Source organism: Symphodus melops (genome assembly GCF_947650265.1).
Source record: "Symphodus melops genome assembly, chromosome: 12".
Lineage (NCBI taxonomy): Eukaryota > Metazoa > Chordata > Actinopteri > Labriformes > Labridae > Symphodus > Symphodus melops.
In genome coordinates, this window is record NC_136702.1 from 5,375,107 (window position 1) to 5,511,305 (window position 136,199).

Here is a 136,199-nt window from a genome sequence, read left to right on the forward strand (position 1 = left end):
AGATTCTCTGGAGAGAGAAAGGGGGGAAGCGCTCGGCTCCATTTCCGCCAAAGAAGCGCCGAGTTAAAAGGTGGACCCTGTACAAATGAAACTCAATTTCACGCCACATTATCCCTCCCTGTTCTCTTTCCTGGCTTTCATTTTCATTAAGACCAGAGACAATCATAAATTAATAATTACTGCCGAATGTCTAAGCGCAGGCCGCAGTCCAGGCCCTCCCCTCGCCTCTGTGCTCTTCCATGTTCACGCTTGCAAAATGTTAATTTAGGTAATGTGGCCTGGCCCTTGTCAGATAAAACTGTTTTGTAGTTTCGCTAATACATAATGGTCTATCTGATTAGGTGACATTAGTCCTATCTTTCAGACGATCAGCCTGCACCTTCCTAATGTCTCTCTGCAGACTGAGGGCACCGCTGAGACACGCAATATCACTGCCTCTGCTAAATGGCCTTGGCCTGGACGTGATGACGAGCTAGGAATTAGCTCAGTCGGGGTTAACAGCGCGGCTGACTTTATCCCGGAGTATAAACACAATTTCTCCTGTCTCTGGTGAAAACTTTTTTGATCATGAAATGAAGTAGAATCTGTCAGGAGTGTCGTGAAAAGCCGGCCAAGCAAAAACAAAACAACAAGAAATTGTGCAACACGATGTTTAACAAAGCAACACATAAAGGCAAGATGATGTGGAATAATCCCGTCTGGATGATGTCTTCATGAGCACCTCTCCATGTCTAGCTGAGGGAGCACAGCACACACAGCTCTCGTGGCTTTGAAAAATGCAATCAGCATATTTCTCCACACTACAGTGAAGTGAAATGTAACAACACAGCTATAATGCACATTTGGTATTTAAAGTCTCCGTGCCTCATGGTCATATTTGTACTGAATTGAATTTATTACAAAATGTGCAGTGATATGAAACATGTAGCTGCAGGGCCTCTTCCTCTCACATGCCAGTGCAGGGGGGGGAAAAAAAGGCATCAGATGGAGAAATAAACAGAATATCTGAGGAATAGCTGCACGTCTCATGAGCTCATTGGAGGCTCGCCCGAGTGAATGTTTGAAATGCACGGAGACAGAAAAGAGACGTTTGAGTCATTAAAGGGATAAAGTGGACCTGATGTCAGAGTTACTTTCACTGCACATTAAGTTTAAGTTTGAAGAGCTGAACTCCACGAGCAGCATGGCTGCATGATGTATCGCCCGTTGTGTGTCATATTGTTCTTTCAAGGTTGATTGAAACTTTAACCTCATTTTTAATAAAAAAAAAAAGAAGAAGAAGAAAAACTAGAGGAAGGCTTGAAATATTTTCAGGCCTTGAATTTTTACAATGCAGCATTGAATTATGCAGCAATCAGTCAATTATTCATCCGGGCGGCTGTGTTACGGCCACGCTTTAAAAAGCATGCAGAATGGGAATGGGCCGAGCTTGCTGTGTCAACACATTTCACTCAGAATTGCTTACTGGATAGATTTGTCTCTCAATGTCGATTTCATTTCTTTCTTTAATGCCTTTTAAGAGCTGTACCTGTTACAGTTGCTCTCCAATGATGCGTGCGGATAACTAAAACAAATAACGTCACTCTGGATCAGTCAGAAGGCATTATCCTTCCAATCAAACACGGAGAAAACACGTATGACGGGCCGTCAAATATGACACTTTTACAAAACAGACTCATTTCCTAGCCACCCCCCTCAGAGCTCAAGTGTTACATGAAGTGTTTGATATCTTGACGCATGACGCCGCAGCACGTATCACTGGTTAAAGGAGCACTGTTGATTTTACAGCCATATATTTTGAATTAGCGTCACACACTTGAAAGTACGCGTAAAATAATTTATTTACAGTAAGCTTGATCACACCCTCAATTACAGTTTATCTAGGATTAGCCTACGCGTTAAAACACACACACAGACAGACACACACACAGATGCAAGTTAAAGGGGAAAAAAAACACTCAATTAAGAAGCATAGATTACATTTCTTATCATTTCTTTATTAACGTTTAGTCTTCTTAAATCTCTACAAAGAGAGGAACAACATGTTCATATTGTTCCCGTCTGCAGGCTATTTAAAGTTTATTTTTTTAGAAAAAGGAAGGAGAGTGAGAGTGTCTGAAAACATGAGTCAGGGTTACTAATAGAGATGTGAGGAAAATATATATACAGGGAAGTATATTGTGATATTTTACGTGGCAATATATTGTCTCCATGCTTTTATAAATTGTAATTGCTGATGAGGTTCATTTTGAATGAGTTGCATTGTTTCAAGTTGACTGCAGTGGTCCAGTCGTACATGTTTGTGTTGAGTAAAGTTTGATCCGACTGAAATGCTAAAAGTTCAGATTGTGAGTCCATGCAGCCTTTCCCATGATCGCAATAATATCGCATCATAACATCTTGATAATATCGTACGGTTGGGCGTCTGGTGATTCCCACCCCTACTTATATCAAGTGCTTCACAAAACTGAAAAGTGAAATGAGCGTTTGTGTGACTTTTACCTCAAAGCATGTGATAAAAGAGCAACAAGAAACACGTTGAAAAACCTCAGGAAACAAAGTCTTATCATCAACATGTTAACTTTATTTGAATTTGAAGTACAATGAAGAGATGATTTGAGAAGCTATATAAGTTATCAGTGACAACAGACCTAGACACTCCATTGAGAACAAAAAGAACAAACACATTGTGAACATGGGACACCCCTCCTCTTCCTCCTCTTCTACCTCCTCTCCTGATTGTAACACATAAGGGCTAAACTGTTTCGCAGTTAAAGGACTGACATCAGCTTATGTCTAGAGAATATACACAGGTGTTTCAGCACCGAAAAAGGGGAAAGGGAAAGTAACAGAAAGATCATAACTTAGTATGAGTTTTTTTTTCTTCTTCTTCTTCTTCTTCTCGTCAGGATATCATGAAACACTTGAAGAAAAACAGGATAAAAAGGCTGTGTAGGTTCAACAGGGATTAAATGGCATTCAGTTTCCAAAAAAGTTGTTTCATCATGACTGATTGTTTCTCAAGCTGACACGTGATCATGATACGTCTTGTTTTTTTTGTCTTCTTCTTCTTAAAAAAGCATTGAGAGGTGCTGATTTTTGAGTGTGTGTGTGTGTGTGTGTCATGACAAAAAATGTACAGTAAAATCCAAGAAATATTACCTCTGTTACAAAGATTACAGTACTATTGACAGCAAAAGTCTTCATTTTGAAAGTGAAATGTTTGATAGTTATGTTTTCAAAATCATCCGGGCTTAAGTGAGTCAACCCTAGTATTTGTTCAGCACAATATAGGATTTATTAAATATCATAATTCCAGGACAAACATTTACATGCCTGCATGCTTTCTCACCAAAAAAAAACTGGCAGCTATAGGAAAGAATGATGGCTCAGAAATAGAACAAAACGGTAAGGTTTATATAAATGGTGGTATTGTTTGCCTAAGAGCTCTACTGCATACACAATACCTCTTAACGTTATATACACATTCCTCATCGATCCACTCGGGCTCGACGGAGAGGGAGTTTCTCCTTTCATTATCATCAGATCTCATATATATACACAAATGGTAAAAAGGAAACTTGATTGTATTGTCATCTAATTTAGAAAACATGAAAATCAAACATCAGTCTCCTCTTTTCGAAGATCACACGGATCGATTCTCTCTTCTTTTTTTTTTTTAATCTGTCATTTTTTTTTTTTTCATTTTTTTTTTTTTAGCTCCTCAAAATTCAATTTGAAATACAAAACAAAACTTCAGTCGAATTTCGTTTTGGAAGCTTTTCTCGCTGGCTGAGATACAGTATAAAAAATCTTCAGTGCTGTGAAATTTATGACCAACGGTGTACCACGGGTACATTTTTGACTGTGCTCAATATGTTTCTCCTTCACGTTGGGACACCCCACTACGGCGAAAAAACCTGCTTCATCAAACTATTTAGAGCTGTGTGAGAGAGAGAGAGAGAGAGAGAGAGAGAGAAAAAAAAAACAACAACTTCTTATTTTACATTCAGACACCTCCTCCAGCAATTTGGGGTGAACACAGCATTTCCATTGAACTCCTACAAGCAGCTTCTCCTCTTACAAAAACCAGCCTGGATGAGCTTCACTGGAGAATCTTCATGGGATATTTTTTTCTTCTTCCTCTTCTTCTTCTTTTCTTTTTTTTTCCGAAATATGTATTTCCTCCAGCTCCTCGCGGCCTTATCAGTACATCACTGTGGTTTTCAGGAACAGTCTTCCATCTGCAACGGAGGACACACAGGAGCCCAGAATTAGCCAACAGCTAACATCCTGCTGACGCAAATGCACTATTCAGGATGTGATTGTTGATGAAACGCTAACTTCTAAAGTGTTGCCCTGTGGTGGTTCCATTCGAGCTGTGTTGCTACAGATTCAGAAACCGATTGGAGGGTGAGATTAAATTAGCAGCCGTGGTGAATAGGATTAAATTTCACATACACTATTACATTTTTTTTATTTATTTTTTTCAATCCATGCACGTAATCATTTATTGGAGCTTCTTTTTGGAGTCAGAAAGAAAAACGACCACGTTTATTGAACCGTTACATTTCAGGTCACAAACAGAGGATTAGTCAGGACATACAAGTATAATGACACTGTTGCATGCATATTTTATTAGCAGTGAAGCACACCCTGTAAACGCAGCTATGATAACCACTCTGCGGGCATCAGAACCTCTTCTCCCCATGTGTTTAAGACATCTCCGCTGATCCGCTTGTGTGCACATAATACTGCACTCGTGAAGTGAAGCGCTCTCTAAGTGACATCTCCTGCATGGAAATAGTGTTTATTGAAATCGGCAGACTTTCCTCTGCTCCGTTATCTCCAGACACCTCCAACCTAACGAGCTTTGTCCATTTCCAGCAGAAACAAACACTCCTGTCTGAGTGTTCGCCTGAGCGAGCAGCGCCGCTCCGACGCTGAGCTGGTAAAAGCATCTGTTAGGCACAGCTCAGGAGCGTGTTTGACGTTTATTACCTTCACTATCCGTCCGCCGGAGAATGCTACAGTAATGCCTTTAAGAAACGCACTTCTCTATGACAGAGCGCTTCAATTATTCAATGTTCGAAGAGGAAAAGCGCGCACAGACGTTCAGCAGGGCAAGTTGTCGGACATGACACAAGCCGAGCAGGACATCAGAGACCACGCTTGACTTCTGCTGTGCAGAGAGACGGAGGAAACACCTAGTTACAGCCTGACAGCGGATCTGATCCTGCTGGGAAGCACATTTCACGAGTTGTTGCTGTGATGGAAAATAATCATAATGTGTTCTTTTAACGCTGAGCTTCAAATCTCTGCTCTTTATTTTATCAATATTTTATCAATTGTTGGCCCTTTTTAGCCTGTGTTTTATGCGTTGTGATGAAGATTGGAGACAACAAAGGCTTGCCGTGTGTGTGTCTGTGTGTGTGTGTGTGTGTGTGTGTGTGTGTGTGTGTACAGTACGTGTATGTAAGGGATGGGGGGGGGGTGTGTATACAAACACACAGGCTAATTACCCAGCACTGCCGTAGGTCTCAAAGGCATTGCACTCTGGCTGCCTCTGTTCAAGCAACAACCACCGAGTTCTGTGTAAAAGTCATTACAGCATGAACGCAGTGCAACGAAGAAACAAAGCAAAGGGAGGGAGCGTGTGTGTGTGTGTGTTTGGGGGGGGGGCGGGGGGGGGCTGAGCGTGAGGGCCGCGGTACAGGGCTTGATAGAGGAGCAGCTGAAACCTCCCACGTGTCTTCCTGTCTCAGTAAAGGAAAGGAGGAGGATCGGCTGGTTTGACGTGCGATGACGTTGAAGAGGAGGAGTGTCGATGAATCCCCTCGTCCTTTGTGATCATTTCAATTTAAACCCACTGATTCAATTTTGGGTGCAAATGTTGAAACATCTGCTGGAACGTAGGCAACCCGGAGAACGGCGACGTGTCGACGCGTTGTTTTATGAAAGAGCGGCTCATTAAAACATGTTCAAACTTTGGTATTTTTATATTCAAATCAAGATGAAAAGTTCATTAAAGAGAATAAATATTTCATTAGATGCTAAATAAAACAAAGGGAATTTTTGGCTTCTCTCAGCATAAAATTCCTTTGAAAGATTAATTAATACATGTAAATTATGCAAATTATGCCCATGCAAATATTTTATGAAGACAATTAAGGGATCCATTAATTACAGTCTTTTTTGCTTCAGTGACATTCATTCATTTAATTTTAATTTCACTTTAACTGTTTTGATGTTTAATCTTGCAACAAAGAACTTTATCTCTGCGCACAGGGTCGTGTAAACTTGCCGAACACATCGAGAGGGAAGCGGCGGGGAACCGGAGAAGATACCGGGGGAAGATTTTTTTTTTTTTGCATGTGCACCGTTGCCAGGCAGTAAACTGGCGAGGTACAGTCCCAGTAGCTTTTTCGGTTGCCTGTGAAAAGAGCCGCGCTCCCTCTTGGACCCGATTCAAAACACTGTAAAAGCAATTAATAAACACAGACTGTGTTAATATCGCAGAATTAGAGAAGTGTGACAAAAGACAAATAGAAATAATTAGTTCTCTAAAATTATGCCCTCATTATCCCCCCCCCCTCTCCTCACTCTTTCTCTCTCTCTCTTCATTCCCTGAGTTTGGAGTTGAGAACGTACCCACACATTTCTCTCGGCTTTCATGCGAGTGATAGGCTTGTTTTCTCTCTCTCTCTCTCTCTCTCTCTTCTGCTTGTGTAATTTATCAACATCATTTTTTGCCATTTGAGGTTAATTATACAGCGAGGCTTGCCGAGTCGAGCAGAGGAGACATGGGTGGCAGACAAATGCTCCTCTAATTGAACAGAAAGACAAAATGCAGCCTGTTATTCGCTTTTCCTCCTTCACTCTGCTCTCCAAGGCGACGTTCAGAGTGAGAGCGAGAGATCGGCTGCATCAAACTGTTACCGACAAAAAAAAAAAAAAAAGGGGAAAAAAAAAAAATCTGTTCGATTTACCCTCGACTGAACATTTAAGCAGGACAATGGTTGGAAGAAGTGTAAAGCTCTAACACATTTAATTTGATACAATTACACTACAAAAGAGCCAGCTCTCCATGTGAGAGTAAAGTGGCTAAATATACTAATTTGGTATGAAATAGAGGGCTATAATTAAACTTATCTTTGCCTTTAAATGATGACATATGGATTTCTTTTTTTGGGACATCAAACTGCTTCAGATCCCTGCAGTGACTGAATGACATTTAATTAAGGAGGAGTCATCATTTCTCTTAGTACCATTTTGTCCTTTCTTTCTTTCTTTCTTTCTTTTTTTAAATGCCCTTCCACAAAAATATCAGTTCAAGTAGACTAATCCAACATTAAAGAGTTAAAGAGGCACAACTTCTTCTCAAAGAGGAACATTTCCTCACTTTTCACAGCAGATTACACGGAGCGGTGTTTCCCGCGGATAAATTGGGACCTCTCCCTGCTGATAAGGGGGCGGCTTGTGAGCAGACGCAGCTGAGGCGCATTAAAAAAGGAAGACGTTTCGAGTAATAATGAGGATATTCAACCTCTGCAAGGTGTCTCGGATCTGGGTAAACACAGATAGCAGACAAGTCTACAGAGGTTATCGCGAGTGCGTCCTTCCCCAAACACGTTCTGCACCCCCTAGGCTAACAAACAAACAAACCATTAAAAATGTACAAGGCTTATTCATAAAATGGATTGATTTGCCCCGTTTATTGCTATCAAAGGGGGGATTCCACTGCTTTTGGTGGTTTTATGACTCATTAATGCTTCCTGAGCTGTAAACAAACCACCTCTTTGATTTCCTGTTTCTTTTTTTTTTAATCTACTAAAATCTGTCTCGACAAAAAGCCGTGTTTCCCGGATGCATCACAGCCACTAAAAGTCTACTCAAAGAACAATATTATTTCTACAGAAAACCAATGATCTTGACCCGGTGCTGTGGCCCAGATGGTGAGCTGTGTGCCTGAACAGCAGGCAGAGGAACACTAATGTTCATAAAGTGAAGCAGTGTGGATGTGTGTGTGTGTGTGTGTGTGTGTGTGTGTGTAAGGGAGAGCAAAAGAGGAAGCAAAAGAGGAGGAGGAGGAGGTGGGTGGAGGAGAGAGAGAGAGAAAGAGAGAGAGAGAGAGAGCCAGAAAAAGAGAGAGAGATTTATTGTCTCATCTGAGCCCCTGTACCTTGTATTGTCCTTTCAGCATCTGTTCTTCCACTGCTGCGGTCACTCTCCATCTCAGGGGTCAGAGAGTCTGCGAGAGAAGAGAGGGATCACCACCGTTAAACATCCCTGACATCCACCTATCACAACGCCACCTTCACAGCATCGCTCATTCAAAACAAGAGGCCGAGCCTTCCAGCTGTATCTCCACACCGCGCCGCGCCGAGAGCGTGCATTTGACAGGTGAAGAGATAGTTGGTGACTTTCTCCACGCCAAGACATAAAGATACTTAAATCCTGGATTACACTTCAACATTAATAACACTCATTCACACTTCCATGGTTAGAGAGGAAATTGTCCATCGTTGAATTTTCTAGCTGATCTCATTCATGTTCTCATGATGACAGATTTGTCACCTTTCATATGATTCCAGTACAAATCACACACTATAAATACCGGTTTTATTGCCATGGCGACAACAATAAGTCCTTGGCAACTAAAATGAATTCATTTCTTGTTTTTTTCAAATCGCAAAAATCAATGTGGATCAATAAAGGATTATTGTATCGAAATGTAATCCGAGCGCTTTGGGATAAAAATTAGACTTTTTTGAAACCTTCTGTACTTTTCTATCAACAGAACGAACCGAGGTCATGTCCTTTAAGACATCTGGAATGGAAAAGTATCAAACACTGTGACCTCGCCCCCCCCCCCCCCCCGACATCGACTGACCCTGTGGTGTAAAGTGGCGCTGCTGGACCTCGTCATCAAACCCATCATGAAACCATCTTTGTGAACGCACGCTCCATTCCACACAGAAGAGGTCTTCATAACTCACTGACATATTCAAATGTTCGGACACACCAGGCTCGTAATGACTCTGTCAGTAAATCAGATTTTATGAGCTCGTCGTGTTTTGTATGCAGACACAGAACTTACACTCTGCAAAGCAGCTACCGTTACAACTCCTGTCTAATAAAAGTAAGGCGCAAAAGCTGCGTTTAACTTTAGAGCCTTTCAAATATGGAGTGGCTTTGTAAAATCTCTTTAAAAAGGTGCTTTGCATGATTTCACACTGAATACACATCTGCACCTATTTTCGATCAGTTCTTCTGTTTTTTTTTTTTTAATCAAAGCTCAAACTCATATATAATTCGGACTTCTTTAATGTGAAGAATCGACGCTCTTCTCTGGAACTTTTCCGGCTGTTGTAAGATTAAACGTGGCACGTGAGGGTCTGCAGTAAGCATCCCTTAATATTATCACACTACATTAACAAACGTAATGTGATTAGATGATGATTTGGATGTGAAGAAAATGAAAGAGTTGCAGCTCTTAGTGCACAGGCTGCAAAACGACATGATTTTTTATGCAATTTAAAGAAACATGAAACAAGTTCCCTTCAGATGACGAACCGTTGAAGCATTCGGAGTTCACCGCCATCTTTATTGTAAGGCTCCTAATATGGTAATCAGGTCAAATGTCTATTTTTTAACGCGAAATCACAGCACTTTACTCAGGTGCCTTTTATCCCCTGAAGAGTGACATGTGAACATTTTGGATTGGGCCATTTTGATTCTGCACCTCTTTTGTTTCATACGCTGCAGCTGCCTGACGTGTGTGTGACAGTGCTGGAAGTGAAAGGTGAAATAAAAGCGTCTCACGGTGAAGTGTCTGACCGTTGAGGGAACGCATGCTGTCAGAAGGCGAGGGCTGCTTCAGGGTCTGCTCCACCTGCTCTCTCCTCTTGGATTCGTACTCCAGAGCTTCTTGGAGTTTCCTCTTGGCCTTCTTCTCCTTCTTCAGACGCTTCTGAACGATTGCTGAGACGGAGGGGGGAGAAGAGAAGAGCACAGCGGAACCAAAATGAGCTATGGGGTTTAAATTAGCCGTGCCTTATTTCAGACTGAAATCAGATGATTGCAACGACTGCGTTCCAGCAGGACGAGATAATAACCTAATTTTTTAAAAGCTATAATAGAAAAAGGAAAATCAATTAAACCTAAATATTTCATGTTATGTGAAGATCTTCCTTAATAAAAGAAAATACTGAGGACGTCTTAGCAAACTGCTAGAGGGAATGAAAGCAAATTGAAACATTTATTGGGTTATTTTTCATGGATTTCTCTCATTAAACATAAACGACACTGTTAGCATATGAAGCTAATGCATTTAACATGAGGCTCAGAGTGAGTTTGCCTAAGTTAATGCGTATCACCAATTATGTTAACCGACTAAGAGCAGATAAAACAGCGCTAAGCAGATCATTGTCTGTGCAGCGAGGGAAACACGCCCGCTGATGTCAGAGTTTCAATCGGAAACATTAAACATACATGCAGAATTGTGTACGCACACTCAGGAGTGATTACGTCGACATGAGCACGGGCCTGTTAAGTCACAACGGCTGTGAGAGTACACACGTTCACGCATGCACACACACACACACACACACACTGACAGGGAGGATTCAGCGGCAGGTAGAGTGGTCAGGAGAATACCTCTGTTCTTCTGCTCCATGGCGAGCTGTTTCTCCAGAGTCTCCCTCAGCTCCCTCTCTCTGAACAGCTCCATCTTCAGCTCCGTCTTCTCCAGCTGCACCTGCTTCTCCTGAGCCCGCGCGTTGTCAATCGCCACTTTAAGCAGGCCCTGTATAACACACACACACACACATACACTGGTGAATATATATATACAGGGGAAATAAGGGAGCTAGCTGGCAGATGTGAAGGAGAGAGTGATGTAGGTTATTTAAGAGCTCCACCATGAAGTGACAGCAAAGCAAACCACACTCAAAGTGTGTCACAGGCAGCAGTTCTTCGAGCTGCCCACTGTAGTGAAGCGGAACAGAGGGGCTAAAAGCTGACTGCTGCTACATGACTCGGTTGAGGTGAGTTAGCACATTTAGTGCTGCTCCTCTCTGTTTAGATGTCAGTCTCTTTCAGCTGCTGCTCAGGGTTTGTAAGATCTAAAAACACAAACATGGATGCACACTAGGTTTTGTTATGATCATATTTCAATCATGAATAATGACAGCTAATGGGAGAAGACTTGATTTACTGACCCCCTTTGGTCAAAGCTGTGAACTACAAGTGTAGATAGACCTGTCACACCTGACACTTATCTGACTCTGTGAAGGGAATCGTTTGAACTGAAAACAAACTTTAACCATAAATCAACCAAAACTGAACCGTTTTCAGGTCATTTTATGTCTCCGGTTTATTTGACAGGGACACATTTCCAAAGTAGCCTACTGCACATAGCTAATGCTAATTTCCAATGCCTGTCCCTGAAAGGGCCTTCAAATTATCATGCAACATTAACAACAACGGCAGATTGCTAACAGAAAGTTTAATGCTAGCCAGTCATTCATTCAGTCAGTCAGTCAGTCAGTCAGTCAGTCAGTCAGCTAGCTAACTGTTTTGCAACCAGTAGGCTAAAGTGTTTATTCTTTTTAATCACATTTCAATTGGTGTTCTTGGCAGAAAGTTTTGAGGAAACAGCTGTACCATTTATCTATCAAAATAAAAGTTCAAATGGATCCATCTCTTGGTCTATTGATTCAAATGGTAGATTTGTTGGTGTTTACTCTGATTTGAAACTAAGCAAGGCTGAACGAATCAGCCACAGTTGGCCAAGAAATTCTTTTTTGTTTCTCTGCAGTTTTCGATCGTTTACTTATTGGGAGACCTGCTCGTCATGTAGAGTGTCATAATACAACTTTTGTTGTGGCTTTGAAATCAAACCAATTTAACTGACGCATTGTTTTTTTTTAAAGCTTCAGTCGGCTACTTGAAACATTGGCATCAAAAAGGTATCCAAGCATTGAAACATTGGATAGCATCGTAGATATTGTCTGACTCTATACTATTAGTCTTTTTAGCATATTTTAAAGATCCTGCAGCCCAACTGAAATGAGAAGCATGAATGACAAGTTGCTCATCATGTATCAATTACATTAGAGCCGAATATAAATATAAATATACTCCTGACACCCTGGAATTGAAATATCCTGCGTTTAAGCCGTACAGTACCGCAGCCTTTTTCATCACAATTATTCCCCATCCCCATGCAATTATACCAAATGCACTGGGCTATATCTTACTAATTGTTGATTCTTCTGACCCCAATTTATTCTTAGTTGCTTTATCTTAATTTTCTGCTTGGTTTCATTTTGTTGATTTGTATATAAATATTCAAGGCGAAGATCATTATCAAAGATGACTTAGTGGAGTGTTGGGAGAGTGCGACGGCTTTACTTGTGGCTTTCTAATTACCGCGTGGAGCCAAAGGAGACGCAGGACTCTGACGCCATCGGTACAAGTGCAATGAGAAGGGCAGCGGCATGCACACATCATTACACTCAGACAGAAGGCACATACATTCATCTTTGTGACGGAGGCCGTTTGAGATGAAGTCTAAATGGCACTCTGAGTAGATGGGTACTGTTAAGGTATGCAGATTTACAAATGACTGTATCTGTAATCTTTCCAAAGGTCTAATGTCCTTGTTAAGTACAGTGGAAGGACGAGGTGGATTGTGTGCACTGTTAGGACTAAAACGAGCTTTTATAAAGAGGGTAAAAACTTTTAAAAGACATCATTAAGCAAGGAAAGTCTTTATTTGTCTTTTCTGTTCAGGGGATCAACATGTGGAATGCTTTTACCTGCAGAGCTCAAACTGGATCCAGACTGGGGTCATCTCAAAACTCAAACTGAAACACTGACTCAAACTGACTCAGTCTTGTAGTCATGTACGATCGCACCAACCTCGACATGCTTTCTTCATTTACTGCCTTCACTGGTTAAAACGGCTCCAAACAGAACGTGCTCAAATTCAAGAGGCAGCTTAAAGAGACACTGCGGCGGACTCTGTGAGCTGCGACATGATTGGTCCCTTGCTTCGTGACGAACCCTGAATGATCTCACTGGTTCCTGAATCACACTGACATTAATAACTTTGTGAGAAGTCAAAGGCCTATAACACTTCAGTGCAGAGAAACCTTACCAGACAAACCACACAAGGATAAAGAAGAAGCTCCTTCCAGTGATTGCATCATTTATTTCACTCTGTTAGTGGCCGTACCTGTATGTTGGTGAGCAGAGTCTCTATTGATGACAGGCCGTCTGGGAAGAGGAATGGTGAGGGGAAGCCAGGCGGGAGAGCCTGTCCGGCCAATGACAACCTCTCGTAGCTGTCTCTTGCTGTTGGGGTGCACATCGAGTTGTCCTCTGCAAAGACAAAGATGAACAAAGATAATGGATTGATCCCATGAAGAGTGCCGTTTGTTAAACTAGTTGAGTGGTGGGTCATTTTTATTAGATTTGGGCCATTTTGACACAAGCTGATCCTGAATAGAAAAGTTAGAATGACTTCAGCGGCCACTCCTAACTCTCCCTTCCTGTTAAATGTACAGTGGACAGTCTGATCCCTTCGAGACTCCTTTCCGTTGCTTCTTCCCAAGGCCTGACTGTGGGGTTACACGAAAATAACCACGACATAAATCCAGCTCCCATCGTTTAAAAGATGTCATGTGGATTCCCCCCCAAAAAAAATCAGAAGCAGGCCCGCAGTTTGACCCCGAGAGGATCGGGCTTCCATTGTGTACGCACGCACGGGCGCCTGTCAAACCGAAGATGACATCATCCTCCATTCATCAGCGACGGAGGGGTAGGGCCCTGCCATCTGCTGTCCAGCCTCTCCGCCGGGCCTCAGAGGAGGCGAGAGGAGCAGAAGAGGGAGGGAGAGAAAGCAGGAGGCAGAGAGGCAGACACAGATACAGCCTGGTCAAACTAAAACAGTATGTCTCACTCTGCTGTTTGTTGCCCCATCAGATCTGACACATGTTTTTGTCCAGCACGTTTTCATCAAGCCAGCCACACAAGCAAGGCAGTTTATTAAAAAAAAAAGGAAAAAAAAAAAGGCCTCCACAGGAATTCTGCCCCATCAGCTGTTAAATCGTTAATTCAATGAAAATAAAGTTTTATTTGTAATGTGGAACCCCGGCTGTGTCGAGCACAGCACCTCTCTGCTCTCATCCACTATTCATATCTGTTTATGTGGCAGGCTGAATCTTGTACAAACAGCGAGTGGAGCTGAACAGCCCTTCCTCTCTCCCTCCCATCAATATTCACCGACGCCAGCCAAGTGCTGGGAACAGCTGGTCTTACATTAATTAGTTTAAAGTATTTATTTCACCCATCCTCAGAGCAGATTGAGCAAAAACATTGGAGATTATTTCAAGCATCTGCAAATGCCCTGGAAACATCTCTGCGCCAAAAGTCGAGTGCGAGGATTCACAGTTTAGGTTTGTAATTTGGAGCTTCTTTTTTTTTTTTCCAGAGAGGGGGAAGATGGTGAAATATGCACCGCTGGTCCGTGGAGAGAGTAAACAACCTTTCTCCCTTTTCAGACGGAGTTCACTCCTGTTGATTAATTAGAATGGATGGTTGCCTAATGGATTAAAATTTGTTTATAATTTGACTTCATAAAAATAATGAATTGCCTTCTTTTAAGAAGCCACTCCTGTGGTAATTTGTTTTTGTTCCGGGCAGTGGTGTCTGCGTTTTGAGGTGGGCGTCTGGGTGGAGATGTAAAATGCACTCCTCTTACACAGTGGCACGACATGAAAGTCCCATTTTATCTCAATAAAGTAACTAATCAAAGATCAAAAGCGTTAGAGTTGGCGCGGGCTCAGGTTGATATAGATGTATTACATGCGTTATATGCTTGCATCACCCACCTCCAATAAAATCACCATAACAACTAGAGACGTTAGTAGACCTCGGGGAAAGGTCTGCTGTTGTAGCTTTGTAATTGATTTGTACTGTAGGCACTTTGTCCCTTATTTAGTGTTGGCATTAATCATAAATCATTGCTTTAACAAACTCAGGCTTCCCACTCAGCAGGCCTCCCCTCCAACACAATGTTGGATCACACGGAATATTTGATGGCTTTGTTGCAGGGGAAACAACCTGTCATGCTCTGGGAAAAGCAAACAGCGTGTTTTGTTCGACAGACTCCAACTACCGTACAGCAACCCCCTGTCAGATAACATTTCCACCAGGAGCTGTGCATAAGAACCGGCATTTAAAAAGAGAGGAATTGAGGCTAATCTAATCAATATAATCAAAAGAGGCTTAATGAAACTCAAATGTAAATTCCAGCGGAACATGATCTCGATCTGTGGTTTCTGTGCTCCCTCCCTCTCTCTCTCTCTCCTTTTTTTTTTTTTTTTTTTTTCCTGGCGGAAAACGCTGGCATGTGTTTGCATGTTTATTTCTCACCATCGCTCCAGAATCATTGACTTCAACTTAATTACAGCGACAGGCGTTGGAGTGATGGGGGCCGGTGGAATGGAGTGCTCTGTTTCCAGGTGATATTTCTCCACTAGCGAGGCTGCCAGCAGCAGCTGTGACAGCCTCTTGTGCTTACCGTACGCTAAAGGTACAGTTAGGGCCCCCGCCCCCCCCACCCTCCAAACCCCCCCCCCCCCCCCCCGACTATGAAATACTGTGTGGAAAAACACTCGCGGGTCACCCCTGTCACAAATAACATTTCATGCACAACTGTTTCGCCGGATAATAGGAGCCACAAATAAAAATGGGACGCTGTAAATACAATGCATTCTGAATGAAATGCCATAATTTAAAACAACCCCCCCCCCCCCCCTTCCGACCCCCCCTCCATCCTCCTCCTCCACCCTGCTCTCAATAGCTGCAGAGGGAGTCCTTGACAGTGTGCTAGCAATGATGAATCACCTATCCAGTTAATTTTCTCACTCCTCATGTGTTGTGCTGCTAAAACAGGGACCCAGGAATTGACTTGACAAACTATGAATGTAAAAAATATCACTCGGAGGGATCTGGGCTTATCTCCAATTTACATGTTATTAGATTTGTGTTGCGAGCGGCACTTGGACCTAGCAAAGCACAGGCAACAAAAAAAAAAAAAAAAAGATGGGGCACATGATAACCAGAGATAAAACATGTCTAAAACCCACTTGAAAGCCCTTTGAAATATTTGATGGAAAGTCGCGGGGATGTGGAGAGAAGCTGGAGAGCAAACTGGCCTGATTTAAAAAGTGACAGACACACATTGCAATCTGCGGTAAATCTAGAAGAAACCTTGGGAAATTTAGCTGCAATCTCTGGATAAATAGCTGTAATTGACCTTGGGAGTTGAAAATGTGCCATATGTTTCTGCTTCCTGTGTTTGAAACTGAGTCCCTCAGGACATTTCAGCTGAGTCCTCACACGAAGGCTGCTTGAGCGGCTGGAGAGGAAGATGCAGAAAGAAACACATAAAAGAGAGAGAGAGAGAGAGAGAGAGAGAGTGAGAAAGAAAGAGGAGGAGAAGAATGCCAGGAATGAGAGATAGATGGTTGAAGACAGAAGATGGATGGATGGATAGATAGGTGAAGCTGAGTCTGAGGAAGAGGAGGCTGGAATAGAATGTGCAGAGAATGAAAGAGTGACAGAGAGGAAGAGAGATAGCAGAAAGAAAGAGGGGGGGGGGGTGAGAGAGAGGGAGAGCAGAGGTACATTTGGCCAACCAGTCAGTGTGATATATTGACAGGTGAAGCCTTTGTCCTTGCAAACCTGTGTTCCTCCCAGCAGGAGAACTGAATGCTAAACCCGGAGGTTGTCAGCACAGCCAAACACAAAGCAAGGAACTGCTTTTCACTGCACAATTACGTTTGATTTGACCTGCCAGGGCTGTGCAGAAAGCAGCCTCCTTCAAATAGAGTAGTTATGACCTCTCGGACAGCCATTAGCAGCTAGCACAGCATTATTCCACCTGCACTTAAAGCGCTGGATTTGGAAAAATCTTGTCAAGGGAAATATCTGTCTTCTGGTACACAGGCCGTGGTGCAGAGCTGGGCAAAAAAAAAAAAAGTAGCAGCATGCAATTTGAGCACTTTAAAAAAACATGAGCTTATCTTGCAAATGATGTCTGCACTCTGGAGGGTCTTTCAGGCAAAAATAAATTCAGCTTTATCTGTAAGATAGTTTCAAACATGCACTTCAGGGTGTCACAGGCAGATTTTTTTTTTTTTCTGCAGGAGTATTTTGATGTCTCCAGTTTTCTGCACGTTTGTGAAATACGGTTTTCAAGTGTTTGCAGATGACATCTGGACAGGAAAAATGTTTGTGATTGTACATGATCCAACTCCTGGAGGCTTTGATTGACTTTGCAGGCAGGCACACTTTAAAAAGCCTCCCGAGGGCTGGCTTGAAATAGTACAAATGCATTAAGGATTGCAAAGTTGAGGGTCTCATTAAGCATCCACCACATCCGAGTCATGCTCATATCTGTTTGGCAAACAGAGTCAATAAAAATCTGCTTCTTTCGCTGTTTTGAACAGAAGTTGCAATCGTCCATGCGGGCGGCCCTGCTGGGAGCGGGCGACCTGGGTTTGAATCCGACCTGTGGCTTCTTTCTCACATGTCGCCCCCCCCCCCACTCTCTCTCTCTCCTGATTTCAGACTCTATTCACTGTCCAGTCTCTCTGATAAAAGCACCAACACACCCAATTCAACCAAACCTCAGGGACGTTTTAAGAAGCTTGAAAAAAAATGTTCTGAATTTGAATTTAAAATGACACCTCCTTACACCTTTAACTGTAAATGTTACTATTAGTCAGGACCGAAAGGAGAAGGCGTTTATGGCTTTTGCGTGTCCAGTGGGGCGGTGTTAAAGTCACGTAACCTTGCAGGAAAAACTGAGCGACTGCGTCTGACGATCAAAGACTTGAAAAACAGCTTTCTCTGACACGTGTTGAGCACATGCCTGTGTAAGGTAGAGGTAAAAAAGAGAGACAAAAGAAGATGCACATTGATGTATGCAAAAAAAAAAAAAAAAAACAACCCTCAGACAGGAACACACTCATTACACAAACACACTGCACACACACTAATGTGCCCTCATCACATTTAAGCTAATTTCCTTTTCATCACGGAGAGAGGAAAATGAGTGTTTGCCCCATCCCTGCTGGGGGACAAAGTCAAGAGCCCCGGTCGGTTTGGGCTAGATTAACAGGTAACATTTGGCTCCCACTCTCTTATCACAGCATGAAAATCAAACCGCGTGTTTTCCTCTATCGCTCTCTCCTTCTCCCCTCCCTAATGTTCCCTTCACTTAGAGATGAAATCGCTTGCTGCACAAACCCATTTGCAGAGAGGAGAGAAGGTGAGCAGGATAATCAGGCTGGCCACTGGTCCGTGTTTCCTAAATGCTCTCCAAAACATTACTGTGCAGAGGCATAAAATTAGCGGCGGGACCTTAAAATGTTGACATTTAGCATGACTTTTTGGAGAGTGACACCCTCATATTTTCTTGTAGGATATCATTAAATTTCAACTGCCCTATGGCTGTGCCTTTCCATTAATAACCAATTCAGTGTGTCACTTCTCCCTCTCTGTGCCTGCCTCTCTCGCCACCTTTTTAAAGTAATGAGTCCATTGCTTTGCCTTAATAAATTGAATCGTATTCTCAAGGCCGTATGAAGATAGAGCCACAGATGGACAGGCTGCATGGAGGAAATAACCATAAATCCTTTACTGTCAGAGAGGCGGCGTGAGGTGACAAAAGGAGACAATCGCGATGCTCAATTGGGATCACAGAGAGATTACAAAAAGACACGGTGAAAGGTTGACTCTCTCTGTTAAATCTGGCTCTTCCTGACATGCATAAACGAGTATTTTAGAGCTCTCAGCGCGGAGCAAAACAAATACAGATGATTAAAACAAAGAATTTAATCTACTGACAAGTCGTAGATTATACTCTGCCGTGTACATAATGTATGGCACATCTACAACTGAGAGAATTACAACTACACATTGGGCTTTCGCGGCATAGATAACAGTGCTAGGGCGACAACAATTCACATTGATTTCATCATTTGTTTAACTGTTAGCTGGAGAGAGAGAAAAAAAAATGAGAAAGAGAGAGAGAGAGGGAGGTGAAGAGAAATGGAAACAGAGAGAAAGAGAGCAAGAGGCAGGGGAACAGAATCTGTGTTGACTTCCATTCAGGAGGAAGATATCTTGTCTTTTTATGCAGCCCATGTCATATTTATTGCATAAAGGTCAGAGTGTTCATTTGTTCAAAGTCAGCGTTTTCCCTCTCTCCTCTCCTCCATGTAATAAATGCAGGGGCTATGTCATTATCGGACCTCTGAGGATTACAGGCTTGGCTGACTGTGATGACTGCATAAAAGCATACAGGACTTTTGTTTCTGCCAGCGCACACCTTCAAATGAGCTCTTAAAGGGAAACAGTAGTGGAGACAAAATGGCATTTTGTAGAGAGGCCACCGCCGTTCGAACGGCGGAGACGCGAGCGGGGGCGAAGTGAGTAAAAAAGGTGGGAGATTTTCACTGCCGAGTCTATGGCATTAAACAAGGCTCAAGTTGGAGGGGCAGAAAATAAACTTGTGACTCAGAAGAGAAAATTACAGCCGGGAAGACTTGAATAGATTTCTGTAATTCCCCTATCGACTAAGAGCCCAAACTGTCGGGGAGACAATATTAGAGGAAGGACATTATAGTGAGGCACTTTGAAGGTGTTTAGATTGTCTTTGCATATTGACCTACGTTGACCGGGTGCATTTATTGACAGAAGAATCCCAGAGATTAAATTGGCCTAAACTATTGATCGGGTATTTTGCCTGAATCATTCCCATTTCAGAGGGGGATCATTGGTACTGTATACCCCACTAATCTCTCTGACCCACTAATCATCAAGCCATTTATTTCTCCCTCTTTGTTTAGTCCTCCTTTGTTTGGCATTTATTAATTCATTAGAGCAACTTCTCATGCAGCTTAACTTAGACAGTGACTGGGGAGTCCTGTTTCCACCCGATAGCAATGTGCATTCCAGTAAAATATGCCACCGGAATATGCACCCAACATCACAATACACATGCCAATTACATATTGATAATTAAGCATTCAAACAAACAAACAGAGAGGAAATCCCCCGTAATCACCAGCTTTTAATGGAACAAGTATTAGCTTGGTGTGGCTGGCCAGATAGCCTGCTGCTTGATCAGAGCTGTGCTGGGTTTGGGAGGGGGGAAAGAAAAAGGGGGGGTGGGGTGTGGGGGGGGGTTAGTAGACACATTGGTGTCATTGCCTGGCATTGGAATCCTACAGGGAGAGGCGGTGCTGTTCTGTTGCTGCCGAACGAGTGTCGACGCTGCCTGGCACTAATCCAGACTGGATATACTGAGCTGCTTTTAAACGAAGATGAAAGAACAAAAGAGGCAACGGGAAATGTAAACTTTAAAAGGCCAGGCTTAGGAGCACTCGCTCTGCTGTAGGAGCTCGACAAACGGATGCAAATCCATTAGCAGTCCTGGTTTCACAGTTCTAAAAAAAAAAAACAAAAAAAAAAAACTTAAGGGGTTTTAATAGGAGCAACGTGTTAAACGCGCGGAAATCTGTTTTGATAACATTATTCATAACACTGGCTTTGTGCTGAGCGAATTAATAACACTTCATTTACAGACGGAATAAAGCTGGCATGGTATTTCCAGTTAAAGAGATTAATTTTTAAACACCTAATTGACAGGCTGGGGTTAGGCAGGATAAGCAACAGACTATAAGGCTGCAGCTGCAAAGTCAAGGTGACTGGAATAGTCAGAGAAAGGCTTTCAAATCGCAGAATAGAGCGGAGCGAGAGAGAGAGAGAGACAGAGAGAGAGAGAGGAAGTGAAGAGAATTAGTCCTCAAGCACTTTTCCCTCCGCCCCCTATTCTTCCTCTCTTTATTAGGAATGATTTACTTTCCCAGTGAAAGGATATAAAAGCTCAAGTATAGCGGCGTAATTATCGCAGAGTGAAAATTTAAAGGTTTGACTCACAATGTCCTCAAGTCAGTGAGCAGACTGCCAGACGATAGGAGTGACTGTGTTCAACACTCTGCATGCAATCGGTGGTGTTTTATGGGCTTTGCCAAGGCAGAGCACACAAACAGCACTCGGCTCTGCAAGTCTGTAAACATGATGGACTGTGGCAAACTACTAGGCCTGGTGTTTACCTTGGCAGAGTCTGGCCCTGGCATGTAGGCTGCATCACTTAATTACTGTTTACATGTAAATATTAAAATATACAAATGGCCCTGCAGAATGTCTCGGAAAAAAAAAAAAAAAGTACAGAAATACATACTCAGGGTCAACCTTATCTGTCCGCAACAGTTGCCGCGCCAAAGAATTGTTTTGAATCGCAAATTTCCCGCATTGTACATAATCTTCATAATTGTTTAATGCTGTTGTCCAAGGGCATTCGGGTAAATGTGTTCCCACAATCTGCATAATAGCAGATGCTCAGATATGTTAAACACACCTTGTGTTCTCAGAGAGGGGAAGGGGTGGGGAAAAAAGAAAAGAAAAGAAAAGAAGGTTATTGTTCAAAAACAGTTTTATCAGGATGAAGACTGTGATCATTACTGTCTCCAGTCAAGACTGATAGATGATTGCTTTGATTACAGACCTGCTTTCTTGACAGTACACAGCAGCAGATAGTGTGAGAGCACCGGTGCCTACTGTGCATCTCTGGTATGGCTGAGTAAAGCACTTGTTCATTTGCAGTGAAGGGTAACATGAAACAGGCCTCAGCCTTCTGATGGACAGGGAGATTTCACCTTCGCCAGTGAATGATAATGCATTATTAAATTTGCCTCTCTGCTCACTAGATACACTTAGCTGACCACAGCATATTTATCTCCCCATCCGAGGCTCACGTCTTGGCAGGAGAAAGCATTCTGTCACTTTTGAGGCATTTCAAAGATTAAAAAGAACCTCTCTCTTTTCAACGTCCCTAAAAGCATCCCCCCTTTTCAGTGAAATGTGATTAGCAGGAGATGGTGTCACGCAATGGAACATTCATGAGGGGGAGAACAAATATCCAAATGAACTCCCGTGTCCTCGAGGAATAGCCCCCTCTCTGCACCATCAGCAATCTCTCTCACGCCGGCTGGGGGGAAATTTGATTGATCCTCTATTGAATTATTTTTTTGCACTCTTTCATTTCAACAGGACGCACTGACAAGTTGTTTGATCATAAAGCATTATTGTCTGCCAAGTCACATTTCAGGGTTGTGATGGCTAATGATCTTGCCTCCTGACTTAGGGAAAGTCAGGTAGTCAGCATGTGTTTGAAGCTCGCAACGCCAAGGACATCGGGAGGACTGAAACAAAACACTATGCATTAAAGTCAGGAAGATGAAGAGAAGGAGCTTACACCGAGCATATCCAACTTTTAATGATACTGTACGGAGATACCATCAATGTCAGTGAAATATTTACGCCGCAAAAAGAGCATGAAACTGAGGCGGAAACTTTACGCCCTGATCCAAAGTCCCTCGACTTCCTTTTTATCATTGCAAATGGTTATGCAAAGAAGGCAGAGAACAAAGACTACAAAGGCTGGAAATCACTTTTTTTGTCTTTTTCATCTTTTTTTTTTTTTTTTCAAACTCTCTACATGAGCCCATCAGTGTCCACAGGTCCTTGCCCAAAGCAGCTGTATGTAATAGAGTGTGACACGGGTACCACTTCATCATTCAGACAGTAAACTGGGGCTGCAGATAGTGCAGCCTAAAGCAAATCAGCTGGACATGTCGAGAAAGGCATCCTCATGAAGGAAAGGCGTGGCGATTACAGTTGTTCAATATCAATGCTGCTATCACTGTTGACCTACAATGATAAAAGCGGGTGCATTCTCCACGATGAATGCAAGTCAGCGCACTAAAAACTTAGCAGCACACCAAAATAATGTATCTATCATCATCTTTCTTACACAGTAGAAGTCACAACTTTTGGTGTCAAAAAAATTCTGGTGCTCAGAATGGGCCAATAGTTCTTTAATGTTGTTCCAATGGCAGTATGAGTACGGTGAAGGCTTCATATGTGGCCTAAAATGTGATGTGAGGTCACACGATTGTGTGACAATAATAAAACAACCTAAGTATGGATCTTGGAGAGAGACTGTGTTAGTCAAAGTTAGCAAAGCATCAGCAATCAGTGTACTTCCCCTCATTATGTTGGTATTGGAAGAATACTTGGTATCAGCAGATATAAGTAGAAAGCTACAACTTCTTTTTGAAACAAGATCTGAATCTTGTTTTTATGTTGTCTTTCTCAAATATACCCCTTCAATGAATGTTTGATCTCTGTATTTAAAGCTCCTGCGTTGTGCGCCCCCTTTAGAGAAGGCTGCACCTCTTATCTCTTAGCTAACCTCATCTCATACCTACTGCTGTTTTTTTTTTTAAACAGCAAACCGTATCTTTGAGATGTAAAATAAAAAAAAATTCATCTGCAGCAATCTCTACTGTAACTGGCGTCTTTTGACACCTACCCGGAGGCAGCCTTTACGAGCATTCAAAGTTATATAGAAACAGTTACACTTGTCACTGACAGTACGATTTTGTTGACTACAGGAAGCCATATAGATGCATAAGTATAAATTTCATTCTGTTTCATAACCAGCTAAAAACTCCTTAGAGGAGCTTTAACCTAAGGACTGACTGGTTTACAAAAGAAGGTTTCAATCGGACCTTTCTCAGTCAAGAAACAGCATGTGGTTTGATGGTGATAATTCTTAAATATTCACAATGCCGTTTGTGCACCAGACTACATTATTTACATTGTAGGCTGTTTCACCGAGTTTTCAAGTGATTGGCCTCAAATCATTAAAGGGATTTACATGTCCAGGTCTAAGAACTGGGATCAGTGGGAGTGGCCATTGTGGTGGTCAGCAAAGGAGTTATGAAAGGATCCTCCTCTTGGTGACTTTATTATACCACAGGCATCCATTTGTGCATCTACTGTTGTGTCAACAAGGATATGCAATGTTTACCAGGGAAGTGCCAGTATCATATTACCAGTGAATCCAACACTTTTAAAATATGATTTACAGAATCACTTTACATGCTGCGTCTCAGCTCTGTGTTAGATGTGGCGTCTTTAACCGAAGAGGGTGGGCTGAAGAAAAGTGGAGAAATGTGTTGTTGGAAAAACGCTTACAGAGAACTCCTATAACTTGCATGTGCATACATATGGCTTGAGTTTCAAACACCTTTTTCCCCGAGGAAATAAAACGATGTCAATTGTTTGATGTCCAAAGTGAGTTTACAGCCAAAGGCTTCCGTACCTTTCAAACTTCCCCTTGTTTGTCAGCTACCTGCTGTTTCACGAGACAGAGGCTTGTCGGAAGCTTTCGCCACAGACTTTCTGTTTGAAGCAATTCAATTAGTCTCATGTGAGATAGCACTTTGCTTTCTACTAGCCCCTTTTTTTCCTCACACAACATCTAATCTCCCACTTTTTTTTTTTTTTCCTTCTTCTTCTTGTCAAAATTTGGACAAAAAATAATCAAGTTCAAACAACAGCACAGAGAGGAAAAAATAAAAAAACCTAGTTACCATCTGGTTACTGTGCACTTGGTGACACAACTTCGGAAACAGGCTTTTTTAGACGACAACAAACAGCCTTTGTCCTTCATCAGCAGAGATGACATGAAAAAGATGAGACGTGTTCATAGGAGATGAGTGATGTGACATTATAGTGGCTGTCTCTGAGGTGTCTGGTCTATTTAAATAGCATCCCTAAGAGCCGGGGCAGCGCATCCTTCCTCTGTGCCCGCTGAGCTCTCTTCTAAGAGTGCATTGCAAGAGATTAATTTAATGCTCTGCCAGGATCATAAAGATCAAACAAGTGGAGAGATATCATTAAACCATTGGAATGTTATCTCATTTATCTAAACAAACTGATGCGATGAACAAGCCTAATTAAAAAGCTCACCATAAACAAAGCTTCGGATGGAGAGGCCTCTCCCCCCTTTAACAATGGAACACATTTATTTTATTAATCTAATGCATCATGTATCATATCATTACAGTTCAATATATCTATCATTAATTTTATTCCCTTCACTTAAAGCTTTTATTGGAATTACTTTGGTTATTAGTTGGTTCTAATGTATTGGTTACCTCTGAATCTGGCTGCTACAATCTCTCTTATCTTGCTGCATAAACCTGTGCATGTTATTCAAATTGCCTCATTTATTATGATAGCTTCCTCATGTAAATTGTGCTGACTGCTCGCCCTTGCACAGTCCTCATTAGACTAATGAAAACCTTCAAACGAAAAAACTAAACAACCTGCCAAATAAAGGTCTGGGGTTATTATGAAAATTACAACTGTGGGAGCCGAGAGAAGCTCTCTTCATTAATTCATGCTCAGCAAATTGGTAACTAATTTAGTTGCACTCCTCTGCATTAATGGGTTATTTTATAAAAATGTTTTTCCGTAGCCCGAGACCTCTGGTGCACACGCTGGAGAGCTCAGAATCCTAATCAAGTCCAGTGACATATTAGGAATTGACAATCTCAAAAAGATAATAGAGCGTGTTTGTGGGGAGATGCGCGTGGGTCAACTAGCCTGGATTGGTGTGGATTGCTCGGCCATTTGCTTTCTCCTGTAATATAGCAAAGAAATTACAGTCCATTTGTGTTGATGATGTGTGTGTGGAGGAGGCACTTCAGCTGAAAAAGTTAGCGATCTGCTACTGAGGAAACATGCAGTTGGTTGAGTGTGGGAATACGTACATAAATCTTTTTTTCAGCATTTGTGCTTCTGCCTGATTCTCTTTTTATCACACACACACACACACACACACACACACACACACACAGGCAGACAGTTAGTCAGTTTGTGACCCATAAATTCTGCTCATGATCCCGCTAATTATTACTATTCACATGCTTCACACCCTGTGAGTGAAGGTCTAACACTGATCTTCACGTCAGCCGAGCCAACAGGGAGCATACAGCCCAATGATTTCCACAGTGGTTTTAATATCATTATCAGCCTCACCCCATCCTGTCTCACCCAGAACAGCACAGCACAGCGCACCCCTGCTCCACACACAAAACCAACAGAGAATACTAAAATCTATTATTTGCTTCATTTTGTATTTAATCCGACATGCTTAGTTGATTTCTATCTTTTTTTTCTCTCTCTCTCCGTCTCGCTCTCTTTTTTTTTTTTTTTACCATCACAGCAGGATTTTAATGAAATAAAGTCAGCAATTAATAACACAAACATTTACTCTGGACAAAGTGACTGAGGGTCAACATTCTGCGCGTGCTTCTCTCTCTATGTTCACAGTTAAACGCAATCTCAAGTCTAAAGCTCGATGTGCAAAGAGCTCAACATTTCTCGAGCTGCGTCTGGCAGACGTGTTCTTTGTTGTGTTTACATAAAGTATTTTAATGCAAGAACTATATAGAATGTCAACAACAACAACAACAAAAGTACTGTTTGATTAAAGACAAAAATAAAAAAATAAATCCTAAGCCAGAAGACAATTGTTTAGTAGTTTGACAAATTCAACTCTGCGGCTTTAATCATTTTATATTTCTGTGTAAAAATATGTGTATATCCAGTTGGCATTGAAAAAAAGGCTACTTTCTATTTATAAAGGACAGCGAGGAAAAAGCTCAATCTTTTCATGTTCTAATATCTATTAGCCATATTTAATGTTTTGTTGAAATCCCTTTAGAGAATTCAGATGAGTTCATGAACCTTTTTTTACTTTTCAAATGATCTCTTTTCTGTCGTTTCTGTGAACAGGAGATCTGGACCAGTCCACACCTGCTCAGTGTGCCGCTCCTACACAGCAGAGAGCACCAGCTCACTGTAATGTGACCTTTAAGCAATCATTGGATGAATGTACATCAGAGCCTTTGAAGAAATGAAGCTATTCAAAAGTTGGAAGGATGAATTATGACTTCAATACAAGAGAAATGAAGATGTCTATTGAAATACCCGTGAAAACATATTTCAACTGGTATTAGAAACGCGGAAGGATTTGAAAGGAGTCTTCAAACAGTGAAAGAAATGTTAAGTGTTTCTTTGGATGCGTGGAGGCATGCTGAATATTTTCAGCGAGATTTACAGTTTCTACGTGTTGGTTTTCTTCTCTGATCAAAATGACCAAAATACGTCTCCAGTTGTTCAAAATAATGTATAATTCGGTTGTTACTCTGAATTTAGCCGCAGTAACTCTTTCTGTAGGGACTTGTGCTTGAAACCAGAGGGTTGCTGGTTCAAGTCCCAGTGCGGACTATAATATGGAAGAATGGTCTGGTAGCTGGAGAGGTGGCAGGGCACTTCCCGAGTACTGTCAAGGTGCCATTTAGCAAGGCACCCGACCTCGAACTGTTCTGGCACGCTCCCTGAGTAGCAGTTAGCTGCAGCCCCACTCTGACATCTCTCCATCAGAGCATGGCCACAGTTTTGATGCACATTTTTTCTACGCTTCTATTTTTTATCTATTTTAATTTTCGCACTGTGTGATTTTCTTCTGCTATTCTGCTGCGAGATGAACACAGGATTATCTTATCTTATCTTACAGTGCACGTGTGTGATTCACACACTCTCAATAACAGAGTGTATTAATAAAGTATGTACAATTAAAAAATGAATATCTGTGATTTACCTGCATTAGGATGGATGAACAGAAATTCTAACTTTGAGTGCTGTGACACAGAAACAATACATTTGTTTTTTAAGGCAGGCAGCATGTGTATCTTATAAACTATACAATTTAAACTTGTACATCTGGAAGAAAGACTATGTAGTTGCCCAAACCTCCGAATCCCTCATACGCTGCTTTAAGATAACAGAAGGATTCTGTGATTTGAAAGTGCTTTGTGTTTGGGATCTGTCGAGTGTTTGGTCTCTGTTAAAGGTAGAGTGAGGCATTAAGCATCCCCTCTCTTGGTCTGTCATGTTGTACTTGTGTAATTGTGTGCTTTTTTTGTTGGGTGGTAACTGGCATGAATACACGATATGGTGAGGATTTCAGTTTGTGATGTTGAGCTCGAGGAAAGTGGGCTTCCAGTTGATTCGGCTGGTAAGGCCTATTCAAACTACTGAAACATTGAAACCTGCCTCACCTTTGTCAGTATGCATCCTCTTTACTTCGTGGCTCATGTCGTGGGCCAGGTCTCCCTCTTTAGGCCCAGGTGGGATGTTGGGGGACAGGCCTAGCAGGGCGTGGTTCATAGACATGCCATTGTGGTGTGTGGCTAAAGAGAGGATGAAAAAAAAGAAAAGAAAACAGGAGTAACATTAGGAAAATTATTTAAGATTCATTCCTGGAGTTTTTTTTTTTTTTTTTTTAAATCACACATAACAACAACAGTCTCGACAGTACACTAAAGTTTGTTTCTTCACCATTTCTGTGTGTTGTGAGCTTATAAGGAGACGTACGTATCCTGTCTGAGGAGCTTTCTGTGTGGGCCGGGGAGCTGGACACACTGCTGCTGCGGTGGGACGATGGGTGACTGCCCGGCCTCCTGTGGTCTTCTAAGGAAGGTGCAGGGGAGGGACTGTCCTGCACACGTTCCTGCAACCCCAACAGCAACAGAGACACACGCACAAAATAAATCTCCAGTGCAGGAAGAAAGATTACGCCGCGGGAAGCTGTGTTCCACGATTCAAGACATTCAGATTCAAAATTCACCTTTATAACAGAAGTGACCATTCTGGAGGGCAGACTCTGGCCCTGTGCTGCGGCGGCCATGTTTGCGATGGTGCTGAGGTGGTTCATCTGGCTCATCGCCATGGTGACAGAGGCAGGGGGCAGGCTGACTGGGATCAGGGGGTGTGGCATCATCATGAAGGGGAGTTCCAGGCCTGAGACACATGAAGAGGTCGTTGGTTACTCAACGATGCGTGTTATGAGTAAGATATTCACAGGGGAAACTTCTGGAAGCTCTGGCTGAAAAACCTCAAAACCTGCTGCAGTTAAAATTCAGCAATCAGCAATTCCCACCACTGAGATCCCCTTTAAAATCTGCGTCCAATAACACTAAAGCTTTACACTGCCGTCCATTAGGAAGAAAATGGAATAATTTGAATTAATCGCTTCTCGGGTATCTTTCCATGTTAACATAATACGCATAAATGTTTTACAGCATACGTTAATAATAGATACTACTGCAATAATAATAAAGAAAACGGGCATGATAACTATATACACAGTCATTCAAAGACCAAAGTTTACACAGCTATAAAGATGCATCAATTATTCTGTGATGAATAAAAAGGGCACATTATGGAAATTGTCTCAATATTTACATATAAAAAGTATCTCTGTAAAAACAATCTCAAAAGCCATTACCCAAATGACTAGTTAAATGTGCTAATGACAAACAAGTACCATCAGACCACAGTATGGCAATGACTTTAGGGCTAATTATAGCAGCCTATACGATGGAGCAGAGAGAGAGAGAGAGAGAGAGAGAGAGAGAAGAAGAAGAAGAAGAAGTGAGCGAGCCAAAGAAGAGAGAAGTCACTTTCAGCTCGCACAATAATGGAATTTCCATTTCTTTTCTCTTTCATGTGCACACAAATTATTCCATTACAACATCAGAGATATCTTACAAATGTCGTAAATTATTCAATTGCTGTCTAGCAATGGACGGCTAATTGGTAAAATTGAACCATTAGTAGTCTGAATATGTAAAGAATGTCTGATAAAGATACCATAGAGGCTTTACGGTGATTCAAACTGTGGCCCTGTACTGTGCTTCAGAGTGGCTTAATGAAAACAAGCCAACTTTCAAAGGACATGAGCACAGACAGAAGGTCAAAGCTAGGTGTCTGTAACTCCCCCCCTCTCCTCCCAACCACGGCCCCCCCTCCCTCTCCTCCCTAGCCCCCTCTCCTCCGCGGGGACTTTGAACTGGCAGGATCAAAAGTGACTGGGAACAGTTTGGTCTCATTCCTCCAACACTCAGATGCTTTTTCTTCAAAATGCTTGAAAGAAAACCTCATAGACACTATTGGATCTGATTGAGTCTCTCTGTTGATTTTTCACTCCTTTTTTTTTTTTTGTTCTCTCTTTTTCTTGGCAGCCCGGTTCAAGGTAAAAAAAAAAAAAAAAAAAGAAGCTGCGTGAAAGAAAGAGGGAGAAAAAAGATACCGCACTACAGAAAGCTGATCCACAAAACAACTCCACTCTTCTTTTCCTGACAAAACATCAGTAGCCAAAGGGCAAGGAGATCTGCATGGCGAAGCCTCTAAAGAGAAGGACACTGGTTGAAAATGAAAGGACATGAGAAGTACTCTCTCTCTGTCATTCCTCTCCCTCTAAAAAGAAGCATTGATTTCCATAAGAAAGATGGCATGCAGTTTCTCAGTGGCGAGTATTCCCAAACAATATAAAGCAGGGGAGATTAAAGAAAGGCGGAAGCCAAGCAGCACCTTGTATCAGCACCTCTGCTGTAGCTCAGACTGAATCAATTACCACTCAGCAGGCTAAGCTCAATTAAAAAACACCACAGAGGGCCTGATTGTCGGGGTACTTACTGTAGGACAACGTGAAGAGGTTTAGGCTACCTATCTGCCTTTCAAGGCCACTCAAGGGCCAGGGTGAAGAGACTTCTTCTGCCTTTAAGGTGGAGATATTACACCCATTCAATCACACACAACAGCACACATAAAGACACATGTTTGGTCCAAGTCAATAAACTGGAGGATCAGTGAGAAAAAAGCACCCATCTCTTTTTCTTGTATCTTGTACTTGATGTTTTTTGGTACTTCCATGATGCATCTCTACCTGACAGACAGCGCCGTGGGGAAACACTGGCCCTCTGTTCACAGTAAGGGGTATTAGTCTCGCTTTCAGCGCCTGTCCAGCCTCTTTCATGTCACTCCATCCAAAAGCAGTGTTTCCCCAATAAAGGCCCATTCAGACCCCTGTAGGGGAATGTGCCACCAACCAACGAGGGCCCACCAAATCCTTTTATTTGTCGAAGAAAGGAGCCAGGTGAGGAGGATATTGGTTTAGTCAAGGAATCTGGATTTTTTTTTTGCCAAAGAGTTAAGTGTTTTTATTCATGTGTAATTTCTTCTCCTTTGCCAGATTTGCTTCTGATAAATAAAGAATCACAAGCAGGAGTAGCTAACGGTCTGAAAAGATGTTCAACTTGAAAAGGGCCAAACAACACAAAGCAAGTGTATTTGTAGAGCGCCATTTATACACAGAGCACTCAAGGTGCTTTACACATTTTACAAACAGAAAAAAAAAATACATTAACTAAAATACTAAGCAATAAAAGACATTCAAATCCATGGGCTCTATCGTCCTTGAAGCTGTGGCCCCGGTTCACATCCAGCCTGTGGTTCCTCTCCTGCATTTCCAACTCTATTCAAACACACTGCATGCACGACAACCATTCATTTGACCAACCTTTAAACTGTTGATTTCAAACAAACCCCTGATTAAGCCCAAGTCTGCTCCTGATTGCTTTCTAACTCTCAAAATTAGAAATGCACTTTGAAGACTCATCAGTTGCTCCTATTTGTTTGTGAAGGGTCTCCAACCCCGTTGATTATTTCTGACCTACCTCTTATTCTTCCTTAAACTCATTACACGTTTGTGTATCGTTGCATTCACTCAATTCTTAAACTTTAACCAACTTCAGTTTGTTGAATGGAAACAATGCCCCCCCGCTTGGGTCGACGTCTCCTTCCAAGGTCTTCTTTGTTTTAGTGGAGCCTTTGTAAGTCAACTCGTCTGTGATAATAACTAACAAACAGGAATTTTTATTTTGTTCTCTTCAGTAAACAACAGAACCAGCGCACGTTAGTCAGACTCATTAATCAACTGGATATTGTGTGGCTGTTCCAGCAGGCAAAGCGTTAGAAACGTATTTGTCAGTTTGTGTTTATCTCCAATACAGAAGTTCAGACCTGATGAGAGGTGAATTCCCACAAGCCCCCCCCCCCCCCCCCAATCTCTCCTGAAGGGCATAAACAATGCATTTGGAGTAATTTACCTGAAGTAAGCCTGAGGGACCGGCAAAGGTGAACTCCTATTTACCGTCATTAAAACTACAAATCACTTAATACCTATATAAACAGCTCAGCTATTATGTCGTGCAGTGCTTGGGAGTTCACACATGGATAAGCAGAGATCTGAATCGCTGAGGATGAATTGAGCGAATTAAAACAGCCCTCGGTAACAACATGATTAAAAAGCTGTTACATCAGAATCAAAAGCGCGCGGCTGACGATAGGTCGGATACTTAAAAGAATCACGCCGACAAAAAAAAAAAAAAAAAGATGGAATGTTTTAAAATGATTAAAAAGAGAGCAGTAATTTATTTTGATGACAGAAATGATAACCTGCAGTGATTTGCGCAGCAGTTAATCTTCATCTTAACACGACTTCAGCCTTTACTGGACGTTTAACCCAACAGAGGAACATAAGAATAAAGGAGCTAAGCTTTTGTCATTGAGAATGGTATCGAGGTAGCCGCCTGTGCTTTACCCTTAACTCTGTTGTGGACAGATTTCCCCTGACAAAAATTAAACTAGCTCCTACTTGGCACTTTATTATCTCTTCAACTGAATGATTTATTGTTTGTGGAGAAAAAGAACCAAAGAGAGGGGGAAGATTACATTTCTAGCCAAAGCTCAGGCCTGATCTCGTTTTTTACTCCCTCTGTCCAGGAAAAAAGCTCCCGACAAACAATAATGTCAGCTGTAATTGATCGGAGGTCGCCGGCTGGGCCTGCAGTAAAAGCGCACTATTTAAGCGACAATCGGCCCCGCGCTCTTCAGACGCTGGCTAATGAAGCTGTCTGTCTGGGCTATTTACCTTCTCTTAAATGGAAGGGGAGAGATGTACTGTAAGAGACAGGGCTGGAGAGGATCTGCCTCTCGCTCCCGTGAAATAGGACCTGCACATGCCTCAGGAATGTATAATTGGTTGGCGCAGCCAAAGCTGGGGATCCGGTGCTAATTAAATGACTTGTTTAAAGCCTATCTGTCTTTGTTTGGGAGGCTCTGGGCTTCAGAACAATGCATTGTAAATGCTGTTGTCAAACAAACATTCCTGGTTATCCTTTGATTTGAATTGAACAAGACAAAGGGCTGATTTGCTCGGGCGCTAAGCCTTTAGTTTTCATGGTGTTGAGATATTTTTTCCCCTCGTCTGATCTGTCAAACTGAACAGGACCATTCCAGTCAGGCAGCTAAATGAACTGACTTCCTTGCACAATGCCCATGCAGCCCGCCGACGCAAAAAAACAATCTCAGTTTTCCTCCTAATTGCGCTTGTAAAATGCCCCCATGTCGTGTATGTATTTCTCCAACAAAGGTGAGGCGGCGGTGCGCACACATGGAGGGTCTTTGTTGTGGTCGTATCAAGGATTTGCACACCGGTCCCAAAAGGAAATGAATGGCTCATGACAAAGTGTCTGTCATGCAGCGAGACATTTAGAGGTCTCTCCATAGCGCTAATCAGCTATTCATCTTTACTACAACTCTTAATCTCCACCAGAATCCGAGATGGAAGAGAGCCCTATAGCCATTAGATCAAACATAAGACACAGCCTCCATAAATATACTGCCTGGCATCTCGGTGCCACTTTACAAAAAACACAAGCACATGCTAACATATGCACTAAAACACAACTGCTCCTGCTTACACACACACACACACGCAAACAAGACAAAACAGACACACACACAGATGGCAGGTTCAGTCAAGGCTGGTGAGTCCTGTTTCTCATTAAAATGGGGGGAGAGAGGAAGGTATTGAGCTTTGATGTAGCCACCCACAGCCCCTCAGTGTCATTGAATGAAACTTTGAAGCCTTTTGTGTTTACGCAGTTAATGTTGATAATAAAGCAAACATCTTGCCTTTGTTAAATACCTGCTGTACACTCATGTATAAGCACATAAACACACACACACACACAAGGAAAAGGACACATAAAACGGTCCTGGTAACGAGGAGACGTAAACATGAAAACATACACACTCATACAAAGATGCAGTATATGGATAACTGTGTATGAGTAATAACACACATGGAGCCTATGAGACAAAAAAAACAAAAAAAACAACACATGCAAACAATATCTGTAACATTCCAAGAGCTCTGATGATTGGACCCATTTCAAGGTAACAAAAAAAATCAACAAACAAAATATGTTGAGCATGCGGGGATAAAAAGACTCAGGTTGGCAAAGATTTCCAGCCAAGATGCCCAATTTCACTTAATCTAAGTGAAGGCATGATAACAAAACATTTCTGATTTGATGAGGTAACATAATTGCTTTCCTACCCAAACCACTGGAGTGTAACATGTGGTAGAAATTATCAAGGCAGACAGACAGAGGTGTCTGTCCTCTAAGTGAATGAAAATCTAAAGCAGGCAACTTTTTTTTTTTTTTTTTTATAGGATAATTTAAATCCCCAGCTCTAATGGTACACATTCCTTCTGAAAATTGAAAGATCAATCATCTCCGTGGCAGATCTGTTGTTAAAAAAAAAAAAAAAAAAAAAAAAAAAAGTTCTAGCTATCTTTGAGGAGAAAAATGCTAAACACGTTTCCTCGCCGCGGCCCCACCCTCGCTCGCCCCTCTTTTAGCTGTCTATTTGTCTCTTTGCTGAAAATGTTAACGAACAGGGCAATAATCAAGCCATATGCTTGCATGTGGCAAATCTCATTACAGTAAATGACCTTTAGCAACCAATGCCAACATCCTTGTGCTCGATAACGCAGAGTGTGTGGAGAAGAGGGAGACAATAGTGGCTTTAGTTAACACAATCATGCATGTGGGCTGGGTGTGGGGGGGGGTTGCCGGGACAGCCAGGGCCTTCAGGATGCATTAGCAAAAACGGTTTTTCTGCTCCTCTAATTTGGGTCGGAACCAGGCTCACTTTACATTTGTCACACATCACTCCTGATAAATACTCAACATCAGACGCGAGGGCCCCAACATCTGATCGCTGACAACGAGCCGTGGCAAGGGAAAGTGCTGCGAGCACAAGAGGAGAGCAGAAGGAGAGGAGAGATATTACCAGCAGCTGTTACTACTGCGGGTGCAATATATTCAAGCCCAATCAATAAAGCTCGTACAGACAGTGACACCCAAGCAGACAGAGGAATCATTTTCATCTGATACTTAGCAAAGGCTCCCCTTTTAAAAAGATTGCTTTCAGTCAATGACAACCAGTTGTCATTTGACTAAGGCTCCTGAAATGAAATATATTGACGAGCGTTATCAATCACGGCCCACTCTGCCGTCATATCACTTTGGTGGAACAGGGGGAGTGGAGGGGGATCAGTTTGCATGTGGTCATCAGATCATCTGTTTTAATTACAAAATTAGCATCACTACCTCCTGGGCGCTCACTTCCTCCATTACAATCACCTCTTGAGGGAAAATCAGTAATGCAGTGTAGAGTTTACAGCTTTGCTAATGAGTTCAAGGTGAACTGACTGTAATGTGTGAATTTTACACCAGTGCAGTTCAAAAAAAGAAATCTCATTACTTGGGCTGAATAACATCGAAAAGCACAGATAAATTACCAATATTCTTTTACTCATTCATTCAAAACTTTGTTTCAGCCTGAACTAATTCGGTTTTGTCTATTAGCAAAGATACTTCATACAGAAGAATTCACATAGAAATGGCAAAAAAGGACAAATATGCATATTGAGTTGAAATGGATCAAGATAATTACATCAACTGTCCACAAGAAATTAGATGATTTTTAAAATGTGTGGTAAGGCAGTTTTACTGTTTTATGCTACAAAACTGAAGTTTGAAATTCTAAACTTGGGATAAATCTGCAGAACTTGAAGCTTGAGTTATTCCAATATGAATACCAGTTTTGATATTGAATGAAATTGGCAGCTTTGCATGTGGATGCAATGATCCAACACAAATGTGGCGCTAGCAGACGGTATAGTTTTAGTTCAAGCTAGCAGAATGTTATCAATCTTTGATGTTCCAACAATATTACAATGCCATTATATTATTTTCGATCGACTAGCACTGCACAGTATGAGAGGGGCACTTATTAAGGATGTGAGCGACTAGCAGATTAAATGATTACACATCGTTACCCTTGCGAGGCGGCATCGGAATGACTGCTCGGTTAAACAGATGATTAATATTTGTATGTGTTGGCCCTCAATGCCAGTCAAGTGTTGCGCTGAAACATTAATACAGCCACCTGCCACTTGCTGGGGTTGTAGCCACAGACCGGCTGTAGTCCCGGAAAACGGGCCTTCTCTCCTCTCTCTTCTGTCCCGAGGTAAACACGCATAGGGAACGGATAGCATCTCATAGGAGCAGCGCGGTAAGCCAGTATGCAGATCTAGAAAATGGAGATAAAGTTGTTTGAAGCTGTGTCAGGTTCAAATGGCATAAAGACTGTAGAACAATGCATGACCACATTTAGCACAGGCATTTGGATGTTGACCTGCAAGGAGGACCGACGGCTGGTGGTGGTAGCACTGCTAACGTTAGCCACACCTGGCAAACTGGTTTGACATTGCTTACCTACCTGATACAGTGTAAATAAAATGTATTCAATTCTGACAGTTTTCCAAGTTTCTTCTTACCTCTAGACTCTTACTTACTCTGAATTTAAATTAGAAAATGTAAATTATTTTAATCAATATATACAATACCCACCGAAACTCAAGACTCATTTGAGTATATCAGATACATGTGAACATCCTCAACAACAGCCGGTTTTCTACAGTCCTGTTATCTAATCCAGAAGTCCAAGAAGAGATTATGTATGACTTTTATAAAAAACATTTGTTATTATGCCTCTCTACCAGAATCCATCAGGTTAATTCAGTACTTTGTTGGAATGGGGTTTATTTTTAGGGATTCTAAACTCAATTTATCAAAAGGCACCTGCTTGTGTTTGTTCCCACTGTGAAGGACATGCTAAGATTGTGAAATTCCTTAACATTGTTTGAACTCGCTTGCTCTCTCCTTTCTTTCTTTTTTTTTTCATCTCAGTCCCAGAGGAGAGGCAGTGCGATGGTGAAGATGTCTGGGCTCAGCATGGTTGATAGCTCTATTTGGGATGAGGGTTCCCATATCATAATTGAGAAGAAACACCTTTCTCTTTCAGGCGACCGGTGGAGTGATTTCGTGAAAGAGAACCAACGATTTTCTATCTCTGATTCTCTCGCTGATTGCGGCGTGATAGTGGCGCGTTTTTCCTTACAGCCTAATCACGGAAAACGAGATTGTCATTTTGTTGTCATCACTGTTATTGTGTTGCAGTGGTATAACTGCTCCGCGCTAATGTTCCCTCTTGGAAATAATCACAGCAAAATGAGAGCACATGATGTTCAGGCTCTGTTGCTGCACCGTCTTAAGACGTCCCATGTATGTGAACGCTGCTCCACATTCTATGCAATTACACCACGCGCATATTTTGCATTACTCCAACCTGCGAAAGCTCATCATCACTGAAAGGTTGAATGTCATTTATTACACGTATCACATTTACACCAAGTGACATTGTCTTTTCAAATTGTGTTGATCTCTTCACTTTCAAAGGTCAGCCCCTTCCCTGGCTAAATTCAACCTGACAGAGAATAGTGAGGAGGGGACAGCCCAACGCATGCATCACCCTCGCATCAAAGCACTCCAAATTAATCCATCCAATTAATGAAGAATGAGGCCTAATGTTGATGAGGGATGACAACTCGACTGGTCAGTTGTTTTTTTATAGCTCTGCTCGCGCTATTGTGAACTAACCGCAAGAGACAGTCAAACAAATATTTCCATGACGCAAGATTTGTCTGGCGTGCCGTCTCTCTCCTTGTGTCAGTTCCTCCTCTTTAGCGCCGCTGCCACTCAAAAGATGATAGAACTTGATATGGATCATTACGGAAATAATGTTTAATCAATTCCCCACTGTTATTGTAATCTATTTCTGCAGTTGTCTGCATTTGTGTATTTTGTAGCTTCATCTGTGTTGCCACACAATTTACAAATCATGCATATTCAAGTCTCGACGCCGATGCTTAACAGGCGATGCAAGCGGAATGAGAACGAGGACATTAGACTTCATTAAAAAGAGAAATGATTATCAGGTTTATCTTTTGAAATGTCTATTAAAATGTGTGTGTCGTTCTTCGCTTATCTGTCACCTGGCTCCCATGAGCCCTGCAGACTAATAGAGAGATGGTGAGGGCCAAAGCCCAAGAGAGAGACAGGGACCCATCAAGCTCTTTACTCAGGCTGGAAGGCTGTCTGTCTGCTCTGCCGCTCTCTGTCTATCTGTGAGTCTCACTCTGTTACTCCACATACGTCCAGCTTAACTTTGTAAAGCCCTTTAATCAGAATAGAGAAAAACAACACCAACTGCATTGCGTTGCATACATCAGACATGACAATAATGCGTAGCAGCAAAAGAGGTGTTCCGATATGTTCGCGAAATGAATTCCATTCAGCCTATGGCTACAATCTAGTCTCTCTCAAGAGCTCCGGCTGACAAAGGCTCCCACAAGAGAGCCAGCGAGGAAGATGGATGAAGTTGCCCCTAGACACTCATATCAGGTCAGTGTGTGCTTTATCCCCTAATGGTTAAGGTTAGGATTGAGTAGGGGGTGATACTAGATCTGAGCCTGAGGGCCGTTGTTCCGTCTACAGGAGCAGGAAGTAGCCACCATCCTCCATCGTGGCCCACATTTAGCTTTTCACTGGGCCACCAGCGCTAGTTTTCAGTTAGCAGGTTGGAGCGCGCAGCTAGCTGGTTGGATGTGTCCTTCCACCCAGAGAGCTTTATTATTAGAAAGGACATAAACAGACTAATTAAATCGCAGCAGTGGAGCTGGGCTGACAGCTGGCGCAGAGAGTGTGACCAAACAGATCCCTATCAAAGTGCAGGAGCAGGAGTCTGTGAATGTGTGCTGCTTCTGTGTGCACGACCGTCTGCGTCTGCCGACACGCATGCCACTGTGTCCTGCGACCATACATACGTGCGTGTCTGTTAATCTCACCCATTTTAGACTTGTGTTTATTCTATAATTGATGACTATCAATTTTCCACTCTAATTTCATTCACACACTGTCATCTTAATGTCTTATTTATCGGTGCAGCGCAGAGCACGTTGACTCGCTGATATGATCCAAAATGGTACAAATGCTATCCAGCAGAGCAGTAAACACTCCAGTAATTAGTGCATGGTCTCCAGGCTGACTCCACTCAGCTCTGCAGCATGGCCAAGCACAGACCCCATATCGAGAGGAGCCTAGTTATGCATTGATCTCGGAAAATTAAGGCTAACTGCCCCAGATTGCAGCGTCTTGATGTACCTTCTGGATGAGCAATGTTCTATACTTGTATTGTTTGTCGAGTAAACAGGATGATTTGGACTCGCTGTGCTTTAAAATGAATACATCTTGAATAATTAATGAAGGCCCCCCCCCCCCTCCTTAAAGCGTTATCTGTGCGACCGCAAACGTAAAACCACTGATGATGAGAAAATATGGTTTTAACAAGTCAATAATGGTGAGTGCAACAAGAACGGCCTAATCAATGAGGCTGCAACGTTTGCAAACAAGGACTTGAATTATAACGCCAATAATTGATCCCTTCCATTTTTTCACCCCTCCTCCGTGTGATGTCATTGTTTATCGATTGCTTCCTGCCCGTGAGAAATGATGGGAAGTTTTAGAGTTTGTTTTTTTCTATGACTTTTGCTCCCCATCCCCTCGTCTCCCCCCTCCACCTTTCCCTCCTTGGCAAGCCCCCCCCCCCCCCTCCCTCCCCTTCTCCATTTGAAATTTGCAAGCTGTAGCACCAGCTTAACCAAAAAGGATTAAGTCCCATACCCAACTGAGAACACAGATAATGCTCAGTAATTGGTAAAAAATGAAGATGAATGGGACAGCTAGATAAGGACCAATTAGCTGCTGGGAGTGTACAGCTGTGGTCTCCTCACAGAGCGCTCTCAGGGGCCAAGGCCCCCTCTTTCTGCTCTCACACGAGCATGCACACACGCGCACACACACACACGCGCTAACACACACACACAAGCATGCAAACATACAAGCAGGAGGGTGGGGCTTGCAGAAATTAGCCTGATGACCCTGGGAAGAGAGAATGATGCTTCCTCATCATCTCACCCAGAACCTTTTTTCTCTCTCAACTCTCCGTCAGGCAGCACTCCAGGTACCTGTCACCATCCGCCCAGCCTCCGCCTAGCATGTGGCTTCGTCTCTGCTCCCTGTTGGGCACAAGCAGTCTGGACCAAAGCCACAGATGTGAGACAAAGGGCTTTCAGGGTTTGGAAGCAGTGCTTCCAAATGTAACTGCTTATACAGCTTAGTGCTGGTTCTTCAGATTTAGGATCGCACCACAACATATAGGACAATATCTGACACTGAGCAACGACTGTTGTGTCTTTTCTCCTCTAAGAGCGGCGCCTTGTTTGGTCGGCATGTCGTGGCATCATCTGGCTGATGACAGTGGAATTCCCATATCTAATTACAAACAGGATTTCAGCTCCATTAGATTTGTGTGGTGACGAGTCAGATGAGTGGCAGGGCAGCACCCAGTGGCCAAAGAGAGACGGAGGGGTGAAAGACAAGGAAGTAAGTGAGACAGTTAGAAGAAGAAAAAAAAAAAAAGAGTGAAAGCTTTGTAATCAATTTTCTTCAAGTCTAAAAAAAAAATACTTGATTTTTCTACCGTGGCTGAAAAAAAAAAAGAAAAAAAAAAGGCAATTCCTTCTTTTGAAATTGGCAGGTGTTTGTTAGCGGGCAGCTGACAATATTTTCTCTCCCAGTAATGAAGGTTGCGGCTGGGGTCAATGCACTGGGAGGGAACGGCGGGCTGTTTATCCCCCTCAAGGCCCAGCGCCACACGTGTTTTGCTTGGTCTGTGATCTGTAATTGTGGCATTTCCTGAGAGGCGCAGGAACAATCCACATTGTGCTTTGAGAGGGCTCCCTCGGACCGACTGAAGACTGTGAGCCAAAGACAGACCCAACTCTTATTCTCTGTCCCCTTTTTCAATGTTTATCCGTCTCTCATTCGCTCCTCAAAAACACATATCTGTTTCTTCTCTCGCTCAGGATGTTTGGATATTTTGGAGAGTCGAACCAGCTGTTTTTTTCCCCCCCTTTTAATTAATAACATTGATGCAAACAGGAAGGTCTAATTGCAATGAATATTTAATGAGAGGGAGAAATATTAGCCTGTTCAATTTACATCAACACAAAGACAGCGACGGGCAATCCAACTCTACAAACAGAACAGAGTGTCCTTCACTGGCTGCCTCCTCTGTGCTCTGCTTTAAGCGCTCCACAAAGATCTGCTTCACACAAACACTGAGATGAGGCACCTGTATGTTAGCCCCGAGGAGGATTTGTTTCAATGGCCTTATGTAGTAGCTCCTTCTCATTAAATGGATCTATCCCCTTAGTGGTATTATCACAGGCTGGCTCATTATCATATCAATTCCTATCACGGTTTGGCAACATAATTCATGTAAGCAAACACTTCCATTTGTTGAGTCTTAGTTAAAGCTGGAAGATTATAAATCTTTGAGTCCATTTCCTCTGAGCAGCTGTGGTCTGAGTGTCTCAAAAAAACAGCATGAAGTCATTCCCTGTGAACAAGTCCAGTCCGAACAAAGCTACGGCCAAATACAGTTCCCCCTTCTGCCCACTCAATGCTAAATCAGTCAAGTGATTTGTAAGTTTGGATTGCTATTGAGAGCTGGACATATTAGGCATTCACAGTCCAAAATAGTTTGTGGAAACTGAGCCAGAGCGAGACCCTTTTGGAATGTTAAACAATTCACGCTTCCTTGTAAGTCGCTTCATGTTTTTTTATGTGAAATTACAAAATGCTTTTATTAAAAATAAACATGTGAGTGGAAGCCTGGGGCTGGATGAATAAGAGAGCGGGGCTGTTAGCGGTGTTTCATGTGGCCCCGCTGCGCCGAGCAGGCCATATTTCTCGCGCGTATTATCAGGATGACTCCTGCTGGCCACCCTGTCACAGGAGAGTGCTTGATATAAACAAGAGATTGCTGCGACACCCGGTAATCAATATGAGGATGGTTTCAGTACCAAACATCATTTGTCTCTGCGACCATTTCTTTGACCAAACGAAGCATTAATTCAAATCATAAATCTGAGCTGATTTAAATCCGAGGAGAGTGAGGGAGAGAGAGAGGCCCCTGTCTGACTGCCTGCCCCTAATGATTTATTTTCTACATTTCTGCGAGCGAGAGATTTGTCCATACTCACTGACAGGTCACCTTCAAACGCCAGTGGCAGACTGTTCATCACCATTGTTGGGTCCAGCCAGGATGGCAAAGTTCAGGCTGTGTATGTTTGGAGAACTACAACAAAAGACTCTTTATCCCAGCATGCCTTGCAGGTACTCCCAGAATGCTTTGCCACACCTAACACAGAGGTGTGAAGTCTGGGAAGTATAAAGCCGGCCATGTCTCATTGTTCTGCCTCTTTCAAACGTTGTCTGCCGACGTCCGAGGATACCCAACTCTGTTCCTGTTTCAACACGCTGCCCTTTGTTTAAAGGTTTGGGCGTGCAGCTAATCCAAAGGCCTTGAAGCACACCGACGTCCGAAATTCCGAGCTTAGATCCTCCACTTGAACGCATCTCAGAAGAAGAGCGTTTTATTTTCTCCCGTATTAAAACGGTATTGAGAGAGACTGTAAGGATTACGTCTCGTTCCGTCCTTTAAAGAAAGGACACCCACGGAGATCACCTCGCTCGACGGAGGACACGACGGCCCTGCTCACCCTCTGGGACGCGCCGCCATCACCAAACAACTGCAGAAAGGCTGCTCCAGGACCTCTTTTCTTCTCATCAACCGTGGACAAAGCGGTTCCAAGTGAGGCTTAGCTAGGTCTGGGCAGTTAGATATAGAGAGTGTGTTTAATAACTGAGTTATTATTGTGAAACGGTGATAATATTTGCTTGGTGTTTGACCACTGTGTCTTAGATTTTACCAGAGTAAAATCTCCTTTGTTCTCTTTGTTTGACCACTGTGTCTTAGATTTTACCAGAGTAAAATCTCTTTTGTTCTCTTTGTTTGACCACTGTGTCTTAGATTTTACCAGAGTAAAATCTCTTTTGTTCTCCTTATTTGTGCCGCTGTGTCCCGTGTGTTTATCTGTGAACTCCCGCGTCATAACCGAGTAATAGACTCACTATCAGAAAGACTAGTGTGAACGCCGTCTGATACAAACCCGGCCGCTGGTTTCTGTTAGCGAAGTAAGCTATGCTCTGAGTTGTGGTGAGCTCCAGTCCGAGATTGAGCTGTTGAGGTGCGTTGTTTTCTCTCGCTCTCTCGCCTTTACACACACCTTTCGGTAGACGCACACACATAGAGACCTGTGGCTTTCCAGACGCTGCAGAAACGTAGATCACGTTCTGTGTCCGCCATCACGTGACCACGTGTGGTCGCTACCATTTCGTCTGTCTCTGTCTGTCTGTCCCCCCCCCTTTTCTCTCTCTCTCTCTCACACACACACACACACACACACACACATGTGCCACGCTTGTTTGTTTTGTTTGTTACTTGTAGTTTGGCTTATGATGGTTGTTTGTTTGATTGAGTTTCATTGATTAACTTGATGTTGCTTTGTTAAATAAATTCTATTATATTTTACAAAGTCGTTGTTTGTGATCACTGTGAATTTGCTTTGTGACTTAGGCTGGGTGAAAGGGCTTTGTGTTCGGATTTCACACCTTCAATTAAATACAGATTATTAATTATTAATGATATTGGTATTTAATTAAATAATTTGAGACTGATATTGGTAATATTTTGGTTGTTCCCTGTTTACAGGGTGGTGCCCCGAGGTTTATTAAACGCAGTTTAATAACAATTATTGATTTAGATTAATAATTAAATAAACTTAATTATTAATTTATTTTGACAATCAAATTTTACTTCATAAAACCCAACATAGCAGTTGGTCAGGTATTCGCTCCTGAAAATTCCCAACATAATGGTGCCCCGTGTGAGGGCCTTAATAAACCAGCTTTGTTACATTGTTTGTTCACAGTGATCCAAACTTTTTAATCCTGAAGTGATTCTTCTAAGGAAATTCTCTTTTCTTTGGGAGATTACTTTTTGTTGTTTTTAAAGCAAAGCAAACATCAAGTTGTGTGTTAGTTGTGCTGCTGCGTGTTGATGAGTGAGTAGTTTAATAATTTTTGTGTGCTTATTGTTGTTGGAGACAACAAGTTAGCCATTTGCTCAGTCAGGAGTGTAACTTTAAAATTGTTACAGAGCCAGCTGCCTGAGAGGTGTGTCTTCCCCCAATCCTCAAAAGGACTTGAGGTGTGAATGTTCGCACCTAGCTGCCAGGACAGACTGCACTGATCCGGTTTAGAACCGTAGGTCAGAATTGCCTCCTGCTGACTTTTTATCTTGCAGCTTCACAAACAGTAATCCACTAAGGTATTCTGTTTTACCACATCAACATTAACATCAACATGGGTACCAAAACTTCTTGTGAGCCAGGAGCTAAGACTCCTTTTGGATCAGACCACCACACATCACCAAAAGAAACTGTTGCTGGTCTGACGCAGCTCTCCTTAGAGGGGATTGCCAACCTGATCAGCTATTTCATTAGCATTTGTAAGGACACCTTGAGAAAGGTAGGTGACCAGGCCAACCCCCGAGCCAAGATCACCCCCAACAAAGACAGAATGTCTGCGAAAGACATTCAGCAGTCAGGGACCAAGGCCCCCTGTGGATCACACAATCCACCCCCTCAGGTTGGAGTTGCAGGTTTAAACCACGTCCCTTTAAAGGTCAACAGTCTGAACTCCTCCACCCTCAGCACAGGCGAAGATAAATTAAATGAGTCGGTTGAGTATATGACTCATCGAACAGGGAAACCACAGTACACATCTTCAAATGTTCGCGGCCAACTTCTCCTCCCTTTTCAGCGCAAATCATATTTGCAGCAAAAGAGACACCAGGCACAGCTCGCCCAGGTGCAAGAAGATAACCAGATCCTAAAGGACGGCTTCAAAAGGATGCAGGACCGACTTAAGACCTTGCAAGTCGAATGCAAGGCCCTGCAGGAGGAGAATAAAATACTGCAAGAAAGCTGCAGGTTAGCCAGACGAATGAAAGAAAGTGTCATGGTACCCGGAATTCAGGAGGAGCAGGTACGCACCGCAGCCCCCACGCCAGCTGAGGAAGCCCTACACAAGGGATGGGATACTGAACCAGATCCCTGGAGGAAGGAGACAGACATGGTGGACGACCAGAGGACTTATGAGTCTTCAGACGACTCGGGCAACTCCCACCAGGCTGTAACTCATGGTCTATGGACCAGACAGAGTGTCAGTGCTTCAATGGAGACACTCCAGCCAGAGGTCCAATCCCTGCAGGAAGAGAACAAATCTCTTCGTCAGCACCTACGAACTGCCAAGCAGAAGGTGTTAGACGCCTTTGAATTAATTAAGGGAGCACAGGTAAGCATAGAGCAAGCCACGTCGTCAGGATATGACTCTGATCGTGCACCAAGCCCCTTAGAAGATCAAACGCCCCTGCTGAAAAAGCTCAGTAGAAAACCGAGCAGCCAGGATAGTCTAATGACTGAACAAAGTCTTGTTCCCCCTGTTAATCCTGAACAGAAAGACTTTGACTGTAGAGCCCCTCCCTTTGAGAAAACGCTCCGGTACACTGACAGTTGTCACACTTTTTCACACCTTGACAGGTTTGAATCACCCCATGGGAAGGGGGGTGACTTCTCAGCCCCCACAGGCAGAGAGTACATCAGGCCCTCTGCTGCCACCTGCAGGTTCCCACCACAGGATACACAGCTGGGCAGTTATGGCACGTCTGATGACTCGGATGGCTCCTATGGGAAGGGGGGTGACTTCTCAGCCCCCACAGGCAGAGAGTACATCAGGCCCTCTGCTGCCACCTGCAGGTTCCCACCACAGGATACACAGCTGGGCAGTTATGGCACGTCGGATGGCTCCTATGGAAAGGGGGGTGACTTCTCAGCCCCCACAGGCAGAGAGTACATCAGGCCCTCTGCTGCCACCTGCAGGTTCCCACCACAGGATACACAGCTGGGCAGTTATGGCACGTCGGATGGCTCCTATGGAAAGGGGGGTGACTTCTCAGCCCCCACAGGCAGAGAGTACATCAGGCCCTCTGCTGCCACCTGCAGGTTCCCACCACAGGATACACAGCTGAGCAGTTATGACACGTCTGATGACTCGGATGGCTCCTATTCACCCAGATATCCAATAATGCGCACAAAGCTCATTGATTCTCTGGTGGATGATGCGACCCGCTTTGATCCAGATAATACAGACTTTAAAATAGTCGATTATCTTAGAGAGATCAACCTGCTCCTCAGTGAAATCCCTGATTCATCCACCTGTGAAAAACTCAGGCTGATCTGGAAGACAACTTCCAGCAGTGTTCATGACTTCATCAGTACCCTCCGGCCCAGGATTAGAGAAAAGTACTCTGCACTCTGCAATGTTTTGTGCGAGGAATACTCCACCTTCGTTTACCCTGCAGAGAAACTTGTTGGTGCTTTCAAAGTCCTCCACCAGGAACATGAAGCCCCCAGAAAGTACTACCAGCGCCTAAGGTCAGCATACTTTCAGGGACATAGGGCTCCAGGTATGGACGAGGATGGAACTCTCAAGTCCATCTTCGTGTACAACCTGCATAGCAGTGTGCGGCCAACTGTTGAGCTGCACTACCGAACTCATCAGCCGAGTATGCAAGAGGTCAAGGAGTTAGCACAGGCAGTGTGGGAGACACGCATACGCCCTGAGCCTGAAAGTCACAGAGGTGGCGTAGCACTTGAAGGCAACAAATTGCCTCGTGCTATGAAGAAGTCCAAGAGACCACGTCACCGGCAGAGAAGACGACAGAGCCAGGGGGGTGAAGGGTTGAGCCAGCCATAGGGTAGGTTCCAGCCTGAGGAGTCAATCACTGACAGACCTGAACGGAACTCTCGGGATGGCCGAAGCCTAAGACAGAAGGGTAGGTATAACCAGAGTTCCCAAGAGGAACTCTCGGGATGGCCGAAGCCTAAGTCAGAAGGGTAGGTATAACCAGAGTTCCCAAGAGCTTCATAAGGAAGCAGGTCTCGGCAGTGAAATGACTAGCACAATTCCGAGGGGGGTGATAGCTGGGGTAAGACAGTGTCAGGCCTCCAGCCCTTACAAAGAACCAGGTTCTGACTCCACTTTGGGGAGGGGGGAGTAGCTCCCATTTCAAAATCCAGTAACTCTACTCACGCTTTTGTTGTTGTTGTTTTGTTTTGTTTTGTGGCCTCACACCCATAGTGAGACTCTACATGTACATGTACATTACGCACTGACATGCCACAAAAACACACAGGCTTTCTCCTGCCCAGTCAAGGAGTTAGCCCACACATCTACACATGAAACCCTTCTCTTTCTTTCTTCCTCTTGTTTGTTTGTTTCATGTGTTTTGTCCAAGAATGCACCTTGAGCAGCAATGCTTCGCTAATGTCTGATTATGTTTTGATGTTTAGCGCTAGACATAGTTAGACAGTCTGCCCAGACTTTGCCTCAATGTCTGCCCAGACCAAATGCCTCTTGAATTTATGGACTGTTTGCCAAATTAACTTTTGTACAAGTATCTCCAAAGCACGTGGACTGGTGGCCCATAGTGCCCTGAAGACCATGACCTGCATCCCGCTCTTCAGGCCAGGGGGGATGTTGGGTCCAGCCAGGATGGCAAAGTTCAGGCTGTGTATGTTTGGAGAACTACAACAAAAGACTCTTTATCCCAGCATGCCTTGCAGGTACTCCCAGAATGCTTTGCCACACCTAACACAGAGGTGTGAAGTCTGGGAAGTATAAAGCCGGCCATGTCTCATTGTTCTGCCTCTTTCAAACGTTGTCTGCCGACGTCCGAGGATACCCAACTCTGTTCCTGTTTCAACACGCTGCCCTTTGTTTAAAGGTTTGGGCGTGCAGCTAATCCAAAGGCCTTGAAGCACACCGACGTCCGAAATTCCGAGCTTAGATCCTCCACTTGAACGCATCTCAGAAGAAGAGCGTTTTATTTTCTCCCGTATTAAAACGGTATTGAGAGAGACTGTAAGGATTACGTCTCGTTCCGTCCTTTAAAGAAAGGACACCCACGGAGATCACCTCGCTCGACGGAGGACACGACGGCCCTGCTCACCCTCTGGGACGCGCCGCCATCACCAAACAACTGCAGAAAGGCTGCTCCAGGACCTCTTTTCTTCTCATCAACCGTGGACAAAGCGGTTCCAAGTGAGGCTTAGCTAGGTCTGGGCAGTTAGATATAGAGAGTGTGTTTAATAACTGAGTTATTATTGTGAAACGGTGATAATATTTGCTTGGTGTTTGACCACTGTGTCTTAGATTTTACCAGAGTAAAATCTCCTTTGTTCTCTTTGTTTGACCACTGTGTCTTAGATTTTACCAGAGTAAAATCTCTTTTGTTCTCTTTGTTTGACCACTGTGTCTTAGATTTTACCAGAGTAAAATCTCTTTTGTTCTCCTTATTTGTGCCGCTGTGTCCCGTGTGTTTATCTGTGAACTCCCGCGTCATAACCGAGTAATAGACTCACTATCAGAAAGACTAGTGTGAACGCCGTCTGATACAAACCCGGCCGCTGGTTTCTGTTAGCGAAGTAAGCTATGCTCTGAGTTGTGGTGAGCTCCAGTCCGAGATTGAGCTGTTGAGGTGCGTTGTTTTCTCTCGCTCTCTCGCCTTTACACACACCTTTCGGTAGACGCACACACATAGAGACCTGTGGCTTTCCAGACGCTGCAGAAACGTAGATCACGTTCTGTGTCCGCCATCACGTGACCACGTGTGGTCGCTACCATTTCGTCTGTCTCTGTCTGTCTGTCCCCCCCCCTTTTCTCTCTCTCTCTCTCACACACACACACACACACACACACACATGTGCCACGCTTGTTTGTTTTGTTTGTTACTTGTAGTTTGGCTTATGATGGTTGTTTGTTTGATTGAGTTTCATTGATTAACTTGATGTTGCTTTGTTAAATAAATTCTATTATATTTTACAAAGTCGTTGTTTGTGATCACTGTGAATTTGCTTTGTGACTTAGGCTGGGTGAAAGGGCTTTGTGTTCGGATTTCACACCTTCAATTAAATACAGATTATTAATTATTAATGATATTGGTATTTAATTAAATAATTTGAGACTGATATTGGTAATATTTTGGTTGTTCCCTGTTTACAGGGTGGTGCCCCGAGGTTTATTAAACGCAGTTTAATAACAATTATTGATTTAGATTAATAATTAAATAAACTTAATTATTAATTTATTTTGACAATCAAATTTTACTTCATAAAACCCAACATAGCAGTTGGTCAGGTATTCGCTCCTGAAAATTCCCAACACCATGCAGACGAGCATCTCATCGCTGCGAGTAAATATTAAAGGAAAAGAATCCAATTGATTGTGGATGGGGCCGAGAGGCGTCACTGCCATATATTTCACTCAGAGAGCTAATGCTGTGGCCCGTGCACCCACACCTCGAGCGGCTCCCCCCTGCCAGAATTATGATTCCAGCGGGAGCCTGTGTGGCTGGCTGTGGGCTCAAGGTTACAATTTAAATTGTAAAAAGATAAAACAGTTTCTTATTAGCTCCATTGCCGTAGCCTTGCTGTTGGTGCTCACATTTATCTTTATTTCCGTGACCTCGTCGTCTGGTATTCTTCTTTTTTTTTTTCCTTTTTTTTTTTTACATACTCCATTCTCTGGGAGTGATGACCTCACACTTTATGCATTTTGCATTGTTAAATCTGCTTAGAAACACATCCTGTTTTCATCTCGCGCACCATAAGCTCCATGGTGTCAAGTATTACTGATGAAATGTATTCAGGAGTCGAGCCATTTATTACAGGGAGTGAATCAAAACCTCCATTTAGCAACCAAAGCTACAGGGATTACATTTGGTTTATAATTTGGAGCTGGCACTAACATACATTATCTTTCTCTTTAATACACTAAGTGGTTCTGTGTGATATTGCGAAAATCCTCCCGCATTTTAGGGCTAATAATTAATTGAAATGGCACATAGTGAAAAACCAATGCTCTCACAGCAATTCAATTAGACCTTGTTAAAAGCTGATAGCTTTGGGAAACTGTGTTCACTGTTTCACTTAGCTGTTATGAATGTGTTTTTATCTTTCGACACAGAATTGTAACACTTGAGAGGAAACAAGACTTACCTCACCGAAGGGGAAATTGAACTTAATAAAAACTAAAGAAAAGGGAAAAAAAGAATACATCTGTGTAATGTAGACAGCCACAGAGACAGTGTTTGGTTCACGTCGAGCTGTATGTATACAATTACTCATATTTGTAAAAAGTCAGGGAATGGATTAATTAATTTTATGGGTCATTTTTAAAGGGAGAGCACAATTATAAATTCCTCCAGAGTTAGCCAGTAGCTGATTAGCATTTATTGTCACTTAGTTGGTAGACAAAGAATAGAATTTTGGAGGGAATTTTGAGAACTAGCATGACCATATAGGTAAGAGGAAGTAGTAGTAGTGTTTGGTCAATACGACTTTCAACTATTCAACATAATGACTTTGTCAGCATTTAACTTACAGTGTGAACCATTTATTGTTTTAAAAGATAAAGCAGAATGGTTACATGAGGTGAAGCTGGCAGAGAATAAAATGTGCCATCAACAGTTACGGTATTTAAACTTTGACGTTGACAGAAATTGCGAGCACACATCCAAAACCAAAGACAAACATGGGTGATCTGGACAACAAAGTGAATATTTCTGTCAAGCCGTTTGCTTTCTTTTCTCTCTGTTTGGTCATTAAAGTTTGTTCTGTCTGCTTTCTAACTTCTTCCTGAATCCTGGTTAATCCCAGTTGAAAGTGCAGAGTGATAAAAGGGTAATGGATGACTGACTTTCCAAAAAGTAGCCAAAACAACACAAGGAACCGTTTTCACCCATTTTCAACCAAACTGGTTTTCAATATCTTTTAAAGAAGCTGGTATGTTATACTCTATTTTCATGAACTGGAGTCAAAGTTGGTTCTGTAAGTTATCAGTTTTCAAATTCAAGCTTCGAGACTACTCATTTGTTGGCAATGTCTCTCAAGCAGCCTAAAAAACTAGCCAAGAAAGCTAACAGGTATTCAGCGAACAGGTGGTGGAAATGAAATGTAAAGGTCAATTATTATTTGAACGTTAGAAAATAAAAAAGTTTGACTTAATAAAACATCTGTTAGTCATTGTTCACATACATTTGGTAAATTTGATAAAATGTTGAATGATTGTTTGCATCTCGAAAGAGATCTGAATTTAAGTGTTTCAAAATAGTAACTAACATGCAAGTCTATAGCTGTGAGTATTTATCTCTGCAGGCACTGAAAAATAGTTAACAGGAAGTATTTGTCTTCTGTGTAAGTGTAAATACGTTTGTGACACAGTGTGTGTGTGTGTTCGTGTGAAGCATCCTCACCGACAGTGGAGCTAAGGTCTCCGTTCTCTCCGTCGGCCCCATGGTGGTTGGCGTTGCTGTGGTAGCCGCTCATCGCCTCCAGCTTGATCTTCTTGACCTTCATGGCCTCTGCGATGGCTGCGTTGGCAGCTGCTGCCGCCGCCGCTGTCAGGCCTGGAGAGAGAAGGCAGAGGAGACAGAGCTGCTTACAGAGCCGCTACGTGTCTGCTGGGGCTGAGCCACTGCACCTGCAAAACCTTTCACAAACCTGACCTAGCAAGGGGGGGAGAAAAAAAAAACACAAAGGAAAAGGACTTCTGAAATAATAAAACAATGAATAATTTTATACACTATGGGGAATAAGCGCCGGTGAGATCACAGCTTGGTTTTTCATCTTCTGACAGGGGATATCTGCACAGCAGGTTATCATGCTGATGGGATGGATCCCTGTGTGTGTGGCAGCATATGATTTTTTATGAATGTTTCACTGACTCCCATATTCCTCGCCTCTATATTGATGTATTTGTACCTTGATGGGAAGAGATGCAGTCAACATAATAGTGCATGATGCAAGCATTTTGTGTGTACAACTCAGAATACATAAAGTAAGTGCATGTACAAAAGAGTCGTAGTGATACAGGAGGGTTTAGGGAGAGAAAAAAGGTGGAAGCGAGAGTTTGATATGTGGACAAATCCTTAATGCAGTGTATTCACATTTTAATGTATTCAACAGATTTAATTGTCCAGAATAATGCCTGAAATTGGTATTCAAATTCCTTCGCAGCAATAAACTGCAGAGTGTCAAAATACCAGAGCTCTTCTGAGAGTCAAGGCCAATCAAGTGGATAGCTACACATAATGTAACATAACGGTTTTTTTCTTATTCTTAAACACTTGTCGATGACTTTGAGTGGATTCAATACTTGCAGGCCATGAGTTAAAATGGAACAAAAAAAAACATGCTCTGTATTGAACTCAAGGAATGTATTTAATTCAGTATAATTTCTTTTACATTCAGCACAAAACCACAACATTCTCGAGACCTTTGAGGCTGGAAATTAATCAAGCAAGAAGAAGAAGAAGAAGAAGAAGAAGAAGAAGAAGAAGAAGACGACAAAACGGTCATCAAAGAAGTCCTTAGGAAACGGGTGTTATGATTATACCTCAACATGGTGTTTTTGTTTCGACCTTAAAAGACGGTTTGACAGCTAAAGGAACTTGAAAAAGAGTTTGTGAATCACCGAGAAGAAACTAGATAAAAAAAATCAGACGTGGATGATTGAACCTGTCGGTCTCACTCGTGAACTCTTTAATAATAAGATCGTACTTCAAACTTAGCTACACTTACTATAGACACTCTTTAGTGAACATTTCTGACAACCTGGCACATATCTTTGAGAGTTTGACATGAGTCCTCCTCAGGCCTTGGGCGGCTGGTGTTTCTTAAAAGTTAGTTCATGTTCTTAAAAAAGTATATATATATATATATATAAACTGTAAAAGCAACGTTTCACTTGGTCCTCCATCTCTTGATATCACTTGATATGATTCATACAGTGAGATTATGGACATACATATGCAGAGCACACTGCAGAGATCATAAAGCATTGGTTTGTCATTGTGGTATTTGCAGTGTTCTGGTGTATTGAACGTGACTGACATCTTTATTCATGAGGCCGGTCTCAAACAGCAGGGACAGATAGCGCTAAAGCTCCTCTAGGCCGCGGCGTGTCTCGGGAGAGTCCTCCGAGTCCTCTCTCCAACCCTGGCAACGCAATCAAATATGCATGGCAGGAGAGAGAGAGAGAGAGAGAGAGAGAGAGAGAGAGAAAAAAAGATATGCGACTATTATTGGAATCACTCATAACCACAATACGGTCTATCACCTGCTCTTTAAAGAGGCTGCTTACACTGGGTGTGCAGGTTTGCCTTACGTTTGACGCAGAACAAGGCGACGCCTGCGTTTATCATCACTAAGCTGTCACGTCTCCGTGATGGGACTCAAGAGCAGCTATTAGCCATGCATCTGAGGGGAAGACACAAGTACAAGGAGAGCTCGAAATCGAACATGTGGCTCTAATAGATACATGCGAGCATGTGCACACACACACACAGGTGCAAGCACACGGTGACAAACGCGCACAGGAACATACCGGTGTGGGCACCTTCTCCTCTCATCCCCCCAGCTGATAGGCAGATGGCGAGAGTCACTCTGAGCCACTGACATGGAGGTGCATATAATTTAAAGCCTTGTTTGCATCTTAAAATACATCAGTACCATATTGACGTACAGTATACATCATGTCAGCGAGGGCCCCTCTCGTTTGCAATGGGCCGCGGCTCGCTGTTCAATATGCATAGGCAGAGAAGGGGGGAGAGGAAGGGGGAAAAAAAAAGAGAGACATTGCCTCATAAGAAGGTGATACTTCTCCACATAATGAATGTGGCCTCTGCCCAGTCTGAAGGTCAGCCTTCATTTGTGTATAATGGGCAAGAGTCAACTGTTTTCCAAATGAGACGTATGCAGAACAGACTGCCGAGTAAATATTGAAATCACCTCTGGGCTGTTTGTGTGATAAATTCCCCCCACAAATCAGGTGCCGCTCAAAGGAGTGCCGCAGTGGAGCCTTCTGATGCTCTCTAACTTTGGCTGTGGTTTATTGCACTGCAGCCCGCGTGTCCTCGACGTTTCTTTTTCCCAAAGTAAACGGGGCTATAATTTAAAAGATGAGCAAAAAAAAAAAAGAAAAGGAAAAAAAAAAAAAAAGGAAAGAAATCCATGATATTTCAGAAATAAATAATATGATATTGAGTAAATAACGGCGAAGAAATAGATATGTAGTGTGACAGAAGAGATGGAATAATCTCTTCTTCATTTTTCATTCCTCATTCCACTCCATCCTCCAGCCCCGTCTTTGACTAAGTGACACTCTCCACAGATCGAAATCTTTGTTCTGATAATTGTTTCATTCCACCAGATCAATTGTCATAGACACATAACGCGCACGCACCTCCATACAGTGCGTGTAATAAGGAAGACAGGGAGGTGCTGTTTGGCGCCCAGCAACAAGTCTATTAAGCCACTACAAGTCTAAACGTCAACAAGACCAATCCCACTCAGTGCTAATCTGCATTCATTACTATGCAAACAAAACAATCCTGCCTCTTATATTCTTTCAAAGTCACCTTTAGATTCAGACACTTTTCTTATATAGACGGCGCGCGGGCAAGTCGCAGTCCTCCCCAGCAGAAAACAAACAGCGCATCACGGCCGCATGTAGAGAGAGCCACGCCAGCCAGAGGAGAGGAAAAGGGAGCATTTTAACAAATAGAGAATAGCATGGCACTGTCACATGGGGAGCACAAAACAGCAAATAACAGAGACAAGGTCTGATGGTAGCCCTTGGAGCAGCTGTCATATTAAATAATAATGAAGGATCTATTAATATGCAAAGGAAGCAGCAGCCGACTGGCTTAACGCTGTCATGCCTCTGCATATTGTCAGGATCTTCATCATTAATTAACATGCTAGCTGCCCCATACCTGCGCCAATGTCAGAACATTCTTACAACAAACACCCCAATGCCTGTGCCCTCCGCAACTAACTCGTATAATTAAATTAAAATCAGATTAACTTCACATCAGTACACAAAAGACTGACTTTTACGACTTTCTCTGGCTGGGATTATATAAAAAAAAAAAGAGAAAGAAAAAAAAGGGGGGAAAAAAGCTTATCTGCTGTGTTTCTGTTGTGTCTCTGTTAGGGCCTGCACCGTGGGTAACAATGAAAACACACTTTATTTATCAGACGAGAGCGGGATAAGAAGGGAAGAGACGCTCCATGTCAATGAGCATGGTCGCCTAATTTTATGCATGGACTGGTGGCAGCACAGCAATGACTAACTGGGGTTGGGAACAACGCGACTCTTAGGTACAATGCGCCACTTGAACTGTGCTATCCACATCATGACAAATTTAGTATCAATTACACAGCGCGCTAACCTTATGACAAGCAGCGGACTGGAGGAGGAGGGGCAGACACAAAGAAGTGACACTAAATTACCTGGTGCATACTGGATCTATTTTAGAGCAGCTTCAAGTGGCACCAGATTAGATGATCCACTCTAGAAGCTGACGTGCTAATTGTTCATCAAAGGAACATAAATATTACAATACGTCTCCACCTGCAGCACTTAGAAAAGGGAGCGCCGGCTCTCTGAAGTCTGAACACATGCCTGTACAGTAAGGCAGAGCTGAACAGCATTAGGAAATATTGTTTTATCAGTAAAGTACAGGATGCACCCTGGCTGGATGTAGGTGACATTCATTTCTCTAATGGTAAATGCAGTACTCGTGCGTTATTCAAAAGGTTGAAGCCATATCCAGGACATAAATGAATTATATTGAAGCTGCTGCTTAAGTAGTGGCCAGAGTGTGAGTGGAGGCCCCGCTCCACTTTAAAGGAGATGTCATCTCAGTGTGGTGTCAGTCCACAGCAAATAATCCGATTTGGGGGCCAATCTGCCTGTAATGCATCAGCAACTGGAAAGGCTCCAGAGTAAACCCCCCTCTACCCCCACCCGGGGGAGGATGAACACAAGCATGCACACATTCAGACTCTCACACGTGTGCTTCCACACACATACAGTACGAGGGTATTTCCTTAAATGGAAACCTAAGCATATTAAGATGTCCTTTTCTAAATGGAACCAGCATCAAGGGCAAAGATACAGATGTTAACAATGTGTTTCACCGAGGCCTCTCTAGTCTGCTTCGAGTGTGAAGAAGACATCTCTCCACTGTCTTCAATGTGGGCATCGATTTTAATCTAACATGATTCAAGTCTTGGACTTAAGTGTTCTATCTGATTACAGTTTGCATGAAGAAGGCAGAGCAAACGGGACAGAGGAAAATGTTGTTCAGAGTGTAGCATTGGTTCAGTCATGTTGTACATGAGAGTGAGTAAAAACATTCTTACATTCATCACGAAGGCTTAAGATGTAATAGTGATTCTCTGGCATGCTATAGTTTGAGCAGTGTTTGTTTTATATATTAAATCATGTTAAAAATGAGGCTTTGAATATTAATGAATAAAATAATCGTAGTCAAATATTTCCATGTTATGATTGTACATCGCAGGTTTAAAGAAGATTTTTCAGAAATCAGAATTTTCCCAGACAATTTGGATTTTATTCAGTTTAAAACTTCAGATGGGTATTATATTATCTGCTCATTAAAAGAAGATAAAAGGTATTACAACACAAAAACTGAAACATAATTAGAGAATTTAGTAAATGAGGTCTTCAGACATTAAATGACACACGTCACTTATTTTCAAGAATAAAGAAACATAAATGTCTGATAGACGCAGGTATGTATTGATTTCAGTCCTGTGCAATTTAAATAAAAAATGCCAACGTGTGATCACATTAAGATGAGAATGAAACTTAGCCTAAAGAGTGCACATTAGCAACATCTCACAGTTGTTACGTCTATCGGCTTTTATTCTTGAGTTCATGAGGCAATGGCTCTCATGTTTTACATGATACTCATACTTTCAACATGTCTCTCCTTCTTTCAAAAAACAACAACAAAAAAACCCTCCAGCATGTGATTTGTAAACGTCTATGCTAGGCACCGATTAATCTGAGGTTAGCTGATAGCTAGCTTTAGCTTCTTCTGATAGAATCAAAGGATGCCTGTTATCTCAGGGCTTCCAGATAATATTTGAAATGAAGCTTGAATACAATAAATATTCTTTCTTATCCATTTTGATAAATTCAGAGTTTTGTAATGTGTTTACTGTAAAACCTTATGTTGTATTTAGCCTATCATCAAATGAGTGCTTAGCTAAACTTGAGCCAGAGGCGCCCAGACCACAGTAACAGAGACTCCAGTTGAAGCATCAGTATTAGCTGGGTTGGTACATGACACTGATCAAAACATTGCATGGATTGTTTTCTGTTGTTTCCCTGAGCCTAAGTCAAACAGAGCAGCGGCTTTTTGGTGGAGACTTGCAGCATTGGCAAAGCCTCAGGAAAAGCCCACATCCTGTGTGTGAGTGTGGCGGCGCTAACTCATCTGCAAAGTGATCTAATTTGACATGACGTGATGGTGGAACTATTTAAGACAGTCTCTCAATGTCGCTTTTTAATCATCAATCAGTAGATTTGGACATGACAGGGAGATCAATTAGTCGCCTACTTAGATGCTAACTTATGTGTGGTCAATTATACTTCATTATTAATCTGTCAAAATGTCTAACTTCCTTAGACGTTTAATGTTTAATACTGTAATCAAAACAATAAGCGGTTTAATCAGAACATAGAAATGGAAGGAAAAGTTCTGTCTCGCCACAGTTAGGAAGCTTAAGGCAGTTATGAGAAGAGCAAAAACCTCAATTACTTTATCTCTGCCCCCTGAATACCCCGACTAAATGTCAAGATCATAGAGTCCCTCTGGGCTTAAAGGGGATGATATCAAAAGGCTTTCTCTGTTGCTTTATGTTCCACTAAATAACACGACTCTTTCTCATCATTGTCCTTCTCTGTGTTCACTCCGGCCTTTAAGTTCGCCTTCTATACGACGCCACAGATAGCCAGTGACCTCACCCTATTCCCAGAGTTCAAAGCAGCAGCCTGTGAGCCCCCATTGTACTGAATCACAAGGATGGTCATATCTGTGTGTAATACAGAATCTGTAACGCAGCACAGACGCTGCTCTGCTGCCTCTTGAAGAAAGAAATAGAATAAATCAAGAAATATAAGACCAGGTGGTGTGACCAGAACTGTTTATGCAGGCTTGAAAGGTTCTTTGTAAGACTTTGTTTTTATTTTATATAACTTCAACCTTGTATTGAAAAATCTTTTGTATTGTATTAAAAAGGCTAAATACAATAGGGTTCGGGGCGTTGGGGGTCCCGATACAGCACAGTATTGTGATAGTTTGTGTTGCAATATTATATTGTCTAATAGTCGGCAATCATCCATATTTTTATTCAATTAATAGTAAATATGCTTTTTAAATGTTTAATTGCCAGGTACCAGGTAGCACAATTCATTTTGAACATGTTGCAAATTCATGTTGATACTCTGAAATACTACAGAGTTCGTCAGTCTTAGAGGTTCACTACCATAGTGTAGAAATCAAGACTGAAGTGAGATTAACAGACTGAGATTTTGTATCTTATTTGACAAAATAGTTCTTGATTGAGTTTAGTTTGTGGACATAACATGTAGATAAAAGGTTGAATCGCAATATATTGTATCACAATTCTCAGCATATCCTGACAACCATAAGAGAGTGAATGTTTACAGTTAAATTCTTTGTAAAATACTAAAGTTAAAAGGTTACTTTGAATGGTTTTTGTGAAAAAGGAAATTACAAGGTTGTTAAAATTGTCATATACAAACCAGCTTTGATGTTTATTCTGAAAAAGAATTTACTGGAAACAATTTTGTACAGTTTGCATTTCATATTTCTTAAATAGAGAATTACAATTTGCTATAGATTATATGCACAGAAGATTAGCGTTTAAAAACCAGACGTGGTGTTTTAAGCCTTCGTAAAACTACTTGAGTTCATAGCTTTATGGTAAATAAAATGAGTAATGTACAGAGATAGTTCTAAGGCTGTTCGTATTGATGAAAAAACCAGCTGTGGTGTTTGAAGTCTTTGTAAAATACTACAATTAATAGCTGCTTAAATGTGTACTGTACGCTGAAAGAGCATTCAAAGAGCTGCAGTCAACAGTACAATATCATTAAAGACATATCAAGAAGGAGAGCGAAATATGCAAATGAGAGCACTTACAGCCACCAACATCAAAGCAGCCACAATGAAGCAGGCCACAAATAGAACAAAAGCATTAGTCGCAATAAGACTTGGCCTGGGGGCCAAGTTGGGGCACAAACGGTTGTTGTTGATTCTTGTGGCGATAAGCTTGCTTTAGCATCACCACTGCCTATGTACATATACCAGTGGAGTGGATTTAATCGCACTAATTAGAATGCACTCAAGGCAAAATGCAACATCTACTGGAATAATCTGAGAGAAAAGATCTCCACTTCAATTTATTCTCCCCCCACCGCTCCCCCACCCCTCTGCTCTTTGGTTTCCGGGGGGTTGAGCAGAGGATCTGTTTTTGGTAAATGAGTGAGCGGCTGGTGTCTGGTGGTTGGGTGCATGTGTCACTTTGGACTGGTTGCCATTTCGAGGACGAGCTGCGGGGAGGCCAGTGGTAGGGGAGGATGTGTTGTGTGTGTGTGTGTGTATGTGTGTGTGTGAAAGAAAGAGAGAGAGGGAGAAAAAAAAAAAAAGAGCCAGACAGAGCAGATTAGAGCCTTAGCAACAATGACAGAGTGCCACAGACGAAGATTTACCCATACCTGTGGGTGGGATCATGCCAGGGGACATGAGGCCAGGGACCGAGTGGGGCATGATGTGGGGGTTCTCGGGCGATGTCACGCTCTGGGTCCTCTTCGGGGGCCGGCCAGGTCTAGAGCTAAAGAAGAAGAAGAAGAAGAAAGAAAGAAGTGGTTGAGAGATTGTCAGAGTGAGGAGGGGGGGGGGGGGGGTTTGTGTGGGTGGAGGTGGTGAAGCTGGCGAGGGGGGTGGGGGGGTGTTAACATTTGGAGCACTCCAGAATGCAATTCCACTGCAAATAGCTAACATGTACTGTAAATAAATTTCTTTTCAAGGACAGTTGCTTTCTGCAGCTCAACATAATAGACTTCCATAACTAATTAGATTACACGGTGAATTCATTTCCTTTATTGAAGATCAACCACTTTTTGATGCATTATTCATAACCCGTACCTCGTTACCTGTTCCTCCGTATTAATATCCCCACACTATTTGAATTGCCTCGTTTGCATATGCTAAAATCCAGTGCGCGGCCCTCGGCCTGGAAATTACATGTTAACTTGTTATAATTATTGCAGTCAGGCCACTATTGATTTATGAGACTTTTAAAAACCAAATATGTGTAGTTCTGGTAATGAATGATATTTTAAGGTTCTTCAGGAAATTAAAAGGCAATGGCTGCCTTAGGAAATGTTCTGCTTGCTTGATTTAATGCGTGCCTTAGCTGGAAGGTGGTGTGACAGAGTGATTCAGACCTGTTGGACGATTCTGATGGGGGAGTTTTATTACACCAAACGAGGGGCACAGATCCAGCCGTGATAAATGACTGTGCCACCTTACTGTGGAGGAGAAAAGGGCCTCTGAAGCAGATACACCCCTGACTTTCCACACGTCTCACTCTTTCACTTATAAATACAGCTTCCAGTTGCAATCAATACCTACTTTGCTAGCTTATAGTTACAAAACTAAAGCCTACAGGGTGAACAAAATATGAACGCAATGAGCTTATAATGAGGGGGCAAGATCCTCGATAGGTGTGCTCTTTGTGAACGAGGAGCTGGATGTCTCAGCGGAAGATGAATTATGGGGACATGACACAGGTGACATATTGGCTTCATACATTATTTCACATACAATAGTCCATTTAGAAGCTTAACCAGGATACTAAGTTCTCTTTAATATCAGCTGACTTTAATCCATCTTTAAAACACCAAAGGGTTTCCGTAGAAGGCTGTAACTATGGGAGGAAACAGGACAGACTGGAGTAAATTATAAAAAAGACAGGACAAACTCAAACCTGCGTCCTGTTGGCTGAGACTCCGTCCTGCCCCCTTCAGACATGCATTAAAGCTCATCTTTCATGGGTTCAAAGGGACGGTAGGAGTTTACAGGTATGCCTATAAAGTCGTTTCTTTCCTGAAGTTTGTCTCAAGACAACATATCTTTTGGAGTCTCAAGCTAAATACGCCATCAAATATGTCATCATAAGTTTTTATTCTTCTGACTGCGAGGCACTTCATGATGGCACTAAAGCATCAGAAGCCTCATGATGAAGCTTATTGAACAATGTACATGTTTTTTGGGGTGGAGGGATATCTGTAACGGGTGTATAACGTGTAATACGGCAGATTGTTTTTTGTAAAGTAAATATTGAAAGTCATAAAAAAATGTACATGTACATTAATTAACTTCCAATGTACAGGTGAAATAACAGTCATGACAGGATATCATATGGATTCTTTGGTAAGTTTGTCATGATACCAGATCTCTAATCTTTAATTCTAGAAAACTTGAAAAAAAAAAACCTTATCGATACCTGTTACAATGCACCCAATATTAGCTAATTAGTGGTTTTTCATTCATGAAAAAATCAGGAAAAGTCTTGCACAATGTGTCAGTTGTTCACTAGTAACATTGAATCTGCTTGTGTAAGTCAGACAGAGCTCTCTGGATTGTTGTGGCCTAGTGGTAGCTAGCCCCGTGTACTGTACAGAGGCTGTAATGCTCAAGGTGGGCATTCCATTTCCAATCAGACCAATGCTTTTCTTTAGTCGCATTATCTTTCCTTGCTTTCTCTCCCTCACCTCCACTCTAATAAAGGCAGACAATGTCCAAAAAATAAAACAAATAAATACAATACCACTAAAGTTCTGACTTTTTTGTAAATCTTTTCATTGCTATTGAACCTTTAACAATGACAACTGTGTTCTTTTAAACAAAGGGTTTCTCAAAGCATCAGTAATTCTGACAAAATGATTCTTTGGAAAACAATATATTTATATAATAGCAATATATTTTCCAGGTGGGATTGGATTTGGTTTAATGCACATTCAAGTGAAACTGTCACACACCTATATACCTGTGTGTGTGTCTATACAAATAGATCACATTAGATTTTACACATTTAGAACCAAAATTGCCAAGATATTTCAAAATAAAACTAGAAATGATTTTCAGTACAGAGATTGTTGGACTTTTGTAATGATGGACAAATATGGATGACTTTTTTTAATCATTGATGACTGAACAGATACAATGGCTAATGTAAATGTAGTGATGTAATGTCACACCACTATTTTAACGTGATTACTGACTAATGAAGTCCATAAAAAAGTTTTACAAGCTGCTTACCACAGACAAAGGTTTCAAATTAAACGAGTGGCTGTTACCGACTGATGAGCTTTTTCTTTAAACATTGATGGCTCATTCAGGACTTTATCAACCAGCTCAGTCTACGAGGCTGTTTGTGTTACAGTACATTTCACTACATCTCCCAAAGGCAGTATCCACAGAGAGATGCAGTGTTTGTGTTCAGATACCACACAGCCTTAGTGGTTGGATTTATTCAGCCGTGTCTTGTGAGGTTTATTTACCTCAGTCCTGCTAATAGAGTGCACTCGCTCTATCTGTCTGAATGTGCTGACTCTCTCATATAGCGGCTCGGGAGGTTTTTAGGGACTAAAAGCAGACCTTCACCCAACTGTGTCCCTCTGCAGGGAAAAACACAGAAAGTGATCGAAAAGAAGTAACCAATGACAGGAAGTGAGAGGAGGGCAGTGAGGGGAAAAAGAGAGAGAGAGAGAGAGAGAGAGAGAGAGAGAGAGAGAGAGAGAGAGAGAGAGAGAGAAACGAGTAGCCCCTCAACCTGGGAACGTTTGGAAATGTAATTCCTATTTCTATAGAAGCACCTCTTTGATCTTATGAGAGGGAGAGATCGCACACAGTTTTGCTGTCATCACTTTCACTTGTACTCCGGCTGAATTATTTATGAAAGACCTCAATAGAGGGTATGTGATGGGTAAAAGGCTTTCTACCAACAATACTAAAGGCAAAAAAAAAGGCCCTCAAATGGACAAAAAGATGTCACAGCGACCTTAGATCATGTCAAAGGATGTGAACTCAGGGTACAAAGACCCAGTTAAGTTAAGGTAATGTTTGGATAGGCTGCTTGAATCTGTCTGTGTTTAAAGGGGGATAGTATTACAGCTTTACTCACTGCAGGCGAATAACACAGGATGGCCATGAAAGCAATACAGCGAGAGAACAGGAGCTTTGAACTGAGAAACCTTCAAGCAACAGGAAGGCCATATTAAGGTTACCGTCAACCTTCACTGAGACTGAGAAAGGTGTTTTAATTTACACGTCATTATTACGTCAACAGGGACGGGTGTTTTATGTTTATTTTAATGTTTTATTCAGTGTAAACTTTTACCGTATGGGAGTCATGCAGTTACACTTTACGTTTTCCGAACAAGATGCAGTGTGGCTCCTCGTTGCAGCGTGCGCGTTAGCATCAGTAATCTGCTGGTCAGAGCCATCCAGGCTAAAGCAGGCGAGTCCAGAGAGGAACTCAACCTGGCCTCAAACAAAAGAGCCAGGCTATTTATCAAGCAGCAGATGCTGATTCCCTAAATAGCCTGGCACAGAAAGCTGCTCCAAACTAGGCCATTTTTGCAACCAAAAAAAAAAAAAGAAGAAGAAAGATAGCACAACTGGATTGATGATTGGAATTTTGGGTTCTTCTCTCGTCTTTTCCACTGTTGGCTTTCCTAATCTTTCTCGCCTTCTTTTCATTTCAAAATGTTTCCGAAAATAAGAGCTTGGACTTATTTGGACAATATTATTCTTGCATCAGAGGTCAAACATGGAAGAATTTGATTCCCTGCTTTGTTTATATTTATACTAAAGATATTAAGGGCTGTCATATCTCTGGCTTTAATTAAGGAAACAAAATAGGCCCCACCAGCTTTGGGCCGGGGCCACAAATATGTTACACATCTATTCTCTCTCTCTCTCTCTTTTTTTTGTTTGGCTACCATGGTGAAAAGAAAATAGTGGTGAACTTTCCCTGAACCAGACTTCCTTTAATGGCCCGGCCGTGTGTTGACCCAGCAGAGTCGGCTGGAACATGATACTATCCAACACACTACGCTGCGCGGGCAATCAGATTACACGGGGCCCAACAATACACTCCACACGAGTCCAATTTCAGCTCTACAATGCAATAAAAGCACAATAATTAAATTCACGTTCTCACCCCGTTTACAGGAAGCCAACACAAGGTGATAGGTATAATAAGAGGTATAATATCGCATCAGATATCAGGACGCTTTTTGATCTCGTTGCAGAATTCTGACATCTCCCTATCAGAGTCTTTTCTGTCGGCGGAAGCAGTGACTGAGATCTTATTACCCAGAACGCCGTTAATGCAGTGATTATGATCTGTTATAAATCAATTGAAACCACAACTGTAATGTTTAGCCCGAGCTGGCGCACTCCCTTAGTGGATTTAGTTACACACAAAAATCATCTGCTCCTCCCATCTTTGGATATCTTTAGGAATTCAACCTGATTATGTCAATAGTTGGTTCAGTTTGCAGAGAGAGAGAGAGAGAGAGAGAGAGAGAGAGAGAGAGAGAGAGAGAGAGAGAGAGAGAGAGAGAGAGAGAGAGAGAGAGAGAGAGAGAGAGAGAGAGAGAGAGCACAATATTGTTTCCTGGTGTTTATGATTGAGCCATTAACCTTTTATCTCGCTCTTTTGTTTGACGTTTCCAAAAGGTAAGGATGGAGATATTTATTCCATTTCCGCTCAGTCGGCCAAAACAAGCGAGTGAATCATTCCGTCTGAGGATTGTGTAAACAAAAGGCCTCTCCAGGTCTCTGCCAATCAGGCCTTATAAAATATTAACCCAATGTCATTGCCCTTTTAAAATCTCTCACCTAGAATTCCCTAATTGTTCCTTTTCTTTATCTCTCCACTGCAGAGAGTAAATAAATTAACAAAATAGCTTTTATCGCCCTGAGTAACCTTTTAACTGGAGGATTATCTGGGGTTTATTTTTCATTTCTCTCACAGCGATAGCAGAGCATGCCCCATTGATTGGTTTGCTGGGGTGGTGACCAGCCATGAAAACAAGGTCTTATTGATAAAACAAAGCAGCTTCTTGCCTTCTAAGTGCCGGGTCAGGCAGAAATGCAGAGACCTCAGACCATCAGGGGCCGGAATATGCTGACTTTATTCTTTCTTTCTTTTTTTCATCATTCGGTTCAATCAAACAGTTTAACAATATGCGCGCAGCTCCCCTGAGAGGTTAACCATGTTTGTTGAAAGACAGGGATATGGCTGTGCTGTATTACTAGCAATTTAAATTCCCCGCAGATCAGATAACAGGGTTGGGCTGAGGCGAAAAGGATGAAATGTTTGACTTGAAGTCTTCAAATTAGTTCTTTTTTTATTTTAAACAAACCTCTGCTGTTTGTTTTCCACAACTTTGAAGAGATGAGCCGCCTCGACGGAAGACTGACACGCAATGACAAAAAAAAAAAGAAACGTCAAAACTGAAATCGAGCTGGAGTCAGAAATACTAGACTTCACACTGTGGATTTGCATGGGTAGCATGTCTGACTAAACATTTTGGAGCAGGTTTTGAATGTGATCTCAGCTCACTGTTTCCCACCACCGTCATGTAAGCAAACACAGAAGCCGAGATAACATCCACGCTCATATGCAAAGTGACAGATGAGGAACTGAGATGTATTTTATTAATCATCTACATTGACTTTGAAGGGGTTGTCTGTTTTATTTTTCAAACGTTCCTACAATCTAAAAAAACGTGGTTAAAATTAAATCAGCACTTGTTACATAAGAGTCCAAATAAAAAGCTTTTTGTTATTTTGGTATCCAAACTGTGCAGATGTTCAGTCCGTGTGGAAAATACATTCTACTGTGTGTAAAGAATTTAAAATCAATAAAGTGACTCGCGTTTTTCATATTTGTGGCATTTTAAATCAAAGTCATTCATGAATTATTTTACATGGACAGCTGTCAGTTAATAATTTTCCTGAAGTTTCATACTTTAGAGAATTAACAAACGCCATTACCTGAACCATTTATCACAGCTTCTATAAAAAGAGTAAAAGAGGGGGCAAACCTGACCTGTAAATAATATTCAAAAATGTGGATTGCATAATAATTGAGTCAAATATAATCAAAAGAATTTGACAATACCAAAGCTCTGGAAATGACAGGTATGTAGCTTTGGACCAAACGAGGAGAAAAAAAAGAAAAGATGATTTATATTTCCTGCTGACCTTGGCAGTCTATTGGTTGTGATGATCATAATCTCGGAGTCACACTGTGATACATGGGAATGTATTCACTCATCCATCTTTTTCATGCATCCATCTATCCTCACCCTCATCTTGTATCTGTATTTGCATTGAACCTATTCTTGGATTATCTCAATCAGCTTCCCCTTGCACCTGTCAAACACCCGCCTCGCACAGGTAGCCACACTGCGCTTATCTGATCTAGATAGCTGGATTACGGCGAGTTTGTGAGTGTGAGGAGAGGGGGGGGGGGGGGGGGTGATTAGAAACACACTTTTATTTATTAGGGGTAGGAACAGCTGCATCCGCCTGAAAACTGTGAACCTTTGTTACGAAACAATATATCACAGATCAAATGGTGTGAAATCAAAGGCGGGAGAGAGTTAGCATCAATCCCACTAAAACCCCTTTTAAAGTGCTGTCTGTGCTCTGATCCCAGTGTGGACTAATGTGCAGGGTTGAGATCAGTAGTAGTTGGGAGAGTGGGTGCCTTCCCGGTGCCTTTGTCTCTCGGCCTCGGGCCTGATTAGAACCATGCTGGGTGAGACCATCACAGAGAGGAACGTGGAGCCAGTCGCCCTCCTCAAGCCCGCGTCGTGACACCAGAGTCGGGCTGCAGGAGGACAACTACTGCCGCAGCACGGCTACAAAGAGCTAACTCGTGTAATCACATCCTATTAGAGCTGTTTGAAGGCGCTCAGCTGTGAAATGGTATCTAAAAAAGATCTGAAACGCGATAAATTGCTGATTATTCCCATGCATCATTAATGTTAAAAGCTGATTTCATAATTGTGTGCGCCGTCACTACAGAGTCCGAGATTGTTTAGTATCACATCAACAGACTCTGATAATGAGTAAGCAGACTTCCAACATCATGGGAACTGATGAGGAACGCCTAATTGGTTGACTTTCCCATGCCTAATGGATGATTCTCTTAATTAAAAAGATACTGTACCAAATGTTCGAAATCAGATAGCGCTTAAAGTAAATGCAGTTAATCAAATGTATGAGAAGGAGCAGTTTCCAGGAAAGCCTAAATGAGATTGGTAGATATGATTTTGCTCCAATATTTATATAATTGCAAGTGCCTTTGGTTAGCTAAACAGAACAGGTCTTATCTTCAAACTGCGAGGAAATTTCATCTAACCGCTCGCACTGATCTCTCTTTTTCATGAACTGCGATGCATATGAACAAGTCTTCAAAACAAGGCTTTAAAAACTTACCCAGTCAGGGTGCCTTTGAGGATATTTAATTAAAATCTAATCCTGCATTCATTAAGGCTCACATAAATTAAGCTGTCATTCATAAGATTTATGGATTCTCATTTGCATATTGCATACAATTCATCAATTACTCAAGTATGAAAGGAGCGCATTTCCCTTGGAGCTGCCTGCTAGCCTGCCAACATTTGAAATGAGAGAAAGAGCACGACTGTCAGGCATTCACTGCAAACTTTTCCGCACAATGTCTGTGCACTGATTAATCTCATTTTCTAGGCATCCCTTACAAGATTGTACACAGTCCAGCTGCACTTTTCAATTATTTCTCCTGTCCTCTCAACTAACTCTGAAAGCAGGACGGGCTAAATGTGGACCGGGGGCTACTTTAGTCTTTATGTATATAACATGTCTTTTAGTCAGAGTAATCATAAATTAGAGAGGGGGGTTTTAGAGATCCTAATGGAAGGGAAATGTAGTAATTTTATTGCAAATCCCATCAGGCAAATATTCTGCATGCTATAATGGCATATTTCCTGTCACATTTAGAGAGGAATACATCCAGCAGGCATTCTGACAGAGGGAAAGGGAGCGAGAGAAAGATAGAGGGGGAGGGTTGGAGGGGTGGGAGAGAGAGAGAGAGAGAGAGAGAGAGAGAGAGAGAGAGAGAGAGAGAGAGAGAGAGAGAGAGAGAGAGATTTGCAGGGGAAAAAAACAAAAGAGAAGGGGAGAATCTTAGTGCTAAACACATAAAAAAAACTCCCTTTTTGGACGTGAGGCTATGGGAAACGCAGTATGGAGTAAGTGCTTAAACCAAGCCGAGCGTAAACGCATCTAAGATAAAAGGTCAGGCGGAAAACAAACAGACCACTCGCGAGGACGAATGGAATTAATTGACTCATTAATATGCATGGCTAATAAAGCTCGAAATCCTAAAACAAAAATCATTGTCAACCATTCCCTTTTTAATGGCTCGTATTTTCAGCTTGAGAAGAGCTAGTCTACAGGGGTGTATCAATCTTAGGAGAGGGTGGAGTTCCTCCAGCAAACAGGCTCGGGGTAACCTCGGTGTTGTCTGCTCATGTCCTCCCCAGCAGACAAAGGCAGAGTTGTTCTGGTGGAGGGATTAATTGAGAATTAATCCCAGTTTCTGGCAGTGGAACAGACCGGCAGTTAGAAGTGAAAGTCATCCTGAAGGGTAGTTAATTGGTTCCCCATAGCAAAAAGCTTTGGAGAACAGAAATCAAGCTGCATTTTCATTAATCCTCCCCATTGTTTTGTGAAATTGTTGTGGAGAGTGACTTCAGATGGAGTCAACAGTTAAGGCTTTTAATTTGCTTTTAATTCTGCCAGTGGGGTGACAATTAACAAACCCCAAAGAACAATAGCTGTGAAAATTATGCGTTCGATTGACTCTAAACGACTCTGAAATCAAAAACCGATAAGCAATTAATACACTGTACTCTACAAATGGTAAGTACCTCCAACATGCTTGATGCGCTCCATCTCGTTCTGTCTCTCCCTCCAGCCCTCTCTCTCTCCCTCTCTCTCTCTCATCACTAAAGCTTTTGAACTTTGGGAATAGCACCACCGGATTGTCGGATGTGATTAATTTCAGGTCTAAATGGACACAACAGACAGAAAGGGGTGATGTAATCATAACACGAGGAGACACGGTGACTAACAGGAGAGGTGGAGGAGGTAGAGGAAGAAGAAGAAGAATCAGAGACAAGAAAAAAAAAAGAAAGAGAGGGAGAAAAAACGAGAAGACGATGTGGAGCGAGAGACAGCAACGACTCACAAACATACTCCGAGTTCAAGCTAAACAGGAAGGCTGTGGTGATTAGCATTAATTGCACTGAGGATTGGAATCCTGTGTGAAACATTAAACAAAAATTATCTTCTGTTTATCTGCCTTTCCCCCCCCCCCCCCTCTTGCTTTTCTTTTTTTTCAATAATTAATGAAAAGTAAATACTTGGAGGAGTCCAAAAATGATCTAGGGAGGAAAAGAAGTGTTTACATAATCAGAGAAAATGTTCTCTCTCTCTCTTTCTCTGTATACATGGAAAGGTTAGGGCTCGAGCCTGGTTCTCACTGTTTCCCCACACAAGTAACAGTGTCTGTTCCCCCGAGTGTGCACTGCTGGGAGACTGTTTGCATATTTAGATACAAGCAGCCCTGTTTATGCAGCCCCACTCTCTGCTGCTCGAGTTCACTCCAACGCAAGCCCTGATCAATTTGGCCAGCTGTGCTTTAAATGCTGTTTACAACAATAACATCGCGGCTAACAGAGCAGAGCCTAGCGTGAGAGAGCGAAAGAGAGAGAGAGAGAGAGAGAGAGAGAGAGAGAGAGAGAGAGGCAGAGAGAGGGAGGGAAAACTTCAGAGGGAGCCCCCAGCCTGCGCGCATTCCCAGACGAGCATTTGTACTGAGTTAAAGACGAATCAAAGTCCGACTCGTCTGCCAGACACGGAAGAATTGGATTGCGTCTGTGTTCGTTCTCTGTGATCCTCCCGGAAGAATCTCCGACTACAAGCAAAGACAGGAAATAACAGGAACTCAAACCGGAGTCCCACCCTGAAGTGGGCCAAATTGAAGGTGGCACGTAGCAGTTACAGGCTTTATTTCCTGACGAGTGACTGGCATAGAGAGCAAAACATAACGTCAGCCCCACTCCAATCCCCGCGCTCACAACAAATGCTCCTGACAGGCTGCAGAGGGTTTCACAAATAACTCGGTTTGCTGTGAGATTCTGCGCTCCTTTAGATGTCAGATTTATTTTAAAAGCCCAATAAGAGATAGAGAGAGGGGGAGAGAGAGAGAGAGAGGGGGGGGGGGGGGGGGCTGTATTCAAGCTTTTCAGCAGAGCAAATAGGCCTGCTCAGCAGATAGAAGAGAAGCTGCTGGTGTCCTCCTGCTTGATGATATAATTCTTAATGTACAGCCTGACTGGACATAAATCTTACCCGAGCATCACCTCACCTGAATTCTTATTCCCTCTCTCCTCCTCTCCCTCTCTATCTCACATGATGAATTGTTTGCTACATCTCGGAGACTAAAACCCTTCAACCTCTTCAAACCCGGGTTTCTAATAACGCGTAGGTGTTGGGGAGAGGTGACAGCATGATGAATATCACAACAGACAGCTCCAATATGGGACAATTTTACCAGATCGATATCTCACTGCAATATCAGAGAAAAGGAGCTGATATTAGTCTACACAGTGTATTACAGATGGGGTACATTTCTTCTCCCTGCACTCCCAGTGAACCTCGGCTATATTTCATCCATGTCGCCAATGGTTTACACACTCGCAAATGCGCTGGAAACTAATCATAGCATGGTAGCCACGAACAGATGCATCTGCTTAAAATGATCCGTGTGTGTGTGTGTGTGTGACGCGCCCGTAACCCCCTCGTTCGACACGGCGACGGACTTGCAAATAAACTGTGAATCACATTAGACGATGTTACAGACCATTGTCTGTGGTGAGAATAAATGTTTTGTCACGTTTTAATAGAGAGATCACGAGTCTCGTGAGAGGGAGGCGCAGCGTCGGAAAAGGCAACCTGAGGCAAAACGTGTTTATCACGCTGGAAGCGAAGTGGTAACAACTTTGGTGAGGAGACAGAAGAAGAAGAAGAAGAAGAATCGGAGTAAATAAGGGCTGAAGAATAACAACCGTCGAACGGTACATGGACGTTAATTTCAGGTACAGTATCCACCTCAGAACTTTTTTTTGGATTACACCTGACAAAAACATCGAGAAAATGTCAAAAATAAAAGTCAGAAAAAAAACAACAACGGAGGTGTTGACAGTTGTTGAGTTTTTATTTATTTTCTAGATTTTTCTGAACTAAGAGCTTATAGCTTTCATTGAGATTCTTTGTCTTTCTTCTTTTTTGCAGTTTTTCTTGTTCGAAGAATGTTGTCTCCTTTCATGTCCTCACATACTTCGGAATGACAATAAACTTCATTGAATTCCGGAAATTAATTAATCAATTAATAACCTGTCATTGGCTCACAGCATATCTTTTTTTTTTTTTTTCTCCTCCAAGTCTTCTGTTCTGCTTTTTGTGCCGTCTTCATCTCTGACATGTTCAAATAAGTCCATAGACGCAGTGTTTTCTAATCAAATTGTACGTCCATGTCGGCGTGTCATTAGAGGTCTGAGTTTAATTTGCAGTAAATTACGGTTCGGGGGATTCATCGCCGTACAAACATTTGTTGAGCCCTGGATGAATAAATCAATCACACGCGCTCTCTGACAAATTAACTGACACAATTCTCTTTGTCGAGCTCCGTGCCGAAACAGCGTGGTCAAGTAACGTGTGCCTGCTGAAATGGGATGAGACACCTTTTACTTTCCAGGGAGACGGATGCATATAGGGAGGGAGAGGGAGAGAGAGAGAGAGAAAGAGAGAGAGAGAGAGAGAGAGAGAGAGAGAGAGAGAGAGAGAGAGAGAGAGAGAGACTGCAGACGCTGCTAACGCTTAATATCTTCCCTCTCCAGGGGGCCGCGGCTGAGGGCCCCTCTGCTGTCAGCTGCAATAGGACCGGCCTTTTTGTGAGTGCCCGAGCTTCCTTAAGGGCTATTAATGGAACACAGATTCCCTTGTGCGGAGAACTTGTCAGTGTTTCATTAGAGACTGATAAACATACAATACATAAGTGTCAAACAGTGTGTGTGTGTGTGTGTGTGTGTGTGTGTGTGTGTGTGTGTGTGCAGACGACGGGAGGGGCAGCAGCATTTTGGGATAGTGGCACAACAGTCATTCCCATGCTCTGTCCTGACAATATTAATGATTTCACAAAGAGGGAGGGGGGGGGGGGGGGGGGGGGGGGGGGGGGAACCTGTGGAGCATGCTGCTGGCATCCCAGCGAGGAAATCTTTAACTCGGGTGCAGCTTGGCAAACATTAAATTGCATTAAAGTCTTGAACGGTGATCTAAGTGAAGAAAAAAGTAATCTTGGGTCGATATCTAACCGTGATAGGATGGGCCGGCGTTTCTCTGTTGTTCTATTCTCGGCTCAAAAGTAGAAGAAAAAGAAATACATCATATTCAATTAAAGTTCTTTTTTCGCCACTACTGAACAAATCAGCCCACAGCTGGGACTCTGGGTCTAGTTCACAAAGTCCTTTTGATCATTTTGTGGCAGAGAGAGAGAGAGAGAGAGAGAGAGGGAGCTTGGAGTCCCATGGAGTACGGGACCAAGCTGATCTTATTATGATAATTGGGATACATCAACTTCAGATAGCTCTAATGGAGTGAGATTTCAGTGATCAAGAGCACATATTCAACTGTAGAAGCAAGTTCACTTTTTGGAGAAGGAGTTATTATGCAATGCTCGGGTTGTGCGTTCCCAGTAGGCAGCTACAACCCAGAGTGTGCTTTTAGCTTCGGCGATGGGAGCGACGCCACAGTCTGAAGAGAAGCGTTACCCTGGTGAAGTTACATCTATTTCCCCATGAGTGAGTAATTGGTTACCGTGGCCGTTAATCAGTTAATCTTCTCTTTTTACCCCCCTCTCTTCAGCTGAGAAATATCAGAGGTGCAATAATTAAAAACGTGTCAGGTGAAAGTCCAACGTGCTTCCTCACACTGTATGTTCTCACATTCCCTGCTTTGTTCATCTTATTAACCTCCTCTCCGCTCGCCGCGCCTTTAAATGAAATCTTTAGCCCCTTACATGTGAAATTAAAACTGCCCTCCCTTGAGCGCTTTTAATTATTCTTCTTCAGGAGAAACTTCCACTTTTGTCAGGGCGGCCTTCTTCCTTTCTCTCTTTCCCAGTCGCTCCTTCCCCTCACTCCCACTCGCCGCCCAGGCCCTGTCATGCTTCACTCCTCCCTCCGACCCGTTGCTCCCCTTTACGTTTTTTTTTTTTTTTTTTTCCCTTCTCTTTCTCTTCTTCTCCAGGTCTGTTTAATTCTCACCTTGCTCTGCCCTTGTCATCAAGCCGTTGAAGCACAAAGCCAGGAGCAAGGGAGTGTTTACTCATTTCCCCACTACATTACCCCTCCTATTAATCACTGCACGGAAACTTCTGGACACTGAAACATCTCTGCAGTCTTTGCCCCGGCCGGCCCTCTATGCTAACAGGGCGCGTTTAGATAACTGCCCTTTCTGAACGTGATCCTGTTTTATCTTTCAAGTTAGTGAAGTCCTGAACAACTTTCCTCGTTAGCCTCCTTAAAGCTCCTGCGTGGAACATGGCCTCTGTTGCTTTTTTGCGCCCCCTGTGGACAAAGCGGTAACTTATTTTTGTCTTGCCTGATCCTTGAAGTCAAATGTATCCCTCACTGGGAATTTTTTGCTGTGGGAAACGTTCAAAAGGATGTTTTTTTCAGTGTGGAAAAAAATAGCCTCGTCTGACACCCACCCTAACAGGAAAGTGAATGTAATCACGTTTGCTTTTTTTTCTGGTCATAAACAGGCATCCATATAATTGTCAAAAACTCCTCACGGCAGAGTTAAGGCTAAAGTTGTCATCAATTAAATGGTTCATAGGTCAAATATTTGAATATGTATTATCTAAATGTCTCAAATGATGCCTTTGTGGACATCAGCCAGAATGTTTGATCTTGTAAACACAAAGTGGAAGTAAACACGAGTTTGGTTGACATTGAAATGCATGGTACATAATGTGCACACAGGACGGGCAGAGGTTAGTGTCTCTAATTAATCAAATTTAATTGCATGTAAATTGTATTTTAAATGCAGATGAGGGAGAGAAAAAAAAAAGCTGGTTTTGGAGGAGGAGAACGCATCCTCTTGTTACTCTTTGCTTGTTCTATTTGCTGAGATCAGAGAGCAGACAAAGACGCAGTTTGTTAAAAGTGAGCTCTGTCTGTGGTTTCTTTCCTCCCTGTCACTCATTTTTACAAAACAAGAGCAGAAATAAAACAACGTGGTGAAAGAGAGTTTGACTCAGAGCTCTACATGTCCACGCCGCCCTGTGAACGAGGAAGAGCTGCTGCTAAAGTATTCTTATGAAATTCAATTAACACACCGACAGCTTTCCTTTTCTCTCCTGCCCTAATTCCCACATTCCTGCTGAAATGACTGCATTCCCGGCGATTATGCTAACCGCTTGGAGTGCACCATAAATTCACAGGTCTGGGAAAGGCTGTAACGAGAGCTCCTTAAATATGGGAAGGAGACGTTTGAGAAGATGGATCGCCGTGGGCTAGCGCTCCGCCAGCAGTGGGCAGGGGGGGAACTTGTTTGTGAAAACACATGCTACTGGCTGCTATACTGCCTCTAATGAGGCTATGGACATAAGCAACATTATCATTAATGATTGAACCCCTCCTTTTCCGGACTTCTCTTTTCTTTCTTTTTTTTCCCCCTCTTCTGCCACAGCTCCACGTCCTTTCGCAATTACTGTTTTACTGGATAGCCCAGGGCGGCTAGGGCAGCATGTGTGTCGGCTATATGTGGGAACGACAAGAAAGAACCCAAAATATTTGAAATTCAAATAAATGAGTAATGTAAATAGTTTTGAGAGAGTTTACCCAGCGAACAATGGCCCCTTATGAGACACAAGTGCGACAGAGGGAGAGAGAACAGGACTGCTGGTGTGGGGATGGGAGCGGTGGGGGTTGGAGGGATGATCCAACACAATGTGGCCCTTCTCCTAAAGCAACTTGTTATCAGGCGCTACGCAGAGCCCCCCATTCAATCTGCATTTAAATACATTTCAGTCCACTCACTCATTTGCATTCATTTCTCCCATTATATTTGAAAATGGCCAAATGTCTAGCCAGCACAATGTGGGAGCCTATCACCGGCCAGGGGAAGCCCACACCTGATGCCAATTTAGCCTGCTTGGATCTATTCATTGCCGTGGCCTGATCTGACAACTCCAGCTCTTCCCCATCCAGGAGACTTTTCAATTGGATCTGCTTGTGGTGACAAAATTGTTTTGCTCATTGAGTTTGTCTTTCTTCTTCTGTTTGCCCCTTCCTCCTCCTCCTCCTCCTCCTCCTCCATCGCTCCACCCTCCACCCCCTTATTCCGTCTCGCTCTCTCCCTCTCTCTCTCTCATCGTCACTCCCTCCGTCTGCGAGTCTGGGTGTCTATTTGCGAGCCATGGGAAAAGGAGAGGCAAATGATTCTCAGTGGCTTCTGATTTCCACTATTTGTTCAGCATTAGGCCCACTTATCTCTGAAAGAAAAAGCAACATGTGGAGAGAAAGTGACAGGCAGAAACTCAGCCTCGCTAACAGGCCTATTGTGTGCTGAAGATCTGCATTCAAACATGAGGGGCCCTCTAACTCTTTCTCTCCCTTGCTCACTATGAGACGCGCTCATACTTGTGCATAGGCCTCTGTCGCAGTCAATTACTGCTGCTAATCTGTGCCGCAATGGAGAGTAAATATTTCATTACTTTTTTTCTTTTCTTCTTTTTTCCAAATAAACAGTTGGTCTGAGCCTGTGAAGTGTCATCTATCCCGGAGAAAGGAGCGGTGACGTCCACATTCAATTACGCCATCAAACTCAGCCCCAGCTTCTGGAGTGGACTTTTTTAGTGCCGAGAGCACACTACTTAAAATCATTAGACTTTGGTTGCAACATCTTGAGATGAAAAGCCGAGTGAAGAGCTCGCCATTTACACTACAGAACCTTTTCGTGGGCCCGAAAAACATTCAGCCTCCCCTTCCTCTTCAGAAACGTTCTCTCTCCTTTCTCACAAGAGTTTGATATCTTGAGGTAGCCAACACTTTTTTTTTTTTTTTTTTCAGCGCGACATGCTAACTATGTAGCGTTGTGTGAGATTAGCAGATGAAATAATGCGAGGAGCGGGGGAGGGCAGGAGGGAAGGGTGGGTGGGGGGGGGGCTGGCAGGGGGTTGACAGAGAGATCCCAGAGTCTACTGCTCATTAATCACTGCAGCGTCTTTGACCTTTCATTTGCCAAGGGCGCAAAGAGAGGAGGAGGAGGGTGGCCGCCGCCGCCGCTGCTAACGCTGCCCAGAAAAGGAAGGAAGGCGAGTCTGGAGTTAGCAAAGAGGGCTAAAAAGAAGAGGCTGGAAAAGATGACCATGAGACTGTTTTGGTGGCAGAGAGGAAGTCCAGAGAAGACGGCGCAACATATTCTTAATGAAGAGTGAAATTAATCAGCTTCACGGGCTGTTAGATGAATCAGGCGTTTCCCAGCCCCTAGGTGGTATCAGCTGCTCTGCTCGGCTCGCCAGGCCTGATAAAGACCGATAGGCCCCTTGCCCATTTACACATGTTATTAAAAGAATTACAAAGATGTCTGCCCCGGCTCCCTCCCTTCACACCAGTCTGGGCTTTGGGAACCGGGTGCTGGAAATGGCAGGGGGGTGTGACATTAGCGTGAGGCATATTTTTAGCGTCTGGATGCTCGGCTCTTGGTTACCAGGTGGGGTGGGCTCACGGAGGCAGCAGCTCAGTGGTGGGGAGTGTGTGGGGCGGGTGAGGGGGGGTGGAGGCTGATACTTTACAACTCAAGAAGAGAGTTGTCTACTTTCACGTGTGTGTAAGAAGAGCGAGAGAAGTTGCAGTGGCTGTAAAAAGCCGGATTGTGAACCTGCTTGTCTAACTGTTGTGTTGATTGATATGTAGAGTGAAGCCTGTTATACATCATTACATCTCTATTGTCTGTTGCAACTTGGATACACACTCCTGTAATTAGATAATGAAGTCTCAATGTTGCACAACGAGAGCGCTATAAAAAGTACTCCGGTCTAAATAATTAAGCTACAAATAAGCACGGGGGAAAATAAATGCTAATGCAGGCCAATCAAGTGAGAATAACGACACTTACAGAATCAATACATGGGAAATGAGTGAAGCAAATGTGGAATAGTTTAGCATCCAATACAGTGGGCAGTTATTAAAACACATTTTAGCTTATTTTTAACCCTAATTGATGTTCAAGGTTAATCTAATCAGACCAATTTTACCTCTGAAGAGCCTGCTCCAGTTTAATTGGCTATTTTTATTGCCTCAGCGAGATTTTAATTGAAACCAAAGGGGATCTAACAACAACTGTGACATGTTGATGTCTGGGGGATAGTTATAAATATGTGACAAAATATGTGCATTATTAATGTGATTTCTTAATGCATTATTGTAATGTGTCCCCAGAAAGACAGAGATATTACTTTACGCAACGAGGAGAAGGGAGGGCAGAAAAATCATTTCATCCTGAATATGTCAACAAAATAATAGAGAGACGTCTTCTTTTTTTTTTTCTCTCTCCTTCTGACTGCGGGCAAATCAAGAGATTTACATCATTCTCATTCAAAAGACACATTTGAATTTCTCATAAGAAAAGCTAGAGGTTGTGCACAGTGCCATGAACAATGCAGAGGCACAAACCTAGTCTATACATGTACATGCTGAGACTGGCCTTCACCGAGTTGGTACAAATGTTAACTCGGCTGTCAGCACACTCAAAGCTTCATTTTAAGGGGCTTTAGATGATAGGATTCAAGAATAGTGTTACCATCTACTCTGGAAAAGCGATGAGCCCGGAGAAAAAAAGTGTCATTGATTCAAAAGAAGAGATTACATTGTGCTTGACACAGGCGTGAACATTAGCATGAGGCTCCTGGATCAAATTCTGCACGCCAGCAGCAGCTATTGATGATATCGATCAGAATCACGGCGACTATGAGCACACCTGGGTCTGAAGTTGGCACTGAGGAGGGGAATTGTGGAAATATTCTCTTCTATCTCTACGACTGTCCCTTCATTTATTCCCCCATTTGGCAGTGGAGTGATATTAAAGGTAAAAGGCTTATTAATTGCGTGCCTGCTCCGTGCTGACGGATCCACTGAGAATTCAGAGGCACGGTGGATTCAGCGCTGCTGTGGTGTTGTTATTTGTCCTCGAAGGGATGATAGTTGCTCTTTACCAGAGCTTTAAATATCAGGCCTATTTCCAGTGCTGAAATGACAGAGGTGAAGATAAGAAGAGATAAAAGAAGAGGGTCGGATACTGGTCAAATCTTGGTCTTCTCTGGAAGAAAAGTGAGCAGGACGTAACCCGTAGTCTCACAGAAGGAGTGGAAAGCACCACCTACTCAAGCCTGACATCTGTATAAAAACAAAAATAATCTGCTGTCAGCAGAATGTTCAATGACTCCTATCACCCGGCCGCTGATAAAGACTCTGGCCGCTGTAAGGATTGGGCTGTAATGCGAGGGGCTCAGTGGATCGGAATGCATGCTAATTGCCGTCAGAAATATGTGGTGAGCCTTACAATTTCTGGCATTGCTCCGCACCTTGGCGAAGGACATGCCAGAAGGGTTCTCGCAAAACAAAGATTAATGAACAGTGTTGAATCGCTGTAATGCCATGTCAACAGCGCCATACATTTCATTACAGAGGTCACCGGTGGCTCTGTGTTAATGCCACGCGAAAATTTTTCACAGCCCAAGTCTGAGACTCTGCAACAAGCTGAAAGCAGGAGATAAACATTTTACTTGTTGGATGATATTATGCTGCTGATGTGATTATACGGAGCCATTTGCACTGGCCAAATGCATATTTATGCAGCCAAAAGGTATGGGGAAAAAAAGGGCGGAAAATGGAAAAGTTCACAGCATAACCACGGGAAAAATACATTCAACGTGTCAGTATAATCCAGTGTGTCAGTAAAACCTGATGCTCTAAACAGGAGCAAACCTCCCCTTTTAAATAATTGATATTTTCTGATTAAATGTGGCAGTTTGGAGATAATGAATTCTTTATACTGTGCCTTGAGCAACTCAACAGCTTTGCCCTGCATGACAGCTTTATGGGGCATCTTTTTTTTTTGCCCAAATTCTGAAAGTTTAACCTATGTAGATCAATGTGCTTCCTTAAAAGAGTTTAATAAATTAAAGTGCAGAGGGCTTTTTTTTTTTTATTTCCTCAGCGAGCAGAAAGAGCTGATGAGACAGGTTTAGTTTAATCTCAGGCAATAGAAGTCATTAACCATTCTCCCAGGAATTAAAATATAGCTTGCCCTTTTCTTCTCTCACTTATCATTAGCATCACTTTAATCTCCCCGCGTTTCACACTGCTATTTTAATCATTACTTACTGCCTTTTGACAACTGAAGAACATGGCTTCTCCCCGCTCAGGCAATATCCTGATTTTAGCTGACAAAATGTAGGACATCATTTAAAAATATCTAAATTTCCTCTTCCTTTTTTTATTCTTCTAACTTCCACTCGTCAGACCCCTGAATGTCTGTCTATTTATATCAAAAGAAAGCTCAAAAGACGAGAGGAGATTGAGTGGACGACATTCAGAATGTAATTGGACTTAGCTGCAAGGGTACAAAATGTATAATACCGTTTATTTATGTCCATCATGTTATTTTAATGGATGGTGAATTGCATGTAGTGCTCTATGTGGGTCATGGAGGGTGTTGGGGGTATATTCGTCTGCCCTTGAATCAATGAACATTTACAAGAGAAAGCACATATCTCCAGAGCAGAATATAAATAAAGTATTATGGCCAGTCGCTCAATGACAATGACAGATGTAGGGCAAGCAATTTCTTCAACTTTTGTTTCTTTATTGTTAGTGGTAACAGTAAAATTGAACAATAGGAGTGGATCTGGAGCATGATTAATATGAATACGGTGACATAAAAAAAGAGGTACAATAGCCTACAGCTGATTGTATTATATTTCTTCATTTGCTGTAGTGTGAAATTTTGGAGTTTGGGGATTTCATCATTCAAGTCAAGCACAATGAGATTTTTTTGGGATTTTTTTTTAAGGTTTGTTTTTGGGCTTTTGTGTCTGTATATAGAGAGATAGGACAGTGGATAGAGTGGGAAATAAAGGAGAGAGAGAGAGAGAGAGAGAGAGAGAGAGAGAGAGAGACAGAGAGAGCATGAATGACATGCGGGAAAGGAGCCACAGGTCGGATTCAAACCTGGGTCGCCCACTTCGAGGACTACAGCCTCTGTGCACGGGGTGCAAAAGCTAACCACTCGGCCCCTCAACATGCTTAATGTTTTATAAAAAGGTACTAAGGAGACTTTAAAAGCCGCCCGCACGATTCCCACGTTTCAGTAAATCCTTCAAAATAAAGTTCAAACAGCTGAAAGTTTGAGCATTCAAACGGACATATTCCTGCGTCATTACATTTCAATACACTGATTCGACAGTAATCCATTTAGGCTAGTGTAGTTCTCCCTTAAAATACATGAAATTGAACTAATCTGCTTTTCCCTCCGTGACTCAGGACTTCACTGCCTTTTCTAAAACTGTGCCAAGATTAAAGGCATTACCAAAGAAGAGAAACCTCAAGTCCTTTAGATTAGTGTTCAATTACTTAATCCTTTAATAGAATTCGAGTTTTGTCAGAAACAACAAAGTACCTCGAATGGACATTATTACTGCTGTGGAAAAGAACAAGCAGATTAAGTACAACTGTTACAGGAAGGTTTAACTTCTCTGTGCATGTGCGTGGCTTTCACAGGAGGGGGAACTAACACAACCATCATTAAGAGAAACATATGGATGGCATATTGTTGTAATGAGCCTCAAGGTAAATACGGGGCTTGTAACTTGAATATTGAATCTCGGAAAACTCCTCTTTGAAGGGAATAAAAGCTGTTGTTTTCTTTGCCCTCGTCGTTCGGGTGCACGTGAACATGAAACCGGCACCCTCCCCTTTCTTTCCTCTCTTCGAAACCCCGCGCCTCCCCTCCCTTCGCCGCCTCAATTTAAAAATCAACACTGAACTTGTTCTTCTAAACGGTTGGAAGCAGTTTGCGAACATTTCAACAATAAAATCCCCTCCTCTTACATCAAAAAGAGGCTCCATTCATTTTCTGATCTCCATCCAAGTTCAAAGGCTGAGTTAAAGTGATACTTCAAAGAAGCCAGTAATCAAAGACACGCAGCTGTTAAAACAATCTTTTGTTAGTTCATTGTCTTCAAACCAAACTCTTCACACACACAAAAAAAAAAAATCCCCCAAATGAAGGAAAGCAGAATCAAATAAGTTACATTCAATCATTGTGAGTGGGAAGCTTTGGTGTCATGTTAGAATAAATGCAACGCTAAAGATTTACTACTATTTACAGCAGCTGAGACAGTACAATAAGGCCAGTATCCTGCCGCAGGAGAAACTACCAGGGTCCTCTTAAATATGCCAAAGGCTCGAGGCGCCGTAAAATATGGACCTAGACAAAAGTGAGGCATTCTGACAAATCAAGCAGCCAGTTCTGAGAAGGCTGCCTTGTGATATTTGATGTCGTAGCCGTGCCTTTTTACGAAAGCTGCTGCTCTGTGTTCGCAGTGTAATGTCCTATCAGTCTTTCCTCTTTGGCCTGCTGCTGCTCGGTGTCGTTTTGATTTCTCCACAAGGGCAAGTGGCGACTGTATTAACAAGTCCCTATCAGTGCTTGATGCCATTGAAATTTTAACGTCAGACCATCCAAAAGGTGGTAAAAAAGAAAAAGAAGAAAAAAAAAAAGAGGGGGAGGAAAAAAAAGGGAGCTTTGCCAGTCCATTGGCTTGGCTTAATTTTTTAATATGCGTTAGCACCTTGCCTTAATCCGACTCTAATGTACATCGTCAGGGGTTACTGTTGAGATAGAGAAAGGGGCTGTCAATCAAGGCTTGGTCAAATTATACCCAGACTCCATTAGATTTAAAATAGAGCGATGAGGTCTAGCGTGAGTCAATCAAATCATTTAAGGATGGCTGTTACGGTTATTACGTTCCACTTGTTATGGAACCTGCTCTTACCTTTATTGCCATCGCTGGTGAAAGTGAAAGTACAATCACTGAATCGCACCTGTTGTTTTTTTCCATGTTCAAATGTTGTAAATATGCCTGGAACTCGTTTTTATATTGTCTCAAACGGCACGACGCACTGGCAAGCCATCTGTCTCCGACAAACACTTGCAGATCATTATTACAGTATTATATTAGAAAAGAGTGTTTCTTTTTTATTCATTCATTATATACTCAACTTGCTCAGTGGTGACTGAAAGCAGAAAGAATAAAGTACAAAGACACAGAAAACAGTGACTACTGAACACAATATACTTAACCCTCCTTGCATGTTAATGTCCACATGCCTGTTTTTAATGTTCCAGTTGATATGCCAGTTTAACCAGGTTGGCTACATTTTCTAGATGAAAACACTGTCGAATCGTGCTGCACCTACGAGATCTTATCCATTCACTTGTTTACATCCAGGTTGTAGTGTGTGCGTCTATGGCTACAGCTCCAGCTTGTGGAGGGCCGCTCAGCTGCAGTTTGAGCGGCATTGAAGAGCAATACATTAAAAATATGATTATTATTATGAGCAGGGGTGATGACATCTAACAGTTTAACAATCAACTGTTCAAAATAAAGTCATCACAATAATTCATCTCGCTCACTGAGGGTAGTCTGGCTTCACTTATAGACAACAGGAGGGGCTGGAGACATGGCGTCCATCTTTAGAAACACTCAGTGGTCAGAAAGTGAGGTATAATTGTATTTGTGTTGATGTATATATAAAAATGATAACACATGCATCTTATCGCAATAACTGTAATAGTAATAAATTGTATTTATGACAGATTTAGCATTTGAAGCTAATCTGAAAGAGCAACTGAGTTAAAACTGTAGGATACACATTAAAAAGTTCAGACCATAAAAACAAATAAATAAGAGAACATTTAAGAAACAATTAATTTAAACAAAGACATAAAAAATAAAAATAGGTCAGAACATGAGGCATAGCTATAGTTTTGTGTACTTATTTTGATAGTAAAAAAAATGTACTAACCTGAACATCAGAAGATCCAGACAGGAAGAGAACAGGACGCCACATGGAAAAAAAAAGAGAAAACAATCAAGGAAAAAGTCAGTACAACGATCAAAAGAAACCTACTTTTTAAAAGTATAACTTGATAACTGTATTTACTTGGTCAACGACAAGAACCATAATGTGTTTCATCCCAAGAATAAAGGGTTTGTCATGTGGTTTGTTTTTGTTTTTTTTTTGCTTTTTGGGCATAACTCCTTGGATCAGATTAATTGCCAAATAAGACAAAGCACATGCATCTGTTCGCTGAGGCGTCCACAAATTTTTTGGAGGGGAAATCTGTAAGTGAGTAACAGACCAACCGACAATATGCGTGGAACTAGAATAGTGCTGTGAAACATTTTCATTTGGACTGTTTGTAAACATGTCATGAGCTGTTTAAGTGCCAGGCAGCTTGAACAGCCACATTTCCAACAAACAGAAAAGAAGGGAGAGACAAATTGCCAAAAATGACATTATCATTTCCGTATATGTCACAAGGCAAGTAGATCTATGTCAGCCATTGAAGGGGAAGTGTGTGAACCTGCTAGTGAGTGTCTGTGTGTTTGTGTGTGTGTGTGTAAGAGAGTGAGTCTGTGTGTGTCTGACCTGCTCCATCTGGAGGATTGGAGCACTCGGGGGCTGTCACACAATAGGGAGACGAAAGCCCGCTGAAGGATAACAAATGACTTCATGGCAAAACAGCCATTGAAATTCTTTCAGTATGTGGCATTAAAAACAACTGAACAAATAGAGATAAGAAGGTGGGTAGGATTTGAAATGAGATTTTTTTTTTTTTTCGCTCTCCCCTCTCCCTTCCTCTCTCTCTCAGCTTAAAAGCTAAACAAAACAAATGGAGCTTATTACTGCAGATTACTTTACACTGGACAGATTCACCGCATGAGGCCCAGTGTAAACAATGTCTTTCTCTCCGTGTACTAACTATGTGCCATTTATAATAGTGAGCAATCATATCCACAGTGCCCATAGATAAAGCAAAACATATCCTGGCCAGCAGTTTAAAAATATAATTGTTTAAGGGGCTGTTTCCATGTGGGTTACCATAGCAAACACTGATAAACCAATTAGAATCTGTTTTATTAATCCTTGTATTACCGCTGCATAAACAGTGAGTGCCAAAGGACACTGAGCGAAGGGAAAAGCTGAGCTCTCCATCTTTCTCCCAGTGTCACTCAGGACACGTTGTCCCCACAGTCACCACGCCAACACTCTTCGATTTTTTTCCATTTACTAATTCAGTTGATTTAAATAAATAAATGTGCATTAGTTTCCCGTGCCAACATATACCTAAACTGTTTTGTCTACATGTGGGAGTATAATTTCACTTTCGGGAAAAAATGGACAGCCAGAGAAAATGTTGTATCAATCAGAGCCAGTGTTTTATATAGAAAGTGTTGAGTTAGCATTTCGCTGAGTTAGCGAAAGCATTATAAATGTTTTTTTATGAAAATGGGAAAGTAAATGAATTCTGTTTCTGACACCCCCCTTGCAGGAAACGACAGAGGAAGTATGTTGGATTTTGATTCTGAAATTTGAATTTGATGCACGCGAGTTAGCATTACCTCCTCTTTGAACCTGGGATGCTTTCCTAAAACGGTACTAAGAGGATGTAAGCGAGAAAAAGATTGTAAATGTTTTGTTTTTCAGTTGCTCGTCGTCCGAGAAAAAACCCCAAAAACATCTGAAAGCGCATCTTTAGAAATGTGTTCAAAACTTGAAATAAGAGCCACGTCAGATAGCCAAGTTTTTGTTCGGAATAACAGACAAAATTCAAAACAACAAAGTAAATATAGTATTTTAAATCTTCTTATATGAAGACTAGGAGATTAGTATGTGGGATTCCCAGGTGGAGGCGCTAATTGTCCAGTCAAAGTGTAAACGCAAAAGAAGGTGTGACAAGATGACGTCATTAAAGAGGGCGTCTGTCAAACATATCTACAGTAAGTCTGAAAAACTAATTATGCTGCCTCATGTATCTTGTGAGGATACTGTGGTGGATGAGAATGGAAAATGCTGCACAGGGACGAAGTGGCTCGTACCTGGAACTCGTGAAATCAAAATCCACTCTACTGTACGTTTGATGATTTATTAAACAGAAGTGTAAAAGATGATGACTATAAGGATAACCATGATGTAGACAGCGGGGACAGTCAACAGAAAACATTTCAAACCCACTCACCCTCGTTGTGTAGCCACACCAACACACAGGTAAAGATAAGATAAACCACGCCAACACTCTGAGCAAAACGTAACAAATGGTGGTAAAAAGACACATTATGGTTCCGACAGAGGAGTCTGTTCATTGGTCCACACAGACCTTTTTTTTTGTTTGCAAGTTGAAATCTAAGGGAATGTTAAAGTTGTTTAATATACTTTATTTGTCATGTATATATCACCTGTTTGTCACGCTATTGCACCAAATAAAAAATAAAAAACGTTTTTTAATGTCAGTCATTTAAAAACTCACTTGAAAAGACTTCTATGGTGTGAAAAATGTTCAATTTTCCATTTATTTTCAAGTTACCCAGTTTGATTACATACACAAATAATACATCACAAATGGGTTATGACTTAAGAGAAACAAAGATTCAAAGATCCTCTTTGGGGTCATATCATTGTGTCTTTTCTTCATTTGTTTTAAATGGATAAAGGAGTGGCGTTTTGACACCAGCATGATTCTTGTAGGTACAGAGGGCGACACACACACAGCTTTGGCCCCGGAAAAACAACCTGCTTGAAATTTATCATGCGACCTCGTCGGCCTAACAATCAGGCGTTAAAGAGAACAAAAGCCCATTCCAAATAAATTCCCACTGTATTTGTGCTGGGATTTGATTTACTGGCCTGTGGGGAGGCACCATTTGGTAGCACAAGAAGAGGCGGGGAGAGGTAGGTGGTGTCTGAGAGGACAGTGTGTGTGTGTGTGTGTGTGTGTGTGTGTGTACGTGCGTCTGCGAGTGTGTGTATGAGTGTGAGGGGGCTGGGCACCAGGGGACGGTGGGTAGGGGGGGTGCTCATGTGCCAGAAGTGTTTATTGTGTCATGGTGATTTATTGAGTGAGCTTCATTTCACTGAATGTTCTCAGATATTTATTTCCCTAAAGGCCCCACAAAGATATGAACAGGCCTGCATCCACATATGTCATCATTGCCCATTTTACAGCGTCAGGAGATTTCTCTCAAACTAAGAGGGGGAAGAAAGAGAGAGAGGGAGAGAAACAGCTAGTGGCGATCAGGGCACCTCTCCATCAAAGCCCTGTAAACAATGGTACCTCAGCAACACGGAAATGGCATTTTGGAATATGGCTGATGACTTCCCAGCGTTCATCCCTCCTGCTCTCCGCACTGTCTGCTGCCAAATACATACTTACAGAGCATACATAATTTAAATCCAGACTTTGAAGGTCTACTCAGCAAGACTGGAGAACTCCTTGAAGCTTTGACTTTTTCTTTACGTTACAGTTTGTAGCTCCTTGAGACTGACTCCTGTTTTCACTTAAGACTTGGACAGCTTTAATATCAGCAGAGAACGAAGGACGAAGCCATCACTTAAAAGAAGAGAAGCAGAGCGATGCTTTGACATCAACCATTGAGATGTCAGAGGAGGTGTTTTCAGAACCGTATGGAGGCATTTAAAGGTAATATTCCTTTTTTTTTGAAAAACATACATAATCAGTTCTGAAGTCTTTCAGCGCGTCTTAGCGTTATTAAGGAATTTCTTCTGAGAGTTTGGTTCATGACAATAAATAAAAAGAGGGAAACGTGAAGTAAGCAAACTACAAAAATTTTCAATAAAATAAACAACTCCACATTTGAACATTAACATGTCAAAACTCCAGCAGAAAAACAGGTTTTAATCTGAAATCATATCACAGACTCACACTTGTTAGTTGCTCGAAAATAAGTGAATAATTCACTTCTTGAACACTGAACATGCGTTTCCCTCAGCAGACATGTGACTGATTTAAAGAGTAGAAGAAGAAGTTCATGTGAGATTCAGCAGTGTAACGGATCATTTATTTATGTCTGATTGACATATAAAGATATTGCTAGATACATCAGTTAATCTCTCTCTTCTGATTGGTTAAAAAGCAGGTGCAAATGAAATTCTTTAATGATGTTTAAGAATATCGACAGGCGTTTCTCTTTATTATTTTTTTCCCTGAAATGCTCTTTTACCTGACTTTTTTTTTTTTTCCTCCAAAAGGCCAAGGAGTGTGATGGCAAAAGTCCTATCTGCTTGATTCTTATTCTGCGGGGGTAGAGAGTGGGTGAGGCAGCCAGATGGTAGGAGTCTTTGATTCTCCAGATGGCTGTTCTGTGTGGTGCTCAGTGACACTGGGCAGGCTCATTGACATGCTGCCTCCCTCCCCTCCATCTCCTCGCCTCCTCTTCCTTCACCTCCTCCTCCAACACAGTCACGGTTACGAAGATGGATACCAGCCCCCTGGCCTCTTGCTGCAGATCTTCACATGGGATGGGACGGGACTCTCCACTTAGCCCACCAAAGAAAATGTCAATGTTTGGGATCATATTGATGATACCCATTTGCCGCTGTCAAATCTACCTAAGTTGTCATTGGGAGGTGACTGTTATCCCAACTGGAGTGGTTTGAGGGATGAGCAAGAGCTGATCTTTTGTATAAGGATATAAAGAAAAACTATTGCGACTGCAAATCTTCAACCTGACGTAGACGGATGTCAAAGAACACACGCTCGTCCTTTTTGTTTGTTTATTAAAGTCCAGAGACTTGGGTTTTGTAAAACTGTAGCTACAAAATCAACTTTTCCAGTTTGATGTAAAAATGATAACACAGGATGTGACATTCTGAATTGGAAGTTTTCTGCCAGTGTTGACATTATCACATCAGACATTCACTGCTGACATGGAGAAAATTGTCGTCTTGACCCTAATCATTATTTTCATGCGAGAAAAAGAACCCCCCCCCCCCCCCCCCACACACACACACACACACACACAAACACGAGAGCACACACACACTGCTGGAAATGAATCCACATTCATGCACATCTAAATTAGCCAGTTAAGAAAATCTTGGCCTAATTTGAATGGGACCAGCTCAAACGGTGTTTCTGCAGATCAGCCAAGCTCTGGCATTAAACGCTCCCTGCTTTTATTCCCTGACCCCTGGTGCCCCTCTCCTTTTGGGGTCATATCATCATTACCATAGTGCAAGCTCAGAGACTGTGTTTCTGTGTGCCTTAATTAATGTGTGTTTATAGGGGGCCACAGGAGTGAGTGCACTTAATGAAACATTGCTACGGTAGCCTCCGGGGTCCAGAAGAGACAGCTCCTCTATTGTGCTGCTGATTCTTACAGGCTGTAAACACTTAATTGATCTGAGGAGCATATTTCAGTGCACATTCAGGGGAAATCCTTTTCGAATTGGGACCGTTCATGATTACTTTTTAACGTCTCTTTAAGGGGGGGTTGGAAGAAAAAAAAAAAATCATGGCTGTCTGGTGTCTGTTTATTTGTGCAAAGCAAGGGTTAATTAGTGATAACTGCACACAACTGGATGGCACCACAACAACAAAAAGAGTAAATAAACATTGGAATAATAATGTGCGTTTTGCATGCGTGTGGTTATGATGATACCGCTGTAAATGATCTCCGGTTGTTGTGATGTCACATCTGGGAGTCTGAAGGGAAAGTATTGGTGCTATGAAAAAAAACAAAAAAAAACTTGCAGGTCCCTCTCCTGTGGTTGGATTGCTTTCCTTGAGCAAAAAGAGTGATTGTGTGAAAGTGTGTGTTTGTGCGAGTGTCTATGTCCTTAGTGCATGTGTGTGCTTGTGTGTGCACTGGGGCCGATGACAGGGGCCATGGCCTCCACACTCGGGGGACCGCCAATGAGAAAGAAGCATTTCCTCTAACATTCCATGGGTCACAAAAACAATTTGCCCAGAGAAAAGTGGCTAAACAGCCGCAATGCTCCTCCGAGGTGCCAGGGGGAGGAAGCTAAATCTTTCCTTTCTTTCTTCGACTTTAATGGGAAGAAATAATGTGCAATATCTTGCAATTAAGCAGAGAAAACATGACGGCGTTTAAAAAAAAAAAAATATTGTTCTGCTGCTTGCGACAGCGCTGTATAATTAGTAAGTTTGCTGTGTGTGTTCTGGAAAGTGTTCTGCATTGGAAGAAACAAATTCATTTTTCACGCTTGGATTGCGTTGTGATTACTGTTAATCGAGAACACAGAATGATTCCCTACTTCATTACCCTACACACATAGCATGCCTGCTGCAAACAAAAAGTACAAACTTGCCTCTGAAGTGTCCTCGTCGCTGCAATTTCCCCTTCTCCAAACATGTCGTCGTCAGTTGGTGGCAGGCGTGCACAACGTGAGAAAGACTCGCGTTGTGCACGTGCACTGTTGAAAAGCTACGTGAAGTGTGATCAACAAACCTGCGCTAAGCAGCGCATATTTAGCTGGAACTCGCAGTTTCCGTCTAGCAGCTGTTTTTTTTTTGTTTTTTTTTACACAATACCTGTTTGCAACAAAAAGCCTCAGCCAACTGACGGCATCCAGACATTGTGAAAGAATGGCCAATAAAGCCAGCACCTCTATCAAAGAGGCAAAGCATGCCGAGTTAGAAAATACTACCTGTTCACCTGAAATGTTTTTTTCTGATTTTTTTTCTTACAGGAAATTCAAACTTCTAAATTCTCATAACTTTAAAAATAAAAATAAAAAATCACATTTCTATCAAGTGCAGAGCGCTGCATATGCCAGATAAATTTAAGAGCAGACCACACAGCATACATATTATCTGGTGTCCTTTAATCAGCAGAGAGCCCCCCCCTCCTCTCCAGAACATTCATGATGACATAACATCAGGTCAAGTGAAGCCCAGAGAAGAAACATGAGGCTAAGCCCACCACAAATAAGCCAGGGCTGATAGAGACGCATAGCTCAGATGCTGCTGGAGCACACAGACCGCGTTCTCTTCCCTGCTCACAAACCACCCCCCCCCCCCTCATGGGCTGACTTCTGGGACAGGTACAGAGAACAGAGCGGACATTCCTCAAAATACTTCCCCGATCTAGGACGAGTGAAAAAAAAAAAAAACACACACAATGACAAGTGTGCTGCGGCGGTGTTACCGAGGTAGTAATCTGAGAAAGGTAACCGCGAGGCTCTCCCATGATGAAGTGTTTGTGCGACACAGTGCTTTTAAGAGAAAACAGCACAGCTTGGCTCATCCTTTATCGCTCATCCAGATAAAAAAAAAAAAAAAGTTGGCGAGAGCGTGAAGTGGAGTTCTCTCGCTGGATGGCTAAGTATGAAAATGTGTTTTGCGGCAGTCTTAAGAGGAGTTGATTGGGGAGGGGAGGGAGGATGGGGTGTTGGGGGGGTGTATGAGGATTCTCCCTGAACACAGTGCTTTCCCTGGGAGAGTGAGGCCAGGTAGTTAATAGGGGTCAGAGCCAGGGCTGAAGTGTAAATTGGCAGGGGTGCATCAATTAGAGGGTGGCAGAGGCTAGGATAAGGAGAGGAGAGAAGAGCTAGATGGAGCAGGAGACAAGCATATAATCTTTATCACCGCTGTGCGATGCTGCAGGAGGTCTGTGCAAAAGGGGGGGGGGGGGGGGGGGGAAGGGGGGGGGAGAAGGAAAGCTAAAACATTGCACAAATTAATGAGTCAAAGCAGCAGCTTTATAATCGTGTCTAGAATGAGATTTGAGTAATCACTGTATTAGCATGTAGGTCTGAATACATCGGGGCTCGGTTTGTATTATGATTCTTTCTTTGAAGCAATACAAACATGCTTTTTTCTTCTCGAGTGTTTCCATTTGCATGCGAGAGTAAAGAAGCGAGCGCCGAGCCTCCCTCAGATACAGAAGAAGCACTTGAACAGATGTAGAATTACACTGAAACCCCGGAGAAAAGAACTCAAGTGGGCTCTTTCTCTCTTCCACAAAAAAGAAAGCTGCCCATATACTGTATGTGCTTAGTAACACACATCTATAGAACGTTTCCATTTGTCAGCGTGCCCTCGTCTGCTGACATGTCCTTGCGCCCATGTGCAGGAGTTGCTTTAAAACGAGAGATATTTGATTATGCCGTGTTCACCTATCTGAGTGATCCACATGATTTGAACATTGAGCATTGAAGCAGACGGCCACAGCGGAGCTTACATTTGCAATCTTATACCGTTTAAGTGTATATTGGAAAAAAGACAATCTCGCTTATTGAACACATTCACCCTGGAGGGCAAACTGCTACGGTAATGAACACCACACTCTCAGAGAATTACAGTGTCCTTTATCCTGCTGTAGTGGAGGATGAAAAGGGATCTGGACCGGCACGTACAAGAGGTCGCACGCGCACGCACGTGCACGCCGCACGCACGCAGACAGGACGATTAAGAGGAGAAATGTAGAAGAGAGAGAAGGAGAGCAAACACGCTTTTCGAGACCCCATAAACCTGTAAACAAAATCTGTGGAGCAGATAAATTATAAACGGCACAATGCAATTAAAGCCAAATTCAATTTGAGCACACACTGTCCATCTGTCACGGTGAAACAAAAGCCGAGAACCTCCATTATTACCAAATCCCCGCTCACGTTAATTTGCTCGCTGGGAGATTTTGAGTTTCTAGGAGCCGGGCCGTTCTTAAATGCCAGGGTTGCTCACTCAGAGCTGTGTCCTCTGAAAACAGGCTCCAGATGCTCCCAATCAGACTTCATCAAACTGCCACCTCTTTTTCTTTAAAAAAAAAAAAAAAAAGAGTATTTTTCTTTTCCCTTCAGATCTTAATGAGGTGGTTTTTTTTGGTGTTTTTTTTTTCTTCAACAACAATACGGCAAACACAAAGATACCTCTGGAGAGTGAGGGCGACAATCTGTATTTTTCTGCGTTTGTGAATGTCGCAACAAAAAAAAAACAACAATAAAAAAAAAACACAGGGAGGAAAATAGAAATATCAAAGCACGAATTTGCATTCAAGCGTGCGTTTTAAAAAAAAAAAAGTTCTTTTGAACACATAAGAGTCTGTCTACAAGCTCCTCTAACAGGTGAGAAAATAACAGCTGATACAGTCACAGAGTGCATCTAAGATCTTTAGTCAAGCTCTGGTGAATCATTGTGTACGCTTCCTTAGTCTTGGTGAAATAGAAGCGCTCTTCTTCCTAATCCTGTTTGGCCACTTTAGAATGAGAGATAGAGATCTGTGCCCCAGAATCTGAGAGTGGGGTTCAAGGGACCGAGCTTTCGCTGCTTTAAGCCAGCGGGAGAACGAGCACACAAAAAAAAAAAGAAAAAACTATCATCTTCAAAGGTAGAGGAGTGTGTCAATTTAAAATCAGAAATGTATCTGGCATCTTTATGCTTCTTAAACTACAATACATCTCCGGCTGATTAAAGCACATCAAAGAGGGCTCATTCATTCCTCAGAGCAATGAGGGGAGATTTTAATTGCAAAATGTTAAACCTCACAATTAAAGGCTTTGTGCTGCTCAGAACTAACCCAAACACAACCATTAAGGACAGCATACAAATTAGCCTCGGCACGAATTAGACTCAGGGACAAGGATGGTACAGAGAATATGCGCTGCGCAAATGATAATCTCCCATCAGAACCATCTAGAGGCAGCGTCCACGCTATTAGAGGCTGTAGATGCAGAAGGAGATGAGCTTTTCATGAGCTTCACTGAGGGGCAAACTTGCTAACGAGGGCAGAAAATCTCTTCATCTTTTTCTTAGACAAACATATTTTTGAAGTGACTATAAATGCATACGTCAGCAGAAAAGTTCATGTAAACTAGGGCTAGCCGATATGAGAAAAATATCATCATAATATTTGTTTATGATTCATCAATAGATATACTTATCAAGATATATAATTAGATATAACAGTGCCAAACTGATTATAATTATTGAGACCTAAAGAAAGCAGATGTTTGAATAATTAACTGAATATACAAATATATTTAAATGAGCTTAAAGCTCCTGTGAGAGGGTCTTAAAGTGTTACTGATGTGTCTGAAGGACCTAAAAGAACAAACAAGAGCATCAAAGAGAAGATTGATTGTTTGTAAATGATTTCTCGATATGCCTGTCACGCCTGCTGTGGGGTCGGTGTCAGATGAGGCGACTAACAGGGCGCAGAAGGTTCACTTAAATCCATCCAGATCAAAGCATTAAACAAAAATCAGAGGTGTTGGGGAATTTTAATTTTAAAAAAAACAAAACATTTTCACAAAGATTTTACGGGGGATAAAAAAACGGTGATAAAACTTTAAAATAGACAACGTAAATGCGACGCTCATTGGTGTACAGAGAGGGGGCTGCTAGCTGAGCTGCCGTTTTAACCCTACGTGTGTCATTACGTTAGCATTTTCTTCCCACTTTTCTTCATCGCTGACACATACAATCTTTGAAGGTCTCACAATTCGATTTCCATTTTCGATTCTTGGGGGTCACGATTTGATTCGTAATCTACTTTCGATTCAGAACGATTCTGGATTCACGATTCACTTGTGAGAGTGGCTGAATTTCTAGCTAGCCTAAGCACTCAGCAGGGATTGAATTCATTCTTTTTGTTCATCAATCTAATTGTATTTCTTCGCTACTTTTCTCTTATTGTCGCTCTTCTTGCAGAGATGTCACTCAAAGTGTTAATTGTCCCCTGTACAATGACAAAAAAGTGTATTTCCTTCAAAATATCATTTCAAATGTCTCTTTTTTGTATCATAGAACATTTTATTGCGATCCCATATCAGAAACATTTTAACGCCCACCCAAATGAAAACGTTTGAACAGTGTGTAGACATAGATGGTTGCATGCAAACACAAGCAGAAACACATATAAACACACACACACACACACACACCATTGAGGTGTCAGTATGTCAGAAAGGCCTGCGCCTGCCATGATAAGAGGCTGACAATGATACTGTACAGCTATTGGGCTGGAAATAGGCTGCCAATACAAACAGTTGTCAGGCCAGCCCATTGTCAGGTTCTGGATTTACAGTTAGGCTTGAAGAATTTAGTCAACTGCGCTTTTGTAGGTAGCTTCCTGGACATATTTAAAAACGTTGTTTTCCTTCAAAATACTGGAGCAATAATGAAGAAAAATACACCCATTGTAAAGGAGTGACAGTACAAGTGAAGAGATAAAGCACACAGTTACCTTGCACACACACACACACACACACACACACACACACACACACACACACACAAGCCTCCTTGTAACAAGCACAGAGCCCCCTTTTACAACCCCTCAGAGTAACAACCGTGTCTAATTAAAATTCACATTTCAACCAAAAAGGGAAAACAAGCCATCTTTGAACAATCCCGTCCGTCCTCGCCCTGGTCATGAATTTCAGATAAACACTGTGATACAGCGAGAGGAGTGCCACATTAATTAAAAGCCTTGATAGACACGGCTTCCATCTAACGGACCTATCAGGAATTAAATTTGTATCAGCGGCAGAAAGAGCAGTTGAGGGGTCCCTCAGGGGGATTAATGAAACAGACTTTCATAGAGGAGTCATCAGAGCCCCCGGACTGAGGGGAGGAGGCGGGAAAGAAAGGGCCAGCAGCAGGATGTCATGTGTGGGACCGCCGCGTCACTGACCTCTCATTTCATACTTTAATAAAGTCACACCCAGGTGTCCTTGATGCTTTCCAGTCGCCCGGGGGCTCTGGGAGAAAAAAAAAAAAAGCTAAACAGGAGGCAGCCATAACATAATTCTGAATGCCCCCCCCCCCTCCCTCCCCTTTTGTGTGCTCCCTCTGTGGTGTTATGTTATACATCCATGGGCATGCACACACAAGCACAAATGTATGTTGCAGACACTTGATATGCTTTCTGTTACCTTGATTGTACAGCTCTCTTATCAAGATGAGGCTGCACTATGGTTGAGAAATGTTCAGCTATTTCCTCCTTTGAAGCATTTAGGTAATTTTAGGATTCCACTTGTGCAATGTAAAGAAGCAGTATTACATCAATTCTGCAGAAAGAAAGAAAGAAAAAAAAAAGACTCAAATTCAGTTAAGGCGTTGGTGCAGCCTTTTGCTGTTTGTGTCACTCTGCCTTCATGATTTACTATCATGTGCAGTTGGTAACAGGAAATTGGAAAGCAGCGACTTGCTTTTGAATTGTGGTCGAGACAGTTTTCTGTTGAAAACAGAAGCAGATTATCTCGAGGAGAAGGCAGCAGATTTAGAGATGTACAGTATGCAATATGTTATCACAACACAGTCAGCCCAGACAGCTGCTATCTGTCATAAACTCTGCTGGCTATTGTTGGCCACACTACACACAGCAACATGTGACCTAATCTAGATGAGCAGCCACTGAGCAAATACAGAGTGGAATGGTGTCATTTTTAATAAAGCTGTTTTATGGACTCCAGTCAACAGAGCCAGAGGAACAGGCTGAAACTTCCTTGTGCAAATGATGCGGCAGCAGGAGTTTCATAACTTCCTCTGCTCAGACAAGCCTGTGGCAAGTCTCGTAACGGAGCACAGAGCAGAAAAAAAAAAGAGAAAGAAATAACCTCAGTGTTATCAAGATTTCACAGAGACATTTCTTTAATTAGTTTGAATATTTCTTGTTTAGATAATGTCAGCCAATTGACAATTCGGTCCCAAACGGAACAGAAGGGGAACTCTGCACTTCTCTGATACAGAGCAAATAGCTGATTAAAAAGATTGCTTACTTCGTGTGATTTAAATTCCGTCGCATATTTTTGGACGGGACTCAAATACCTTTTTGCGTGCATTAAAACTCTGAGTCCAGATTGCGTCGCTGATGTTTGAACGCCATCCTAATAAAGCATCGGTTGAATCGCGGGGAAACAGCCGCGAAAAAAAAAAAAAAAAAGAAGAAAAGCTATCTGCGAAACATTAATTTGTGCAAACACACTCGCAGCAGCTTTTTTTTTGTTTTGTTTTGTTTTTGCCCTCTCTGTGTTACGTGCTCTATTTGCTGCCTGGAAGGACCGATTGTGGACGTGAAGAGTCCTCGGCTGGTGATGGAAAAATAATTAGCGTTGCTGAGGAAAAGTTTCCTCTCGCCGAGCTCTCAGACAAACACGACGGGCCTCAACCCCAAAACAATGTTGATCAAAGCACGTAAACATCTGGAGCAATGAGACTGCCGCCTTCCCAACAATGATATCTATTTATGTTTCTTCAAGATTACCAGCAAAGATAACCAGACTGTTTGCATGAGGGAGCACTTAGAATACCAAAGGTTTTAGTGTGTGATACTGTAGCCTACCTGCATATCCTCCCACCTGTCTCTCCTCTCATCTTTGTTTTTTTTCACAATCCTCACTCCCACATTAACACATTCTCAGGCTTTTGTACCCGTGTCGCCTCTCCCTAACCACCTATCTTTGTCTCCCTCCTCTCCCCCCCCCCTTCTCTCCTGCACACACCTTTTCTCTTCACCGGGCAGCAGGTGTTGAGTGGTTGTGTTTACTCCCGCCCCCCACCTCCTTCATACCCTTCCCTCTCTCTCTCTCTCTCTCTCTCTCTCTCTCTCCCTCTCTCTCTCTCTCTGGCAGCTGGTAAGAGGAGGGAGGACGCTATAACAGCTGCACATGAGGGTGGGTGGAAAAAAAAAAGTGCACAAGGCAAACAGCTCCAATCCCCTCAGGGTTGTCAACTCCAATCCCCCCAACCTCTGGCGTTTTTTAACCAGGCAAACAGAGGGGAAAACTGTTGCAGTCGAAAGACATCAGGGTCCCAGTTCCATTAGGCCTACCTGGTGAGCTCAGCCACACTCACACTCCCAGAGGGTTGACTGAGCTGAGCGGTCTAGTAGCCTGCATGAGAAGCATCTACTTAAATCCACTTACGACCATTTAATTATTTCGAGTTTGGAAAACATGTCACTTCCAAATGGAAATTTAGCTGGAGGTACTTACATCTGTTAGAGAAAAACACAAAACAGTGAACACCATCAGGGTGCTTTTTCTCTCTCTCTCTCTCTCTCTCTCTCTATCCCTCTTCTCTTTTTTTTCCAGCCCTCTCAAAGTCTGAGCTCTGTGTCTCTGTGTGTGTGTGTGTGTGTGTGTGTGTGTGTGTGTGTGTGTGTCGTTTTCACAAACAGCATCAAAATACATGAGATCAGCTCACGGGCTTTGTTTGGCCCTGGCAAGGTTAGGCCAGCCTCATTCCAAATTTCCTGAGGGGGGGGGGGGAACAGAGAGAAAAACGATTCCATGCAGATAAATCACTCGCACAGATCAAAAGACAAATCAGTGGCAAAGACAAAAGATGCTGACTTGCAGAGAACAATGGAGACAGAGAGACGTAGGTATCAGAGGAGCCGGCCCTAAGATCCCCGGCTCCGCTCAATCAAACCTGCTAACCACGGTTTGCATACTAGGTCAAACAAACTCTGTGTCTGCAACAGACAAAGTGTATTTAAACTGGGCGTGTTGAACCCTTTCTTTTTTTTCCTTCTTTTTATCGGGAGGCTGCTGTGCTCTGAAGCTTTTGTTTTGTAAAAAAAAAAAAAACTAAGAGTTGGATGAAGCGTTAGCTTAGCGAACTCGCGTTGTTGAGCTCCTTTCACACACGAATTCCTCAACACTTCCAGAAAACTGGAGGAGGACCTGCGCAGTCACACGCCCCTCCGCAAGCAGGACAGTTCCAGATCTCAGGGAGGACAGGAAGTGACGCGAGATGGGAGCAACGGTCACATAATTGAAGAGAAGTGGACGCACGAACGGAGACCGACACTTTGAAGACGTCATATTAATGCTACGCGTGGACATCAAGCTCTCGGCAAACAGGTGGAAAAGAAGCAGTTTCATTACTGCCACAGGATAAAAACATGTCACCGCTCAACTTTTTGGGAGCAGATTAATTTTCCTGACAATTATTTGCTGCATTCACACATTTGCTCAACCTGACTTCGACCCTTCGACTCGCACACGCTAAAAATCTTTTGCGAAAAAAAAGCGTATGATTGACCTTCCCTGAAAATGGAGTTTCGAAGTTTGAAAGGAAGAATGGGAGGGATAGAAAGAGAGGGGGTAAACTATTTTATGTATGGCATCTCTGTGTGTGTGTTTTTGTTGTGCACACACACACATCTGTGGGGTTTGATGTATGTGTTCAGCCCGGCTTTCTCCCCACTCCTGCGTCTGAGACAAGAAGTCCTGTCCCGTGCAGCCCTTCACGCCTCACAGCTCCCAGTCTTCTATTAACTTCTTCAACACGAGCAATAAATAAATATATGGAATCCACAACTCTTTATCATCCCGTCATCGCTTTAGAGAAATCGAGGTGTCACCGAGAAAAGAGCCCTTTGGGAAGTAACGTGGAGAAGACAAGACCCGGCAGCGCCCCTCGCCAATATTACCTTTTGATCAAACCGCTTCGCAGATATGAGAGGAAGCAACACATCACTTTTACAGCTCGACGCTGGGTTTTTTTAAACTCTCGCAAAAGGGAAGGGTCATATGAAAAGCACCTTGCGATTCTGCTTTAAAGCACATTTTATAATGCAGAAGGACCAAATTATGTTCAAAAAAACAGAGTTGAGCATGCACGGCTGACAGTCGTTATTTGATCCCCCTCCTCCGAGATCCATGTATGATAACACATCAATTTAGATTAAGGTGATATGAAAGAGAAATGTAAAGTAGGTTTCAGAGAGGGGGGGGAGGAGCTGGCGCATTTGAGATGAATAAAACGATATTAAAATTAACATGTTGAGCTTCGGCGGAGTCACAATTGACCTGTGAAGTGTGCTTAACAAGGAAATATTTCAAAAAAAAAAAAAAACAAAAGCGCCCGGGCACAGATGGGCTGTAATAGCCGGCCCCCATAAAACGTGCTGAACTCACCGAAATAATGTCACACGTGTCTTGACATCGGGCTTTATTCAAATATCAGCGGGGATAAGGAGCTGGGAAAAGGTCACATGATTTGCCTTAATAGATTTTCAAAGGAGGCCAAGAGAACCCATTGAGGTGTCACGGGGAAAAAAGGAGAGGAAGCGTTGGAATAGGAGCGTTAAATGGAGCTGGGTCAAGCCCTCGATGAAACACACTCCAGTCGCTATCTCCAGTCCAAACAAGTGTGATTTGATAGCGCTGTTCTGGCCTGGAACGGAGGGAAAAAACAAGCCCAGTGCCACAACAAAGACAGGAAATTCAGCATAGATTCCTACTTCTCTCTTTTCTTCTGCCTCTCTATACCTAACAATGCTGGTAATGGAGAGAGAACAGTGCCCGGGGCTGGCAGAGACACCTGCGACATATTTTCTCCCCCTCCTCCTCCCTCCCTTTCCCTACAAGTCCCCCCCCCCCCCCCACCCGTCCACCCTCCCCTCTCTTCCCACCCCCTCGACATTAAAGTCCTTCACAGAAATCAGAATTTAATAAATCACCCCAGAGCCTGACAGAGTTTATCTCCGGGGGTCGCCTCCACTGTGCAGAGACTCACAGACAGACAAAGCCCGGCCCGATAAGATGTGAAATTAAATACAGTTAGCAGTTTGAGACAAAGGAGGGAGAGTGTCACAGCGAGCTTTGTACGGCGTAAACGGCTGGCTGCTGGTGCGCGCACGCACACACACACACACACACACACAGACAAACGCCGCCAAGACAGCGGGGTGATTCATTTCAGGTTTCCTCTCACATTTAGCCTCATTTGCATCATCCTACTGTCAACATATCGCCTCTCCCAGATATGTTCAAGAGCTTTCATTAGACGTCCAGAGGATGACATCCTTTTTACCCAGATGCAGCGTTATTAATCACTGGCTCTTCTCCTGTGTGGACTCATCTCCATCACGGATCAAACGCTATCTGCCCGTGTTTCCTTTCATTCAGCAGACATCCCTGACATCAGCCATCACTGCAGCTAAAGGAGACTTATGGGAGTGTGCCGGGGCTCAGACGACCTTATGAATGCAGTACATAAGCATTTAGCACTGAGCGGATATAAATGTGAGGATTTGTTCGACACTGCAAGGATCTGTCAGAGCGGCCTAGTGCGCGTACCGTTCGGCGTACCAGCGTGTGGGCTCTGCAGAACAATTACAGGAACACGCAATTTGAAATCCCAACTCTAGGAAGCATGATTGCAATGTTTTCATTTCGAGTATACAATTATATTCTTTCAATTAGCTGTGGGCTCCAATTCACATCAGGATACGGCCGACCTCAGCTGTTCAAAGCTGATTTTTTCCCCCCCTGTTCGGTAGTTAAGAGAAAGCACAGTCAGGTTTCCAGGAAGAAGCGGTGCGGGTTGTTTAATAGGCTTAGCCTGGTCTTTGGACCTGACCTTTCCCTTTAACAATACTGAGGCCGACGGGCTCGGGTCTGCTCTGGGAACACAATGACCCGCGGGTGAAGCCTAATCTTCTCGAACTCCGTTCTCTCTGCTGACCAGACGGCCTTCGTCCGCAGCCTCTCTGTTGCTCCAACTGATGTCTTCCTGCTGAGACAACAGTGCCAAGGAACTGTCACCAGGCCCCGGCCCAGCAGGGGCCCCGACTGGGCCTCTTACCCAGAGCCCTCGAGGGTTCGCAGGCACCAACACTCCGCGCTCAAAAGTGTGATTGCTCGGCAGAATGTGGAGAATGACAGGAATGCTGGGTGCCATCATGCATCCTGATAACGTCCTACATCTAAGAGCATGATTAGCCGTCTCTGCAGTCGGCCCCGTCTATGGGTGTGATTGAAAAAATGGACTGCTGGGTATTGTAGACCTGTCATTACATTGAAGCAGCCTGTCATTTTGAGCAACCTGAACACGAACCTCCCACTTCATCCATATAACCATCAACTATAAATCATGTGGCAGTAGCTGTATTAATGCAAAATATGGCAATTAAATGTGTAAATTGGGGCTTTAAGACTTCATATTAAACTTGGAGCAGCTCAGAAATGTAACATTAAGTGCTTAAAAAAGTGGAGCAGTGGACCTTACAGCCAGCCATCCATTTCATCCAAAGATTTACCATCACATTGTAAAAAGAGCATTGTGGTTGACAACTTCGATTTAAATCATATTAGTCAATTGATCTCTCAACAACAAGAAAAACAAACAGCACAGTATTGTAAAAGGGCTCCCATAGCAGATTAAGCTAACAGTTGTCAAAGCTTGAAACAGGCGCCGGCAAAAGTGTCGTTGCCTAGCTTAAGATGTCTAAAAGTTAAGATAATTGATTAAGAGGTTTATACATAAGATAAAGTAGTGTCATGTTTCTGTTTTTTTTAATGAAAATTTTTGGCAACGCTCTTCAGCAGACACAGGACATAAGAGGGGCTGAGAACCAAGCTGCGAACCAACGTTAGCTTACCTTGTTCCTCCATTCTGAGCTTCAGTGTCGATACAGTGATCTATCGATTCCTTCAGTGTGCTAAACCAGGCCGTACAACTGTCATGGCAAAGACATCAAACATATTCATGGCAAGCAGTAGAGGTATGTCAATAAGGAATCGCATGGTTTGTTGTGTTTAGCACACTGGTATACTCAAGGTCTGCTAACGTCTCACGTCTGGAGAGATACGGGACTTTGTGTAGCCACTGAAGAAGTGGTATCTAAGCATCTCTAGTTTCTGTTATACCTCAGTTGCAGTGCTGTAAACTCATGTGTACACGCATATACACATAGACATTCAAGAGCCAAGTCCCAGCTGACTTTGAATGCGTCCATACAGAGTCCATTGCTGTGGCAAGAGCAGATCAGATAAAGGACGAAGTAAAGAAAGGACAAGGTAAAGAAAGGCCTCAGAACCTGAATGTACCCGGTGCTGCATTACTTTAACTTTTTGTGTTTGATCTGTGCAGGTACTGACAAGGCAGTTCATTCTACTCCAAATATTTCCTGTTTTTTTTTTTATTATTTGTCTTAGTCTTTATGTTCAAGTGATGAGCTGTGAAAGGTTGTTCTTTCTTCTCTGTGCAAGTAAACTACACAAAGAGCTGGGATGTTTGATCTCGGAAATCCGATCTGTATTTCTCGCATTGTCTCCAGTTCCTACTGTGGCATCTTAAAGGTCAGGAGTGAAAGGCCATTTGATAACTACAGAAAGACCTTTTGGCTTTATTACAGTGCCTTTCATCTCCTTTCCTGCAGAGGTTAAAACAAAGCATTGCATCCTTTGAAAAAGAAAGGATAAAATGGATCGCTTTGGAGCCTCGAGCTTTTTTTTTTTTTTTTTTCTTTTCTGTGTCACTGGGGGAAGTCTGGCATCCAGTGTGCGAGGGGAGAAAAAAAAAAAAAAAAAACTCTAGTGGGGTGTGTTTCCGAGAGTCTTCTCAGGCTCAATTAGCATATGTCCCCTCAACCTTCTTCCAAGCCTCTCAATGAGATATCCTATCGAGATATTATTACCTCTCAAATAGGGCATTAAACAAAACATCTAACGCTCCTACAGGTGCACACATCCAGAAACACGCACCCACAATCACCGCTCAATGACACCCACTTCCCACTGAATATTCTTTTCCTTTTAATGGTAACCTTGGGAGACGGAGCTGCACCGGCGCAACACTTAACAGCCACTAGTCTGAGAAAAATGTTTTTGATATGCTTGTGTCATTTAATCATCCACATTCTGCCGAGGCTGTGCAGGACAATTTTGCAGGATATTAACTCCCAACTAAACCCTGGCTTGTATCATTTGTGGGGCCAGTCAAGCAGGAGTCCCAGGAGGTGCAGAGACTTCCTCCTCACAGTCGTGGTAATCTCAGCTTGAGTGGGCACACACAGGCACGCACACACACAGTGACACACAGAGCTCACACACGGCTAATAGACAGGTAGAATGAAGCATAAAGGAATGAAGGAATCAGGAAATGTAAAGGCACTTTACTGACAGTCACAACAGTAAAAAGGATGAGTGTATTTGTGATTCGGATGATCAGGTAACAACAATAATGCAGCTTGTAACGCAGCACAGTAAGCAGGAGCCGGGGGATAAAAGCCTTTAGTGTGAGCTGAAGATGAATCAAACGACTTCCTTTTGCTTTTTTTTTTTTATTTCCAAAGTTCGAGATTGAAGAGCATTCGTAAAAAATGTCACTTTAACGTGATCCATTTGGACAGCTCGCATTGCTTAATGGGGTAGGAAATTCATTTTTTTTTTTTTTTTTTTTTCCTGCCCGTGCAAAAAGACATGGTGGAAGATGTGATTCTATGCAAAATATATGAAGCCATTACGAAAGAAACGCATAAGTTTCAATAGTGGCGGAGGGAGGGGGGGGGGGAAGTGTTCCACAGCACGGAGGCTTTCCCTGTTCTTTAACTGGGGAGCGTCACACACAAACACACACACACACACAACCACACACACACACACAATGTGAAAGACAGCAAAGGCAACTGATGAAAACCATTTTTGTTCCATCACAAAGAACTAGGTCACCCTCTCATAATTGTCAATCATGCAATAAATCTCTCTGTGGCACAAATGAATACGGCATTGGAAATGAGACAAAGCTTATTGGCATGCTATGTCAGCTTGACTCAATTCATCCTCCTTTTCACACAAGTCCATTCATATGTGAAGTTGTGCGAGGGTGTCTCTCTCTCTCTCTCTCTCTTTCTCTCGCCCTCCCACACACACACACACAAGCTCCGTCTCTCTCTCTCTCTCTCTCAGGGAGCATCTCACACACTCCGACACACTCACCCGCTCCTAATGTGAAAGTTTCTGAGGGTTAATGTATGTGGACAAACCATCCCGCCGAGGGCTGCTTTATTTTAATAACCATGTTTGTTTCCATACACAACATGTCTAACTGCGTTTTCTGCACTCGTGTGGAATTACAAGGAACAAGCCCTGCCGAGACACCGCTTCCACAAGCGTAAGCGCATGCGCCGACTGAGTCTGAAAGCTTCAGATAAAAAGAGGTTCCCACCACTCAAAGTACGAGTTTCTGTTCAGGTTCTGTTTTTTTTATTTTACTTCAAAATCCAACAAAAGTCGAACCGTCTTTCTTAAAGAAGAGGCACGAAAAAGTCACTGAGAGGACTCCTGACTTTTCTGCTAACCTCACAGCACACCAGGTGTACAGTGCTCTGCGGCGGCGCTATCTGATTGGCCGGGAGCGTTGCCTCGACACAGCTAATACAGCTCCATCCGCGCAGGTTTGTGTCACGTCTCTGAGGACCCCACTGTCACTCTTTAAGAGGAGGGTAATAATAGCCGGGGCGCCACAGCAAGTGGTGGCACAGGCGATTTTAAAGAAACATCAGGGAGACGGTGACATTTGAGTCTACGAGAAGAGAAACCCAAAGCGCTGCTGCAACCAATAAAAGACTCCCACCAATATTCTCACTAGGCTGAGAGGCAGCGACAACAGGAGCAGGAAGAGAGAGAGAGAGAGAGAGAGAGAGAGAGAGAGGCAGAGAGAGAGATGTCAGTGTTAGATGAAAATGTGTTGACCTGGTGATATTGATACCCCGCTCATAACCTCTACAGGTGTGCAGTGCCGTCAGTAAGCCGCTCTCTCTGGGTGTGGCTATCTCTGTGGATAACAGCCAAAATTGCAGACATTATCATTTTACAGTACAGAGCAGCGGCTGCCTCGTTCACATTAAACTGCTGACATACTGAAAGGATCTGCAATAAAAGAAAATAGAGCCACTGTGCAAAGAATATGTGTTTCTAATAGTTGACACTTTTACTTTAAACGTCTTTTTTTTTCTTTTTCTTTTTCAGAAATATAAGCACTGGGGAGGATTTCGGAAGAAGGAAAAAAAAAGTTGTCTATTGAACCATAGCACAGTCGAAAGATGTCTCCTTTTTCAGGATTTTCTAATTTAAGAAACATCCAGATGACAATGACCTTAAGATTAATGACTGATTTTAAGAGTCCAGATTGAGCGAGCTTATTATGATTTTTTTTTCCATCATTTTTTTTTTTTTTTTTTGAAAGACAGAACTGGAACAATCTGCTGATCAGTGTCCAAAGACACCGCTCGAACCAATCATCTCAACATGACCTCGAAACGTGATGCAAAGAACAATGTAAAGGTGCGTCGAGCAGTGCTCTTTTTACTGAAGAGCACTGATTTAAAAAAAAAAAAAGTATAAATATGAATCCCTTTAACGACTGTCCTCGTGTTTATTCATACTCATCCTGGTTAAGTTAGCCCTCGTTTAAAATACTTGATCATTTTTGACAGACTCTTTAAACAAAGCTTCAAATCAAAACCCTGGAGCCTGCCGCCTCAACGAGAGCTCCCTTTAAGCACATTCTTCGTCATAATTCAACGCAACAAACTGACTGCGTGAAGTGTTGCCGGTGTCTAAGTGAATTCAGTCGTCACATAAATAGCTGTGGGGCCGTTTTCTTAGCTTTTCATTCGGAAGGCATTGACTGAGCAGACGCTTTGAACCACCATCGAATGTGCTGCTAGTCTCAAGTGTCATTAGCTTCAGGGCTTTTCCAGCTAGCGCCAGGTAAAGATTAGATAACAATCAGCCCCTTTAATAGATACTGTTGGAGGCACTGGAGCTGTTCCTGTGTGCAGCTGAAGCGAAGAACAGAAGAAGAAGAAGAAGAAGAGAGTGGGAACCCATGTCATTTCCTCCCTGACTTTGTACCGTGTGTGATGTGGCGCTGAGCAGAAAAGGAGCACAGCTGCTGTTAAATGACATGTAACTGTTAGCTTAAACTAGTGTCAATGTGCGCTGTTTGGACACGTGTGGATAGAACTTCACATGACAGACTCCAAGTGTGCACTGTACTGAGCTCAAACATACAGCGATGCTTTGACAGCATCCAAAGATGTCATTCAAATGCAATTTATACGTATTGCTGTTTGTTGCTGTGACAGCCGTTTGCCATGACTTTGCCAGTTTTTAAAGTGCCTTTCATAAAGGTGTTTTTTTTTTCTGATCGTTTCGAATGTTTCTGTTTGATTTGAGCCGACAAAGAGCTGATGAGCTGCCTTGTGTTGTTTTTACAGACAGTGACCACAAAGATCTATTCTATTCAACTCTGAATGTTCGACGACTGGGGCAAATAAAAAACAGTTGTTTACACTTTAAAGCACTAAATCACTCGTTTGTGTTGAATGAAACCTGACATGAAATATAATTGAAATGTCTTATTAGACTTTTCTTCTAATTTGAAGAAGAGAAACATCTGCAGTGACTAACCTTTGGTTAAACAAGAACTGATGTTTTGGTAAAATAACATGATGTACTTTGCTTCAGTGAATTTCCAAAAGTACAAAAGGCGTTTTGTTGGATGACATTCCTTTCTTAATATACTTCAATTATAAGGAGGAGGGGTTTTTTGTATTGACTAAAGAGCTCGGAAAACATCGACACTGGAGGAATAACATCTGCATGTTTACTCAGGAGAAGATTCATCCCTGATAGCCTCCACTGAAATGAAGAGGAGGGGGGGGGAGAGAAAAACAAGTGGAGGAAATTTGTGGAATCCCATCTGAGATTGCTTCCCTGATGGATTCCTTTTCCTGTCAGCTCAGACGAGAAATGAAGCCGGGGAAAATTAACTCCTGATACAGTTACGCTGAATTAGACAGAGAGAGGAGGAAGAAGAAGAAGAAGAAGAAGAAGAAAAAAAACCCTACACACTTTTTAAGGATTCCATCCTTGTCATTTTCAATTTTCTGCTCTTTGGACATGCTTGTATTCAGATTCCCCAACATCTATTCGCCATATCAATCCTAATTAGACAATCTGGGCCCACGAAGGATGGGAGCAGAGTTATTTGCATAATTTAATCATAAATACTCAGTGATACATATTTCCAAATGCATTTGTACAATTATCTTTTCATCCTTGGGGCAAAAGTTTTAATATGATTAGGCAATAATTCTTTAAAAAAGAGGGGAAAATAGGAAAGCAGCAAGTGCACTCTTTTTTAAACTCCAGCTTTGGGCTATATGAAAAATTAATTAATTTCTGAGGAAAATCAATTTCTCTATGTGACCATATTAGACAGAGCCAGGCAAGGGCCTGCATTCCTCGTCCAATCAGGAAATCTCATCTGCTCCCTCTAACTTCTGTCAGTAGCGTTTAACGTCCTGGTGTGAGCGTCAGTGACTTCCGCCATGCTCCCTAAATGTGTCGTAATGCGAACGAGCCGGTGAGTAAAGACGAGCAGGGGAGCTCTGAGAGGAGGACGGGAAGCAGAGTGGCCCAAAAATCTATCGCTGGGTTGTCAGGCAATCACTCTCGAGTGTGAAATCATCAGGTAAGATCACTGTTAACAAATCCAGCCTAATACGTGGGATAAGTCACACTGACAGGTGGATTCAAACCGCTCATATCTATGATGTATAAAAATGGGAGCTAATAGCCATTCATGGCTGCTGAATGTAGTGAAAATAGGTCATTTCAACACACTGATCAACGTGAACAGACCTGATGTCAACGTGTGATTCACAGCCATTTCACTCGGTACGAGAATTAATTAGTAATTCAATTGCTTTTTTGCGGAGCCAGTAAAGGCATGCAAATAAGATAGGAGCTTGGACAACTAATGCATCCAACAGGCAAATTAACAGTACAGGCCTCTTTGCCATGCAAATAGCCTCTAAATCCACAAATGACATTAGACAGTGTCAAACAAAGCCTCTTTAACAAGTGAAATCTGGGGTTTCTACACTCTTGGCTCAGCTCTGTCGTAAGCTAGAAAAGAGCTTATTTTAAAAAAAATAAAAAAATAAAAAAAGAAGAAGAAGAAGAAAATTAATGTTACTTTTTTCTGCGCCTGAGCTTATCTGTAGATACTTCTTTAAAAATGTTTTAATTTGCGCTTGTTCCAGCTGAATGGGTGTCAAGTCAATAAAGCAATTCTGATTTTCAAGGAGACTATTTGTTTGCATAAAAACACCTTGCCGCCATCTGCCAACTGCACAGTTGACTTGAGCACGTGTACTGTACCTAATCAAATTTAGCAGAGCCCCACTGAAGGATTAAAAACGGGGAGGAAAAAAAAAAAAAAAGAACGAAAAATGCTTTTTTTTTTTTTTTTTTTTCCCCGAAGATAAAGAAACAACACACAATATGAGAGCCAATTTGACTTTCAAGAAAGTACTTGAATAGATTTGGATTTTAAACAGCTTTGTATACTACTCTCTCTCTCTCTCTCTCTCTCGCATTCTCTCTCTCTCTCCCTCTCTCTAATCAGGCATCTGTCACTCTGTTTTTGAAGTTATTATCGCCCAAGCTCCCTCTTGGATGTGGTTGCTGGGTGACGGGTATCTTAGCACCCACTCTGACTGGGAATGATTTGAATGGAATCCAGAAATCTCCCCTGAGTACCTGTAAACACATCCGTGCCTTGTAGAAAACAAATATATTATAAGAGAGCTCAGCGGAGGAGAGGAGGGAGAGAGACAAGCTGGCACCCTCGGTGGCAGCTCACACTGAGCGCTAAACAAAACAATTACCGTCATTTGCAAATATGTGTGTTTAGGCATAAACACTCTTGAAACGGGGAACAAGAGAGGTGATAGCTCTCATAGCACTCTCTGTCACATCACTATCAATTAAATATCTGCTGGAGAAAAAAAAAGTCATTTCACTGCGACCTGTCACACGTAACATTTCGCAGGCAGGTCTGTTTGAGTGAAGCGAGCGGGGGGAAAATCTATTTAAGAAGGGCATGTAAGTGAAAAGCCGTCCCATTCCCAGTGGTGGGACATTGTCTGGGGCGTGTGGTTAACCTTCAAGGGTAGACAATGATTGTCAATTAACTGCTGCATTTCTGCGCCCCAGCATCGGATAGCTTGCCTCCACAAAGCAGACCAATGAGAGATATGCGATATCTCCTCAAAACCCCCCCCCCCACCACCACCACCAAAACACACACACACACACACACACACACACACACACACGCGCGCGCACACACACACTCCTCCTTGTGTTATAATAACCTTTCAGAGAGTTCAAGTGTCACACAGCAATAAGAACCTTTTCCATCCCACCACGGGGAAAATGAAAAGGAAAACAAGTAGCTGGAACAGAGGGCTCCTGGAGGGGGCCAGAGTCATAATGTAGGGGTGGGGTGTGGGGTGGGGGGGGGGGGAGATTACTGAACCTGGATCAGTCTGGGAGCAAGAGCCAACACTGCTAATCTGGCACGAGAGTCCTTAAAGAAAATGAAGGGGTCAAGAGTGAGTATATTTCTGGTATCATTAAAGAACAGTGATCACTTAAACGCAGCGTCGGTTATTAGGAAGAAGGACATTCAGCTCAGACAAAGTATGTGAAGGAATTTTCCTTAGACAATTATTTCTTTACAAATAAATCAATCGTATGAGAGAAAAAGAAAAAGAAAAAAAAAACACCTCTTGCTACACATTTCTCACCGACACTGTGTTCTGCATTCAAAAAGGGTTCTGCTAAAGTAAGCATTGTGGGGAACAATTTGGTTGGAGCTTGTTTGTGTCCACATCAAAACTAAAGCAGCGGGACGTAGCCGTGCTCTGTGATGCTATTCACATTCACACTGTGTGCAAAATGAGAGTAGTGTTGTTTTAACACAATGGGCCATGGGAGGGAAAAAAACCAGCATGTGAAATAGTAAGAGCCATTGTGCAGGAGTATTATTCACTTCATTGTTACCCCTCTGCCACTGTATAAAAAGAGTAGTGACATTGTAGTAATAGGGCGAGATGAAAAGCTAAAGTATCTCAGGCAGCAGGCTGTTGTTGTGTAACCTGAGCGGGGTTAAACCGGTGAACTGAGATAGTTTTTTTTTTTTTAGCTGACAGAAAGTCGCTGCAAAACGGGAGTTCGACTCTGGAGAGGGAGACGACTTTTTCACCTCCAGGCCGACCGGTGTCCTCTTTACTCACACTGATCATTTTGTCAGCAGCGATTCAACGACAGGCGGTGTAAAGCACACATCCCTGCAAATAAAATCAAGTCTTTCTAAGTAACAGAAGCCTTTTATCCAGCGGATGCCTCCCCGTTCCATGATGTAATTCTCCAAATGGGGCAGGCAGGCGGGCAGGCCGGGTCTGAGTGATTGATTTCAGCCCAGCACCGGGAGTACCTGGCTGCTTTCAGAGACAATTACAGTCCTGTCCATGTGCCCGTAATAGCCCAGCACTTTAGCGTCATTAAAGCGACGCGAGGCACTGCATTATCCTTTAACCCCATCGCCGGCCATCCCCCCATTGACAACCCGGAGAGTTCAACCACGTACTTTGTCACCTGAAGCCCCACGCCAGGCTTCGAGAGGAGGATCACCACTCTATATGTCTTTCTCTGCAGAGAGCGACAGAGAGGAGAGGAGGGGATCTGCTCCCATGATGCTTTATGTAAATGATGCTTAAGCACCAAAGTGCACAGGTGAGTTGTTGAGACAAACGCTGCTGTGATGGAAATGTATGGAGCTGAAGCATATTAATAAGCTCCAAATGTTGCATGCAGTGAGTGTGAGGCTGACAGTTTAACACATTCATAAAAAAAAAAGAGGTGCTCATTAACTGATCGAATTTTACTAAAAAATTTAAAGAAAAAAAAAAAAAAAAAACTATTTTATCTAATTGAATTATTTGAGCAAAATAGAGAAAAATGTTGTTTCATGTTCATTTTCTGATCAGGTGTGTTGGTGCAGTTTGCAGGTACAGCAAGCATTAAGGGCCAAATAAGAGTCATGCATCATGCATATGGATCTAAAGTGTATATTAATAACACAGCATTAATAAAAAAATAAAATATGTCCGGTTGTACTAAAATGTGTGTATTCGTGTGTGTGTGTGTGTGTGTGTGTGTGTGTGTGTGTGTGTACGTGAGCCTCAAAAAGAGTCAGAATTACCTTCAATATTTTTTTTTTTCCTAAAATACTGAAGGCTTTTAAAAACTGAGATAACTAAGTGCCTCAAAGCGTTTATTGCTGTTCCCCACTGATGAGAGCCTTTCCATCATATTTGCATTTCCAGCTCATTCCTGGGTAGGAGATCAATACGGAATCAATCATAGTGACAGGTAAGATGGTAAATTTGACCAGGCTGAACCATCCTGTGAGACTGAGCGATACATCAAAGCTGGGAGCAACAGGACAGTGAGAAAAAAAAAAAAAAAGACTTTTAATCAAATATTGATCCCCTCTTAAATCACTTCATATCCAAAACATTCAACTTGGCGTCATAATATTTTGTTAATGCACTAATTTCCATGTGTGAGGCCGGGTTTACCTCACTCAATGTTTACATGCAGTTTCTCGTCTCGTAGAAATCAAGGATTATTTTCCAAGGTGTGTGTGTGACCATGATCCACAGCGTTTGGAGTGAGAGGGGGGGAAACATAATGTTTTCTTCCACTCATTTTCAAAGACGCAGTAAGTGAACCGAGCCTCCTTAAAAAAAAAATGTAAAGCCCGTCAAAACTAATAAAACAATGAATATAAAAAAAATATTTAACGTCCTATTATTACAATAATCTGTGTCTGTCTTGTTTACAAAACCAAATCAAAGTTTTCAGGTTAAGAATGACGTTATTACCACTCTGGGTTTGGCAGAAAACAAGACATGACTTACTGTTAATCAAAGTTGTTTTTTTGTTTTTTTTATAAAGTTAAACTAGAAGTTTCACTTTTTTCAACGCTTACAGTGAAGTTGGGCTGTTAAAGGATGACTTGGCTTTTGTTTGTGACATTTCCTTTGCAGTGACACCTGAAGTTTGTTGTGAAACTCAGCCCAAGTGTAGTCTACATTATCGATTCATTTGTTCAGAGGCAGACAGGCCATCCATCATGGCACAGCTTTGCCCTGCACGTGTTACCAAAAAAAAAAAAAAAAACTTTCACTGAACTTTTCCTCTGGTGTTGCGCGTCGGCCTCTCCCCGTCATACACACAACTATGCCTGCCTGGGTGCTTCTGTGCAGTTTAAATCCCACTCTCGGGCCCCGTTCTCACATTTTGACAACCGATTATTAAAATCGGCTGATGAGTTAATCGCACCGCTTGAACCACTTGTTTCACAGAGGGAAAAAAATGTCTCCCCCCTTTCCTCGCATCCGCGCTTTTACGCACGGCTTCTCCGCACAGACACGAAAACCAAACAAATGCTCGTCACTGACCTCGCGTTGGTGCAGTCGTTGTAGAGTGTCTCGAAGTCTTTTCTGGAGATGAGTTTGCAGCGGTTCACCCCGGGTTGGATGGCGCCGAGCCCTCTGAGGATGCGGACCTGCTCCACATTGCAAACCACCGGCGTGATCTCCAGCCGCTTCAGCTTGGTGTAGACCGTGTGCAGTCCGCCGACCAGGTGCTTCAGGAACAGGTCGAAAGCCTGAGGGAGGCAGATGAGCTCGCAGCCGTCCACGGTGAAAGAGGCCACTTTGGCACCGCGCAGCTCGACCATCTTGCACTCGTTGTTTTGCGGTATGTTCTCAACAGGCGACGGGGTCGAGTACACGGGTTTGCCGGGGGGAAGCGCCGCGGACGGGATGCCCGGGCTGCTGGTGCCGAGGAGCTCTGATCTGAACAGGTTCTGTGCGGGTCCGGATGGGGGTGCCAGGGATGGAGACGGCGATGAAGTTGTCGACGGCGGGGATGTGGTCGCGGAGGCAGAGGAGATCGGAGGCGGCGGAACCAGAGGAGTTGGTGGGATAAGAGCAGCCGGTACGGCCATGGTCACCTACAGGAGGGGGAAGAGAGTCGCACGAAGTTCAAAGTAGAAAAACCCAGCCTGCCGAGACACCCCAAAATGAAAGAATCCACCAGAGTTTAGCTCCTCAGATAAGTTAGGAAGTAGAAAGAGCAGCCGAAAAAAGGCGTGCAGAGTGAGGGTTTTTTTTGGGGGGAGAGGGGGGGGCTAAGCTGCGGGACAATGATCAAAGATAGGAGGAGGAATGACAGGAGGAAAATGAGCTGAAAAGTGCAGCTCCGCTCTGTGGATGAGTTGTTGTTGTCACACGGTGCAGAGAGGGAGGAGCTAGGGGACAGTGGAAGCCTTTTGAAGAGCAGATAACTGGGGCTCGGGCTACCACTCAGATGTCTCAGGTCTGTTTCAATGTTGCATTGTCTGAGCCGTTTAAAACACACCCCTTCATATCAGCTCATACTCCTGCACTAAATGTGGACGTGGTTTGATTTTTTTTGTTGTGGTCGCAAAACAGTTCATAGTGATCCTGCTCTAACTGCACTTTAACCTACACACATCATTCCACCTGCTGACCGACAACACATTATCACTGAGCAAAACGAAAGTGATCTTATTCAACACCTGAGCCACGAAAAGGAAACTTTTTTTTTCTTTCCACACACTGGATTTAAAGGTTTAAAACAAATGTTCAGACTTGTATTGTTGTGTCTTTACTGCACTGTGTTACAACTGTTATAACTGTTCTGATGTCATAATGGTCATTATTTGCTGTCTGTGCAAGTTGCAGTCAATGTTGCAGAAACACGACATTAAAAAAAGAAAATCAAAGTCAGCCCTCTATGCATTTTATTTACACAGTCATGGTTGTTCGAGTTTAAAATAAATAAATAAAAAGTAGCAGCAAATTATAGCATGAGGCAAAACTTGTTTAGTTTTTTTTTTTTTCCTGAAGGATTTAGTCAATAAAACAAACTAAAACATTATTTTCATGACACTATAAGTGACATATATCATGTGGCGCACGTTCCACTGCATTTAAAGTTTGCCTGAATGAAATGTAAGTGAGGTGTTCAGTTTGCTTCACCTTCATAAACATACTCATTTTTATTGAACTAAAACATGACAGCTGCACAAGAGCACAATTATATTCAATGTGGTTGTAACTTTGCTGTTTTTAATCTTTGCTTTGTAAGGTGACAGAGAGAGTTTTGAAAGGTGCCTTTAAATAAAATGTATTATTTTTATTGTTATTATTATTATTATTATTATTATTATTATTATTATGTAGGGCAGTGCGTTGTTGAAAGTGTTACTGAACTCAAACTTGAAACCTTCATAATGGACGAGCTCTGTGAATGTACACATCGATTGTTAACAGCGTCAGATGATAGAATACATTACTGAATAAGAAACCTGACAATGTGGATTTTAACTGTTTACTTTCTGGGTGTTTGCAAAGTAATGCAGTGTCAACTATACAGCCACTGTACACATACGGCATAATGTCCACGCCTCTCACCAGCTTGTCCGTTGGCTGTGGTGTTTCATGATGCAGAGCACTGAAGCGAGCTCAACCAACATGAACTCTGAAACTTGCTCTCAGTCTCAGACAGCACAGGAAGGAGGGATAAAGGCGGAGAGGGATGAAACGCACCACTGTTACAGAGTCTATGAGAGTTCATGAAGAGTGTGACGCAGAAACGACTGAGGCAAATGATGAGTTACTGTGCGCCTCTCCTCCTGCTGTCTATTGCACAGTGAGTTTAACAGTTCTGGAATCGATGGACGAATGCATCGATCAAGTTTTAGCCATAAAGATATTCAGAGATTACGCTCGATTAAAATCAGGGATAAGATCTGTGAGATGGAGCGAGGGAGAAAAGGCTAAAAAAGCTTTATTATGAGTTAATCACTGTATGGCAGTTTATTTAAAATGTGTGAATAACTTGAAAGAAGTCTGTAGTTTTGTATAACTTCAAGTGAAGTTTAGTTTCCAGTCAGCACGTTAACACCGTGTTTTTGTGCCTAATATTAAAGATAGAGTCAAAGATTTGTGAGAGAAACTCTTTTTTTTTTTTTTTGCACAGCTTTTATGAAACTGGTTGCCTCCTCCTATAGCTCACACATACTGGAGTGTGTGTCCTCATCATGGAAGACGAGTGTTGCTTATCAATGCCGAGATTTGTCTTCATATTCCGTGTGTTGCTGTCTTCCTGTTGTGTCAGATCAGCTTTAAGATAAGCAGTTTGCCTTTTTCAAAATTATCATTCAGGCAGAGGTAGCTTGAAGTGTAAAATCAATAGCTGCTTAAAATTCATTGCAAGGCAATCCATTTGCCCTTTATGTTGCTAACCTTTCACTTAAATATGCACCATATTAAGATTTCATTATATACAATGAATGTCACAACAGTTTGCCCACTATTTCTCCTGTTTGCATGGGTTAACGGCAAATCATTGTGCTTGTAACGCCTGAAAAATGACTTTCATTAACATTATGCAGGGTAAAGGAAAAAAAATATGAGCCCGAGAAGGCTAATAGGTATTAAAAGGCACCACAGGAAGGATATGCATGATGTTTTAGATACAAAGGCTTTTCAACAGACTGGGTGGGCTGCATGTGTCTGACCCCAGTTATGAAAACACAGCAGAGCACAAAAATAAAGTCTGAATGCTGCTGGACATTACACCACAATACTTTGTTGATGTAATTCAGCACAAACGAGAGAAATCAACGCAGAAAGTTAAAGTCAAGTATGGGAACGTGTCTCGCGAGGAAACGGCTTATTAAGAAAACTTTTTGACCTGTAAGGAAAATGTGTCATCTTTTTTTTTTTTTTTTTTTTGACAGGCAAAGAAAAACTCACTTTAAAAGTGACTTTAGAAAAATAGATGGAAAAAAAAAAAGTATGAAGTTAATGGAGTTTGCAGCAAACTGTGACTTAAAGTATTAAACAGAGAGAGGAGTTTTCTTTGTACACAGAAGTACAGTACATGTGGATGAGATTGCAGTAAACAAATGACTGTGTCAGAATGTAATCACCATGTGTGATGTATTGCATCAGGAAAGTGTTTGAAAATGTATGGATACCGGACAGGACGTGTGCATGATCAATGACACCGCATATTGTTTGATGTCATAATTTATTCACCCCATAAAGCTTTGATAAAACAATGTTGAAAAGCAATTTAAATTGAATTCATTTAAATGTCAATTCTCATGCTTAAGATTTTTCTATAATTGGCTATTTAATTAAAATAATTTTCATAGTCATTAATACAGCCGGCAACTTGTAGCGCCCTGACGTGTTTTAATTACATGGTATTAACAAAATTGATATGCTTTAGAAAGCATGGTGAATAAGAAATAATTAGACCAATCATACATCATCCTCTTATGGACATTAAGTGTATCACAATATAATTGATGAAGTTAAAAAACAAGAGAGATAAATAACTTTAATTGAAGCGAGTTGGTGTACAGAGAGCCTGGAACAAAGAATCATACTCACGATGTATTATATTTCAGAGGCAATTCATTATCTGTAACATCACTTAGCTGTGTGTGCCCGGCACTCTCCCCTAACCTATGATTACATGACATTTGAAAGCACTGATACTGTGTAGTCTTTTAAAATGTCCCTTTACCTCGTCTGCATAAATCTTCGAGCAGCTTTTCTGTCTTTGCAAAAAGGGGGGGGGGGGGGGTTTCAGTGGCAGCCTGAGACATAGAAGCATTTAGATGCCCGGAATAAAGCACTTATTGATCATGAATATTTGTTTCTGCAAGGTTACACTGCTTTGACCCCATCTATCCTTAGACGCTGTCCAACACAAACATGCCACTCGGGGTGAAGGGGAGCACAGCGCTGGACGGTAAATTCTACACTGGACACATCAACAAATTTACAGTTAAGAAAAAGAGGGAAGGTTTGATTTTTTTGTTGTTTTTTTTATCTTTAAATGTTGTAACTTGTTGTGGCTGCAGTGGAAGTTTCTGTTTTCTTCGAACAGATACCGTTACAACCAATAGTTTGAAGCCACTGTCCAAAATGTGACCACACCAGAGCTCAAGTGATCAGTCAATATTCGATTAGTCAGTAGGGGTGGGACAAAATATCGATACAGCTATATATCGCCATCCTGACTCATGTGATACAATTATCAAACCACGTCAGCCAAATATTGACATTTGGATTTTTTTTTTAAAATGTGACTCAGCATGGTAACCCTCACTACATGACTACAGGTAAAGTGAACAGAAGATTTCTGGCCAAAGAAGAAGAAGAAGAAGAAGAAGAAAGCAGGAAAATGTAGGACAACATTGAAAAAGATGAAGCGGGATAACACTGACACCGATTTGCGGTGCATAAATATACAGTGTGGAAGCAGCACTTGACTTTTTAGGGGCCTTTTATATTCTACAGTGAATCATATCTAGGGATGTATCTCTACATGAGAGCAAAATCGCAGGAACGCTGTGTCATAAAATAGTTATCATGGGTCATGTATCTGTAACCTCATGTAACGTGACCTTAAACATCATGAGTTACTCTGCAATTCCCGCCCCTACAAATGACTTTCTTTACAATCACATATCATTATAGACTTTAGTATATATCATCAAGGGCTGACAGACAGCTGAGTTAATCATACTATTTACCGTACAGTGGAAAGAGTAAAATCGTCTTTTAAATTAAAGGCAAACATCACATCTACTTGGTATGCGCCTGCCTTACAGGATAAGTGTGTAAGTCTTTACTTGTTTTGCAAAAGATCTAAATATTTTAAACTTGACAAGAGGATTAATCTCCTGTCCTCAGCCGAGCCCCTAAATGTCACAGTGATTCACTTTAAAATACAAGCAAAGAGCTAATGTTGACTTGAATTGGGTTTAATTAATTGGATAAAAACAAAATATATGAAAACCCCATTTTTCAAATATCGTATATGCCAAATAAAACATTTAAAAACAATGAGTAACTGAATCCGTATTGAGAACAATCTCTTGTTGCAGGCCTGTTAGCGCTGCCTTTGACAGACACTGGTAATAGGAATGAAGTAAATAAAGAGTGTTACACCTCTCGTTGCAGTCGTATCAAGCTGGACTTGAATACAGCTGGGCTAATAGACTGCATCCTCGCACACAGTGCACAACAACAGCTTTCTGGTAATGTAACCGCTCAAAAGAGGAGAAAATGAAGTTCACTTTATTTTCAAAGAGCCAGCCTCACCCACAGTTCCACAATTAGAGCAGTCACGGCCCACATCCTACAGCACTTCATTTGATGCCACGCGGCGTCCAATATAACCGGGCTGCAAGAAACAGAGAGATTTGTGGATATCTAAATTGCTAAAGCAGAAACCTGTATAAACAGCGGTAATTACCGGGCCATTGACAGTCTCTCAGTGTTGTGCTCATTCTGCCACAGCCGCAGTGATTAAAATGAATCCTCATCGACTTCTCCATTAAAGCGCTGGCAGGAGCGATCCCGTGACCTTTCCCCATTGATTGAACATAACAATCACAATTCAATTGTAATGCAAAGAGAACATTTGTTATAATGTACATGAGATGCATGAGCCATTTCCTGGGAGCGGGGAAGGGTAATCAATGGAGTGACTCTTGGCGTGATGCAAGGAGAATGAGGCTGTGTTTGTGGGCCCTAATTCATACAGCCTGCAGTGTATGATGGAAGGCAATGATATGCATGTAAACACTCTTGATTTCTCCCTGCTCATCGTTCAATGGGATAACGACTAATCCTGATTTCGGTTTCCATATGCACTCGCAGCACAGCGATGCTACGAGTGGCAGCGACGCGCACGCACACTTCTGATCCAATCTGAGATCAAAGTTTCATTCATGTGTCGCGTCACGTGGATATATCTCTTTCAAATGATCTCTCAGTGAACGGCAACTGCCATCTTTCAAGAGGAGAGACTTAATGTAACGTATGACTTCAGAGAGTTCAGGCTCTCGTTGGGAGAATGACTGAGCTGAGGTCTGAGTGTCCACATAAAACCTGTATGCTACGAAGCAATCTTAAATGCAGTATACTGTACGTTCTGGTGATAGCGAAGCAAGGACAAGCGTAATTACTAACGATTAGCAAAACTCAAACAAGTGAAACCACAACTTGCAAAAACGAAAAGGGAAACAAAAAAAAAGCATGATAGGCGTAACAACCCATCACTGCTCAATCCCTCTATAAAAGCTGCACTCGATCATGTCTTTCAAAAACTGTCTTATGAAGAGTGTATGCCAATGATGTCCTTAAGGGATTTCTTTTTAGAATCAGGAGATTAGAGTTTACACGGACATTAAACAGATTAAACCAGCCAGCTCTCTAAAGGCAGTTTATCTAATGGAGAAAATGTGGTATGCTAATTGAGAAATTCCGATGGTAAAAATATATTTAAACCCCTCTCTCTCTCTCTCTCTCTCTCTCTCTCTCTCTCTTTCTCTCTCTCTCTCCCTCTCTCTCTCCCTCCCTCTCTCTCCCTCCCTCCCTCTCTCTCTCCCTCTCTGCTGGAGGATTCCAGTTTGGCTTGATGAAATCAAATGGCTAATCACAGCCATAAGCTGTGAGACGTTAGCTGAGTGAAACACTGTTTGCCATGCTAAAAGGTAATTGTCTCGGAAAAACTTCATCGATGACAGATTCAATTCCATTTAGTCAATGTTTAATAAATGCTGTACAAACAGGCCGCCCTATCTCGCTGTGCTTGGAAAACAAAGGGAAACTTTAATTGCTTTAATCATCCCTTGGTTTGACGTTGTTATTGGCCTTAAAAATAGCAGTTAACAGAAACTGTCCTGCTGAGGAAATTGAACCACATTTGGTGTATGATTCGTAATTAAGATAGGGGCATCCCGAGCAGCCCGGTCCGGGCAAACTGTTGTGACTAGGAAAAACATTCCAAGTCATACAAAGCTATTCAATTAACAGAAGGACCCAAGGAAAACAACCTCCCTATTATGTATCACTTACTTTAATCAGATTGAAAGCGATTGTATCCCTTTTTGAAAATCCCCTAACACAAACACGTTAATTAACAGATAGGAGGGTGGAAAGATGTATTTTTCATTAGCGGGTGAAATAATGTTCCCCTTTAACATCAAGGAAAATCAACTGCTTACTGCAGTTAAACCAGTCAGCGGTGTAAATTCCCTGCCAGCATTTTTATTTAAAACCTCATTAATGTGTTTCAAGCCAGCATAGCTGTACCTTTAATCTGCACTAAAAGGAAATAATGCGTTTCCTGCTTTATTTACCAGCCTTACTTAACAAGTGTTCCTGTACAATTAGAATTGTTAATAGATCTGGAAACAAAAGGACTTTGAAGGTGGGAAAGTGCTGACATTATTTCACAGGGGAAAAACACTCTTGAGAAAAAAGATCTGCTGTAAATGTAGTTTCCTGGAACACAGGCGCACTGCAATGTTGGTCTCTCTCATTAGAAATGCCATGCACAGGACATAAATCAAGGCCCGTAAAACATTTCATTGCCACAGCACACTAAATTACACACTTGCTGCTTTGCCACACTGATTGTGTTTAAACATTGTAATTTTACTTTATTCCCATTAAATCCATGCAGAGTTTTACAATCCATAAACAGAGTATCTGTAATAAAAGTTAATAAATGTCAGAATTTGCATTTGTTGGGGAGAGGGGGGGGGGGGACACTCTGCTTCATTTTTTGCAAATATCAATCTATGAACCTTTCAACATTTCGTCAAACAAAATGCTAATTGTACCTTTAGGAATTTAGAGGACAAGTGACAAGAAATGAGATGCAATGTCCTTTAGAATCAGGGAATCAGCTAAACTGGAATACATTAAGAGAGAGGCAAAAGTGGAGGACAGGAGAAAATGAAAGGATATGTAACCGAGCAATAGGCTGCAATCCTACATTGTTATGGTGTTTCATTGCATTGTGGCTGTTCCACTAAATGATATGGACATACACTACATGGCGCACTACAGAGGACATGTCTTCATGTCAGATTTGAAGTGATAATGATTGAAAGTAATGCACAACTAGTGTCAAGTTGACATGAAGCCATTGCCCTACAAAGCAATGAATTGTCTAATGAGAGCATAGAAGATCTTTGAAACGGTTTTACGAGTTACAAAACTCAAGACATTCGCTTGTGCCTAGTAATGAGACTGGTTCATTCCCAAACATAAACCTGCATAATTGGGGACGCCTGTAGCCGAGTGGTTATGTTGAACATGTGTAGAGGCTATGATCACCGTCGCAGAGGCCGTGGGTCCGAATCCGACCTTGGCCCTTTGCCCCAGTCTCTCCTCCCAACATTCATGTATCTTTAGCTGTCCTATCTAATAAAGTCAAAAAATGACCCAAAAGATTAAAACAATAAAATTTGTATTACATCTTCATGTCTGAGGAAAAAAAGTACAACTTTAGGCCTTTTCCCAACTTTGTTTGAATTTTTTTTTATGTATGGTAAAATGAAGCTAAAATGAAGGTAAAATGTGTAACTATTGTAAGAATCTTTGGCTAAATGTTTGTCATTTTGAACCTCATTACTCTTAAAAAATGTTTTCCGAGACAGGGCAAAAAAAACAACAACCTGATTTCTGAACCAATCATGAATTTGGGGACAGAGTGATGAACACCACATGACTGGCTGTGAAGCTAAAAAAAAAAAAAAAAAAAGCTGCTAACCAACAACACCAGCAGGCTGTAACAATGGAAGGAAGCAGTGATATACAACCATTATAAATGTGTCCCATTGCTTATGCTTATATTTAGTTATCATGATCACCGTATGATACTGACATTATGGCGCATGATACGACACTAAAACTTTATACTTTTAGTTCAAGGAAGAAGTCGTTCTTCATTCTAGCATTAACGCTGTAATACATCAAAAAGTCTTGGCAGGGCAGCACCATGCTCTATAATATCTCTCGGTTTGCAGTAGGTCACTATGCTCTGCTGACTTAATAAACTATGCATCCAACAACAATGATTATTCATGTCATTCTTCAAAGGTCCTTGAGAGGATCTCGATGCTGCAGCGATTCAACCTTTCGTATTAATTCAAGCTTGGCTAAGATTGTACCATCTGGGTCCTTGTACTTCATGATTAATGCCAAACAGTTGATTCATATGTGCAATTGGAGTTTAATAAACAAGGATTTCAGAGTTAAATGGCACATACAAATGCTGGGGATGAACTCAGATTCATTCTGTCTAATTTGTGTTCTTGGTAATAAAGCCTGCTAATAATTGCTCACTACAATCGTCTCCCAGTCACATAAATATGGGGATTTTGTGATTAACATAATGTGCTTCTTCCAGAGAGGAAATAATCCGACACACTCTTAGATGCCTTCAGACATATGTACATAACAATCATGATTTGGTCCAAATTAACTGACTACTGGAACAGCATGATTAACACTGGCATAAAATATAATTACAGTAAATCATTGTACAGATTAAGCTCGACAAACTTCTTCCTTTTAAGGCAACGTTGTTTGTGTTCGACATAATGGCTTTGTAAACAAAGTTAACTCTGTAATTCCTCCCTTGCTTAATATTTCATTGTCGGTCTGTTTCAATGACACAGTACCAGCTGCAGACTTCATGAAGGGAGCTGTTGAGTCTGCTGATAGTATTCAAATGTGACAGAGAGACACCACTCAACAGTGACCTCTACAGGATCACAGGATATATTGTAACATGCCTTTCTGTGTCTCTTGGTTGTTTTAAAGTCCATACGCCAAATAATGGATGAAATACAACTTCAACTCAATAGATATGTCGGTTCTGCAAAATAAAATATTGTTTAATGCTATCCCGAAGGATTTAATATTAACAATATATAATCAATCAAAGCTGTTTTGACTGAATGTAGTGTAGATCATTAGTTCCAAATGGGGTCTTGGGCCCCCCAGGAAGGGGCCGAAGATGTCTGGAGGACGTTGTCATAATATTGATGTGCAGAGACTAACAACATGATAACACACTTACTGTAACAGACTGTTTGTACAGAATTGTTTTGGGTAAGAACACGTGTTGGTCTACTCGGTTGGGATGTTTAAAGTTTTTTGGGGGGTCCTGGGGGGGAACTCAGATCTTCTTTGATACAATTTGGGAGGGGGGGGGGGGGGGGGTTGTTGGTAACCACTGGCTGGAATAATCATGCTAGAATATAAAGTAGAATTTTCCTCCTTTCCCCTTGGAGATGGTTCAATGAGGACTAACTGGGACTGGGGTTGTCATGATTCTCAAGAAAAGGAAAAAAAATCTTCATTATTTACATGATCAATGGCTTCAAAAAGTGAAGCAGTAAAAAAAAAAAAAAAAAAAAAAGGTGCAGTGAGGAAAAGAAAGAGAGCAGCGATGGTCGATCCAAGATCACAGGTGAACAAACACTAATCTCTCTGAGGTGCCTTTGGTGTCTCATAAAGATTTACAACAGAGTTTTCTGTTTCTGTTGCCCTGATATCTGAGCTGCTACTGATTGGTTGATTTTTATCTGTATCTTATTGAAGTTTGAAATTCTAGTATTCTGAAAAACTCCACTGAGGCCCATTAAAGGCTGTTTCAAAAAACAAAAGAGCATTTTAAAAACACTTGATTAAAACAAAAACAAAAACAACAAAACAGTCAGTAGAACTCATCAAAATGAAACAGAAGATTTGAAAAACAAAGTTATCAAGGAGTCTAAGCTGTATAAAGCTGCAGACAAAGACGCACAGAAACATTACAGGGAGGTGTCATGCAAACAGGTGAGGCCGCTGCATATCAACAAGTTTTGCCCTCAGACGCGCCGACCCTTCTCCTTTTGGTTGCAGACAAAGAACAGTGCAGAGCAGTGTCTTTAGCAGGGCAGAGGAGGAATGGGAGGGTGCCAAGCCCGGCAGACCACAGCCAAGTGCAGGATCACGGAGGAGGAATGAATGATGCTCAGATAAGGGGCAAAGTAAAGAGGGCAGACCAAACAGGAAAACTAAGAAGGGAGAATGTGCGGGGCGTTGGCTGGCTGAGCAGGAAAATGAGCTGATAGGAATATGTTGCTTTCCTTTTTGTTTGACTTTTTCTGTGTTTTTTTTTTTTACTACACAAAGAGACTATCCCTGAATATACAAAAGTTCAGGCGATATAAACAACGTTTAAGGTATGAGCAAAAGTACGAGACACTTCCTTTGATACTGTCAGAACAATATTTTTCTGACATAAAAAGTCTGTACAATTTGAGATGTGAAGTTTAGTTGCAGGTCCAGCGCAATAACAGAAAACAATTTGTAACTATTTTACCCAAAAACCATCTGTTCAAAAGGTTTCGCACAAACCTGTAGATGTTTTAAGATGTGTGGTCATCATAATAAAAATGAAAAAAAACTGGGCAGAAATGACATTCTCTACAATAAAGAAACCGATCTGTGAATACATTTTATTAGAACTACTGTAGAGCCACACATTGGATCACCACAGAGAGTGTGATAAATGGAGGTAAAATGTGCATTCCGTGACTTAATGTACTCATGGCACAGTTGTAGACCTTAAAAGGCATAATTAGTTATTTAGAACAGAGCTAGAAAAAAAAAAAAAACGTTGGATAATCTGCCTCTTTTCCCACACAAGGGACCGGGAGAACACAGGCTACGTTGTACCCCCCTTTCCTTTTTTAACCGAGTTCTCCTTTATGTATTCAAATTCACTTCAGCAGCATAAAATTCTCCCATGAGACAGCATTGTCCTCCTGCTTGTCCCTTGGGCTTCCCATCTCTCGCTAACATCTCTTTACTCCACACGATTTAGCCCCAACACCTAACAGACAGACCTTTTCCACAGAACCTTCTTTTGAAAAACTTCCCTGTGATTTCATGAAAATTAATTAAAAAGCTTTTTTTTTTTAAAACTACAAATGAATGCATAGAATGTTTAAAGCCTTTGTCGAAATTATTCCACTTCTTTTTTTTTTACTCAGACAGTCTGAAACAAATGCACTGAATAGCCTTTCACTGGTTTTACCCTCTGAATGATAATCTCAGTTGTGTTATTATGTGTGAAAATAAAGGCGACACACTTTTTTTTCCTCCCTTCTTTCTCTCGCAATGCATTCAGGGAAAAAACGCAGAATGGCAAATTTTACACCGATGGCTGAGTTGCAATTGCAGTTACAAATGTACGAACACTACACTTTCATAATAACGCGGTCCAAATGCTTGAAAAGGCGCGTAGGTCTGCTCTAGTGAACTTGAATATGTGGTCCTTGGTGCATAAAGTAAGCATAAGGCCAACTCTATAGCAATGAAGCTTTACTGAATGAAATGAAAAGCCCGAGGCATCAGAGTTAATACATTAACACAGTGGAGGAGTAACAGACAAAAATACTAAGGAGTGGAACAGATGAAATGATAGAGAACGGCACTGAAATAATAATCATTCCACCGTGTATTTTGACAAGCCTCTCACGTTGAAGTAGGGGACGGAAGTTCCAGTCTAAAAGTGTCGCTCTGTAATGGTTAAGGTAAAAAATAAATGAATATCAAACAGCGGCGCGGGCTTGTCCCTCTGCTAACATGAACGCTTTTGCCTCTTACCACACAAAAAATCATCACATAAACTACTTTTGTGCGGCTGATTCCAAAAGTATCAGAATATTATCATATCTATTCACTGCTAGCATGATGCAAATGGACTCAACGGCATGCTTGCCTCGACAAAACTCTCCCACCGGGTTCTAATATAACAGCACAATTTCAGCACTCTCCGTTCTCCCTCAGAAACGTAGCAGTCTGCAGCCCTGTGATCTGCGACAGACTAAATGAGACGCAGCAGCTACAACAGAACTGAGACGCAGCCAGTATTCCCCGCGCTCCTTGAATAGATAATGCTTTTTCCTTCACATTCCTTTATTCTTTCAAAAAGAATGCATCAGAGGCCAAATATTAATTCTTCTTGTCATATGGAGGAGCTACGCAAGTGGCATACTAGGATGGGCTTTTGAATGATTAAGGGAACACATAAAGGGTTTCTTGTGGCGCTTTGAACTTTCTGCAGAGTTCTGAGAACTCTCCACTTATTCCCCACTCTGCAGGAGACTTGATGTTAAAAGACAACATTAATGAAGGCTCAGTAACAGGTAGAGACAGAGGGATTAATGCAATCTAAACACAGCAAGGCGCTCAGAACTGGCCGTGGCTAGCAGGTGAACGGGCGAACCACTTTTCTTCACTTTTCCTCTGTCCTCCCACCATGAATCTCCTTTAAAGAAATGCCAATAGATCTGATCGCCTGATTCTTTATTCCCCTCCCTCCCTCCCTCTGTTGCTTCCTCCCCGGGCCCATGAAGACGCACGTGTGGGGGGAATCACTTCAAGGAATGACATTGACTGGGGATGTGCTGACTTGCACCACTGTTTGTCTTTTGATGTGAGAGATCAAATCAATGTGCGCGCCGTTCTCCGAGCGATGTGCAGCCAGATTAGCATTAGCCCGAAGGTGCCTGCTTGCCCTCCATCATTAGCGTTTATGTCGGACTCAAAATAATCAGGATTTACTCAGTGCCGGTGTGGCGCTGAACCGAGAGGTGCAAAAACAGTCTAACATTTAAGATGGAGGGTAATGTAAGGCTGTCATTATGAGACTAACACCTTCATAAGGCAGAGACGCTGCCAGACACTGACATTTGTTATTGGTGTGAGCAGCGTTATTTGTCACTTGTGTGGTGTGCAATGGTGCCTTCACATGGAAAATACCACGATGAGATATCCTGAGTGCTTAAGTCAGATGGATTGAATGTTCTTGAACACTGATAAAGGTTGATTTCAGGTTGTGCCAACATTGTTGTGGGCAAACTAATGCAGAATAATTGTCAATATTTTGTCCTGTCAAAAAGGGGAACAATGATATCGTCAACGCCCTAAATTTTGACTTTGCATCACAAGCAAAAAAAAAAAAAAGCAGCACATTTGATCAATATTAGAGTCTATTTTGATTTATGTGTTTTTATACAGGGTGACAAATAGAGTCCTGTCAAAACACAGGACTATATATGGCACTCGAAAGTTGTACGTTCGACAAAAGCCAGAAATCAGAAGGTTTTATGAAAATGTGAGTTCTGTTTGTTTTTGTTACACTTCATACGCAGCACATATCCAAACTGTCCGAAGGTGATCCTTTGATTAATGCGCACGGTCTCAGATCAATAAATTCAAAAAAATCAATGAATAGACAAAGGTAAAACTTCACATCAAAAGCAAGAAATCACTGTTTTATAGTTCTTTTAGATGAAGACATCACAAAAACTGAGACCAATGCTATTTGTAATGCTCTTATTTGCACCAAGAACAAAGCATTTTTTATCAATACATTTGTTGTTGAGTTTTTACATTTTTATATTCTTTCTCAGATATCAATAACAAAGGTGTTTCGTAGAAAACTCACAAAATTCCAGTTTCGTCACAAACCAGAAATCAGTTTGTCCGAATGTGAGAACATTTGGATTGATGTCTTCTTAAAGTCACTGACACATCTCCGTACGGTCCTGTCGAATCCCAGAACAGGGACATCTTCAGAGCTCTGAAGTTTGACTTTGACTTAAAAGCAAAAAAAAATCACAACATTTTATCAACATTTGAGAGTGTTTTGGATTACAGTATGTTTTCATAGACTTTTCTGAAATATACATCTCCATGCTATCCTACTCTAACATGAAAGAAATCAGGACGTTCTTTCAATAGTTTAAGTACATTATGGTTGCGATGAAATAAATGTCACTTTGTGACAGAACTTGTCCTTACTGTTTTACTAGTAAAAAAAAACAGTACAATGTAATCAATATTCACTTTTCCTTGTTTATATGCTTTATTACAAATACAAATCCCAACTGTCCAGTCATAACCCAGGACAATCAACTTTTGAACTCTGAAGTTTCACTTTGCATCCCAAGTGGAAAATCAGCAGATTTGTGTCACTATCTGAGTGTATTTGGATTAATATTATCATATAACTGGTACTTTGCATATTCTACTGAACTGTCAGTGTTCAAACTAAAGACTCGCACAATTATTGTGTAAAGAAACTGTTAAGGGAGCAACTTTGAGATTAAGTAGGCATACGGATCTTAGTAGTGCATTTCTGCCACATTTGAATTCATACTGTTTGCCTGTAACTTCATGCTAATGATCAAAGTGGGGGGGGGGGATTCTCCTGAGTGCCAGTTATGAAGATGAGATGAGGAGAGAGCGAGAGAGAGAGAGAGACAGAAAGGGGGAGCCAGAGAGAGAGAGCGAGAGAGAGAGATAGAGAGTGAGAGAGAGAGAGAGAGAGCGCTGCCCTGCTTTGAACACTTTTACACTTTCCAACAAGCTTTGTTTTTTAATTGGCTGAAATTAATCTTAGGGATGTAGATGCCTGATTTGCATTCATTAAAACCCAACCAAAAGAAGTCATGCTTAATTCCAATCAAATTTGCTTAATTATGCATGGCGAGATATTCCCAAATGAGCTGTGGATTTTTGTTGGACCTTTTTTTTTTGTTTCCTATAGCAAATAAAATGTAATGAAGCTGTCTTTTTGTGTTTTACTGAATGTTGAGGAGCACCTTGAGCCCAGGCTGAAAACAATATTACTGCTAAAGTAATTATAAGAATCTGCATTTTTCATTGTTAATTGTGGATGTCAGCATCATTAATTTTAATTTACGGCAGGCAATAAAATTAAGAATACTTTGTGCTGATGTTTTAAATCACGCCTGTGAAGGGGACACATAATGCAACTTAAATCTCAAGTAGATATTGATTGGGGTGGATGGTCTTTTCTATGAATCTTAAATAGGCAGACGCTGGGAATCTGCTTGAGACTTCACTTTTACGAGTTAACTCCGGCACCAGATATCACGAGTGCAATACAATTAAAGAAGTGTCAGTTTATGCACACGCGCACGTGGGCGCGTGCACTGACACACTTAATCAGCAAACTGCAGAACAACAGAGTGATACTGAAGCAGATAACGGACATAGAGGGGCAAATACAACATAGTCTAACTTTGACTACTAGCTTCTTTATAAAATACAAGAACAAGCCTTCACATAGAAGTAAAGTAAAACGCTTTTTCAGTACACATTTCTGTGTTTTGAGTGTCTAATCAATTCTAGGGTCTGTTGTTGTAAAGTTGTTTTTTTACAGACAGACTGAAAGCAGGATGGAGCAGTCTGAGGAGTAGTTCTGTACAGTGCGCGGTCTGTGGGGGATGACATTATGTGTTTCTGCTCCAACACTTGATTTATAGCTTCATTTGGACCACGTTTGTACGAAACACATCCTGCTGCTGCAGGAGCTTTAGTGCATTGTAGTCTGAAAACAAAGGAAGAATAAAATTGATCTTTCTGGACACACAACAAAATCAATGGATGGCTATTTCCTGTTCCACGGCATGTTAGTCCGACTGACTTGCTCAATCCTTGAACTTTCCCCGTGTCCTCCCTCGCCAGAGACGAAAGGTCTGCAGAGTTCAGTGGAAACTTAAGATGATGTCATGTGCGATCCTTTGGATCAGAGATTTTTTTTTTTGTTTTCACTTTGCCATGACCCCTTAAAAAGGAGACATTGACAGGGCCTCAGGTTCATATCCATGTTATTGTTTGCCGACTTATTCCAACCAACAATGTTTATTGTCTTCTTAGTGTCCTGTTTTTCATATTTTTCTAAGCCCCTGTTAAAAAAAAAAAAAAAACCTGAATTGCCTTGTGTTTGAAAGGTACTATACAAATAAACTAGCCTTGTCTTGCCTGATTCAATATTTTAAATGTGTGTTTTGTTGACTTTTGAGGTAGCCATTTTTACCTAAGGGAATGAAAAATTTAGTAGGCCAGTAATAAAAATATGTTATGAGATATGTGGTGGGCTTTGCTTGAATTCTATCTTCTATTCTTCCAGAGGATGTGTCTCAACCTGTTGTACAATGCATTCTGTTCTCTAACAAGGTGATTGTGTTTCCAGCACAGAAAGAGTCTACAGTGATGTTCAATTGTTCTCTTTCAGGCTGGCTGTTCGCCAGAGGCTCCTTCATGACACATGGAGCTGCTCCACTATCAGCTCCCCTCTCCTCTTCCTGTCTGCTTTCCTGGCGGTGACTGAGGCAAGTCACTCTAATGCAACAATGATGGTGATTTCACTCTGCTTATCGAAGCGAGTAAGTACTTAAGCAGCTGCTTGTACTTTGATCCAATTTACTTCCTGAATGTGTGCTTCCTCATGCACAGTAAACAGGCCTGCCTAAGTTGTCATTAGTTCAAAGCCAAAGCAAATAGTTCACATGATTATTGTTTGCTTAGTTTTTTTTGGTTTGCTTTGTACAGTAGCTTTGTTAACACAAGTGAGTTAACTTTAGTGACAGGCCTTCTCAACATGGGGAATATTTCAGCTATCAATTTGTACTTTAAGGAAATGGCTGTAAATGGCTGTAATTCAATATTGCCAGCGGAGCTCTGGAGGTTGAATGGGGAAGCCATAAGTTGAATACCACAACCTTTAACATCATTGTGCGCTTGAGTCATCCCCAAGGACAGGGCAGATAAAAGATGATCAGTAAGAAAATTGATAGCACTGATTTAATAAACATCCTCAAAATGATCTCGGTGACCTGCAGGGAGCGCGGGCAGTCACTCGTACTTCGCCCTGGTTAGAAGAATCAAGTGAGATGATTCATTTGAGTGACTGAGGTAGTTGAGTTTGATGGATCATTCCTAAAAGCATCATTGCTAATCTTCAGCTCCTCTTTTTTAGGTTATTCACAGATCAGTGAGTTTTCCGGCTAATCCTGGACCTGACGCTGCTCTTGTCTGTGTACATGGTATTCATCATACTCTGACAGGAGGAGTCCTTCAGACGACAAATAACCTTCAGAGAGGGGAGGCAGGCAAGCAGTAGGTGTGCAGTTATTTTGGATACATTTCACAGTGGAGTAGGAAAGCTGCATGGGGAGATGTATGGTGTCCTTGTTGGGTGCGAAGAGATGGACCCTTCTCCGTTTCCAAGCATAATCATTCTGAGCCTCAGCCATGCCTTCGACAACTCAATCAGACAGCCCTCTACCTGTAAAGTGGCTGGGTTGATTTGATTGCCATTTTTATTGGATCCCGGGCACATAAATCAAACCAATGGGGACGGCTGTACAGACGTGACCACTCGTCATTCGCTAGTAGCCTTGGAAACATTGTTTCGAGGGCCGCGTGGCTGTCATCGGAGGTAAATCAGGGGTCTGAAGTTTCTTTCCTCCAACACAGGAGCATGGAGTTAAATCATCTTGAAAATTGATGTCGCTGTGCCCAAGTGTTTTCACCTATACCTTAGATAGAGTCCCATCAACTGGTGACAATGTCAGCACTTTTACCCTTCTCTCAAAAAAACGATGTTTCCTGTCTCGGGCCTTGGAGGCCTGTTGTAGCTGATAAGAGGTGATAAAGTCAAACTATGAAGTTTGACCTTTTGCATAACAGATTTTTGTCTGCTATTTAAAAAGTTGTAAAACATTCAGCAGAAATACAAACAACTACAAACTCTAAAGTTCAACTGGGTAATATTAGTACAGTGGCCGATTTGGGCAAAGGCGATGCAACAGCTTAACGAGACTGATGAGGAGAAATGTGGTGCAGAACCTGTGAAAATTAAAAAATGTGAATAATGCAAAACTCCAAAATAAGTCCAACAATAGAATGCTCTGCATGTGAAAAAATATGCTGCTAAAAATAAAACAATTGCCTCAACAACACACACGCTGCAAACACATACATGATTCAACTGAATGAACAGAAAACTATCCAGTCATCTGGGACTGTACGGGGGCTCCATACAGGGGGTTTAAATCACAAGTTTCATTACGATGAAACGTTTTTCATCAATGTTTCGGACCATGATACAATATTTATTAAAAAACAGAAAGTCTGTCACAATAATCAATGTCAATTTGGTATGATTCAGAGGCCTGCAAATCTTATAAGATGATATTATGTGGCCATTGAACAAAATGTGAGAGCCATGGACTGTATAAAACATGGACGTGGTCTCAGAGACAGTCTAAAGCCAGTCAGTCAGAAGCTAGCTTAAGTGAGCCTAGCCTTGTGGCTAACAGACACAACAAAAGTGACTGACTGTTAAATCAGCCACACCCTTAATTATAGCTGATTATGCATAACACTCAGTCTTAATGTAATTAATATGGATATGTTGTAAAACAAAATCATCCCCCGTACGGTTTTTTCCCAATCAACAAATGAGCTGTAGAGAGCATCACCTTCATTTGTACCAAGCTGTAAGCATGTTTATTTTTACTGTAAAAATGTGTTCTTTTGTTTTTCGCTTTGAAGGGATTTCCTGGGTTTTTACTAACCGAACACTGGAGGTTGCCTCCTGACCAGAACTGAAAAGATTGAAAACACGTGACAAGTTTCATCAAAAAAAAAAATAAAAAAAATCACAAAACGGATAGTTTTCACTTGGGCTCGATGATATCAGCAATGGCCACTGAATGTAAATATTGTCTTCAGATTGATGTACTGTTCCACCGTTAATATGCTATGCACTTTTCGACGCAAGATTCTTTCTCTGTTTCAGTTCAGTCAACTTCATCAGACAGCTACTTCCTTTATTTTGAGGGTAATTTATCCTGTAAAATAAAGTAGGCCTCCAGACTCTGTCTTTGAAACTTAATACATTGTTCATGGCTAAGCGCTGTCTGGTGAGCTTTTTGATTCAGTGTGAACTGATTAAGTCTATCATGTCCACCAGCGCTTACAGTGGGAACATATTAGATTAAATACAGGTAGCTAATTTCCTCCTCTGCATGGGTGAGTGGGAGTATGAATGAAAGTGATGTAAAATTAATTTAAACCTCTAAAATTTTGATCACACCGAGGCTATTTTGGTTCTCGTGATGACAAGTAATAGGAGGTTGTTTCTTTCTAACCTCACAATATTACAACGTTTGCCTATAGGGCTTTCAGGATCAATTTCATTCAGCATAAATATCACTTGATCTGTAAAACAAATTAGAAAATAATAAAAGCAATAAAAATGCAGCCGAGCTCTATTGAGATGTCCCTCCCAGCCATGTGTCAAGACTGAAGACATTAATGATACACGCAGGAGAGAAAATTACCATCTAGGATACGTCCGAACCAGTAAACTGGTAAACAAGCCGGCCGTTAGGAGTGGGGATGATTTGAATCAACAAGGGTGAACAGATATGGATACTCGGCGCATTAGTGTTAATAGGAATAGATTATGGAGGGATTTCGTGGAGTGACCTTCAGTGCACTAATTGAAATAGTATTCCGAGTCAGCAGTGGAGTAATCAACTTAAACACAGAATCATAAATCATCATGAATAGCGCTGTCACAACCAAGCCATTAGCCTCGTGTTTTTTTCCCCAGCAACCTCATGAAAATATCTGCCACACCGATCCGTAGGTTAATAGGAACAGAAATGGCATTTAGAGTCTATTTGGATCAAATGTACTGTGAGCTTCAAAGTAGAACTTTGCTAATTTGCAGGTAATGTGAATTGATGTAGTAAGGGTTGAAGATAGTTCAGGCAACGAGTCAACACAATAACTCAGAGGAATAATCAGAGCGTTTGGTAAAGCCCTAGTCATGACACTGCAATGTGACAAGACATCTCTCTGCAGGCATAGCAGAGTAGTGTGCTGTCAAGCTTTCTGTCAGATAATCATGTTGGCTTGGTGTGACTATTGTTAATTAAATTAATTATAGCCGACTTAAGTGGAATAAACTGCTTTCTAAGAATGTCTGGGTGATTATTGCACACTGCAACAAACATGGGATCCGCAGCTTGTTGTAAACTACTCACATTATTAGGTCTAATCTTCATAATGCCCATTTATTTACTTACATTCACTTAGTGCCACATTCAAAAGTATCAACACAGAGTGCTTTGTCAAAGTTTACAACATCTATATTAATATCAACAAGTGCTCTGGCAGTAAATAGCTTTTTAATTGCAACTAAAGTGAACGAATTAGATTCTAAACAGTCGGTTAGTGTCAGTAAAATGTCTTTCACACAACAATACCCCGCAAACTTGTCAGAAATGCTGATAAGAGGGCCGATCCTGAGCGCTTACACGGCATTAATCAAATAGCAGGTCTAATTAAAAGCGCTTTAAACAAAGCTTTTTTTCTAAATGTTGCTCAGGTATGGCAATAATTTTTGATCAGCCAAGCCTGGAAGACAAATAATTAGAACTGCCACAGCGGCCTGATGAGTGATGTCAGCATCTCCGAGTGACCTTCCCCTGCTAATTAATTTTCATTCCAGGGGAAAAAAGACCCCGTTGTTGCACATTATTAATTGAGTTCATGAAAAGATGCACCTGATTAATTTTTGTTGATAATACTTGTCATTCTGGCCGCCGTTCGTAATCATTTTATGGGTTTTCATCTTAGTGTTTTTCAAAGTTGATCTAAGTCATCTTTACTGGAGATTAATTTGTCCAAAGTGAAGCTGGCCTGTCCCAACAGACAGCGGAGCCTCGGTCTGTCTCACTTAGACGTCTGCTGCTGAACACATCACTTTCTCTTTATCAGCATTTGTTTATCCTTATTTACCCTCACTAGCACAATGATGGTGATAGCACAGGGAGAGTGAGAGAGAATTATTAACCATACCATTTAATAATGAACTTTAACTAGCAAACCATGCCATGAATAAAACGCCTCTACCACTAATTTAAGTAGTTTTGCAGGACATGGCTTTAAAAGCATTCAACCTCAGCCTAGTAGACCTAGTTCTTTATATTACATTCATGTTATGTAGGTCATAGTGTAGAGAGGAATGTATGCACAAGACTGCACAATATGAGAAAAGCATGCAAGGTGCAATGACACCGCTCAATACTGAGAGAACGATATGATGCGATGAATAAACACAAATTCAAGAATGCGTTTCATCTTTGAGTCAGTTTTCATGTCTATTTGATTTGTTTGATGTTCTTCATGTTTTGCACCACATCTGTGTTCAACATGTCCCTCGCTCATCAAAAGAAGTCTGACTCATATGTCAACAGTCGTTCTGAGGGCAACAGGCAGCCAGCTTGATCTTCATGTAAAAGCATCACCATAATACCTGGGCCTCCATCCGATTATTAAAATGTACACATGCTGCGTGAAAAAACCATTACTGTCAGATTTTTTATTTTTTTTTAATTTATGGACTTGTGCAATGTATTTACTGTGAACGCTCATGTCGTGATAACCAGAGGTGTGCACAGTTGAACGAAAATGTGAATTTGTTAACCGTTAATCTTCTCACAAAGACGTTAACTTGGATAGCAGTCCATCAGTTAATTTGTTCCTAATTAACTGAAGAACAATTTAAAAGTATTATCATAAACATCAACTGTTTCCAAAGTCTAGAGATTTGAGTTCTTCAAGAAGCCATGACGATTTAGAAAACTATAAATTACACGTGTCTGTATGAAAATCTACAAATAGAAACTTTCTTTGATATATCACCACTGTCTTCTTCCCTCCAGCAGTGCTCTGCCAGTACCTTCATGTAGGTCAAGCAGCTTTTCAAAATAAAAGCAATGGAGCAGAGTCAGGGATTTTGGCTGTGGTAACAGTATGTTCTTGCTCAGGTTGTCCACGACCCATCTTCTAAGAGTGGTGCTTGGACATCAGGGGAAAAGGAATTTACCAGAAGTTAAAGGTTTCAATAATTTGTAATAATAGTTTGTCATGTCATAAAGATCAACAGATGAATGGACGTTTTCTGAACTGTGGCGATATCGATAAAATTGCCATTAATTTTGCAAGGCTAATGCACAAGCAAAAGAGAACAACAAGAATTCGGTAAAAAAAAAAAAAAAATTATCCTTAAGAATTATCCTAATGTCTCTTGAAGCTCAATCCTTCTCTGAAACCCTTCATCAGCCATAAGATTTCCATTAAGAGAAATGTAAAAAGATTCAACTGAAATCTGTCTGAACCTAAACGATCACATATAAAACCAGGGACAAACTTTTATTGTTCTGGTTTAAATTTTAGATTAATCCTTTTAGAAAACATATTTGTCTAAATACTATCAAAACACAAACCATTCACAAACATGGCTTGCAAATGTTTATAG

At 42.0% G+C, this 136,199-nt stretch overlaps 1 protein-coding gene across 5 annotated transcripts; it reads right to left on the bottom strand.

Moving 5' to 3' along the window:
* Window positions 1-2,563: 2,563 nt before the first annotated feature.
* dachd (dachshund d) lies at window positions 2,564-113,933 on the bottom strand. 5 transcript variants are annotated; one of them, XM_079357321.1, is made up of 12 exons: window positions 112,535-113,933; window positions 59,880-59,995; window positions 51,514-51,666; window positions 36,217-36,360; window positions 28,697-28,869; window positions 28,408-28,579; window positions 28,128-28,259; window positions 13,244-13,389; window positions 10,660-10,807; window positions 9,826-9,984; window positions 8,183-8,251; window positions 2,564-4,244 (listed from the first exon to the last, which is right to left on the bottom strand). In XM_079357321.1, the coding sequence occupies exons 1-12, from the start codon at window positions 113,083-113,085 to the stop codon at window positions 4,207-4,209; spliced, it is 2,001 nt and encodes a 666-aa protein (XP_079213447.1). In that variant the 5' UTR covers window positions 113,086-113,933; the 3' UTR covers window positions 2,564-4,206. The 5 variants fall into 5 exon arrangements, with proteins under 5 accessions (XP_079213447.1, XP_079213449.1, XP_079213448.1 ...); XM_079357323.1 differs by lacking the exon at window positions 36,217-36,360 and having other exon boundaries at window positions 9,841-9,984; window positions 112,535-113,929; XM_079357322.1 differs by lacking the exon at window positions 36,217-36,360 and having other exon boundaries at window positions 112,535-113,929.
* Between the last annotated feature and the right edge of the window lie 22,266 nt (window positions 113,934-136,199).

Excerpts from the sequence above, each read along its gene's own strand:
- dachd (XM_079357321.1), bottom strand. The coding sequence starts at position 113,085 with ATGGCCGTACCGGCTGCTCTTATCCCACCAACTCCTCTGGTTCCGCCG. Across the intron at positions 28,260-28,407 it reads GCTCACAACACACAGAAATG|CCACACACCACAATGGCATG; the intron begins GTGAAGAAACAA and ends TCCTCTCTTTAG. Across the intron at positions 10,808-13,243 it reads CTCTGCTCACCAACATACAG|GGCCTGCTTAAAGTGGCGAT; the intron begins GTACGGCCACTA and ends TGTGTTATACAG.